At 41.2% G+C, this 127,797-nt stretch overlaps 4 protein-coding genes and 1 long non-coding RNA gene across 11 annotated transcripts in view; 2 read left to right on the top strand and 3 right to left on the bottom strand.

Moving 5' to 3' along the window:
• The window catches only part of LOC148053226 (uncharacterized), a 26,911-nt gene extending 1,374 nt beyond the window's left edge, over positions 1–25,537 (bottom strand). The window contains exons 1-4 of the long non-coding RNA XR_015708622.1: positions 25,385–25,537; positions 23,140–23,302; positions 20,791–20,892; positions 753–887 (exon numbers count right to left, since the gene is read on the bottom strand). This is a non-coding gene — a long non-coding RNA (uncharacterized LOC148053226). The remainder of the gene's footprint in view (positions 1–752; positions 888–20,790; positions 20,893–23,139; positions 23,303–25,384) is intronic.
• Positions 25,538–29,364: 3,827 nt separating this feature from the next.
• On the bottom strand, positions 29,365–34,687 carry LOC148053225 (uncharacterized). Its single transcript, XM_087776353.1, has 5 exons — positions 34,672–34,687; positions 33,169–33,345; positions 30,031–30,069; positions 29,922–29,937; positions 29,365–29,652 (listed from the first exon to the last, which is right to left on the bottom strand). Exons 2-5 carry the CDS (start codon positions 33,340–33,342, stop codon positions 29,510–29,512), a joined length of 372 nt encoding a protein of 123 aa, XP_087632479.1. The 5' UTR covers positions 33,343–33,345; positions 34,672–34,687; the 3' UTR covers positions 29,365–29,509.
• A 21,768-nt stretch (positions 34,688–56,455) lies between these two features.
• Positions 56,456–104,927, bottom strand: BICRAL (BICRA like chromatin remodeling complex associated protein). Of its 7 annotated transcripts, none has more exons than XM_087777453.1 (13): positions 104,800–104,927; positions 101,127–101,263; positions 79,474–79,522; positions 75,174–75,222; positions 75,023–75,091; positions 68,533–70,233; positions 66,640–66,739; positions 65,279–65,376; positions 63,361–63,422; positions 63,085–63,230; positions 62,821–62,915; positions 61,001–61,103; positions 56,456–60,189 (listed from the first exon to the last, which is right to left on the bottom strand). In XM_087777453.1, exons 2-13 carry the CDS (start codon positions 101,155–101,157, stop codon positions 59,387–59,389), a joined length of 3,306 nt encoding a protein of 1,101 aa, XP_087633579.1. In that variant the 5' UTR covers positions 101,158–101,263; positions 104,800–104,927; the 3' UTR covers positions 56,456–59,386. The 7 variants fall into 7 exon arrangements, with proteins under 7 accessions (XP_087633579.1, XP_087633582.1, XP_087633580.1 ...); XM_087777456.1 differs by lacking the exons at positions 101,127–101,263; positions 104,800–104,927 and adding exons at positions 83,703–83,827; positions 94,498–97,365; XM_087777454.1 differs by lacking the exon at positions 101,127–101,263 and having other exon boundaries at positions 104,800–104,862.
• On the top strand, positions 104,870–107,527 carry TBCC (tubulin folding cofactor C). The gene has a single exon (XM_087777460.1). The coding sequence runs from the start codon at positions 104,979–104,981 to the stop codon at positions 105,999–106,001; it is 1,023 nt and encodes a 340-aa protein (XP_087633586.1). The 5' UTR covers positions 104,870–104,978; the 3' UTR covers positions 106,002–107,527.
• Positions 107,528–116,288: 8,761 nt separating this feature from the next.
• On the top strand, positions 116,289–127,037 carry PRPH2 (peripherin 2). The gene is made up of 3 exons (XM_009472989.2): positions 116,289–116,869; positions 119,614–119,860; positions 126,801–127,037. The coding sequence occupies exons 1-3, from the start codon at positions 116,289–116,291 to the stop codon at positions 127,035–127,037; spliced, it is 1,065 nt and encodes a 354-aa protein (XP_009471264.1).
• The last annotated feature ends 760 nt before the right edge of the window (positions 127,038–127,797 follow it).

Below are 127,797 nucleotides of genomic sequence, written 5' to 3'. Positions count from 1 at the left end.
TAAGATATAATCCTAATAAATTACTCCCCCTTTTATCTGACAAGCATGGCTTTCAAAATAACATATTCTATCTTTATTTCTTGCTGGCATAACTCATTCAAATCAACTGGTGTTTTGCACAAAGGCAGCTGACTGCAGTTCAACTTTAAGCAGGGATACTATTTTCATTAGAACTGTATTTAAAAAAATCAACATAACAAAGTTGCAGGATGAAAACATTACAATATTCACTCCTGTTTCTGCCAGTCCTGTATTTTCACATCTTCACTAAACCCATGCTTTTATTGGACACTGCCATCCTACTTCTCTCCTCATGTTTTCAAATAGCAGCACCTAATGTTTACAGGGATAAGTTAGCTGTAGCAACTTTTCAGTCCCAGAAACAGAAAATATTGGAAAAGATATTTGATGTGTCCTTTTCTCCTCAAAACTTTATCTGTAACTTTTGCAGAAAAGCATCAAAAATCTGGTAAAGCAAAATTCCATGCAGTAGTGAAACAGAAGAGTTATTAATGAATCAGCTCTCTACCAAATGTACCACTTCTGAATGTCTTCTCTAAGGCTTAGATTTCAGGGTATGCTCATCTCACTGCTCTCAGTTATTCAACAGATGATTGATACCAAGAAAGATCCCAATTAGCAAAGAGCAACATGAATTCCTGTAAAAAAATGCCTTCAGATTTGCTTTTATAACAAATAGTCTTCAGATTTTTCAGAGACATTTAATCATGTCAAGCTTCATTAGCACTCACCTGGTCATGAGGAGTCTTGGTCCATCGTTATGATACAAAGTGCCATTGCACGAAAGCATTTTGGTTCAGCATAATCCAATTCCAAATAACACACCCATCTATATTCATAGATATTCATATTCATATTCAGATGCTCTGAAAATAGATTTAAAACAAGCCCTGTATTTACCAAAAATATATTTAAGGTGTAAAGCCAAGAACCGTTAAGTTAGGAAACATTCCTAAATGTCTACTGGGCCTAAATGGCAGGGTGTGGGTAGCATGGGGCTGCAGGGGCCCTGTGTGGAGGAGGTCTGGGGCTGGTCATCACAAGGTCCTGCTGACTCCGACACCACTGTGAGCACCCCAAAACTACGGCCTGTCAGGGGAGCCTGTGGCACCTCTGCTCAGACGTAGTTAAAGAAAACAGCCGCTGGGGCAGGAGACACACGAGGAAGAGACGTGTTTTGAGAAAGAAAAGGAAACAAAATAGAGGGGACATGTGAAAGATGTCATCCTTGGGGACATAGCTGGAGACAGGCTCTCAGAAGGAGGCGCTCCCTGACAGAGGAGGGACACCCTCATGGGACTGAGGTCATCCCACACCAGCGCGGGTACTCCCCTAAGGGACTGTGGCCCATGGGCGCCCCATACCCCAGCAGGGACACCCCTGAGAGAACGCAGCCATGGGTGACCCACACTGGTGCGGAGGAAAACAAGTAAGGAGCAGCAGAAAGACATTAAGCTGGTGACCCCAACCTGCTGTGCCACCTGTCACCTCACTGAGGGGACTGGGAGGCTGCGGGAACACGTGTGGCGACAGTGGGGCTGAGACCAGGGAGAAGGAGGAGGAGAGGAGTTGGACTGAAGCCGAGCCTGGGGAAGGGAGGGGGAAAGGTGTTTCCCTAAGTGTTCATTTAATTGTCTTTTTTTCTCAATACTTGAATGAGTAATTAGAAGTTTATGTTAATTGGCAATAAATTAAATTAAGTAAAATCCCCCAAGTCAAGACTGTTTTGCCTGTGACAAACTTAACACTTAGGAAAATCCTTATCTGTCCCTTCCTGCTGTTTTCATTTAGCCTTTCCAGTGTATTCGTTACATGACAGGATCTTCAAATGCACAGCTGTAGGCAACCTTCACCACCGAACCCTGCCACATCCACTGTGAGTAATCTAACCATGAGTGAAGAGAAAGTGTCTTCATATGACAATGGACTTTTTTCCTTTTTTAACACGCTTACTTAAAATCTTCCAGAAATCAGAATTGGGAATTGACTTCTTAGCATTTTCAACTTAAAATCTTCCAGAAATCAGAATTGGGAATTGACTTCTTAGCATTTTCAATGATATTCCTAGTAGCTTCAAAATATGATAACCAAAAGCATTTTACCACATGGTATCAAAGAAGAAATTGCTTTGGTAATAGCTGAGCAAAACTGAAATTTTCAACACCCAGGAAATGACAATGCTTAGGATCATAGAATCATTTAGGTTGGAAAAGACCTTTAAGATCATCAAGTCCAACCATTAACCTAGCACTGCCAAGTCCACCACTAAACCATGTCCCTAAGCACCACATCTACCTGTGTTTTAAATACCTCCAGGGATGGGAACTCCACTTCCCTGGGCAGCCTGTTCCAGTGCCCGAATAATATTCCAGTGCTTCATATAATTCAGACTTTATAAGCTTAAACATTTCTGAAAAATATATTTTAATTCTGATTTCTAAAAAAAGGTGATAATATCATCAAATAAGGTAAGATTTTTTTAGGGTAGATGTCAAAAGATATATTTCTGGCCTAAATATTCAAACCTCTGGCTTTCTCAGGTCTCCGATTCAAAGCATGTGGCTACAAACACTGTTTTTATCTTTTTAATACTTAACAGTTAAAATACAAATGAAACCGTGTATTTTTTTTCCTTTGCATTACTCTGAAAAATGCTAGAATATGTTGGTGTGGTTTTTGTCCAAGCAAACACATTCTGCCTGGTGTAGACACCTGACAAAATTTAAACATAACAGTTAAAGTCTGGCAAAGCTAAAGTGACTGAAAATAGGGTCTTATTTAATGGAGTCTTACAAGAATAGTTTTATGAAAATGGACAGAAGAGTTAGGCAAATTCAATAACCAGGGTACTTATTAGGACCATGATTAATTTTAATACTGAAGAATAAATTAGAACATTTTGGGAGCTTTGGCAGCCTTGAAGAAGTGCCATTTCACAACAATCAGATAGAAGGAGAAAAAATAGGACCATCTTGCAGACCTGGCACATCTCACTCAAAGTTCACAATAGAAAATCAAGCTGCAATGGCCCTACACCAATCAAAAAAACCTATAAAGACTGAGACTAGGAGATGGCACTATAAAAATCGTAATCAGACTCAGGAACCAGACTGAGTGAATTACATGTTGGCCTTTGAGCAGCAAACCAAAACAATCAGCAGAGAAATCCAAGCAGCACTTGAACATTGACCATTGGAAACTAAGAGCAGCAGCAATTCACCGAGATTTTTCATTTTTTTAAAGTGAACTCAAGTAAAGCTAGTAAAACCCAGCAATTGCTAACATACCACCATAACTACAGGTTTAATAATGTCCCATAAACTTTAAGAATTTGAAATTCATTGCTGCGGAGCAGCTTATACATTCGGTTTGCAACACACTCATTTTCACACTCAAAGACATCAGAAAAGCAGATAAAAGTTTATTTTTCTTTTGATAAAGAAGTTAAGCAGATTTTGGCAGCTTGCCATCAATTTGACCCCATCCCCCAACTTCCCCCCTGCCCAAACACTATAAATTAATCTTACAAAAAAAAAAAAAAAAAAAAAAGAAAAAAAACTTCCAACACTCAAGTCCTTTGGCTGAACCTCTCAGGGGCATATCCCATGGTGACAATCTTTAGTCTTGACTATCTTAACTGACCTCTTCCCCAAAAGTATGCCTATAGTGCAAACTTCTCCTTTAAACCCCAATTCCATTTTCTCTTGGTCTTGATATTACCATCAACCACAATTTCTCATTCAGACTCTCCAGAAATACCCACTATGACTCTCTTCTTCTGGACTAGCTGCTGGTCTCCACACAAACACATTTGCAGAGTAACTTCTCTCAGCTGAAGTCGCTCCAGGATTCCACTATGAAACCTAAGAGCAGAGTATGGGCCCTATAAAGTTAGTCCCACAAATTAACAATTAAATCCAGGAATTACGCAGGGAGGAAAAAGTTTTAGTTGATTTTGACTGCAAGGCAAATTAGATTAAGATTTTTATAACTTGTCTGCATAGCAATGAATATACAAACAGTGAACAAATAATACAAGGGGACCCCCACTTTACACACAGATATAAGTGCAATGCACACAGGTTTTCCTAGGCCAGATTTGAACTTAATCCTAAGAATACTGACATCCCAATCTTCCTTCTGAAAGTCTAACCACTTTTTTCTGATAGTGATTCTGCAACAATTTCCTACAATGCTAAATCCCCAGCTTCCTCACTCATATAAGCGAGCACCTGAAATGATTTTTCAGGACAGACTGAAAATGGAGGAAAGTTTCAGAGTTTCTAGTAAGTCTGAATTTTGTGAAACAATAAGTTGGTTGTTACATCACTCTATAAAAAAATATTTATATTGGCTCTGGCTTTAAGGTTACATTTCTCAGTTCATGCAAGTGGCAGGAAACATGCAGAATCTAATCAAGAGATAGTCCACAAGGCTTGTTAAATGAAATGTTAAATAAAGACTTGTTATGAAAACAAAAAGATGCAACTCAGGAAATGAGCTTGGTCATCTTACAACTCTCTATTGTTCCACAGCCAAGCATTGGCTAAACATTAGATAATCATTATAAACAAGACACATGGAAAAAACTGCATTCAGGATTTACCCTAAGTAAATTTGAAAAGTACCTAAGTGACTTATGAGCCTCAGCTTTATTTTTAAATCTGACTTAAAAGACTAATTCAGACCTTAATGAAAACCAGGGAATGTAGGCTTCCAAGTCACGCACTTTTGAAGCATTTACCTAAAATCTAAAATACAGTTTTATGCATGAGCCAGAAAAACCTGCAAGAAAAGATATTTGCAAAATGTGAACTCAAATACAAGAAAAATCTTTTCACATGGAAGAGTCCTTCTTTGAGGAGGAAACTCTTTATTTTTCAATGCGGAAGGTCAGTGTTACTAGAAAATAAATAACATGAAAGAGGTGGAAGAGGACAGGGGAAATTGCTTTGCAGAAGAAAAACAAAGAACAGCAGTCACAAACTTCTCATGAACTCCTGAACTACCAAGTTAACCAAGGCAATCTATTGCTATCCTCCATATTCCTGGTCCAGCCCTTCTTTCATTTCTTTGGCCTCGTTGCTGTAACTTTCGTACATCTATAAGAGTAAACTATATATTAGCACAGTGAATATGATCTCTGAGTTTCCAGTGGGGTTCTCAAACTGGTACACATCAGTCTGAGACCGAGCATTTCTTCAGATTATACAAGTGCAACAGCAGTGTCTTGTATTAAGATTGTTGCCTCTGTTTTCATTTGACAGCATGACTGCATTCACGTTTGGGGGAAAGCCTGTACAAAGGGATGGCTTTTGAGCTTGGCTCCCATATGCGCTTTTAGCTCCTAAAATGGTGAAATTAATAGCTATTTTTATTTCATCTGGCAGGGAGTTTTGCAGTCAATGTAGGATTGCATCTCCTGTGACCACAGGGTTTCTCAGATTTCCCAACAGTTTAATTGCTTTATGCTACGTGAGGTTGCCTTTTCAGAGAGAGAAGGAGCTATCTCATACAGCCAGAGGTCTGCAAATCAGCCAGCATTCTTGAAACGCAGTCTTTGTTCAGTGACTAGTAGGAAAAGAAAATTAGTAAAGTTTCATTGGATAAAGAACCATCACCAAATAAAGAGCTTATGCTTAAAAATTACTATCAGTCTGATAAAATTAAACTAATGAAGCAAAGAAAGTTTAAAGCAAAAACTAAAATTTTCAGCAAAAGTTTGACTATGATGGAATGATTTAAGTATCTTCAGTATCTTCATTGCCGACATTAAAATTCCATAACCCCTTGATTTCTAGAAGGGGAAAAAGGGGAAAGGGGAAAAAGACAACCAAGTGAGTTGGTTGTCTGGACAATCAATGAAACCTGGACAATCAATGAAAACAAATACTTGGTTTGTTTTTACTTTCCTCTCTTCCTGAATGAATTAATGAAACTGTTGAACTTTAGCCTCTTCTTCAGGCTAGAGCAGCAAGGAGACTGGCTGACTTAATATCCCCCGCAGCCCACAGCAATGCTGGTGGAAGATTTTAATGTGAGAACACTGTGTGCTCGTTTGGCATTGCATTCCCTAGAGGGGATATGGTAGACAGTGTATAGATTAAATTTAGCTAGAATTGGACATTAAGAAACACATACTTGGTGCCTTGATAGTAGAGATCAAGAGAGGTCACTCTACACTTGGTTTCCTTTGTAGGTTTATAATGCCTTTGCCTTTCTCATTCTTTTTTTAGTTTTTATGGCGTAATTGTTGCACATCAGACAACCATTTTGTCTTTCTTAGTGATGCTAGTTAGGCAATATAGAAAGCTTGTGTCAGGAAAATAATCAGGATTCTCTGAAGCACTCTTGAAGTCCTTTCAGCATGCCTCATAATTGATTTCAAGTGTCTGATGAAAAGTCAGGCCCTGTGACACAACTTTTCCATTGGCTTCAAAATCAGATGAAGAAAAATTCCTGCTGTAGGAAAACCAAAACTTCGCGTCTGAAATGAGAGTTTTCATGGATTTTGTGTTTGTACATGAAATGCCACTATTCAGAGGTATCCTCAGCATTGCACCAGCTAATAATAACACAAGGACAGTGATCTGCAGGCGCTGCTTTGCAGGCAATAAAAAGGCTCGCTTTTAAAGTGCGGTGCCAACAACAGTTTCAGGTCATTTCCCAACTGGCTTTTCCTGTCTGGTATGCCTTTCAGAGTTTTGGCTCTGTTGACACTGCAGGTTAAATGAAACAAAAAATCCAAACAGAAGCCACAAAACTCAGCAACTCAGCCTTTTTGATCTACCTAAGTGTTTTTAAGCCTGCTCATCACCATAGGATCCAAGTGTCCTTTTTCACATTTCAGTGTTTCCAAAAGGGTCAAGCCATGGTAAGACCATAATGCTTGAGTGGCTGTTGCAAGAAAAAAATTGCTTTAGAGAAGAAACAATTCCTCTTCTCCAGAAATAAACCTGAACAGGACAAATTAAAGGTGGAATAGGACAGAAAAGAAAGGGGTGTTTTTCCTTGGCAAAAAGATTAGTAGAGTTGGCAGCATATGGAAGCAGAGTTGTAAAGAGTTGGAAGAGAACGCTTTCCTCTAACCTTCGAGAGTGAAGAGGTCACAGTTCTTTCAAAGGGCTTCCCTTGGGATAATGTGAATATGGACCATCCCATACTTCACAGATTGAATAACCATCTGAAAGTACAATAATTTGAGGTAAACTAAGATTAGTTTCTTGCCTTGACGTTTGCTTGGAAAATAACATGGAAAATCTAGTGCAAGGGTCATTTGGCTTGCTATGTTAATGATAATACTGCCAACATCCAGTACCACTACAATGAGTAATTTGTAAAGATTTGGCATATTACATCCTGCTTAATAAACTCAAAGATTTGAACATGACAGCATATTGTAATGTAGTAACATAATATTGTAAATTTGCAGAGCCAGATTCAACCCATAAGCAGACCCAACGTTGATTTCGGCATACATGCTTACTGCAAGCTGAATGAATAATCTGAATACATACTTGGCTGAATACATCCTAATCCTACTATATATGCAATGAAAAAAAATTGTGCTGGTTCTTTCTGGTTATTTTATGTAGTCATGTAATAAATGTATTTTTTCATACATATTTACACCTCGATTTTGGGAATGAGAAACGTATGCATTCAACTGCAAGGCAAGATAATTGGTCTTTGAAGACCTGGCAGGCATGCTTTAGTTAGCATAAGTTAACAGAAGCACAGTCAAGGCATTCATTCAAAAAAGGCACAGCAACTTTGGGATGAAGGGAAAGTAGACAAATGAAAGATAAGACCTGCTTGAGTAACCCAATATAGCCAAATAATAATGGAGAGTACAAACTGGTCGAGGGGACAATGAGGAGAGGGACAGGATAAGCAAGCATCAACTATGGCACTGGGGAGAGGCAAGTTAGTACCGACTTCTAGCAAATTGCTAGACTGATCACCCACAGAGTACCTAAAAAACATCTCTCTGTCCATCTTACACTGTTACTTGGGGAGTCAAAATGAACACCCAGATAAAAATCCTGATTCTGGGAGTCCCATTGGCAAGATTTTATCATATATCTTCCGAGAAAGAGGGAAGTTTTCCATTTCCGCCGGGACAGGCTAACCACCACTGTCATCTCCTCCCTCCTACAGAACACCTGATGAGACTGTGGTCAGGGCAGGAACTCATCTGGAAGGACCACAGACTGGGCATAACACCAGACAATCCCTACGCTGCCACAGGATATAAATGGAGAGGCACAAAAGAAATAGATATAGACTAACAGTTCCTGTTCTTGCTCCAAAAATGGGTTAATTTGCTGTGTGGAGACTGAAAGTTTCCTCTAATAGCAGAGTTCCTCTGTCAGTAGCAAATGTGGGACAAGTGACCCAATGCTACTTTGCTATCCAAGATGCAAGCATTCCTCTTTGGCCACATAGAGAGAGCTGGTGGAGGCAGAGGGGGAAGCTGGGCAGTGCGGAGAGATGGCTTGCTAATCCTGTCAGGAGGAAAAGTGTTTCGTGTCACTCAACAGCATCTCCACAGGGCAGTTACAGGAGAAGCGCTGACAGCCTCTGAAAGGAATCGCATCCAGTCGTCCTCCAGCAGGAAGAGGTTGGCTTTGACACGAAGCTTATATAGGGTGGAGATGAAAGTGGGGGGAAGGGACCTCCGGGCTCCATGTAGGATTTCGCCTTCCTCTGTCCCACAAGGAGACGGAAGAGGAACGCATTAGCAGTCCCGACTGCTTTCACCTAGTCTGTCCTTTCTGACCCCTTCACCTAGCAGTTCTGTATCTCTCTCATTCCTCGCCTTTCAGAATTTAAACTTGCTAACCCTGCTGCCAAAAATAAAGACAGAACTAACATCAGGGTTGAAAGCAATTTCAACATAAGGAAGAGCTGCAGGGACAGACTGGGGATTCTTGCCACATGACACGGAGTACATACCATACCACAGCACATGCTGATAAGTACATTTTGCAACCAATTTTACAGACTTGTCCTGCCTTTCTTTAGAAAACATTTAGTCAGGCTTTTTCAAACACTGGTGCACTTGAATGATTTTCAGCAGTAAAAGCAGTAAAGAAGTGGAGACAAAGAGGTGAAACATCTACAGAAAGGATGAAGTCACCCAAGACATCAACGGGGTTAAATAAGAATGCACTTAACTCATATAATAAATGTCTGTATTGGCAGAGAGTTACCATCTCCAATGTACAAATCAGAAAGCGTACAAAATGAATGCAATTTACGTTCTACCTAAAAGCAACAACTCCTTACTGAGTGCATGGGATTCACCATCACCACACCATGCCAGACCACTCCGAGGGACGGGGTATTCCCAAGGACGGGGTGACCAAGGACCTCAATCCTCCTCCCAGAAGACATTTTGAGAGTCATGTTTTTAAAACACATAGGTGTCTAGGGCTACAGATGGGCATCTGGATTTTTACACAAGGTATTCCTAACTGTCTAGGAGGTTTATACAGCATTTTTACTGCAGCACACTACTTTCTGCCATTCCCTCTGTGGCAGCAGCCACATATCCCTCTCAAAGACCCTTGTCCTTCTCTTCTAGGCCCTCAGCACCCCTTTAAAGAGGCAATAATTCTTGCCTCAAAAAGCAAGTGAAAATTGCTTTTTTCTGATACCAAATGACAACACAGAGAACAGCCCCTTGCCCCTTGGTAGGAAATAAAATTCAGAGGTCCGGCTGCTCCTTTGCTTCAATTATACTTCAGCATCACGTTTTTCCCCCTTTGGTGGATTAAAGCTGAAAGGCTTTACAGGAGTCATGTCTGTTATAGTAATGTAAACAATAAATAATAATAGGAAAAAGAAAGAAAGACTGATTTATTGAAGGCTATTCACTTCTATAAAGTAAATAACTGAATTTTCCATTTAAGTGGACATTTTTACTGCCAAATAAATCTCCTTGCACAGATATGAGAGGAGCAGAGATTTCATGTAGTACATAGAAAAGGAAAAGTTAGAGAAATTCGGATAATGCAAGTGAGCACACAGGGCCAGACTCTTGATGGATGCTGCTGTTTTACACCAACCTAGGATTGTTTATATATTCGTCTGCCATTAAATGATAATATTATACACTAAGATATGGCAGAAATAAACAAATTGCTTTTGAGTAAACAAAAAAATAGCCACATGCCTGTTCAGCAGCATTCACATCATGAAAACTCTGAAGAAGTTGATATTTTTTTTTGCCCAAATAAGGACTACCAAGACTTTTGAAGTAAGCCCCTAAAGTTAGGCACTGCATCTATTTTTACGCTTCTAAATGTCCTGCTCTGAAAAACATTTGAGTACCCAGCAGTTCCCCTGGACCACAAAGAGAAGTGGCATTTTTCACCACTGGATCACTGATCTTCCTTTGCAGATTCTGATGGAGATGGGTCTGTGGACTGATATGCACATCCAGAACCACAGTTCAGGTATGTTCAGTATTGGCCACTACTTGTGTCATTGTAGAAGTTGTCCCACAGCACCAGCAGCCAAATTATTGTTACTGTACAGAGGGCCCCACTGTAAATGAGAATGGACTGACAGATCTGACGGACCACCACAAGAACAATATTTGCACCTGGTTTATTACCTGAATCAGGCACTATATTTGGTCCCATCCAGTTTCTAGTGAAGAAGACAGCAACCTGAGCTTCTTATCACTTCTGAAAAATGTTCAGGGCAAAACCTGGGGTCTTCTCCTTAATAGTCTTTGCTGATTTCTGCTCTGCATTTTCTGTATGGTGCAGTGGTAGTAACAATACCATTTCCTCAGTCTCTGTGTATCCTTTCAACAACCTAGAGAAAGCGAATTTAAAAACTACAGATATGGGTACACCTAAAACATGAGAACTCGGGAGTGATTTGGGAAGTTTCATGTATATGAAATAATTGAATTCACACACCAGTGACTTTTACCTCAAAGGATGGCCACACAAAATGCTGAGTGTGATTCTGAACTGGTGAGATACTACTGCACTTACTAGATTGCCATCTGATCTGATGGATAGTCTTAACAATTTCATGGAATGTGTTATATCCCTCAGGCTTAGAGTGAACTTTGACGGGTCACAATTTTAAAGATTCAAAACTTGAATTTGTGGAACAGATTTGCAAATCTAAAAACTTTTTTGGTTGAACAAAACAAGAGAATAAGACAACTATGGAGGAGAGAGTTAGGGAGAGGAAAGAAACACATCCTGCAGTTTTTTATATTTGTTTTACTGATTCACTTAATTTTATTTTCAGTTAGTTTAAACGCCTACCTCTGAGGCTTCTTCTATTTGTTTTCTTAAAAATTAGTAGTCCTTATTTAACATTGAAGAGCTAGTTAAGATTATTGATTATCCAGGTACAAATACAACGGATCTTCCAAAACATATAGTAGCCTTTTTTATTCTTGGCTGATCTATTTCAAGAGCTGTCCCTGTTTTGTGACCACATACAACAAACCCACATTTCTGTAGCCAAATCAAGCGGATTGGGAACTTTTCTCTAGACTTGGAGCAGGCTTTGAAGTCAGAGAGTCAGAGTGATGAAATTAAAATGCAACAGGACATCAGTTCACTGAGTTCATGTACTAGCGAAAATCTGTTTTAAGATTTGAAACTGAAGTTAAAAGCACAATAAAGATACAAATTCCTGCTAATCTGAAACTTTCTCTTTCTCACCTTGTCATAAAAGCCCTTTGTGCCTGTAACCACAGTCCCTTATCTCTCCTCCAGACTCTGCCAAAAGGAAGCTGACACCTCATCAGAAGATATCTGGGGAGAATGGTACTGCTTGAATCCTGCCTGTATCTTCAGAATGATATTTTAGTCTTCAAGGCATGGCAAAGGATTTCCACAGGCAGATGGATCAGCAGAAAACGTAACCAAACAGCTCATAAACAATGCCCTCCTCATAACCAGCTCGTTGGTTTTCTGTTTCATGTTCTTACTTTTAAGAATTCAGCTGTGACTGTATCTTTGCCTAATACCTGTGAATTTCATTTCCCTAGCTGCTACCCTGGAATTAGAACTGATTTAATAATTATTGTAAATGAAAATAGGTTTTCCTTTCACTGAGAATATTACTCTGGTTTTGCAGTTGTAGTTGCATAACTTTACAGTACTAACTGTTAGCTATCCCACTTAGAAGCAGCTAAGCACTATAGTTTTTCTAAGAGATCAGAGTAGGCAAAGTCAGTCACTGCTGAATGCAAGACTTAAGCCTACTTGGCTACCGCGTGGTAGAAATCTGTAACGCCTTTAGGACCTTGCAGGGTAAGACTTAGCAGGCACCAGTTACGCTGCAGTAAAAAAAACAAACACCCTTTTGCAGTAAAAACATACACATAGCCACTTCTTTCTTGCTTTCTTATTCTTTAGCTATATTTCATTTTTCCACGTGTTTACATAGCATTTCTGCAAAAGAAATCTTGGACTTTGAAGATTTTTGCACAGTCACTGGCTTTGACTACTTGTTATATCAAAGTGCAACTTTTCATTGATGCCCCTTTACTACAATTCTTGATCCAAAATAAACAGTTCAGCAGGAACACAGATAGTGATGCATATAGAATAACGGAAAATGACTGACAGATAATAATGATCTTTATTCAAGAACATCTTTTACTGTGCATGGCACAGTCATTAAAAATAATGTTCTCCTAAATACTCAGGAGAAATGAGACTCAGAGTTAGCAAACCATTTAAGCATGTGCTTACCTTTAAGCCTGTAGAAAGTCTTACAAATGTTAACTTGAGTAGTCATGTGCCTGGAGTTAAGCATACTTAGAAATACTTCACTGGACTCAGAGCCAAAACCTGCTTGCATTATGGTTTGGGAATAGCAAAGGAGAGAGAACAAAAGGAATAGTTATTCAGAACTTGGACAAATAGCTGTAAATACATTTTTTTGGTGTTATTAAGCCAATATTGGCTCTGCTCAGAACGCACTGACTGAACACACAGTCCTAATAATCACAGCTGAAAAACACAGACCATGGACGTTTATTGATTTAGACAAGATCACTCCGCACAGGAGAGCGAGCCTCTAGTTTTACAGACCTTTTAATTCCCTGTACACCATTCCTTTCCCTTTTACAAATCTCCTGCTGTGAAACTCTAATGCACTCTTGAGACACTAGAAATCATGGAACTAACTCTGTAAACTGTCCATCAGCCAAAAGAAGAAGCAACTCCCAAGACCAAGGAGTTTAGTTGTTGTTATCCATGCTATGTTTTTGTCCAAGGCACAAAGCAACAGAGTCACCACATACCCCCAGAAACTGAAATGCTATTGCAATAGAGATAATAGCTGCATATCGTTGTTGTTTCTGTTGGTGTTAATCTTTAGCCACCTCCTACCCCCCCAAAAAGGTCCCTAATATCTGGTGTGTCTACTGGCCAAAAACGTCATTTCTTATTTTAAGCAAATCCAACATTCCATGCAAATGGAAGTAATTTCTGCAGTACAAAAAGTCCTTTCAGAAAACGCTGAATTGATTAGTATTATGGAAAGTGGAACTAATTACTATAGTGATATAACAAAAAAACAAAGCTAGAAATTAAAGCCACACAATTCTTGCAAAAAATGACGGCGCATTTCCCACATACGCAGTCTTTATGCACACTCATTAAAAGGTATAAGCAAGATAATCACAGATCCCCTATCTAACCCATAAAGGCATGCCTCTCTGCAAATCTTTAAGGACCAAGAGTGTATCAAAAGCCTGTACAAAATGTTCATGCCTAGGCTTGAATGCTCTTCAAGAACTCACCAAAAGGGCTAGTTTACCCCCTAAAAATGAGGTTCACTAGCACAAGCCTTATCTATCAGTCAAGCCCCATGCAAGCCTGAGGCAGAGACCTTTTGCTGGCCCTTCACTCCATGGTAAATTTCACCTTTGGAAAAGAGAGGCCATGGGCTCGTCTGAACAACACGTGCCCCTTTTTTTGAAGGAAGACTGTCAAGGCCACAGGGCCAACTCATTAACCTACCCCCCAGCAGTCCCATCTGGATGGTCTTATCTGTAGGAATTCAGTCGTTCATTTATTTTTTCAACCACCATTTGTGACAGTTTCTTAAAAAGCAGACTCATGACTTATTATTAGCACATGGGCAGGTCAGCGCACAGGTTTATTTGCTGTTAACCAACATCCTAACATGCTGTGTTTAAAATTTCCAAAGGGACTATGAATAGGTTGTAAAAGTAGGAAGTTGAATTCCTGAAGGTAAGAGCTTACGATGGGACCACTGTCAAAGCAAGTCATATTTTGCTCCGATAACCCACAAAAATTGTGACGCAAAGACATATAGCTCATACACACGTGAATTCCTGACAATTCCCTTTTTAAAGGTGCTTTGATGACTGGCCTGTAATACTTCAGCCGTGCTACTTAGAGAACACCAGGAAAATAAGCAAGCCTTAAACTTTGAAAATGTACAATCCATCCAGAAAAGGTAAAAGAAGGGGAGAAGCTAGGGTCAGGAGATAGGGGGGGAAGGGAAAGAGGTAAGAGAAAAAGAGAACTCTCCCACTAAAGCATATGCAGCACAATGCCTGCAGGCTATTAGTTAGAATAAATACTCCCATCACTCTTGGCAGGGGCAAGCCCCAAGCACAGGGATGTGACCTGTAGGACACTGGTGGGAATGCTTAGAAGGGAAGATCCCATTTTCTACCTGGGATGTCTATCAGATGCTAGGTTATTCAGAGGTTCACCAGTGGAAACACTTGCCAAAGTACCTGTCCCCCTTATTGTTGACATACACTGTATGCACACAGCTGGACACCACACCCCAGGAAATTATTCCTAGTGAAAGGAAAAAATACAGAATCACCTCCAGAAAAGATATTCCACTTGCTTGCTTTCATCTTGTGCAGAGCACTGAAAAGTCTGGAAAGAGATTAATGTCTGTTATACAGGGATTTACACATTTCATCCAGACAATTGACTTAAATTTCAAGCATGAGTCCAGAATTGATCATTTATCAAGTTAATCTTCATGATGTATTTAGTGTCTAACCATAATACCTTCAACTGCTTTCACAGTCTGCAGAGCACTGGGCAGGGTGAGAGCACCTGTTAAGAATCAAGAAGTGAAAAAGAGCTATGCAGTAGATTGAAGTTATAAATATTCACCCCGATCCTGCAAACGCTTGGTATCCACTGAGCACCAGTGTGAATGAAGCTACAACTGGCTGCCTTAGCGGTCTGATGATTGTCTATCTGTTCTAAGCACAGACCACCTTCTTAGTTCATTGAGAGGCATGCAAAAGGATTAAATGCTCAGCGTGGTCCTCTATTTCTATCCCAACAAAACAAAAGAGCCAACGAAGATAACTTGATTACAGCATTAACTTAAATTGTTAGGATATCCAGCGGCTTCCTTTCACCACTACTGCCTTGATGTTCAATCAGCACTAAGAAACTTTTTGTTTTGATTGTCATTTTTTGTAACGCTCCTGCCAAAAGCAAGCAAAAAAAAATCTTAATAAAATCACAGACTAGACATCTCTCCACCTTCACATACAAGATAGATTTTTAAATCATGAGCTCTTCCAGCCAGTTAAGAGTCAGAATCTTATTTTTGAATGAATGAAAGAAACCATAATTTCTCAAGTAATATTCTGACTTCAGCAGCGCTAGGTAACACTGTGAAAGCTCTGATCAAAACCAAAGATTTAGTAAGTAAACATCTTTAAAGTTAATTAGTCATTTCCCAGTCAAAGTTCTGCATCTTAAATTTCAAAACTAAACATTTTAAATACATTTCCTTTTTGTTAAACTGAGGTACAAATAATAGAGAAAACACTCAAAACTCTACATGGGGTTTAAAATACTAATACTGATGACTTGTGATAAAATCTATGCTCCTAGATCTCTTGAGCGTATTTTCAAAGTTTTGCCTGCTTTGTGAACGACCATTGTCCATTTTTAACATCCGCTTTGCCTTTCCAGCTATCCTTTCCACGTATTTCATCTAATTTCATTTTCACCGAATCTTTTATCTAAATCAGCTTAACTGTCAACAAAGCGGGCAAACTGCTAATTCTTGAAAGCAAAGGGTTCTGTTTCTGCCATCGTAAGTCTAGAAGAGTGGACCTGCAGGCCAGTTTCTTGGCTGCCTGTAATCATCACACATCAATAGCTGTCACTGGAAAGGCGCTGAATTACAATACTACATGCTGGGGGGAAAAAAAATGACCCCTTAGATCTCTAATTAAATCACCATCTTCCCTCCCTCTAGCTCTACCCTTTCATTTGATGACCACTTCCAAAATCAGTGGGAGGAGGGGTACAGAGGAGGCTTGTGGGATTATTTGCCAACCCCCATGTCAAGAGAGGTGATTTTTCATTCTGAATTTGTACAACATCTTGAGACAACAGAATCCTGGTTAAAGACAGAGGGTTTTCAGCATTCCTGTAATCCATAATTCAATTAACAGACTTGGAGGCCATTGAAGTTATTCTTTGGTATCACTGTGCGAAGAGTTTGCATGCTGTAGCTATACGGTCACAGATCCAGAATAATACAATTATTTCCATTCCAGACTTCAAAGATCAGCATTTATATACTGAACAATTGTAATGGAGTGTTTTAATTACCCAAATGAATGAGATGCTCACATTCAAAATCGCTGCTGCATGGATTGTCTAAACTGTACTTAGATATGACATTTTGCTTTCAGCTCAGTAAGCCCAAGTACAGATCACTAACACGTGTGAAAGTCAGAAACCGCAGAGGGACCAAACCTATAAATTTGCATTTGTACATTTCTTAACTCTCTGGGGTTGGTTCTGGGTTACCTCTGATAAAAAAAAAAAGGGGGGGGGGAAGATGATGTCAGAGTGAAAATTCACACATCTGGGTAGCAGGGAAACAATGCTGCTTTGTCCATTTATACTGAAGAATGGGTTTTATTTCAAAATGAGAAAAATATATAGGTTCTGTATTGGTTATCAGTAATTTGAAAAATAGCAAGAAGTACAAGCTAGGCTATGCAAGGTAGATGAAAGCTACTTTGGCCTGACTTTTGCTTTCTTTTCTGAACTGCCGCTTCACTAAGTGGCAAGCAGCAGAGGTCAGAGGCCAAACGAAAAGGATAAGCGTCAATGGGAGGCCCTGTGGTGTGACACAAGTGCATAGTGGTATATTGTCCACAGCCCATGAAGAACTTGTCAACAGCTCAGTGAGAATCCCTCAAAGGAGCGTCTACGGTTTCATTGCATCCTCCTCCCTGGAGGCGGTGGCAGATACTCAGGGAAGGAACAGCTATATAAGCAAGATGGCTCTCTAGGAGCTCTGCTGTCTTCCACTATTTGTTTTTATTTATCAGCATAAAAATTATCAGTAGAAAAAGCTTCCAAATAACTGGGAAGTTCTATACAAGCAAGAACTGCTAGAAACAGGTTAGACTAAAAATTAATTCCACCTTAGAAAGCTACCTGTGAAAAACAAACACAAAGAATACTTGCTAAATTGGCTCACGCTACGTTAAGCCCCTGCAAAATCTTCTTGTGACAGCCCAATGTCCCGTCTTCTGTTCTCCTGTGAAACCTGAACTTACCTAAGCAGCAGACCAGGCTTTGAGGAACCAGAATTTCCTGCAAGGGAAATAACTAAGACACAGTGTCCTTTTCAGGAAAAATTAATTATCAAGTTATCCTCTGAAATCCAACCTCTTGCAACAGGCAAGCTCTCATTTAATTTGTTCTCAGCACTGAAGTTATCAAGGACAGCATAAAGAGCATTTACTGTTAAATGAAATTGGTCAGATTTTTCAATCCCGGCATAGAGCTAACAGAGTTGAACAGAAGAGAATTTGTCTCACCATTAAGAAGAATTCTTGCATTTCTAGAATAACCAGTTAAAAAGTATACAGTATGCACACATATTGCCTTTGTTCTGGTTTTATACAGCTCCTAGAACAACTGAGTAAGAGTCCAGGAAAGGGCTTTTAGGCCTAACATCATACAAGTAATAAATCATCATCCCTACTCTATTTTGAAATGAAACCAGGGCATAAGCTGAAGAATCTTGAATTGTGTCTGTAACAATACGGACAATGAAGAGGTTCATCAGGAAAAGAGATCAGAAGAAATTAAACAGCATCTGTTTGCTGGACGAGGCACATCACAAAAGTATTTGTGGATGGTCATGCAGCCAGGTTGATTCATACAGAAAGAACAGGACTAATCAGAGACTTAAAGTCTGAAAAAAAGAAAGTGAAAGCAAGCAACATTTTGTTCTCTTGGCAGTGGATTTTAAAGAAGCCACAGCTTGTGTTTCTGCAGAACAGGTAAGGAACTGGTCTGAAGTTGCAAAGCACATCTTAATGAATCTCCTCTGGCTCTTAATGAATTCAAGCGTTCTGTATTTTCTACCTTACTTTCAGAGTGTTCCTTAATCATTTTAAGCACAATAAAATTATGCAAGTAATGAAGATGGATCTCAGTATACTGGCCACCTAACTTTAATGCAGCGGAGGAATTTTTGCCATCTGAGAGACTGAGTCAGGTGGCTGTATTGTTTTTAAACTGTTTCTAGTGGCCTACAGGCATTTTGTCAACTTCTCTATCACGTATATTATTCCAGATCAGCTGTGTTGAAATAAATGGGCAGCATGAATGGAAACACAGAGATGAACCAGACCCTTGCACTGTAAATACGATGCCGTTTATGGGTGGTAATGTTACATGTTTATGTCCACTGCTCCCAAGGCCAGAAGAGCTCAGACTGTCTCACTGAGCAAAGCAAAATCTACAGCACCAAGTTTTTGGAGAAATGATTGGCAGGGAACCAAACCTTAACTCATAGATATTAGAAGATGGGTTGTGCTGCTCTGAATAAAATACTGCCCAAGTTATAATAAAATAAATGCATTATGATTGTTAATAACAACAGTAATGTACAGTTGTTCAATCCCCTGAGGAGTCTTGAAAACACCGGCAAGTATCAGTCTGCCAGCCAAGCCTGACAGCATCCCGCATCCCCAAGAGAAGTGCATGGACACTAGAAGCAGCACTTTCAACTGCCAGCTTGAAAGCAAGAGTGTCCAACTTGATTCAAGTCCTCCTATTCACCGATATTGGCATTGGCAGCTCCTGTCAATTCTAGCAGGAGCTGTGACTCCTTCAGATCTATGAAAATTAGGGTTTCAGACCCAACCCAAAAGCTGTCTTTGGGGCACAGCTCCTCTGCTCCAAGCAAGATATTTGCACGCTCTTTTCAGAGCTGAGCAGACATCATCAAACAGGAGTCCCAGCTCCTGGAATGACAGGCCACAATTTCTCAGTCTTTGGAGCCTGCTTTAACTAAGTTTACTAGTTACTGTTACAAGCACTCAAAAAAACCCAAAACAACAACAACAACAAAAAAAACCAACTTGGCACTTTCTTCCCCATAGTTATAACGCAACCCCCGTGTTTATATTAAGCTTGCCTAAAAACAACCTGACTAGAGAGCAGCTGCCTACTGAGAGCTGCTGCCTTCAGAGGAGAGGAGCGACATGGCAAGCAGGCTTGCTGGGAAGCACAGGCTAGCACTCAGCCATGCTGCTGCTGCTGCTACTGCTACAGGACAGCAACTTAATTTGGGTGCACATGAAGCGTGTTGTGCTCTATGCACAAAGCCATGCTGTGATCAGCTGCCTTTAGAAACCAGGAGGAAGCCCGTTTTAAACACAGTATTCGAACCTTGGGCAATAGGAAGCTTTTTGCTTTTTTTGTCTGAAAGTTTCCCAGTAGGATCCAAAGGCCTGGGAAATCACAACTGTCCTCAGGGCCATATTACTGGTGCTTGCCTTGTGAGCCCATTCCCCATTAACATCAACAGGAGATGGACGTGGAAGCTGAAGACCTTAAGGGATCACTCCAGTTCTGATCCCTTAATGCTCAAACCCCTAATAAGAAGGGCATCTAAATTAACTAGACACAGCTTTCAAATCCACTTTCAAAACTGACTTTGGCCCAGCTTTTCACCTCTTCAAAGCCAAAAGTGACTTCAGCTTGCACAAGCAGAATCGGGCCGTTTGTCTGTCCCCACAAAGATAGCAGAGGTGTCGCCTCTCCTGTAACGAAACAGTTTAAAGGCGTTACCTTCTCCTTACACAGGACATGACACAGTCGGATTTTTGCCTTGTCTCAGTTTTGAGTAAGAAGTCAAGTTTATTTTTCTATTTCCTTGTAGAGGATTAATACTTCAGAGGAGAGCATTTATTTTTAAAAAGCTAAACTTCTCTCCCTCCATCGTGGTGGCACTCCATTCTCAATCTGCACCTCCATATTGCTCCAGTGCTTGAGGACCTGTTCATCCTATAGCACACCAGCATCGGCCCTAACCGTGAGCAGTCTGCTTTATATGTGGCGCACGTCGGGCAATTCCCCATGGTCACACTGTGCCTGGCTGAGTGACCCACCAGCATGCTATCATTTGTTACAGGTTGTGGTTCTGAACGCAGCTGAAATCACTCCCTAGGATATTCAGAGGGTTAATGGAAGGAAGGAGGAAGAAACCAGAAACTATTTTCTGCAAATCCCACAAAGTATTCCATAGCATTTTCATAAATGATAGAAATACTCATTCACAAACCTCAGCAACTGTGAAGGGATCACAACACGGAAACAATAAACTCTTCAGATTTCTTTGTGGAACATGGACAAGAACCGTCTTTTGAACAAAAGGATAATTATCTGGCCTCTGAATGTAGAAAGTTGGCTGACTTGAGAGAAAATCCAAACGACTTACAAGATCCTGCTAAAATTCTGCTCCTCTGTCCAACCAAGACTATCCAGCAACGAGCCAATCTTGCATTACTAAAGGCAACTTGACTTCATTGGATGACGGGCACTGTAAGGAGATGCAGAAGGGAGAGTGACTAAGCAGAAAGAGAACAAAATTATGTGTTTTATTCGCAGACCTGCCAATCCCTGGGCAATCATAGTGTGGGAAACCAGAATAATGCACTGAGCTCTAAAGATGAAAACCATGTTGAAAGGACTAGATGTCACTGTAAAATTAAAAGATAAACAACATCTTTCCCTTCAATGGCACCAGTACCATGTGACTCTTAATAAATTATGTGAAAACAGATTTACAGGCTCATGCCCTAAACTTATTCCTCCTTTGATAAGAAAACATGCAAACATAATGATCTGGAGAAGAAAATTAAATCCCCAGGACTGGATCATATTCAGAATAAAAACAAAGAGGTTCTTCAAAAGCTAATCTCTCAGAAGTCTCAGTACAACATGATACTCTCTCAAGGTGCAGATTTCTCTACCTTGCTGCTTAAGTATGCTTTATTATGCAGAGCGTAACAATAAAGAGCATTTTTTTAATTCAGTTAAAAGGTAACAAATTATCTTAAATGACAAAAGAAGAGAAACAAGACCCTAGAGCATGAAATTAGAAATGGTAGGAATCAGATTCTCAGACAAATACAGAGATGTCACTCTGATTATTGGCTATTAGGTATATTTGTTTTATGAAAATCTAGCATAGTGTTTTCTTTATCAGCTACTACGTCAGGCATTTCTGAATAAACATATTCAGATATCCAGAGCAACCTCTCCAATGAAAGGAAGTGAACTTTATCATTACACTGACCTGTAAACGAAGCCAACTGCCAAGAGTGTTTCAGGGAGCATCACCCTAATGAAACCAGAGCTGGCAGTCGCCTTCCTGCTGATTTCTCAAAATCCAGAATAATATGAACTGTCCCCCAGGATTTACAGACCCTCCTACCCAGAGCCTCCCCACTCACACTGTTCCACCCTGTTCTCAGCTGGACAAACCATTTCTCCTCCCCATAAAATTTGCCTGCAGAAAGGACCCCTTAGTTTATACCACCATGATAAAATGGGAAACACACCCCATTGCAAGAGGCCACCTGTGGAGTCTGAGATCTGGTCCAGTTAAAGTTGCCACCGTGGAAATACAGAAACTCTAGCTCCTGCAGATAAATGGCTATACAGGAACTCCAGTGGCAACAAACTTGCTGACTTGTGTTTAGCCAGATGGAGACTTTAGGGCTGGTAGTGAAGACAGACGTGGGAGAGAGCTGTAGCTGTCTTATGTTCAAATAAACCAAAGGAGTTTCAAGTTCATATCCCTCTGCGGAGGGTTAACCTCCATGGTGCAGGGAGAGAGCATGAGAGTTACTATCGCACGTGAAGAGGAGATCCCTAGGCATTACACGGTGACGAGCTTACTCTCCGTGCATTGTCAGAAATCCAGACCCAATACTTCAGAGCATCAAGGAACCCCCGTTTCTGCTGTAACTTTGGTTCATAATTTGCAGCTCCTGTATTGGCAGGGCCAAGGACAGAACCAGGACCTCTGACTCCAAACCTCCAGCTCCACCAAGATGCCATTTCTTTCTCCTTTTATCTTCCTGAAAATGAATCTCAGGAGAAAACACCACCACAACCGCTGTTCCCTAACCACAATTAGGGAAAAGATGCAGCCCAGCGTCTTTCAAATGCTCTCTTCCATGTGGTGTAACTTGACAAATGATGAAGACAGTAGGCAGTCAGTCCCACCGTTGCATGGACCACAGTCATGCTTTGCACCCTCGCGCTGACAGGAGCTTCTGCACACAGCTGGGATAAAAGCAGGGGAGTCAGTTTCCTCAAGTCAGAGCCTGGCACAGACCGTGGCAGAAGAGGACACAATAGCAGTGAGGTGTGGACTGTTTTCATTGATAGCTCCTTCCCTGCTGTGGACCCTACCCCTTCAAAACCCCTGCATAACCGCAACTCTAGACAACTCAAAGACGAGGAAGGGGAGGAATAATGCACTGCATATTTACTAGACCTTTTCTGTGATCTTTGGTGCTGAAATTTTGCCTGTCAGCTATCATGTGTCACAGTTAAGGACCAGTCCTACAAAGTGCGGAGATTATTAAATGTCTTTTGACTTGGTTCTTCAGGCATTCTTTGAGTAAAGGGGCTGTCTTGGAAGCCTCTTTAATCAAGATCTACACGTTAAACCCACAGTTTATTGCCTTTCCCACAGTGTTTCTTTCAATCATCCAACATCATATCCAAAAGGCCACAACAGGAGCTTTAAAAAAAAAAAAAAAAGATTAAATACCTGGTTCCCAGGCTAGCTTCTTCCTACAAACTTTTCTGTGGAGCAATCCCAATTTCTGAATCAGTGAGGAAGACTTACATAGTCATATCTTGCATTCTAGAGGCGTCAGGTCAAGCACATGATTGATCTTACTCCAGCTGGTCACTTTAGGCAGGTTACAAAACTGCAAAGAAAATTTACATTAGCAAGAAAGAAATTATGGTGTTTATAGATTAGAAACACACATCTTTAACACACTCACATTTTCTTCCATTGGACCTGTGGAAAACTTAAGGATATGTAAATACCTCCAGGCTGATATCCCAACAGCCCATGCAGCTTCTGATTTTTCCACGTATATATTGTTCTTCAGGAGGTAGCCACTAAATATTGAGTGTTCATAGTACTATAAACCAGGTAATTGGGTAAATGCATGAATCTAGAAATTGCTAAATTCTTTATTGTGTTCTGCTATTTATATACGTATGGGGGGAAAAGGAGGAAACCTTTTTTTTTTTTTTTTAATGAAAGATCATTCTCTCACATCAAGTCTCTTATATCTGCATGTACCAAAACCAACTCTGTCCTGAGAAACACTGATGACTGCTCTTCAACTCGCCTTCGAAAGTTAAAACTGGTTTTTGACATCTTCTTATTTAACTAGTACATTTATTGGTAATAATCCTGCATTGTTCTAAGGAATTTCTCAAATAATCAAACATGACTGAAAAAAAGACTAATATCGCTTTTATTGTTTCAAAAATAAAAGTGCATACACATGATGCAAAAAATATATTAAGTAATCCAGTGCAATCTCGATAATTATTTTAAATGCATACACCAAAACCCTGAGTGTGTCAGCCTACAAGTCCACTTCCTATGTTTTTCTATCTGCAAGATCTGCAAGTAATTTAGTCTTGTTTTCACAGAGCGCAAAGACATTCCATTTGTTTACACTAGAGACAAATTTTACTCAATTGACGCAATTCCATTGATTAAATAATGGCTTTCTTCCTCATTTTAGGCAATTTCAGCCTTATATCATGACATAAAAGAGGTAAGTGATTGTCATCTGTGTTCATATTATGTGACAGGCAGATTATCAGGTATGAGCCTTACTGCCTAATGACAGGACCTTTTCAAGGACTGATTTAAGTCTGAATGCTCATAACCTGTTCTGAAAACTAGGCAGATGATTAAATAAGTCAACAAAGGGTCAACTGTAGGCCAACTACAGGTGATTTAACTGGAGGGATCTCTAGTAGGTCAAGTGAAATAACGCAGATATAATTTGTCCAACTTATGCATTAAAAACACTGGTGGAGACCAGCTTCTGTTTATCTGCCATCTTTGTGATAACCCTTGTTTAGCAAGATTATTGGACATTCAGGTCTTCTTTATAGTTTTTTTAAAAGGGAAAAAGCATACAAAAGTTTGCATATTCCTTATCAGCACGCAGTTTTGTCTTGGAATAAAACGCGGAATTAGCTGTTGCATTTGGAAGAAAATAAAATCCTTAGCAACCCTAGTAAATAGAGCACCGTTGAAATACTTCCACAACAAGAGAGGCATTTGCCCCAATGTGCTTGCACAGTGCTAATCCCAAAAGCATTACTGCACCCATCCACAGGCTCTCCAAAACCTTAAGATATAACATAGTCTCATTTTCTGGTCTTAAACTTGAGCGAGGTATTAGCCACCACACACAAGCCCAGGGATGGTTCCTCAGGTCCATGTGGGACGTCCGTGGAGAGGCACTACAAGCCTCAGCACAGGAGCGGTGCCGAGAGGGGTGCAAGCACAGGGATGATGCTCACCTGTACATCATCTCTTTAACGACCTACCAGAAAAGGCTTTTTAAATCTTATTTCGGTGAAGTACCAGTGACATCTAGTGGACACCTCTTCCACAGTAACGTAGCTAATGGGGCAAACCCGGGTAACTTTCCAATTTCTTTGAGGGAGGCTACAAAGCAAGGCTCAGGCAGAGAACGGTAGATTTAAAAGGAAACTTTAAAGGTTTTCTAGTCCATCTCTCCACTTTCATGTGGAACCAACTATACCTGCGTCGTTCCTTACAAATGCTCACACAAACAGATCTTAAAAATCTTCTGTGATGGAGTCACAGCCGCACCAGCTGCGCTTCCTCCTGAGCACTCCAGCACCAAGTTAGGGAGTGAATTACTTGCTGCAATCTAACACCCTTTCTTTCCCCCTCTTGTCCTACTCATGATAGGCATGGAGAACAGTGAGTACTTATAACTTACCTGCTTACCTGGATGAGCAATTGTAGTACGATATATAAATGGTCCGGACAGGTTAGTTACCTGCCTGGCAAGTCACTCTGCAACACGTGCAACCTCGGCGTCTCACAAATGCACGGTTTGTCCAAACCTGGGTGAAATTTCACAGATGCAGCAAAAAAGCACATCCCTGGCAACAGGACAATGCCCCAGCCAAACTGCAGCACCTTATTCTAAAGGGAAAAGCACAAACCCCCATTTCTCGATCTCATTTTCAGCAGTAGTTTCAAAAATAGTCTACTCAAAGCACTCTGCTCACACTGAAGCTTTTAGCTCCAAAAGCTGAGGTTTAGCAGACATGTGCAACAGTAGCAGGGATTTTATAAGGGACAATACTAAGCACTTGTAGCTCTAAGTATGACTTACCTGCATTTGCCTGTATATAATGTATCAGCAGCTAATCCTTTCCTAAATAACACTGCTCAAATGATATTTCATTTCTTAAACCATGGTACAGACTTGTTAGGTTTCAGCAGTAATTCCAAACACTAAAACCATCTAAAAGCTATAAAAACAACAGTAATTTATTTTCTGAATAAGATTCTACACAAGCACTTTATAGACACTCCTGAAACTCGCTTGAATAACACAAAGATTTTTTTTTTTTCTAAGCCAGTATCCAGGCCTTGGCGGTTTAGGCTGCTGTGTGTGCTTCACACCACACAGCAACATCTGCTAGCAGTTAATTTGGAAAATGGGAGACTGTCACCACAAAATGTAGACCTTTTAAAATAAACACAAGAAAAATATTACCAAGCAAAAATAAAACTGCATAATAAATATAAGTGGGTGGTAGCTACACACTGGTATAGAGGATTTTATAATAGATCAAACAAATCACCATACTGAAACTGCCCACCACAGTGCTGCTGTCAAGAGACTGCTGCTGTGAGGCTGAGATCTGGACCTCTCTCTCATCCCCCCTTGCGATTTCTTCCCCTGTAAAAAAAAAAAAAAAAAGTCCTAATTATCTATTTACTTTCATGGGATGGTAATATTAGAAATATAAACCTCAAAACCTAAATTTCCAAAGTACTCTGTCAGCAAGAAAAGCTTGGTCTTTCTTCTTTATGAGCTCTAGCTGTGGAAGAGCAGAGAAGTACACTCCCTCCCAACATCAGATGAAATATGGCTCAAAAGCAAAGTCAGAACTCAGTTACTGGGCCTCGGTGGAAGTGTTGTTCTCGGATGGACAAAACTGTTTGCATTAAATAATGGAGTCTGGAGAAAAAGCGAAGTTTTTCCTTATGTCTTTATATTCGTCAGTATGAACAAAAAAAAGAATAATTCTACAATTTTCAAAAAGAAAAAAAAAACATAGTAAATAGATAATTTTAAAACATAGGGCAAAACTTCCAGTGGTCCAGGTGATATCAACTGGCAGAGGTTATTTTGCGAGCCTTGCCGAATGGGGCTTAGTAGACGTTATTGTCAGGATCGTATTGAAAGAAATATCCCACTCTCATACGCCATTAAACCTCAGTCAAGAATCACAAGCCCTCCTCTGTTTGCATTTAACTGGGAAGCCCATTGGCAAAATGAACTTTTCAGCTACCGCTGTCGTCGTGAGGATGGGATCTCCTGTACTGATTTTTCTCACAATTTGGTGCTCTTGGGGAGTCTCTCCCAAGTTTTCAGAGACTGTGGCATCTTTAGTCTGAGAGCATATTGCCTCACATGAGTCAGGCTTGTGCTTGGCTCTAACAGTTCAGACCTGCTGACTGATCACACGGGAGTCTACATCATGAATGTTTAGCGAGAAGGGTTTTGTGCAAAGCTGCCCAGGAATCACACTAAAAAGAGTATACATCAAAAAAAAGTCAGAGCATTAAGGCTCTCAACTTGAGCACTCAGAGTGTTTTGGTGCACAAAATGACTCAGATTTGGCCAGTAGGTTTAATAAAGTTCCAGCTGAAGATAATGGGGAAAAAAACCCTTGTATTATCAGAGGCAGAATAAAATCCCTGCTGAACATTGACACTGCTAGGGGAGATTTTCAAAAAAACCACAGAGATGAACTGCCTGTTCGCCATTCACAGGTTTTTACATCTCTCTTGCTTTCTTCCTCACTCTGCCTTTTTGCTGGGAAGACTGGAAGGTGCAAAGTGAATGCAGGGACAGCCATTTTCATGGCTCCAGCACACGAATGCTGCTCTCCACAATTCAAGTTTACTCTTGCCGATAGGCAATGCTTTCAGGTGCCTTTAGGCAGCTTGGGTATTCCCAGTTCCCCACAGATGGTCACCAATTCTGGGAGTCTCACCTTGGGGTGAGAGTCTGAACCAGGTTTGCCTAGAGTGCCAATCTCTCACACCACCAGCTGAAATTATTGGAGACTCTCAACATCCATCCCTGTTGCAGTCTTAATCCCCTCTACCAGTGGTTTGGGCCATTTCCTCACCTCACAGGAGCAGAGTAAAAATGAATGCATTGGTATGAAAGTCTCAGATAACTTCATGATCAGCACTGTAGAAAAGACCACAAAAAGAGAGAGCTTTATATATAAAGGATACTTTGGAAACATATATGACCCAGAAGAGCTGACAAAAAGCATAGAATAATAGAGACACTGAATAACTGTTCATTCACTCAGTGAGCGCTATCCGCTGTGCAAGACTGAGCTGCCCTCAAAAGTGCAAGCTACATTTGAGCAAAGAGGGCCTCTCCTACAGTGGAAACAGGCATTTCAGACAGTCTCGAGGGGTGAGCCCTGCCCAGTGAGTTCTCTGGCCCCTTGGGTCTGCCAGGAGCTGCAGGAAATGGTATTCCCTACAGCGAAAAGCTGGCTTTTGCAGGCAACTGAATGTACTGCAACTGACAGTACTCGGGTCAGATGTCAAAGGACTGGTGCCAGAACGGTGATATATGGCTGGCATGAAACGGCTTGGGGCGTCACCATCACCTTCCATCTGAAGATATCAAAGACACAGTCGGACATGAACAGATAACATCCACTCACACTTGGAGAAACAGGAATTCCAGTGCTTCCAAATATTTCTATCCCCAAGGTAGTCCAAATGAATTAACCCCTGTAGAGCTTGTAAGTATGCAAGCATATTTGGTTATCAAGCTAGAAACACGAAAACAGAAAAATAAGATTCTGACAAGCATTTTCAGGTGTGCTAAGTGACCAATTTTGCTGTTTGATCTGATGAGGTATACTAGTCTAAGGTTCCTCTTCCTTCAGTATAGGTAGATCTAGCAGACATAGCTCCCTTTGCTATCAGGAGTGAAAGTTGCTGCCACCCTCCCTGCCTCAAGGCTGTCTCTCTATACCCCAGACAGCCCTTGATTAACCAAGCCTGGGTTAACCAGATTAGACCTACAATGCTTCTCTGCTCCCACTCTTCCGTTGCCATGAACGTAGCTACTTGTCCATCTTCATCCTTTTGCTCTCAGGTGAGGCAAAGTCAGAGCACAATGTCCCCTCAGGCCCCGAGCACTGGAAATGTTTACGTGCAGGAATCACTCTCTGCTGTCAAACCAAACCGGACTAGAGCTCAGTTGCCTGAGACTCTTGTGTTTATTTCATAGCGGTGATTTTGAAACCAGATCTGTTCACATGGGAACTGTGCTGTGTGTTGGCTGCGACTATGCCCATAATCTGTAGGAATCACAGGTTGGGAATAGCACATCATCCGACTCTTTTACTGGAGGTTCTCACTACCCTTTTATTATTACAATATAAAGTTAATGATACAGCCAGGCATTTAACTTTCACGATCTAATTGTAATTGCCTGAGGGGCTCAGCTTTTTCTGATTGGGCGTACATGTCTCACATCTGTATTGAGGACTGGGAGTCTTCTCACTGTGGTAGAAGTGAATCCCCGGTGGTTTATCTGACTTACAGGCTTTTACAGTGCAGTTCTCCATATCCCTATGTTGTATTGTTTCTCCAGACATGCACTATTCTACATTTCATAGTTGTAAGTTATCTTTCACTTTTCTCTTCAGTTATTCAAAGCAGCCGATCCTCCCAAGAAGCATTTAAAGTGCTATACTTACATAGTCGTGTTTTGAAACCAGCAGGCAACGATGAAGACACGCACAAGTCAGTGTAGCTTTTGCTCACATGCTTGATTTGCTGTTCAGATTCCAGAGCTGTTTTTCATGTCTGTCACAGGCTGTCTGTCATCACTTCTCTTCAGAAGCCCAGCAGGGTATCCCAAACAATACCAGCCTTGCAATGGGGAAGAAGGTTCCTTTCTTCCCAAGGTTTTAGTGGCAAAATCTCAAACAACAGAGTGAAATATTGTGTGTCAGAGCCTAAACTGGAGAAATAAAAAAAAACCTAACCCAAACAAAAACCAGCTTTTCCACCCACCCATCTTTGCTGTGAGCCCAAACTCTCCCTGACTTATGGCAAGCACCCTGGAAAATATAAGATTTTTCCAAATTAAACACCATATGTCCCGACCACAGTTCCTTTCCAGAGAAAATCATAGGAAGTCCTCCTGCGCTCATAGTCTCCTCCAGTGGGAAGAAGAAATTCTTGCTTACCCTTTCTCCAAGGATCCTGTGGGAAGAACGAACAGGGAGTAGTTTCAAGGAGGACTACATGGTACTAAGTCCCAGACATCACCAGCACCACTAATTTATAAGCAGATACCTTGGGATCAGTTACATTCTGCTGGTAGCTGTCTTTTATCTGCAAAGAGAAAACAAAACCCAAGTTTTTCTTGGTTTTAGAGACTCCCTTCTCAGCTCAGGGCATGCACCACCTCACTTTTGGTGGCCTGCCCATCAGACTGCTGTTGTCCCAGCTGCTGGCCCTCTGTTACAGTCATACCAGGATCCCAAGAACCAGAGGGCCACAGGTGCCTATCTCCTCTACATGCAGCTGTGGGCACGGGACTGGTTGAACATTGGCTGAGCCTTCGCATCAGCCACTTCCCCCATTCCCTTTTTATCTGTCAGCTCCTGCTGATGGTACCTGTCCCACACGAAAAGAAAAAGTCACTGCAGTCATGAAAGGCCTCCGCTGCAGAGCTGACACCACACAGGTCAGAGGACACAGGAGCCACGAGCAGGTGGCTCAACAGGCAAGGGTGCAAGCGCTCCAGCTGAGGACCACTGCATGGCTGTGATCCCTTCTCAGAGAGCCACCTCACACCTTCACTGCAGCTCCGGGAGGAAGATAAAGGTAACTGCAAAAAGCTGCTCTCCTTTTCCCAGAAACCTAGCCCAGACCCATGTGCCTTCCAGAAGCTTTTTCAATCAGCTGCCCATGCAAGGTCCATTTAAAGTCCCCTTGCACCATTTCTTAATCATACCCAGTATCTGCTGCACTGTGTCTGGGAATTGATAAAACAGACCCCAGGTTCCTGAATTATAATGATTTCTTTGCAGTGATTTGAGGCTGTCTCAGAAAAGTTTTTTTTTCAGGGAGACTGAGGAGCATCATATTCATCTGTGGGCTCCTAATCCCTTCAGACTGAAGACTACTTTCCAGAGTTTTTTCAAATTACTTTCAACTTCTTTGGTTAGATGTTGCAGGAAAGAATCCGCAGAAGATCTTATCTGAACCCTGGCATGCAATGACCTTGTTGCTCCATTTCATCACTGGTTCTAGGGTCACGTTATTAAGGATAATACTGGGAATTATAGGATTATCTTAGGCTTCCGGATACATTTTACATTGACTAATTTATTCTGTCTTCCCTTTCATGAATGCCTGATGTAATATATGAGACAGAGGGTTTATAAGACTCTAAAGGTATTAAGCTTTCACCTAATCACTATTGTCTGAGGTCTTATGGAAACTCAGCCTTATCTGCAGCTGGGTATTACTAGTATCTGACCCCAGACATGTGATGGTACATTAAAAGTGCTAGTAAAGTATCTGGTTAGCAGATTCATGAAGGGAAAGTTAATGAACTAGTACTATATGTACGCCGCTGTGCATATAAGTTTATCTGGCTGCCATGTGTGCCCAGAAGCAGTTCTTTCACAGAGTATGCTGAAAAGCTCTGTCACCACAAGTCAGGCGCACCCTTGATACTTTTCATAAGGCTCCAGAGGAAATTAATGTTGGTTCTTCCAGGTTATAGCTTTTATATGATAAAAAACCCTACACCAGCTGTATCATATGGAAAACAGAAACAGATCAGAACAGAGACAGGTAACATAATCCACATGCAACTGATAATTCAAGTACAGGTCTGATGTGCAGCATTTGACAGAATGATAGATGAGGCTAGGGTTTACCTCCTTAAAACATCCAATATCAGTGGGAGAAATGAAAGCAACACAAAAATGTGCAGCCTGATCGTGACTGAAGGTTGAGCTGTAAAATGGAATACTTGTTATTGAAAGTGACCTTTCAGTCTGTAGTAAAGTCCCTAGTCATTTCAGCATGCTTTATGCTAGGACATATGTGACCAATCTGCAGGTATCGAGGTTTTCTGTATACCACCAAGCTCTGAATGATTTGGTCCTGAAGATGTAGTGGATCCACAATAGCAACGCGCACTCTACCCTTGTCAGAGTTGCCAGCCTTATGCACAGGACTGAAAGGCATTCAGTTAATAAGATGACTGGATGCTTAATAAATGCCTCGATGAGACACAGAGATAAAAAGCTTGGAGGTCACTCCCATGGTGTTACATCAATATAAAACTGGTATAATGCAGCAGTGAGTCAAACTGACGACATACCAATCAACTAACATGGGGGCTCATTTTGTGACACGCTGCACATGAGACTGGTGAGAGCATCAAAGCGCACCCTGCAGACAGCATTTTGGGTGAATCATCCCTTCTACCTTTCAGTTACTCATTTGCAGACCCTTTTTGTGGAATAAGGCAAGACGGACTACACATACAAAGACAGACTGTGTTTTATGGGAAGGGAGGAGGTGTGCTTATAGTGAAATCCATCTTGTGCCCAAAATCCAGCACCAGATTTCTCAGTCATTATCTATACCAGTAGCTTGTAAATGCACCCCTTAGATCTTAACTCAAACATTAAAAATATTCAAGTATAGCTGTACAGAATTTGTCATTGTGCACGCAAAAATTCCTCTTCAGGATCCATCATTTCCCCTGTATCCTAATTTGCTATTTTCACTATCTCTGGGTTTGTCTCATCAGAAGAATTCTTCTTTTAACCTGTTTTCATATCAAAGCAAGTTCTATCTTCATTAACACACAATTTATCACAGAGAGAATGAAGATTTACGACATCTCGCCTGCCCAAAACAGGAAATATTCTACCAACACAGCTCAGCGTGTCTGCAACTGCAAAGTCACTGAAGCTCGTTGTCCCATGACATGAAAAAGATCTCAGTTACAGAGAAGGTCCCATACTTTGCTGAATTTATAAATCTTAGGAGTCTAATTTTTCCATGGCTGAACTACTTCGCCAACACAAAACAAAGGCCTTGAACTGGGGCTCCGCTATTTCAAACAAGAAATGAATTGTAGATCTCAGATACGACAGCAACAAGCATGGTGGATACACCTGGCTTGCTACGTAGAAGCCAGATAACAAAATTTAAATCCCCATTCTTTTGATTTTTGGCTGTTTGCTGTCACCCAGTGTATTACAGCTTGAACCTTCTCCCACGCGCATGATGCAAGTAACCCAGTTTGGCGATAAGGAGACAGGGGCAAACAGCATTTGCCTTTCACAAGCTACCAAACTGCCGTGCAGGCAGGTCCTTGGTGCCAAAGCAGAAACCGGTTCCTTTTTCTTTCCAATTCCTTTCTCTGATAAGCAAAGGAAAGAGAAGGGTAGAAACACTCACAAGGAAGATTAACATGTCATTGACTCCATCTTCCCTTTCTTCTCCTGACTGGCTGTGTCCTCCCATCACAGCCCATCGGGTGGACGAGAGACCGTGTCTGTGGCAGGAGCTCCAGCATCCTATGGTGGGAAGTCCAGGGAACCTGCTTGCCACCTGTTTCACCAAAACTGGCATTGTCTGTGGAAATGAGTCCGCTGAGTTAAAGGTGAAATAAAGTAATTGAAGTGATCAAGGCTCTCTATATCCACATTTTTTGAATGGGATATTTAGACTTTTCATTCCTAATTATTTTTTTTATTTTGAAAAAAATCTTGTACAAAGTGAAAAGATAAAAAAGATCTTCCCCCCCTCAAGTCCTTAAGAAGGACCTTTTGAACCTGCTGACAGCTTCAGAAACACTCTTGATTCAGAGTAGTGACAAACCAATTCAGACTCCAGAATTCAAACTAAAAACAATTCATCAGATTTATGCCTGGCCTGATGCATGCTTTCCTAGCTCATAAATGCATTACATGTGGCATCTAGGAATAAAGCGTTCAGCCTCAAAAAGGAAGAGGAAATACATACGAATGAAACCTCCTGTGGGAATAGTCAGTGCCATTCTTTCCTGAAGCAGCATTTTCAGACTGCTAAAAATGCTGCTTCAGCTTTGGCTATGTTTTCTCAACTTTAGCTGCACTATGACCTCAGATGACCCAACCTGCTATGAATCTTGCCACTGTACATTTGATCCAGAATACTAAACAACCGGTGTCGTTTTCAGTCAGCGCTAAATCCAATCTGACCTAGATAGAAAAGCCCTTACATCCCATTGCTAATCCCTTCGGTTCCATCCAAGCAGTGGGACTTTAAGAAGAGCAGGCAAACAAATAGAATTTCACAGAAATCTAAAAACTCAGACTTCAGGAGATCGACCCAAGCAATACCAGTCTCCATATTCTCTGGAAGCATATTTCTCTGTACTGCCCAAACACTTTCAGACCATTCTGTGATGGCAAAGAGATTTTGTCTTTCTTCAGTATCTATCTCTCTAGGACCAGACTGGAGCAACAATATATTCCTTATCTCTTTCTGGTCTTCTAAAAAGGTACATCTTGCATGAACCTTGCAAGAAGTTAAAAAAAAAAACAAAGTTAAAATTTTAAAATATTTTGCTTCAACAGGCCTGACATTCCATTTCCCGTTTTTTCCCTTAAAAACATTATTTTCAGCCACAGCCACTTCATCAGTATAGAAATAGCTGATTTTCCCACAGTCTCTCCAACAGACAACAAACCTGCACCGAGATGGTTCAATTTCATTGGAGTCAGCACCTACTGAGCAATGTGGTTTAGGTTTTTTTTAAGCATTCAAGAACGTTTTTCATAATAATGCCAGATGGCCTTGCAATCAAAACCTTCGCATTCAGCCCTTTACCTCCAAATTCGCTGCTGATAGTGTATGGATTTGAATACACAATACAGAAGCTGTTTCAGATTTTCTCAAAAAAATAAAACAAATTACCTCTGTAGTGACAAATTTCCCAACTGTATTAGCTGTTCTCTGGCTTCCACATACCTTTCCAAATATTATGTGAAGAAAAGGGAAAGAGAGAAAAGAAAGAAAAATTTCTTGACTACCATCACAAAAGAAATTGTTCCTTAATTACAAACAGGACACCCTTAAGCCAAGAACTGAAGAGAAGGGCAATCTATATGACCTCTCCCCATCATTTTGCTTTGAAATATGGGGTAGGCAGAACCAATTGATGTGAACAGATTTAGTAAGATAAACACCAGTGGTAACTTTTTATATTTAACAACACTAGGCCTTCTCCAGGACAAAGAACAGGAATGAGAATACTTGTACATACTCTTTCAAAATGTACTGTGTATTTAAAAAGAAAATATTTGCTTATCAGTTGTGGTTGTACAATGTCAAACATACGGTAGCTACATGATATTTTAACCTTACCCCCAAGCTACAAGGAAATTGAGTAGATAGTTGGTTTTCTAGTGTCTTTAAAGTAACTAAACATGAAAGGTCAGACTTAGGGAGAACAGTAGATAAGCTGCCCAACAAGGCCAGCAGAGCTGAGGAAACATGCTCATGTGCAATGGATATCCCAGTGTTTGCTTAGAAACGTGTCATAAATGTAACATTTAGCGATGGGTTAAAGTACCCCAAGTGAATAAGTAGTGGAATTTACACAGGAAAGAAAAGCATAAGAGAGACTGATTCAGAGAGTAAAGAGATGGCTGCGTTAACACTCTTAGACCAATTTTAATTAACTTTATGATATACTACCACAGTTACTGGTCTTATGATCATGCATCACAATTAATGTAATCATATTTCCCACAGATGGCCTGCACTAAGACACCCAGCCTCAGAACAATATGCTGTATGTATTTTAGCCACAGTGTATTAGCCCTTTGTGATGACAAAGTGATGAAATGGGGAAAATGTGCCTGGACCTGCCTGGGCTGGACCCAGTGTCCTCTGAAGTCAACTGAAGTGAGTTTTCCACAGACTTTGACATAAAACTCAAGAATAAACATAAGCACAATTTGAGGTGCTCGCTATTAGCGTTTGTTAAAACTCGTAATAAGCGTTGGAGGGAAATTGTAACTGTCACAAATTTGTTTCAGGCCAGTGAAAAATAGTCCAATGTTTTGGAAAAAGAGACATAGGGCCCGTTCCTATGCACGGGATTTAAAACTCCACTATTCAGTGATGGTGCCCAACACATCTGGAAGGCAGGATGTCTCAGAGAGAGTCATGAGTCCTACCACAGTCACCCATCACCAATGTATAGGTAGGATGTTGCAGTGAAAGCGCACCGTTCTTCAGGCAGGTGGGTATCTCACAACAGTAGAAATCTCAACAAAGATGGTGTTGTCTAGTTGTGAACTCTAGAAATGTTTTGTCTGTTCCAGTGGAGGTTTGGTAGGGTAGAATTCAAAGAGAATGTCTTCCCCTCATTAGATTGCTTTTAGAATGCTGGATCCCACTCTGGAACTCACACCACAGAGAGGCTGAAATATTTCCACTGAAAAAGGTAAATATTTTTAAAAAGTTTTTTTTTTTCCAAATATATAGATACCTGGGAATAGGCATGTCACAAAGTTTCCTTGCAGCTAATTACGTAACTTTTTTTTTTTTTTTTAATCCCATAGCATCACTGATAGCTATACATTTGACTGCTTTGTTCTGAGACCAGTTTCAGCAGTAGTCACTGACTGTTGCAGAGTTTAGAAATTTGCAGCGGACAAGACAACTAATATTGCCATTCAAAAATTACAGCTTTCATTCAAACAACTCACAGATATCGCTATATTCTTTCTGTGGCTCATGGAATCAAAGAACACATCCCTCACCCAGCTACAGAAAACAGTCCCGAAACAACACTGTTTGTCAAATAAGCTCAGTAAAGACTGCATTCACAATTTCCAGGTCCCTCTGTAGCTGCTCTTCAGCAGCAGCAAATGAAGCCGCACAGGAGCTCAGCAGGACTGCAAAGGTAGCACTCGGCAGTGAAGCAGTCCCTGTCCCCAGCCATGCTTCAAAGCTGTCCTGAGACCTTTCCCGTGTGCCATCTCAGTGGAGCAACATTCATGGGGACACATGAATGGGATTCATGGGACAGAAACATCAGGTGCCTCCTTCCGCCATCATCCCGAGGCAAAGCCTGTGCTATGCTTCCGACAAACAATGGTGAATGGATGTTGGAAAATAGCTAATTTAATGGAAGTGCAAGTGCCAATTTGAATAAACTCTGTTTAATCTGATATTCCCGCATTGTAGACTTGTGATACTGTACTTTGCCTTAATTTTTATGAAATTTTAAGTGTTCCCCTGGACTTCCATAAGTTTGGGGTTTATTGTACACCAGTCAGTTCTCTCACATCCAGCATACAGTGCCCATAAATTTCAGGTTAATTAACTCACATCTGGTTTTCTACAAGCAGAAATACTAAGTTCTGCAGCCAACTACTATTATTAGCTAAAGTGCTTTGTGCTCTCACTTGTCTGGGGATGAAACCAGTGCATCTTTGATTTTTAAATCTGTATTCTTAAAGTCTGATGCCTTGTTAGAAGGCCAAGGGTTATTAATTTCAAAAACAGAAGGTAGAGTTTAATGAATAATGAATAGCAGCTGTTGGAAACAAATCTTTGTAGCCCTGGGACCATCTTTCCCTATGTTACAATTACACTTTGATTGACCTCAACAATAACCTACAAGCATGCCCAGCTGGATCATAAACCAAGTATATACTGTGTCCAGATACGGTGTAAAATTTCACATCAATGAAACACTCACTGTCAGTCTAACTTTGTCCCATCATATGTCAATCAGGCTTACAAATAAACTTATTAGAGCTGGGACATGCATTTTCCTAGGGAAAAAAAGTTCTCTACTGGCAATGAACACACAGTTTAGAAAAATCATGAGTACACAGGGATGGCTCTACCTCTGAAGAAAAGCCTTTTGTCATGACAGACGTGGGGGGGGTTGTTCACTGTGTGAATATGTAAGGGCTTTAAGAAGGACAGGCAGTTTTCCAGGTTGCCTAAAACAGCTATATCCCCACAGTTGGGAGGCTGAAAGCAGAAGAAAATTAAGTTTGGGTTGATCGAGCATCTGACATATTTTCTCTATGAAGGAATGTGCTGCGCTGGGACCTGGTGCTTTTGGGGGTCTGTGGGTGGGAGGCCCATGGAGTTCACTGGGGGTTCAGTGCCTCTCTCCTGTGGATGACCACATAGTGCAACACCTAAATTTTGGATCTCTCTAAACAAATAGGAATAAAAATGCAGGGACAAACTGTTTATACACGCAAAACCAGAAAAATCTGGCTTGTGCTGTTTGGTGGATGGATTACTCACAGTTTTACATCCTGTCTTATCAGATAGGAACTTCAGTCTATAGCCAAACAATATTAGGGATGAGCCACTGGTGAATAAAATACTCCAGCCTTGGGATTTATATATACTCTCAGCCTTCTAACACCTTGTCCTCCCTCTCCTGACAGTTCCAGGTGAAACAAACAGAGAAGCAATAGATCTTTCTCTCATCAAGTCATTGGACTTCTCCTAGGCTTCCCATTTAGAACAACTCTGTATTGTTATTTGTATTATTATTTCTATTGCTAAACAGAACAAAATCATTTGTCACCATTTCTTCCTGTTTGTGGACTACACTATTACAAACCCAAAAATATTTTTACAGGCACCTTCTTAAAGGGCACAGCACAGCAACACAAAATTACTTAGATGCCCAAATATCCCAGGTTTAGTTTTCCAGCTTTAATTTCCTTGATGCGCCCTGTGAGACCACATCATGGCACCTCATACAATCTGCACTGAACAAGAGTCAGCTCAGCGTGCAAGTTGTGCATTCGGCACTGCAGAACTGTAACTGCACGTCCTACCTCTCTCCATCAGAAGTCAAGGTCAAGCACATCCCACCCTTTTGCAGCTTCCCCGCTTCTGCACCTCCTTTAATGAGCTGAGAATAAACAGATTGCATGACAAACATCAACACAGATTTTGCGTCTCCTTACGCTATTGCTTGCCTTTGCTTTGTTTTCTCCAACTGACATTTCTGCTCTATAAGGGTGCGTCACTGACCTCAGTCTTAAAGAGAAGTCCTGTTATCAGGGTTTCCTGATCTCATCAGTCTTTACACAGAACTTCTTTACAGATTCTTATCTGATCTCAAAAGTTTTGCTCACAGGAATAAATCCTAGTACCAGGGAATGAGTTGTATACTCCCACTGATTTCAATGGAATCAGAAATGTAATTAATTAAAATGCAGTTGGCAATGCATCGGTTCCAGCCACATGATTGCAGGTATAAACTGCAGCTATGGTATCATTTCAAAAACAATATAACGTTCTTTCTAGCATAAAGAGAAAGGAAAAAAAAACCCACTCACCTCTAGGTAAAATTACACACCACCACCAGCATAAAGCCAACCCACAGTACCTCACATCATCCCCTACCAGGTCATCGGGCAGACAAGCTAAGCTTACAGCACACACTAACTTTTGACAGACCCCAGCCCAGGCGGATGGATTTGGGAAGTGAATTCCAAAGTCAAGGTCAAGCGTCTCTGGCTGATCCCAGTTACAAGTGCTGCGCTGCAGGAAGGGAAGCAGCCTCCTAGGTAACCATTTGGGGCTTTATAGGTTCAAACTAACACCTTGAATTCTGCCCAGGAACTTATTAACAACCAGCAGAGCTGATCTAAAGTGTTCTTGGCATGAAGCTCCACATTGCGCACCAGCTCCGGTTTCCAAGGGTCTCAGCACACAGCCCCATAAGGAGCACATGGCGATAACATAATATAGTGTCAAGGTGTCAAAGGCATGGATAACTGTGACAAGGTTTCTCCGCCAGACAGAAAAGGCCCATTTTTCTTAATAGCAACATAGTGGGGAAAAGACGTGGATATTTTGTCAGACTTTTCTCAAAGTGTTTTTATGCCCTGGACACCACTAATCTTGGAGCCCTTATAAAATTTTGGTTATGGACCTGCTCCGTGCTTTGAGAATTTCCTGACCTCACCCTGATGAAATTAATAAAGTTACCTAGGTGTGAAAGCAGCATGGGGGGGTCACAAAACTCCTCAGGTGTGAAGATTAGCTAGGATATACTGGAGAAATTTTAGTGGATAAAATATCTGTCTTTGTTCTCCACAGAGCTTATTTCTGCCATGCCCCATTGAAGGTTTATGGAGGTCAGTTAATTTCTCCTCATTCTCAATTCAGGACTGAGCTGTACCAAGCAGGTATTTTTTGGAAAAACTATTTAAAATCATATATAGTTGAGCTCATTTTCTGCTTTTGATACTTACTTTCTGACTATAGTTACATAAACAATTCAAATTACTTCAGAACTGGAGAAGAATCTAAAGTAATACTTCACTTTGCTCTAACAGATTTGCTGGGCCAAAAGCAGAAATAAACAAATACTGTAGATTCCTACATATGTAAAGGCAACTTGAGTCTCAGATAGCCCAGGTATCTAGACTGAACTAATCAATGAACTAAAGTTACTAGATACACAAAGCAAAGTTTAGTTTCTTGTTCAGTCTGGAAAATTATAAGAATTTCCTCTATGGTTGAACTGATCTATGTAAATAGCAGGCTATGTGTTGAATTACCAAGAATGCATCAGGGTGTTTGCACTTCTTCGTAAGTGATGAGTCAACAACATAAAGCTCCTGGCCAAAGTAACAAAGCTGGCTAAAAAACTAGACATCAAAAGACCACTTCAGTTAAAAAGCTTTCTAAGAGAAAGGGGTCACAGAAGCTATCTAGGGAGGGAGACTGACAGAAAGACTGAGTGAAAGATTACAGAGTGGGAAAGCTTCCTCCTCCATGATATTACGAACAGCAAGCATTAAGGAAAATGCAAGCAGTCTGGTACCTTGAGAAAAAAAAAAGACTTGTTTCCAAAGCAAAAGAATTTTAAAGTAAACATATCTTCAAAAAATGTATCTTTACCTTAAAATCCATTTACTCTATACTACTTAGCTAGAAGAGAACTTCAGGTCACTCTCCTCCTTTTGGAAGGAAGATAAATGAAGGACCAGAGTTTGGAATTGTTCCCAGAGAAATGGTTGCACTTACAGCCAGATACACAACAAGGAGATGATCTGAAAGTCAGAAAATTGTGGGATCTGGGGGTTCTCCCATGTCTTTTCCCTTACCTGGGAAGGTATATGAGTTGGAGCCCATCTTTAAGCCCTTGTTTTCTCCGAATTTTCAATTCAAAGAGAAACTCTAGACTACAGAGAACTGCGAAACAAGCATGTGCAATGCAAATCCTGAAGGATACCGGTTATTGATATGCAACGGCTCAAGAGAAAGCCCATGTCTTCATTCAGAACTTGTGATTTCAAACAGTATCCATCACATTCACAAGTTCCCAGACTCTTCAACTCAGAGTCTTTGGTGGAACAAGAATGGGAACAGAGACCCTCCCACAAAACAGCATGATTCCAAGATATTTTAGCAATGGTATTATGCTTTGTAGGGTATAAACATTGCTCCAGGCAGCCAACCTGCAGACAGAAGTTCCTTAAAAAGGTGAATGCTCAGGTTTTACTAAAGTGAGCTCCAACTACTATGAAGATTTCGGCTAAACCACTGAAGAACTTAACAGAGCCCATCACCATCCACTCAGAGACTCTGCACAGACGTGACCATTCCTTTAGGGCTTCACTCTATTAGAGACAAATAATTTTAGATATTATCTGAAGGCCCTATGAATATAAAAAGGCAAAGTCTTTCTCATGTTGCTGTTCATCACCTGAGCAGAATAGCCACAGATATTAGGAAACAAGAGGTGCCTACATACATCACAACCAAACCTTGCAAAACACCCTCAGAATTTACATGAAATACATCTGCAAATCTGAATGTCCCTACCTTAAGATTTATCCCACTCCTATCGTGACAGGCAAGTACTTGTTCCTAACTCTATTATTACTTTTGGTTTTGTTAAATAAGAAAGATCCCCCACCTTTGTCAACAAACGTTGAGACAATCCAAACATAAAACTTCTATCCTATACATCCTAATGTGTCTTGTATGCTGTACCAATTCTACCAGTGCATACTCTACTTCCATTGTAGGAAGAAAACACACAACTATTTGGATTGGATTTGGCAGGACTGAAAATAAAGTGTAAAAATATTACAGAGATTAACCAGTCACATAGCACTGGAATCCAGAAACACTGATCCAGACAAACACAAAAGTTTTCATTTGGCAAAGAAGAATTCCCTGTATCAAACCCTGTTGAGATGCACCTTATAGATACAGCCACAGTAAAAATGCACATGATATTCATTTTGTAATTACAGCTCCATTTCAGAAGGACTCTGATTTTAATTGTCACTGACAGAAGCCCAAAACAGTGAGGTGTAAGAATACTTGCCATAAAGTTGAAATCTTTCCTCCACTGACAGCAGCAAACATTTTTACACCAGGTCACCAGTTCGGACTTAGCTGACTGTTTGGGCACCAAACCAAAATAGGCTCTTCTTTTGCCAAGACGTTAAATAGCCTATCCTGAAAGTACCAAAAGACAACATACAGAATTTGAGGAGCGGTTTTTCGATATTCATGGACTTATCTAAAATAAGGTCCATTTACTCCAGTCACTAGAAAAAAATAAATAAATAAATGCAGGAGATGCTACATCATACTACAGAAATATCTTGAAAGCATTCTTTTAAGAAAAAAAAAAAAAAAACAAACTCTTACCAACTACCTCCATGTTAAAAGAAAACAGAGGTCAGATGTGAATCTAAAGAACAGCAAGTTAATAAAGTATCCTCCTCCGAGCTTCCAGGAGAAGAAAAACAGAAGGGGGTGTTAAATCTTTGAATAAATCTCCAGTAAAGACAGCCAGAAATGATGCTGCCTTTAGCCACATGAAAGAGAATAGAAGGATTTCTCTTTTTAAATTAGTCTTTATTGTCTGCTTCGTAAATCGTGATCGCATGTGGTATCTATTACAATGAAATTTTATTGTTGTTATAGCCCCCTTGCTTGCATTTGGTGCTTTCTGTTTATTTTAAAATGAAAAACGTCCAGAATTCCTTCAGTTCTGTGACTGAAATTTTATGGCTGTGCACATGGCAGAGGGTCACGGTGACAACCAAGGAGACTGCGCAAAATATAATACACACATTTTTAAGTTCAGATTCAATGCAGTAGAAAAGAGTCTAGATCATGTTATCCCATCTCTCCATTTCATCCTCACACAGATATCTTTTTATAGGTAGGATGGGAATTGAAGTCTAATGAGATTTTTCTGTGCCTGTGTAATTTCAGGACTTGCACGCCTTATTCTAAAGCCCCCCAGAACCATTCCATTATGCACAATTATTTAAGGCCTTCTACAACTGACCAAACCCTTTACAAACTTGCCAAACAGGCAAAGCCAATTCACGGATTGACACAAATTCACCTCCCCACTGAGGCCATGAATCACCACATATATAAAACTAAAGAGAGACACTGATATGACCGCGGATAAACACATTCCTCGCATTTTTTTTTTCCAGTTGGAAATTGACCCACGTTTGGTTTGAATTAAAGATTCATCACACTGAAACAAATAACTAAATGGAAAGATATGAGTCCCTTTGAAGAGTGTGCAAATCAAATTTGGGTGATAATTAGCAGCAGACAATTGAAACCTACTGTTTATTTGCACAGAACCTGATGTTACTGAAACGTGGCTTGAGTTCAGGCACACTGAGAACCGAGTGACTGAGTTTTCAGGAATTAATTTAACAGTTTAATAACTGAGGTAGAAACAACCATGCTTTTAACAAAATGAGACAGATGTACATGTGCTCAGACCCTTCATTCCAGCTACTGTCCCCTACTGTACAGTTACTGCACTTTCGAGACTTTATATGCCATAATTTTTTTTCCCCAGAATACTTCTCTCTTGGGAAAGTGATGCATAGGGATGCCATAATTGGAAAGGAGAATAAGCTGCTCATAGTCGAGTTATAATGAAGTATTACCTCCTATAACGTCTGCCCAACTTAGTCCCTGTTTGTTTAACTTAGTTTGCCAGGGAGCATAAATACATGTGTCATCAGCTGCACATTTGGCAAACCAAGCAGTTCTTTCTCGGGATGTGTTTGGCCTCGGCATAAGAGGAAGCACAATTTTGCAGCACAAGTGAAGATGAGAAAAATGGCTCTCCAGCACAAAGCAGGCTAGAGTAGCAACTCCCACAAGACACATTTGGCCAGAGCATTGAAGTGAGATTTTGGTATATTTTTCACTTCACCGCATGTTTTGTAGATTATGTTTTTTCAGTCAGCCTGAGCCACCAGCAAATAAAAGAAGGCCTGATAAAGATTTTTAAAAAGATCAGCAATGACAGCATCTTTGTGATGAAGCAATCAGGATAACAAATTACACAGGAAAAAAAAAATGCTGTTGCAAGCTTTAAGACACAGATCTTCCTGCATCAGGAGACTGGTCCCAGTTTGAGCTATGAAAGCCATCACTCCAAAAGAAGGAGACAGCATTCATTTCATGCTCACTTTTATCTGCTTGAGTTCTGAACTCTGCCAGTAAAATTTGATTCCTATAGCTTGTTACTGCCTCATTTTATATCAATTTTATATCAATTGCAGGTCACCGGCAGGGGAGCAAGAGCAGCATCCCAGAGGCTGCTGGGCGGTTTTAAGAAGCACGGAGGGTACCCACTGAGAGGCACTGCTGGTGTTCCCAGCCCTGGGCATGGATTAGAAAGGAGCCATCCCCCGCCGAGGAGAACAAGGACCAGACCCACAGGCTGGTCCTCGCTCCAGCCCGACCCTGTAAGGGAAGCCATCAGAGCTGTCTCTGCAGCTCCCCATCTGTTTTTGCTCTGCACTTGCTGTTGCTGGAGAATTTGAGGCAGTCCCCCCACTTCTCACCCAGATAGAAAACAGAGTGAAGCTTTAAGGCAACTGCCATCCCATCTTGCTAAATGTGACCTACCTCCCATGTAGGTATTGCCCAACCTGAGTCCTGTACCAATAATAAAATAGCAAAACCAACATATTCTTTCAGGTCTCTGGAGATAAGTTTTGCCTCTTCTGGGAGAGATAACTAACATAATTTAGCACAGCTCCGGAGATCAGGTATCTCTGACAAAGGTTAATGTTCTTCAGGATAAATGCATTTTTCTTCAAGTAGTTTGGAAGGTGTTCCCATATACTTACCCCTCTACCCAGAGAAAGCATATTACTATTATATTTCCATATTACTGAAACAGAATGATTTCTGTTAAAGCTAAGATTCTATTAATCATGACTACCGTCACCTGAATTTTAAGCCTCTAGAGAGGAACTGGGCCTTGGTCATCTGACTGATTTACCACACTAACAGATTGCTACTAATCAGCTGAGTCTTCAGTAACAAAAGATATTCTTTTAGCTGTCATAGAAGATAGCAAAGCTTGACTCCTGTAAACCTCTTTCAGTAAAGTTTATGTTAACATTATTTAGTTTGTCACAAGCTAACATATCTAAAGGAACAGAGACCAAACCTCACCTGAAGTATAGATCATATATCCAAGCTATTAAAAATTTCAAAGTCCTGGCTATGAGCTAGATGAGTTACTATCACAGGTATATCATTCAGAAGCAAGAAGAAATTATGGCCCTAACTGGAGAAGCTATGCTGGAGGAAGCCCTCATGTATTTTGGCAAAAACAAATATTGTTTTTTATTTCCTTTAAGGAACTGGCATAAATAATACCAGTAAGGGGCGGGGGAGAAAGCATCAACTAAACCAACCGTCTACCCTTGCCCCCAGAAAATGAAAGCTTTGGGACATTGCAGAATATGCTCCTTCGTACATTTAAGAACAGGTTCAGATGTTTTGCCTGATGGCAACACCGTTTATCAAGTCTGCACCTTCCTCACCTCCCACTTCTTTCTAACCTCACACTGTAGCTCACAGATGCTTCATTTATGGCAACACAATGCTTGTGGGAACACAAGAAACAAGCAGCTCACACAAAATGTTTGGGCTAGAGAGAAGCAAAACAACCTTTTGTGTAAGCTCATAACTGCAACCTTAGACAAACTTCCGCCAAGAATGGTATAGGCATAGAGGATCACATATCGAGGATGAAACGGCTCCTCAAGACCCCTTTCCAGCCTCTTTTCCAAGCAATTTACTATTTCGGTCTTCAGTTCTACTCCTGTGTTCACTTACTATAAATCACCTTAATAACATCCCATTCCCACAGCTTTTTATCTTGATACAATCGAGTTAGCCCTGTTCAACTGAGAAACAACCTTAGCACCACTGCAAACACGCAGTGAAAAATAACTCACATGATCTGCCATAAGATGACCAGCTAAAACAGAAGCAGTGTTGTGTCATGCGTACATGAGTATTAACAGAGAACTTTTTTTTCAACAGAAATTAATTGAACTGAATTTTAAAACTAACCAATATTTTCTATTTTGGGCTGACCTGTTTCATCACAGGCAAAACCAAAATCGGATGATAGGGTTTAAGACAAGGAAAGGAAATTGCAAATTACATGGGTTTTGATTTTTAGGAGCTGCAAAGACTGAAAACACGGGACTCTAAGACACACAAGCTTGGGGCTAATTGTGCAAGGTAAGACCTTTCAAATCCCACCACAGTCAACAGAAAACCTGAAACACTGTTCACAAAATCAGAGCCCTTAGCAGAAACCTAGTATAAGTTACAGTACTTTAATTACAGACACTAGTTGTTAGTTTTCCTACTTGTACTTTATCCATAAAAAACGCCAATTTTATAGTGAAATTGTCCTCTAGGAGTGAATACACTGCAGCACAGTGAATCTCAGAGAACCAGGTTTATCTGCCAGCCCAGCCACTACCTTGCTGTATGAGCACAGGACAGGCTTTGCACAGCTGTGGGACTAAGCTTCTCCGACGGAATAGCAGACATGACGACGTCGGCATCCTTCATGAAGCCCTTAAAGACCGCCTGAAGAATCATAATATTGAAACCCCCATTATCATTTTTTAAAAGGAGCAAACCAGCAAGAAACCTTCAGAGCCTGTTCTTGCAGCCTGCCTCCATGCAGTCTGCCAGGCTGGGCGGTGTGGGGGCTGGCGAGGCGGAGAGGAGGAGAGCGGGAGCCCTGGACAGCTGGACAGCTGCCCCACGGCCGCTTCCCCACGCCCCGGCACATGCTGAAGCATAAGCTGCTTCCTCCACCTCGTGGAGAATCATGAAACTGATGTGCAAAACGCAGTCACCAAGAATTGATAAAATACAGGGATCTTAAATCCAGAGAAATATCCCTTCCCCTGCCCAGAAATCTGCAGAATTTTTGGAAGTAGTTTCCTGTTCCACCTGATCTATCGTTAAGTGGTTAAAAACCCTGGTTTTGCTTTATTAGTATAATTTATAATTAAGCAACTTAAGAGACCACTGCTGAGAAGTGGTCAGATCTTAAACTACCTTGAAAGTTGTAACTCTTGCAAATTGTTTTCTCACGAAAAACTGCAGAGTCTCCTCAGTCTGGGTGGTTTTTTTCATCTCACTGTGCTTTAGGTTTCAAAACCTTGTACCACTAAATTCCACTGCTGTTACACAAGGCAGTAATTACTATTCTGCTAGTCTTCTGGAACAGTTATATTCTTAATAGAAGATTTTTGACCTCACTTGATGCTTATCTTTGTTTCACTAGCTGTCCTGTTCTCCTGTATTTCAGGTTTACACGGAGGTATCCAATTCACCTTCTCTGCATCAGCCACTATTTTGTCAGGTTCCCTTTTACTTGATTTCTTACATTTTTTAACTTCCTGTCTCTCAACTCCCTCTCTTTTTGCCGTAGTTTTTTTGGGGCGTAACAGAAATTAACACTTTATTCAAATTAATTTTAATAAAATTACAATATTACCAGCTTTCCCTGGCTTATTCCTGCTTCCATAGCCTCAGATTTTGTTTGCTCTTTGACTACTCCATTATCTTAAACAGGTGTTTTCATTAAAGTGTCCATATTGACACCCACCCCAACACAAAGTCTAGTACCACACAGCTGAACTAACCAAATGTATTACCTGGGTGTTAATTGCATAGCAAGCAGCATTGAAATTAGGTTTTAAAATCAACACTCCATTAAGACAGCTGGGAGAAATTCACACTTTGCAGTACTATTGTGTCTCTCTGCTTACAGAATCTATACACACTATTTCTTTCTGAAAAGTAGGCAAAATGCAGAAAAAAAATGGGTCTGCAGAGCAAATTTTAGCTCTTACCCAGATTCTAGTGTTTACTTGCCCCCAATTCCTTCTTCCTTCTCTTGGGAAAATGAAAAAATAATAAAAACACTCCCAAATACTCGTTGTCCAGAGGTACAAGTGATTTAAGCCACTCACCTGGGTGAGGGTAAAGGAGGCCAGATCCCTGCATCAGGCTCAGTGCAGTCAGGCATCCCAACATCCAAGGCCGGCTCTAACATCTGCACCAAACCGGCACCACACGCCCCTGCTTTGCAAGGACCCTGACACTGGAAGGTCCATACATTCCTACGTGCACAAGAGGAACAGGAGTGCGCAGTCCTGAATACAATTTTTTGCAAGAATCTGTACCAAAACTACACGCAACTGTGAATAGCTGTTGCCAATTACCGGGGCTAGCGAACGATTTCACTGCCACCTTTACAGGCAGCAGTTCACTGATTGCATTTACTCTTTTCCCTGCTGCGGCTGTTAAGTGCCCAGCCAGCTGGATGGCAGATTGCTCTCTGGCTGGATCCATTACAGCACAAAGGCACTAAATAAATAATAAATTTTTATCACAAAGACTGATTTCAAGGTGCAGGAAAAGCAGAGGCTCAAATGTCTGAAACAAGGACCTCCTAAGTTTGCCATCTGTGCTCAGAGAGCAGTTGCCAGGAGCACTTTCACCACGAGCTGAAGAAAAGAGATCAAGACTGTTCTCAAGGGGGAAGCTGGCAGCTACGGCAGTAGCAGATGACAGACTTGATAACTGACAGAGACTCTGGATGAGGGTGGACATCAAATATTTCTAGTGGTGCAAACAGGCACGGCTTGTTAAAATGAAGAGCATTCACTCCATCCAGCAAACACTTCATGACTGCCTGGAATTACAAGCCATAGCACACAGCAGACTCCTCAACGGAGGATGAGTACCTGTGGTGTTTGGGAAATACTCAAGAGCCAACTCTGCGAAAGATGACACCTACTTTACTGCCAGTTGCTATTTTGGCTTCACAAAGACTGGTACTGGGAGTACCCAGAGATCTGGGAGACGGGCGCTCTCTTCCCAGTGGAGTCAATCGGAGGAGGAAGTTTGACTCTCGGAGGAGGTTGAGGAAGCGGGAATCGATGCTAAGCATTTTGCTATGGGACAGACTCTTACCTAGGAAATGGAGGTCCTGTTCAGACGGGGCTTTGGCCCTCATTAGCTTTGGTGTAACTTTTATGTAGCACGCAGACAAGCCTTCAGATAGACCTGACTACAGTACAAGTACCTGTGCTGTCCTGCGCACTGAGACGGGCATCCTTGGAAGGAGACAGTCAGGTAATTAAAAAGCTGTCTGACAGCCAAGAATAATTGCAGGTCCAAAAGGCTGGAATGTGGCGAGTGTGTGTAAGCACGTGAATGCACTGTATGACACGTGCACAAGGCAGTGCTAACATGTTCTCAGCACTTAACCCATGAGAGCATAAAAATTAAAAATATGCTCCCTTAAGAAGGATAACAGTCATACAGGCACCTGTAATTCTGCTTTTTCTAAAATACCAAGCATTTGACTGGTAACAATCTTTTAACATGTTTTTGACGATATATTCTCTTTCTAGGTCATGAAGAACTGAAAGCAATGTGGTTTTCAATACACCCCATCACCTCTGTGACCCCAAAAAGTTCAATTCAAAACTGCAGTCAGTGAAACCAAAGTTATATTTAGTACTCCTTTCTTCACAATTTTTGCTAAATATTATTAACACAGAATCACAGAATGACTGAGGCTGGAAGGGACCATTGCAGGTCATCTTGTCCAAGACGCCTGCCCAAGCAGGGTCACCTAGAGCCAGTTGCCCAGGACAATATCCAGATGACACAGCACTGCAAGATTTCTAAGGTAGTGCTCAACGTCTACTTAGTCAATCACTGCAGCAGACATTTCTTAAATTGCCTTATTTTCTCATTATAGGCCTATATTTTGCAGTTGATGCTTTTGGTGGAGGAAAGGCATGCAACCATTATTTCAATGCCCTCAGAGACTTTAGGCTGCATCACTACAGAGAGAGGAGCAAATACCCAGCCTATAAAGATTAAGAAGAAAATTACTGCAGTAGAAAAAATGTGCATGCAAAGGACCAACTGACCTGATGTTGCATAAGGCAAAATAATATCTGGGGGAAAAAAGTACTCAGAATCAGAATGCGATGTTGTTACATCTCTATAACTTTAAAACTTCCTCTCATTACTCAAAGCCCCCCAGAACCATTCCATTACGCACAATTATTTAAGGCCTTCTACAACTGACCAAACCCTTTACAAACTTGCCAAACAGGCAAAGCCAATTCACGGATTGACACAAATTCACCTCCCCACTGAGGCCATGAATCACCACATATATAAAACTAAAGAGAGACACTGATATGACCGCGGATAAACACATTCCTCGTGGGTTTTTTTCCAGTTGGAAATTGACCCACGTTTGGTTTGAATTAAAGATACATCACACTGAAACAAATAACTAAATGGAAAGATATGAGTCCCTTTGAAGACTGTGCAAATCATATTTGGGTGATAATTAGCAGCAGACAATTGAAACCTACTGTTTATTTGCACAGAACCTGATGTTACTGAACTACCCCTTGAACAGACACACACACAGAGCTGAGTACTCTGCTTTACACCCTCCTTTTTCTTTTTTTAAACCTTTTACAGAAGACTAAGTCAAGTCATCAATGCCAAAGCTCCTGAAGCCTTAAGTAAAGGAGGGGAAGCAAGCAAAAATCCTCATTTTTTGGCTGTTCTAAAAAACAACAGACCTTTAACAACTTAGGCGTGCTCCTTCTCTTCCCCTCCATACACACAACAAAACCAGATTCCAAGTCAAATATTGCCTTTGGATTGCAGTACACACAAACAGAACTGTATTTGCCTATAACATTTTGAGGCTCCTTTAACCTGGTCTCACCATTTGTGGCATGGTTACCTCCGGCCTTCAGTCTCGCATTCTTTCCATGCCTGGACCCTGGTATCAAGAGTTGTAGCCATAAAACTGTTATTAGCACCTTCAGGTCTGAAAGAGCATGGCAGATTTAAAAAAAAAATAAAAATCTAATTTCCAGTTTTCACTGTCACCAATAATCTTGCCCTGGTATCTAGATTAGTATTTATTTCTACTAAGCTAGCCAGGTAAGAAAGAAAATACATTCACCTTGCTTGGGGTAGATGCTAAATACATCTGCATGCAAATAGCAAAGGGGGTCTCTTAGCTAGAGTTTACATATTAAAGACACAAAAACAAATTCCCCCAAAAGTTATTGCATCTCACTTACGGAAAATGCGAATACAGATGAAGAGTTATGATTATTTGTAGGATCCTGCTTGATCACAATGGCTCTGAAATAAACAGGGCAGTCTCTGACAGAACACTGCTGCAGAAACAGGTCAGAGTGACTTAAGGCTAGAAGTATCTGAGAATGCTTATTTACTTAGGGGCTTCAAATATAATTGCCAAAGGATAAGACAACAACAAAAAATCAGAGCGGGGTGGCACCTCTCTTTTGGCTTTGACAAATCAAATGTGGTGTAATTCAACTTTAAAAAAAGCACGTCTTCAACTCCTTGGGAAGTAAGTTTTAACTCTCAAGACTGGTTGTCACAGAATTAAAATTGCCCTCCTCAATAGGCAAGAGTAACACAATGCTTTCTCATAAATTGAATACTAATTATTACAGGTGTCAAAGTTGTATACGTTTTCACTAAAAACTCAAAATCTACTCTTTTCTATCAGTGGGGAAAATTTAACCTCAGAAAAAAAACAGCATGGCAGCAAACAGATTCCACCCCTTCCTTACCTTTTGGTAAGGAACACATTGCCAACGATGCTCATTCAGTATCATGAAAACACTTCCCCAGTTCCACAATATTTTGGAGTTTACTCACAATTTTTAGTAATGTTCTTGCTCAATTTAAAACCAGACCTTGCGTATTAGCTATGTTCTTTCACAACCAGCTTTAAAACTGTGTGTTGAGCCCATCCTTGCAACAGTAAGACATAGAAATCTGCGGCCAAGTAGAATATTCATTATGTTGTTAAATTCATTCTTCACCCAGTATCATCCAGCTATTTTTGAGAGGTGCAAGGGGAAAAAAAAAGACAGTATGTTTAGTAATTTTTTAAAATGTTAATTATGTGATCTAATACAGAAATGGATACAATTCCATTTTTAAAATCAAGTTTAGTCATTCAAATCTCAAAGGTCTCCACAAAATCCATCTCACACACACATCTACCTACCTTCGTGCTCATCTCTTCCAAACACTGGAGCCTCATCTCCTTTAGCTTCATCTGAATTTCCTTCTCCGTACACAAAGGTTTCCAAGTCCCTGTTCCTGAGCACTCGGTATCCAACCCTTCACAGGCACAGCAGACTGGCCTGTTACTGGCCCCCGTTAATAGTGGTCTTCCAAATCCCCTATTCCCCGATTAATTTTACCTCGAAAGCAAGGTGAAATTGAATTGTTCAACCTCAGTAATAGTAACCACATGCATTTTTATTCTGTTTGCCATTTATCAGCCTCAGGTACACCTAGCAATACCAGGCTGTGAAATGAACTACAGGAGGTTTCCAACAGCGTTACTCTCTGCTGCTGCTCACTTAAAGGATATGCACTACACACACATCAATCACAGCATGGCTAAAAAAAAGAGCCTAAAGCATGTATTAGATTATTGCAATATAGTTTCAGTGTATTATTGCACTTTGGAATGAGACTTTGGAAGGAGAAGTTCTAATCTGAGATTAAATCAGCTTCAAACTGAATTATAAGTGTTATTCAAATTCAGTAATAGTGCAGAGATATTGTTTGCATCACTTGAAGTATTCTGGAGAGAACAAAACACACATTTAGATACATATTTTGTCAGTCCTGGCCCAGTGGCAGAATGCTGCAGTGTAAGAAAAGCATCTAAATGCCTGTATTTATAATAAAAGCCCCTTGACTTCCAACAATAATCACTGAAGCCAAGTTGGGCCAAATTTTCTTTAACCATGCTCTTCTGTATACAAACAAGTACCCGCTGCATGCAGCGCTCTCAAAGCCCATTAGCTGCCTGAGTCGTCAGCAAATGGAATTCACTCACAAAAATAATAGCGTAATTTGTGATTACAGCTTTAGAAGTTATATGAAAAGCTCAAAAACAAGCACCTTTTTCCAGTGTCTTTTATGTGCCACCTGATAATTTCAAAAAGTTGTCAGTTTGGAGTATCTCTGAAATAATTCCCAGAGCTGGAAGTCGATGAGAATCCAATTGCTGAGACACAGCTTAGGAAGGACACGCATTATTTTTGTGATTTCAACCTTGTACTTCTCCAATTAAATGTCACAATTTGTAGTTTCTGAATTTGATTTCAGCTGCTGAACTTTAATCACAATAGTCCAGACAGGATTTTAGCCTCATATAAATGTCAACTATTTTAGCTCACTTTTGTAATTCCAGCCACTGTACCACTTACCTGACGTTAACTACTTGCATTAATTTCTCACCATGACTTGCACATGGTTTCACATCTCAGTATGAACATTTGGAGTCAAACTTCACAGGAGAGACTAATGCTTTGTATTTTCAGAACTGTGCAGTAATTATCAAAAGTGTATAAAGTTTAGAGGAAAAAATTAGCAGCCTGCCCATATGAAAACATTTTATTCAATCACCACCCCAAATAACACCATTAATTATATAATGCCACCTACCTAAGTGCTGAGACGGTCATCGCTGTAGAATCTGGGAGTCCTCGCATCGCCTTCCACCCAAGGATATTATATCAATTAGATTTCATGCTTTTTTTTAAATCTTTATTTTTTTAAAGAGAAGCATTACCACCATAATCCTGAATTGAAAATCATCTTTCCACTGATTCAACAGACTGTGCTTCAGGCCGTGTGGGCCAGGTGTCTAGAAAGGAATGCCAGAGTTAGGTCTATGTTACTCGCACCTCAGTGGTGTGCAGAGACAGTGGAGGTCTATCAGGACAAGCCTGTTCTGGTAAATTACAATGAAACATCACTATCTTCACAAGTTGTAACAAACATGTGACAGTAAGGAACTTGAATAGCCAAGAGTTCAGGGTAATTTTGAGAATTTGTCCTCTGGTATGACTACACTATGTAACGAAAAGCTATGCAGACATAAAAGCTAACTGAAACATTAAAAGCTGTCTAGATGTATCGGTATGGACTAACTAACCTTGCTTCCCCTTCAAAGCACTGAATTCTAAAATTGCTGTCATCTCATTAATATAGTTGCAATAATTTACCTCAAATGAGAATACCTCATTTGCCTTGGTAGTGTTAGGTTAACGGTTGGACTTGATGATCTTAAGGGCCCTTCCAACCTAAATGATTCTATGATTTCAAGGGGGAAGGGGGGAAAAATCAAAAAAATTGCAAGTAATTCCTCCAAAAAATCCTGCAGTGCAAAATCAGGAATGAAGACTGAGCACTACATTCCAGAAGGCTAATAATCTGCAGAAACAATGGCACCCACCTGAACAAAAGCTAGCATATGAGGCCAAGCAAAGAGTATACTACAGAAGAGCCTTAAGTTCTGATTTAGCTTCTTCCTCCATTTGTAAAACATTTTTCCCCACAAAACTGTATGATATCAAGACCAGAAAAAAATAAAGCAGGGTTTTATGCTCAGCACACAACAGGGCACCTTTAGAGGTTTTTGCTTTTACACCAAAAATATTGGTTCAGCTGGACACTTTGCGTCCTTTTATCTTTTTCTTTCCTAGTACAGCAAGCTTGCTCAAGTTTGCTTGGCGTTTACCTATTGCAACTAGTTATTATGGATACTTTTTTTTCAATTTCCAGTACAATGACTAGTTGCAAGACTAGTAGCACAGAAAGACAAATGCCGATCCATAAATTATAAAGAAATAATTCAGTATACCCACCACTACTGCAATCTGAAATCTGTGTACAGTGTACCGTATCTGTGCACCAGAGCTGCTGCTGTTCAGATCTTCACCAGAACTTATTTTCTGCAATGACTTTCTTTAACCAAAGTGACAGGTGACCCCCAGGTCACGAAGACAATTTCTGGCATTTCTTGAAGCTGTCTGACAAACACATCACTGTGAAAACTCCAAGAAAAAGTCTGTACAATTCTAAAGGAAAAATTCAAAGGCTTATAAAGAAAACACTTCCTGAAGAAGAGAGGAATTTCTCCAAGGTTTAAAATTACTTACGTACCTTTCCTTGTGCCAAGCTTGTTCTGGCAATGCTTTTTTCTTTGTACAGATCCTCAAAATGAAAGGTGTTCTGGCTTTCTTAGATAAGCTACGCATTAACATGCATGCCCCAATCTTCAGAAATTCTGCCCTGAATGTTGGAATAAACATAACAAACCCCACCATAAAAATGCTACTGAAAGGCAATTAAAAAAAAAGACACCATGTTCTTGTAACAAAAAGATACTCTGAAGTGAAGACAGCTGCATGGCAAACCGTACATCAAATGTTTCCCAACCCAGAAAGTTTGCCTCGTAATTCTACGGGGGTATGATAAAAGAGAAAAACATTCCAGGATGCTTAGCCATCCTAACCCAAACAGAGATTAAAATAATATATAACTGATTTTATTCATGTTGTTACTGTCTGAATCCATGTAAGACGCATTCAAAATGCACGTTTATTTTGTCTCATTGACAAAATAATGAATACTAACCATAAAGATTTCTACCTTTCAACACCGCGGGCCCTACTCCAAGTTGAGAGGCAGTGCACTTCACCAATCCTTCATTTTCATAGCCTCCAAAAATAAAGTGTTGAAGTTCCAAGCACAAGAGCTTTACTAGATCAGAATCTCAGCATACTTTCTGAAAAATTCAATCACAGTAAGAAAAGGCTCATCACCCCTCTAAAAGTAGGAAGAAGCATTACATCACCAGCAATTGTAGTATCTTCTCACAGCCAAAAGGAAGGAATGGGAAATACTGCAAACACAGGTATCTATAACCAAATGCAACTGGCACAACTCAGAAACCTGCAGCATGGGTGAGGTGGCCAGCTGAGTAACAAAATCCCTCTCTTTTCTTCTGTCTCCCCGACATATCAGGAAGGTGATGCCTCTATCTTGTGAAAACATGCTGGAGAAAGAGAGTGTGTCTCAGCAACCTCACCATGGCAAGATTTCTAATGACAACAGAGCAGGGCCGTTGGCAATCTTGTTATTTGGAGATCGACGTTACTGTATGTAGTTATAATGCCACACGAACAAAGTCCTAATAGCCTATGTTCAGAAAGATTCATAGAGTAAGGGAAGTTGGCCTATTAAGTGTTTTATAGCAGGGCTGCATTATAAAAAGCACAGGAGGGAGAATATTTTGCAACCATATTGCTTAAAACTGAGAACAATCTTCTTTTGGAAATGTAAATATTCAACTTGGTTAAATCAAGACAATCACAGGTAGACATTTTTTCCCAAATCTTTGGCTGTATTGCAATGGTTGTTTCAATTTGTAATCTCCAACTAAACATTTCCTATCCATGGATTAACAATATATTTACTGACTTGTGTCTTTTAACAGTATTTATCCAACATAACAAAATAAACTGCAATTTGTTATACTTTTTTTTTACAAAACATTTTATAAATATTTTTACAAAATGTATACAAAGCAATTTCAAGTGAGACATACTTTACAAATGAAGGTATTTAAGCAAATAAAGTCCATACCACACTGACAATTAAGTGACACATCCTCTTTAAGTGAAGTCAGTCTGTAAGGCCTCCCTAATCTAACAGATAAATTATACTAAAATCTTCAAAACAAACATAGTTTTCTTAATTGCCAGTTTAAAATTTGTTTTAATATTAGGCAGTATTAAATAACATTGAAATCACAATGCTGATCCAGCAAAATAATGAAAACATGTTTAAAGTCATGCACATTCACAATACTTTGCTGGACTTGAGCCCATATGATTAATAAATTCATACTTTTTTTTTAAGCACAACAAAAATACAATTCTTTCATTTACTGCTTCACCACGTACCAGAATTCCTTTAGAATTGAATTCAAAGGAGTGAACAACAGAACATTAACAATCTAAGATTAATCTTGCTAGGATTGTTCAATGGGTTCCTCTCGTAAGTAGTTCAGAGAAATGTGTCTGACCAAATCAACCATGATTACTTATCGTAATTTGTCACTTTTTATATGCCATTGTCCCCCATCCCCAAATGAGATCCAATAGAAGACACATAGCCTGATACTTCATTACGTATTTGCTGTAGAGAGGCTGGAAACCCCATACCCATTTTGAGGTGGTACAAAAAGCAAGTGGATCAATGAATGTGCAACTTTACTTTTTTTTCCCCCTAGAAAAGAAAAATTTAACTAGTTAACATACAGCTGTGTAACTTACTGTTTTCCTTCCTAGATAGTTCAGAACGGTTAAATTTCCAAAATGATAAAATAAAATACACATCAGGATACACAGCCATGAGCATATTATTAAATCTAAAAAGGCAATAGGTGAAGACTATATTGTCAGTTTTGCCGATAAGAAAACAGCTAACTGCCTGAGAGTCTATTCTATGGACACCTAACTAAAAATTTAAAACTGGCAATACTTATTATTACCTTGAATATTTTATACAACACTTGGGAATGTTGGGTTTCTACAAACATGTACTTTAAAATTGGCACAATTTTTTTAAATGGCAATTAGTAACATACAAAACCAGTATTTCCATTCACGTCAAAGGGGAAATGAATTTTCAGTAAGTTCATCTTTCTCACATTGCTTTCTAGATTTGGTTTCCTTTAGTGGTCAGACAGTGGACTGTAGCTCAACACCGAGTTGCACTGTCATCTTCCACTGTCACAAGGATCTAATTCTGCTTTCTTTTGAGCTATTCAGATGGACTGAATTACATGACAGCAAAACTTTCTGTTTTCCTTCCTGGCAATCTGACTGACAACCACGGCTTGTCACAATGAGCCTCTCTATTACGAAAACTGTAATCAGCAAGTCTGGAAAATGGATGGTAATTTTTCTAAGAAATTGTGGAGAAGGTCTGGGGGAGAACATGAGCATACCTTAGAAATCACAAAAGCTATATCCTCCTGAGCAGACATATGTACTACAGGCACGTGACGAATGTCAGCGTACTTATGTGCACAAAAGCACTCATGACCAAAGTAAACTAGGAAAAAGCAGCATGGGCAGCAAAAAAAAGGTTGTCATAGATTAAAATAAATAAATAAAATAATAAGATTCTATCTTAACAACATGACAGTAAGCCAAATACAAACCATGCAATGGTTCCACTTGGCTCTACAATATGAATTAATAATTACACACTTTTCGATATGTTTCAACAATGGGATTGCTGATCGACTTTGGTCTGTACATATCTTGATAATTATGACTGCTACAGTGGATGATTTAACATTCTCTGACAGCAAAAAGCAAAAAAATAAAAAATAAACACTGGCCTTTAAATTTAATCAGAGTAAGGCTAATGTCCTCTTAAAATATAAGCTACAAATATCATAACAGTTTTCAAATAAAAGTGCTTTTGACACTTGGTCTAAAAAAACAAACAACAAATAAAAAAAAACATTTATACCACTTCAGAAAGACTCAAGGCTGACTACATCCAATTATAAAATGCAAAGTCTTTTCCTCAAGAGTTAACATATATATGTATTATATATATAAATTCATGGCTCTATCACGGCCTCATCCTGTACACTTTGCCATTTACTGGCTTCCATTCTACCTTCCTTAGTCAAGCATTTATTACTTCATATCATGCCACTGTGACTAAGATCATATAATATCATCCCACAGACTAAAGTTACCCACTACAAATATATCATCAAGTACTAGTTTCTGCTCAGAAAGCAATAGAAAAGCACTTTAAGTTTAAATTATGAAGCCTTGTAAACACACTGATGATATCCTTCCAACTTAAGTATTCTAGAACACAGATTCATTAACAAAGCAAATAATCACTTCTGAATAGAGGTACAGTGGGTTTTCCAGAAAAACTAAAAATTTGATGATTTGTGGAAGAAAAGGGTAGGGGAGAATTGTTGCTTCCATCACTTTTTAAAAACATTTTCTTAATAAATATATCCTTTCAAATGACTGTGATTGTCAGTATATTACCATATTACATAGGGCCTAACGACCTGCAACCTTGTTATGTTGCAGTACTGCACAATTATCAAAAGCACTATCATAATAATACTTGAAATAGTAAGGCCCTAACAGACTGCATTCTAACAAGGATTAACTTTACTTGGATATCTCACTGTAACCACAATGAGTATTGCTCTCAAACACAGAACAGAATCTAGTTTAGAAAGGTTAACCTTAAATGCATGTCAGGCTGTACTTGTGGTGTCATTCACATTTGCTTCTGCTAAGAGAAACATAACTTGTCCATGGTACTGTAACTATTAACACTCTAAGATACTATTTACAGCTGCTTCTAAAATAGAGTCAGTTTCTATAACACCTTCACTGTGGTCTGGAATAAATTTTTCCAGGCAGTTTTCCTGTGAAGCAATAGGTGAAAAATTAGGAAATTCTAATTCAACTGAGCCACTACTTGTCGCCTCGTTTTGTGGCTGTCTGCCAGCTTTTTTAAGTTCCAAGATGTTTTTAAACGTCGTTTCTAGACTCTTACTGAGCAGTAAGTCTTGCTGGGGTTCACCAGAGCCTTTCCTGGTATCAGGATGTAAAACCTCATTCTTTGGAGAGCTCCTCAGAGTTTTTTCTTGGAGGGAATTATTACACGTTACCTTTGAGAAAGACTGAATTGTGTTCCTTGATATTTTATTGTGTGTTCCGTGACCGCCTCTTGACACAGTTTTTGACAAGTCTTCAGAACTCGAAGAATTCTCCGTGGACTTGGCAAGATCTTTCCCAGCCATTTTTTCTTCAGAACGGGCCACATATTGGCTCTCAGAAGAACAATTAGCTTTTTCTAACTTTAAAGCTTTAGTGAGGCTCTCCGATTTTTTAGTAGAAGCTATTCCTTCTTGTGGTGTCAGAATGCTGTTAGGCACTAGAGGAAGTTTACTGTGATTTGTGGACTCTGCTGAGCTGGATTTTGGTCGGTCTCTAGCTTGAGTTTTGGTAGTCTGACTTCGAGAAGGTAATGTTTTGCTAGACTGATGGTCACTTTTGCTGGACTGTGCTTCTTCAGCTGTTTTGTCAAATTGTTTGGCAGAACAACAAAAATCGGCCTGATAACCATCTGAAAATTAAGTAACAACATTTAACTTAAGTTACCTATACATCAAAATAACAGACACACCAACATAGTTTCTAAGTATTAAAATTCAAACAACATCCACAGCCTAAAGATTCATGTCTTTAAGAGACGCACACATACTGAAGTGTTCTGCTGCGTTCAGCACAGGAGATTGTCACCAAATTAATCAGCATATTATGCCTGTATGTGCACTGTAAAACCAGACTAAGAGCACTTCCTAGCATTCTAAATATGCAAATATGGTATCAGGAAGACTAATACCTTCTTCAATACATCCACTGAGTATCTTTTAAAATATGCAGAATATGTGGAACATTTAAACCAATAGTAACTGTTATCTTACACAAATAATGTGTTTCTAGTTGCTACATTCAACAACAGTCTGGTTAAAAATGCTGCCATTGAAGTGGCCATGACATTCCAAAAGCAACACTTCATTAAGATGAACAAGAGTATTCATGCTTCATACAGCAGTGTTCTTTCTGACTGCCAGCAAACTCACAGATTCTTCCCTATTAGAACTGAGACTATGCAGGAGTCATGACTATTGTCAAAAGAAATTCTGAAATATTTCTCTGCCGAACAGGCCGAATATATTTTTTCCCCAAATAACTGTGTTCAACCTTATGATGTCTCCAGATTCATGAATTTGGGAGTTATTAAAATTTAACTTGCAACTGCTTATTCAGTATTTCAATTACTGGAATCCCTAGCACTCAGTGCCTCACCGTGGCCACAGCTATGTTTAAACACTCCGTACTTTTCTAAGATTCAGAAATTAACCATTACTTACCAGGATCCACTAGTGCAAGACGCTTATCCCGGGTCAGAGATGCCCTTTCTTCCTGGTTAAACATCCTATCAATCATAACCATTTCTGCAGAGGGATTTATCCGCTGCAGGGAAAGGAAAAAAAACCAACCATCTCTCAGTCACTCATATGTTGGTACCGAATAAAAACATTTATAGCTTAGTTACTCTTCAGAGAAAAAGAATGTCTTTCATTAGATATTTGCAGACAATGTTCACAACTCCACAGCATTTTCAATGATCTTGACTGTGACCCCAACCACTACTGAAACTCGACCATAAATTATTATTCACGTTTTATGGTACATTTTGTTTGTTAAAGATTTTAAAGCAAGGAATTACTATTCCAATTGTAAGAATTGTACCTTTTCAGGACTGAGTATGTTTACCACTGTACACCACAATTTTTTACATCATACAGTATCTTTCTCATTTGGAGAAGAAAACAGTAAAAATCTTGCACTGGGACCATCCCATCTTGTTTGTTCCCTGCGCTTCTCTCCCATCCTTCTAACCAGCTGGTGCCGAGTTGCACTTTGCTGACAATGCCTTCAAGCCAGGTGGATCCATCGATCACCAAAGAAAGTTCACTGGCTACTAAGTCACAACACAGGTGTCTAGTTCCACACCTGAACACTGTATGAAATAACCTCTTCAAAATGACTGAATGGGATTTACCATACATACAAGATGCTATAAGAACAGATTTTAACCTCCATCCCCCCTCTGCACCTGCAATTACTTGCAAATATTTGATGGTCAGTATCTTTTTTAATGGGACTGCTGGATTCCAAAAACATATTAATTCTAACACTTATATTACTTATTCCTGTCTCTAAAGCAGACTGATTTAAATGTTTATTGTACTCAAATCCAAAACTTTTCCAGGCTTGAAAACTAGCATGTCTGAAGCCACAATGACATTTCCTGATCCTTGTAAAATACATTCTTAAAGTAACTTTGTCAGTTTTCTTTTTACCTCACACCTGGGATTGTGAAAGCACTTAAATCAGAAGCATTTCTGATGAAAATGTGAGGCTCCACCTAGCTTCCAAGGAGAAGCAATGATTTCCCAAATTGTAGTATGGTTTAGCTCCAATTATAATATGGCTGGAGGCTTCTGAATGGAGCTTTTCAACATTCTTTCAGGCTCTGTCACTCACAGAAATATACAGAAATCACGTGTTTGACTACCACAGCCTGATCAGCGCAAGAGCAAAGTATAAGCAGAGAGAAGTTCATGTCTGTTGGTGGGGGGACTGAAGAAGTCTTCCTGGAGAGACTGAGCTAACAAAATCTTCATGCTAACTTTAACTGTGCTTCTTTGCACCGGGTATGGGTCTCACTCTCCTGAAATCCTGTCCTCAGCAGAGCTTTGTACAGCCTTACACCCCCACGAACATCTCCCAGAGCACCTAACTGGGAACTGATGCAAAACATCACCATCCAGATATTGTTGTCTTGTTTCTAGAAGCATGGAGTTGTGTTTAGCCTCAAAACATTTTACCTTTCTGTGGAGCTACTTGGGTCTGCTCCATACTGGTAACTCCTTACTCAATAAGCCAAGGGGAGCTAATGACCACCATCCTCCTGCCTGAAGCTGTTTCTGGGAGAGAAATCAAGCTTTGCCAGCATACGTATCTCTAAACCCTTCATATATGTATTTATCACCTTCATAAGGCAATAAATAGTATCAACAAAATGAATTGTAATGCTAGCTCTCACCTTCCTGCAGATGATTTTTTTTTAACAAACTGAATCACATCCTATAAACATGAAATGTACCTGGGTTATACACCTTACCATTGCATCTTCTATAAGCAAACATCTGTATTTGTTCAGCATAGCCTGTGTCCTCTTCAGAAGCTGTGTAGCTACAGATTCAAATTCACTGTCCACTAGAAAAGACAAGAGTATACTTTCAAATACTGTTCTTCAGTAACCAGAAGGTTCAGTAACCTGCACAAATTTAGAAATGTTCCCTTTCTTATTTGCTCTAACTTACATAAAGAATTCTCCCCATACATTGATTACAAACGTATTGCCAATTTTTAAAAAGAAAAGTACCTTTTCTTAGGTCTTCCTCTGTTGGCAGTGATCCCTGGCACACATGGTATGAAAGGAGTCTCTGAACTGCATCATTTAATGATCTGAACCGACTTTTATCTGGTGTCACAGCATGCATTTGATCCTTCTGTAACTGCTGTAGAATACTACATGGAAAATTAATGATATATAATTAACACACACTCTAACAGAAGTTTATACATTAAAAAAACTTAAAAAAGAAATGAACGTTAGAGGAAATATCTGAAACAAAATTACAAAAGAAGAATGACTTACAAAGCTCCTTTAGTTAACTGTTTAGCAGCAGGCCTTTTCTGTCCAACTAAATGACCATCCACCTAAGTTCAAAATAAAAGACAAATTACAATATATCCCCTCCTTTGCAAAGCCTAAGTTTCAGCATTTATTTCTGCCAATTAAGTGTATCACCAATACTAAGTGTAACCACCACATAAGCATAAACACTTTCAACTACCTCCTATTTTCACAGGGCACTGTATCAATGAAATAGGGAAGTCACTTCTCTTACATAAACCAAAGGGCTGAAATGTTGTTTGTAGGCAAATTCCACTGTAGTGCATATACATGCTTCACTAGGAAAAAGGTTGGTTATCAAATTTATCAGGTGAAAAGAAGAAAAGGTACAACTAAAAAACTTTTCCTGAGAAATCTGCTTTCAAGAACTCTCTCTGCATTTCTCAGCTGATGTCATCTTGCCTGATTTTGATGGATTAGAGCATCTGTCAGGAAAGCAGGCTAAGGCTGCATACGTAAATTCTCAAAAGCATGGTGGCTGGGTGGGGGGTGAAAGTGGTTCTAGGAATTCTGTTTCAGTGTCTATGCTATAGATATACTCATCAGGTAGATCTACATCATCTTCTCCTTTCCTTAGACATTCATGAAGCCAAGGTTTTTCAAGGGAACGCTGTCCTAAGATGTGAGGCTCTCTGAGGTGGTAAAGGCCTATGTTCCTACTGTATGAGAGGCATTACTGCAATCCAAGTATTCTCCCAAAGAAGGCATTCTGGATCAAAGTGTTTTTGGTTAATATGCAGTTGTTGGGTTTTTTAGTCAGCTAGTCTTACTAATGAAATTGGTCACAGAACAAAAGTTACTTATGTTTTAAAAAAAGACTGCATGAAAGCTCTTTTGAACTACAACATGGTTAGAAGGAACAAAAAAAGCATGTGGTATGGAGCATCCTTCTTAGCAAAGTAGGAGCACATTGAAGCAGGCACACTGTAATGGTACTTGCTGGCCAAAAGGCCTCTAGCATCAGAGCATAAGAAGTATTCGCCACCACAGGAGAATGAACATCTCACCAACAATTACAAAACCAGGCTGAACTCATAATGGAGCACTACTGTGAGTATCTTCTGCTCTACTTGCGTATCAGTAAGACAGGGAAAAACGTTCATGTCATACTACATTGACAAATACGTTTACAGCAAGGAACAAAAATTCCAAGTCAGATCCTCCCTTGTTTTCTTCCATGACTGTGTAGTTTAGTTCCATCCACAACAAAGCCCACACTTTCAAGCCTACTTCAAAGCCTCACTTCTTGCCCTCAGCTACTCAGTCCATGTAACAACCCTCTTCTCCCTCCAGAAGTTCTTGCATTCCCTCTCCAAAATAGCTGGCCTCCCCCTTCCAGCCCCAAACCCTGGACATAGTGCTAAATGTTTGTACATAGTTGCCATATATAGGACAACCTTTGGTGTTGTTTTTTGGTTGTTTTTTTTTTTTTAAATTAAAAAAAAAAAAAAAGACACCAGGGAAGGAAGACAATGCAGTAAAGAATAAAACAGACAAAAGACCAGATGGAATTTTTCTGCTACTTCTCACAAACCATCCTCTCCCCATCAGCTAGAGAATAGCTGAGTTTGTAAGAAGTAATGATCTAACTTAACGTCCAACTCAATGAAGAACTGCTATGTCATATGAAATTATCTTCAGCGAACAGTACAGTCAGACTCCACTTACTGAATTAAATCTCAAAACAGCATTCAGAATATCAATTTGCAAAATACTCAACGTTTATTATGTCAAGGGAGAATGTGATAAGCTTGAGTGACTTCATATACCCTAAAAGAAGCTGCAAGGACTCCTAGGTTATCAATATGGAGTTGAAACATCCCTAACTTCACTAAAATTTTAAGGGAAAGGGAAACATATAAATGAAAGTATTCTTTACCTGTATACTCTGTTGAACTGATGATGATCCTATTACTTTTTCTTGTGGCTGTGCGGTTCCTAGAGATTGCTGTATGATTTTTCCTCCAGAGTCCTGTCCTGTAAAAAATATGTTAAAAAGACTGTAATCCTAAGCAAGAAGAGAAGAATTTCATGTACCTATCCTGATCATTTTACTTGAGTTTTTAGCTTTTAGGAGAAAAATACACGTTTCATATGCTTAAAAGCATTAGTGCAACTACCCTATGGAGAGACTGGCTCATAAAAATGAGAACAGGACTGACATTTTGTGCTGCGAACTATGAAAATCCTCAGATACAAATCATCTCCTATCATAGTACTGCAATGTAAGAAGAAATTCAAGTACCATAAGTATAGCGTCCCAACAATTTACTGAAAATCATGCAGTACATTTTATCAAGCTTTTCAATTCTAACCCTCCCTTCAAGAATACAAATCCAATTTTTCTAGAGATCCTGAAACTATTTAGACAGCGGGCATCATAATTTTTTTTTTTTTCTAGATTTTCTAGATGGACAGACTTCTTCCAATTGCCTTGCTCAGGAATTCAAATACCATCTTATCAGCCATGCTACATTTACAACCAACAAAAATAAGATCCGCCCCCCCCCCCAAAAAAACCCATACTGTGCTGACTGCAGAGAACTGCCTGGACAGCTTGCACATAACAATACACAAGGGAAAAAAAAAGGCAGGTAGATTATGGGACCTTATTCAAAAGGGTTACTTATGTACAAAGAGAACATGAAAGTTACTGCATTTTTCTGGTTTTGAATATATTGGTTTTGTTCTTTCAGTAGCATGGTGCTGCTTGAAAAGCCCAGTATTCTGCCATGAACAATCCATTAACTATTCTAACGGAAAGTAACATATTAAAAAACAAATTGAGTGATGACAGCCTGCACGTAACCTTGTAATCGCTATTTTTCTTTCCTCTGTATCTGAAGCAGTCATCACAACAGAGGGTCTAGAAGTTTCATAGAATTTTTAGCAGATGTCCATATTTTGAAAATTACTTATTTCTATTTTCCTAAGCTGAAAAAAAAAAAAAAAGGAAAATGAAAGACGGTACAATTTTGGATTTTATAGAGGGGAGAAATAATTGCTTATTGTGGAGATTCAACTTTTCACTCTACAAAGTGAAGTGTCATGGTTGGGAAAAATAAAAGCACACATTCAATACCGAAAAATTTAGTTTGCATTCTTCTAAAAATAAAATTTTGATAACCTTTAGGACCCTATCAGCATGAGCCATCAATGCAAGTCTGACATATCAAAGAAAAATCAATTTCTGTTGCTGGAGAAAATTAAGAAAATGATTTTAAAAAGACCTTAGTTGACCTGATAGTGTGTTGCTCAGAAGACTTGTTAGTTGAGGCTGTCTCAAATTATCCTGTGTCTTCGATGCAGAAACTGGTGATGTCTGGTTCATAGCTTTTTTCTGTGCCACATACATTAAAAAAAAATAAAAAAACACAGTCAAATATTTACTGAAAGCTTTAACAAACAGCAAAAAAAGCAAAAAAAGGCAACTAAAATTCAGCTCTACGCATCATTTTTCAACCTCAAATTCATAAGTGGTGAAATTTCAGACATCTCAATTCAAGAAGTTAAATAATTTTATAAAGTAAATCAGAGAGGAATACAAATTACACTAGTAGTACAAATATACACCAGTTACAGTCCAGAAGAACCGTGATTTACCACTACAAGCTCAGCTTTTCAGAGTCTCAAAACTGCAAGGGGACTAAATAAGCTGTCTCCACAACAAAAAAATACAGGGGATCAAACTGCCCAGTGTTTAGTGACTAAATGATAGATGGTTTACAATACAGTACAATACTTAAAATGCAAGTACAAACAAACGAAAAAGATTCTAGCAAACAGCAAAATTTGTCCTCTGTAGTTTCCATTTTCAGCTCTGAAATTTCAGCACATAACCAAAATGATCTTTTACAGCAATAAGAAGTATTATGTTTTTATAACTGCTGAAACTCACTGACCCAGCACACATCCTACAAATAGGAAGATGTGGACACATGAAGAGACAGTCAGGCAGGCCTCAAATTACTCATCTGCCAACAAAATGTTACAACCTGTACTAGCAGTTTTGGCAAAGACTAATAATGTGGTTCTACAATATGTTCGCCCTTATTTTCTAAATACACATTATTTTCTAAGACACATTATTTCATTGCCCATTTTGGTCTTGGTTAAAAAAAAAAAAATCCATTAGACCTTTGGGAAAAGAGAAAGATCTAAGATAATTAGTGCCAATGCATTCTGAGATTATCAGTATTTTATAATGATCAAGGAAGAAAAAAAAAAGGCAAAAAAAGTACAGAAGCAGAATAATAGCTTGTTGCTAATTGTGTGACAAGTCACTGAGTTAAATATTGGCAGATTTTGGAAGTTCACTTATGAAAACCGGCAAACTTGAGCTGAATATATACTGCAGCTGCATCAACAGAACAAAAAAAGACCAGTTCTCACCTTAAAAGTAAATTCAGGAATTTTTTTAAATTATTACTAAGTAGGCCTCTTCTTAGAAAAAGTATTTTTTAAATGTTACACTTACAAACTGCTTTAAAATGTATTTTCTCTTAAGGATTCTCAGAAACACCTCTTGCCTTGTCTTTGCTTCAAATTTGAAAACTAACTGCTCCAGACACACAAAACTACAGTGGACAAAATGCCAAAAAGGTTAAGCTTTAACAGATTAATTTTGTATGGTAAATAGAAAAGAGAAACCCAAGAAACCTTTTCATCTCTAATTTGAATAGGTCAAACCTTGAAAACACATGCATAGTTTTCAGTGAGGTCGAAAGACTTATAAGTGCTAAGAATGTACCCGAGCCTTTACAGCTAGCTCTATGGTTAAGATTTTCAGGAGAGCTCATAGTTGTGTAATCTTACAATGTCCGTTCCCTTAAATGGGAGCAGAAATAGATCAGTGCTAAGCAGTTTTGAAAATATTACTATAAATCACCAACAAAATCGTCTGAATTAATGAAAGTGACAGACTCATTCACTCGGTGATAGACTTTAGAAAATACCGAGTGAAATGATGTCTCTGGTTTACAGTAATTTTCAGCAGTTCCACAGTATTTGTAACAATACAAACTAGCAAAATTAGTGTTCGCTGTATTAACACCAACTTTAATACGTTGCTAACCAGATTTTAACATAGCTTATAAGCATTTCTTTGGCTACATTCTCAAGCAGCTTTCATACCTGACCAAAGGCGAACTGTTGCTGTGTTACTCCAACTGACGTGTGACTGAAGGTGCTGACAGATTTGGAAGAGGATGCTGGAAGACGATGCGATGCACTGATGGGAACTTGAGTTCTGTTCTGTGTCAGCTGATCTCCAGTAAAGTTTCCTCCCGATGCGACAGACTGAACTGATGGTCCCAAGCTAGGATGTACTGAACCAGAAGAACTTGCAACAGCAAATCGATTAGAAGCTGACATGTTTGAGACTGTAGACTGCCCAGGTGACATCGTAGTAAAATTCGATCTACCTTGAGAAACATTAGCTTGACTGGGTGACAAATGTAACACCGTTGGTGATGCCTGCTGCAGTGGCACCTGTCCACCAACAATTTGTGAAGTTCCATGATTTACTATGACTTGGTTTCCAGGAGCTGTGAATGTCTGGCCCGAAACAAGCTGAACAGCTGTGTTCTGATTATTCAGCATCTGTCCTGAATACGACTGGTTGGCTCTTAGCATGTTTGTAGAGTTCCTGTTGAGCATTACATGCTCAGCAGACACTTGGCTAGGAACCAGCTGGGAAGGCTGAGTCTGAAGAAGTTGTCCATTTATGGCCTGGACGTGATGAACTGAATTAGAATTAACAGACAAACTTGTAGGTATGAGAAACTGGTTTTGAGGTGCATGAGGCTGTCCCATAGGAGAATGGATCACAATACTACCTCCAGCATTGCTAACTGTCTGAGGTGTAACTGATTTTCTTGTATTCTGCTGATTAACAATATTAACAGACATATGAGGACCAACTACTGAACTCTGAGGTGAGTTTGCAGAAGCAAACGGAATCCCTTGCTGTACGTGATGTTGCTGCATTCCCAAGTTATTCACATTGTAAGCAGTCTGCTGACCCATCTGGATAGGCTTTGGTTGGATATTAACGGGAACTTTGTTAGAGTTTGGTGCCAAACCCCTTTGAATGATGATATTATGGACAGGCAATGACGTCTGAAAATTTGTGCTGTTAAATGGAACGGTTACTGGTTGTGCTACTGGACTTGAATTTGAGTTACCAAACAGCGAGTTACCGTTTGGAGTTTGTCTATGAACCAAGAGGCCACTACTCATGTTTGCAGGTGTTTGTTGACCATTGCCTTTCAGTATTATCTGCGATCCATCAAGGTTATTAATGGTCATCATGGAAGGTTGATTACTAAATGAACCAATTAGCTGTATCTGCCCAGAACCACTGATCTGGCTGCTGTTAGACAAATGCTGGCTGGGAACACTAATTCCGACATGTTGCATAAAGCCATGTTGCACACCGACTGTATTGCTTGCAAAAGATGCTCCAACAGGTTGCTGTACCACTTGAGTAACTCCTATAGGTTGCAACGTCTGACCTGAGTAATTAGAAACATTAGAAGCCTGAGTAAAGGATGCTGATGAAGAAGGATGAAGCTGAGCTTGTGCAAACTGTTGGCTAGAACCTACACTGGCATCCAAATATGCCTCTTCTGCCAAAGTCTGTTCAGTAATATTGGCCTCCTGCAAGGACTTCTGAAGAATATCAAAAGGCTGATCCTCAGTAAGATCAGGTAAAGGAGAAGATACAAGTTCATCTTCAAGAAACTGAAGGCTACTGGACAGCTGCAGTCCATCACTAGGCCCCTCTCCAAGCTGACCGCTTACACCTTTTACAGCCGACTTAGGATCAGTGTTCTGAAATGCAAAACAAGAAATAAATCATTTTCACAAATTCCAAGCTCTACCTTGTTTCCCCATTAAGCTTTTTTTCATGCAAACAAACTTTCTTTACAAAATTGTATTCTTTGCATAGTATGTATATAAGGTGACACTCATCCCATACAGTGGGCCAGCATTAACATGTGCGTCACTCACATCCCACTCATGCCCTCATAACGGACTGCTGGAGACACTACTCTCCTTTCACTTCTCAAATCTCCCAATTCCACAGCACTCAGCTCTGCAGCTGCACTGTTTCAAGAGGATGTGACATGCTCTTGAAGTACCATTTTCCCTTCCTCAAGCTGAGCACTGTATGGACAAAAGGATAAAAGAACGGAGGAGCGAAAAGACCTCCACTGTAACTCAATTTGGGGCAAGGTTTCAGTAGCAACAGTAGTGGCAGAGAAAAGGCAGGAGAAAGCTGCTCCTTCACTGACTTCCTCTATCAAATGAGACCCATCTCCAAAATCCTACCAATATTTCTATAGTGACACAGTGCAAACTAGTGACCATTTCATAAAGTTAACGAATTACACTAATTCTTTGTTAGGAAAAATTTTAGAAACAAAGCAGTAAGGAAAAAAGCTACAGATTTTGTGGTTTATACTAGTAAAAAGATTACAGAGAACTATAAACATTGAAACGACAGCAAATATTAAGTGGCACCTTGAACGAAAAAAATCCGTCACATCTACATCCATAAATAATGTGACAAGGAAAATCAGAACCTACTTTACTCCGGCCTACTGTCAGTAAAATTTTCCTAAAACAAAACTATGTCCAGAAACTCTAGACGACACAAGCTATCAGGTTTCTACAGGTGGAATGACGAATTTAAATGCATAATAACACTTGCAATAGTTTTAAGTTAGACAGAGCACACCTTTCTAAATTGCCAAATCACATCTCAACTATTCAAAGACAACATCCCATTTCTTTTTAGGTCAGGATAAATGCAAAATGGGGGTGTGAAATTATCAGCCACCTTCATACTCTGAGCCTTCACTCCTTGAAGGTCATAGACGCTTCTTTTCACCTCGTATAAACAGTGTGAAGATGCTGCAAGCCGTAATTATCACATGCAATGATGTCCCCACCCTAACTTCAGTTTCTCAAGCATATTTATTCAGAATTTTACCCCAATCTGTTTCTTAATCAGCCTGTGTAGTTTATGAAACTTCCATCATGTTTTAAAATATTAAGAGATTGTTCTTAAAATTCAGTAAAATATTTTCAAAACACCATTATAAAATTACAATAAACTTTTTTACATCTAATGTTAACAGAAGGAATTAAAGTAGTACTTAAACGCCTTGATGCCTGCATCTCATGAACACCTAAAATTACAGATCAGGTTCTCAACTGTACCTAGCAACCATCAGGCAGAGCAAAAAGGAATCACTAACTAGGGTGTTATTAGGACTTACAACTGTCAGGTTCTTGTGCAGAATTCCCTATTGCATCTGTAACTTGTCTCCAGTGACAATGACCAATCTGAAATCTTTCATGACTGTGTAGCTTAGAGGGCTCCAGTTAATGCTATTCCGGTTAGCACTAACAATACAACTACTACTACTACTAATAATAATAGCAATAGTAATAATAAATAATATCACATGCAATCAGTATTAATAGCTTGAAACTCTCCCACTGGAATGAAGAATCCCAAGTTTCATTCCCTGCTCTCAGGACTGTTTAACATCCAAAAACAATTTTATGTGCTTAAACTGGAACCAGGGACCTTTCAAATTAACATCTGCATCAGTGCTGCCCAGATTCAGAACAGCCATGCAGAATACCATATTAATTTCAACAAGAAATCAGTGCCTCTGCAACTTCTTGAATCTGCTTACCAACAAGAGTCTTATTCTCGCTGGCTCCATGAACATTCTGCTCTCTTAAGCTATTCTTCTATACTATAATAGGAAGGTGGAAGCAGTCACCAAGTACAACCCAGGTAGTAACACAATGGCTGAAGAACCCTCTCATGAGGGTTATAACAGAGACTGATGACCACCCAAGGAAACCAACCTGGAATCAGCAGGGGTGGTATGCAATCATTCAACTCGGGGCGGGGGAGGGCAGGGCGGGAAGGGCGGAAGAGTGGCCACTGCTTTCTCATCCTTCAGTCAGCGGGAACTTAATCTTGTTTCTGTTAGGTGTTGGCTGAGCATGCTTACCAGCTGAGGCGCTGAACCCTTGACACTAAATTTGTAAACTCTGCCACTGAAAGGCATGAGACGGGCATCAAGAGAGTCAATCCTACTTCATGGTAGCAATTCTGGACACATACAAATGTATGTTCTGGATACAGAACTTTCATTATCTGCAAAAATTTTAATGACTGAAAACTCAGAAGCCTTTTTATTTTCAGGTATCTTACATTATGAGCAGGGACTGTGAAACCATCTATTTCTATTAATCTTTCAGATACTCCTTATTCCTTCACAATGCGCTGTAAGAATCTATCTTTGCAATCAAGTTGTTCTTTACTTAGGTCAGCAGAGGGCTCTCATGCGAGGGAGGGAAGAGAAGATGGCATTGGTATTCATTATGAAGATAGAAAAGGATGAGAACAGAGCACGAGAGGAACAAGTGCTGGAGAATGAAAATGCAGTAAGCCATTCTAGGAACACACACTAGAAATCCCTGCTCCTCTGATCACCTACCTTCTAGATTACCTACCCCCCCAAACTCATACCCCAGAAAGCTCTTTTGGCTTTCACCAAGTATTTTTGTTTCTCCCAACTGCTACTCCCTATGCAACAATCCCGCCTTGCCCAGAATCTCCCACTCCCTCTCAAAATGACTCCAAAAACTCACTTTCTGAAAATACACCCCTGACTCCTGCCCACCTACTCATGCTTGTCAGAATAATCTCTACAAAGAACAACTAGGAAGTCTAGGCTATGACGAATACATGTCATACGTCACCCTTTTCCCCCCATAACCTCATTTTTCTTAGGATGAGTCCTCAAAACCCACGTCTGCCATGCTGCATAGAGGAAGCTGCTGTCTGATAATGGCTAGCCTGGTACCAAGTTGAAACCACTGTTCCTGATGAGCTGAAAATTAGGCACACCCTATTACTGTTGGTACCCCGCTTCCCCACCATTATCTCAACCAGCTTATCTGGAGAAAGAACTGTCACTCAACGTATGTTTCTTCTACAATATTTAAGAATGATATTGAAAGGGTGTTGTGGTTTAACCCCAGCCAGCAACTAAGCACCACACAGTTGCTTGCTCACTCCCCCCTCCCCAGTGGGACGGGGGAGAGAATCGGAAGAGTGAGAAAAATCATCGGTTGAGGTAAGAACAGTTTAATAATTGAAATAAAGTAAATCAGTAGTAGTAGTACTACTAATAATAATAATATACAAAGCAAGTGATACATGATGCAATTGCTCACCACTCACCAACCAATGCCCAGCCCCTCCCCAGGCAGTGGACCCCACCCTGGCCGACTCCCCCCAGTTTATATACCGAGCATGACATCATACGGTATGGAATAGCCCTTTGGCCAGTCTGGGTCAGCTGTCCTGGCTGTGCCCCCTCCCAGCTTCTTGTGCACCTGGCAGAGCATGGGAAGCTGAAAAGTCCTGGACTAGTGTAAGCACTACTTAGCGACAACTAAAACATCAGTGTGCTATCTACGTTATTCTCATAGTAGATCCAAAACACAGCACTATACCAGCTACTGTGAAGAAAATCTCTATCCCAGCCGAAAAAAGGGAATGACAGGGCAAACACTCCACATCACACTACTGTGGCTACAGAAAAGTCACTAGTTCTCTACACACAGATAAACAGTTTTCAGGATTTATTTATGTCAATTATTTAACAGTCTCTACACACCTACAACCATATCCACATATCCGTTAGGAACACAGGACAAACAGACAGAGTCAAAACAACAGTACAACAGAAAGAGGAATTACCAAGGAAACCCTACTCTATGTGTTCAAATAACTGAATTGTGGGATGAAGAATTCATGCTTTTTAAAAAACACACCAATGAAATCAAAGAAACGTGGGTCAGAAGGGATCTCTGGAAGTCACCTAGTCCAACCTTCTACTCAAACCAGGACTACTGCCAGCACTAGAGCAGATCAGCCTTGGCTTTATCTGCAAGGATGGGGATTCCACAACCTCACTGGGTAAAACTTGATCCAGGGCTGCAATACACTCCTGGCGAAGAAAGAATACTGAAGACTACTTGCAACACTGAATGAATTTAAAGTGACTTCCCTAGCACTGAAGTTACAGGAAGGAAACATTCAAGCTAGCTGTTCAGTCCAAAGAACAAAAAAACCCCATTCATTAATTTAAAAAAATTGCTAGCTCAGTTTCTACTTAGAAATAAGAAACAAAACCATCCTAACATACACAGGAAATGTACGAATGACTAACTTTCAAGGTCTACATTTGAGCACTACTACACCTACAATCACTAAAATTACAAGTCCAGTTTACTGGAGGGAGTTACACCAGAGAATATTTTCACTGCTCAGCAAGCTGTTTTACATATTTATGAAACACGGCCCAACAGTGCAGTATCTTTTGATTCATTCCCCACTGAAAACCCAATGAAATACTTAAAATATTAACAGTATGAAGTGGTTCTATGTTAGCATTCAGAATTTTCAAATGAAAAGGGTCAAAACCCACATCTACTTCATTCATTTTTATAAAAGCCAAGTAAAGCCACAACAGGAGCACACAACCTCAATACAAATATAATTTATCTCCTGATCACTTACATTGGAGTTGGCGAAAATTGAATTTGAGTTGGCTACAGAATATTCTGCATTAGTCAAGTCTTCATTGCTCTGGTAAAAGACAAAAAACATGTTTAGAAATAATACACTCAATGAAGCTTACGTATGTCTAATACACAGGAATGCTACTTACAGATTTACTACTAGGTCCATGTAGAAAATAATTCAGCGCCTGTGGGTCCCTTAAGGGAGGAAAAAAAAAAGTTACCACTTTTTAGGAAGCTCTTTCTGCTAATGAGGCTAATTTAACTAAGCTAGATACTGTATTCATATAAATCAGGTTTATAGTAAAAACACATTTCTTTCACTGACTCCAATGCAAAGCTGAAAGTTTACACCATCTGAAGATCTGTGTTTCTGTATCAGCATAATTTTCAGATGTTGATCGTATTTGCTGTCATTGTACCAAGACATTTCAAGCAATAAACTATGTTAATCACAAAACTTTAGTTGCACTCTACTTTACTTCTCTTTGTGAGGGTATTACTCATATCCTCTTAAAACATACAGTATTTTACGACAGCATATAGTACAAAACCTAAGGAAAATGCTACCACCAAATAACATGAGAACTACAACAGGTACCATCTCTTCTACAGAGATGAACTACAATGCCTGTTGAGCTACTAAGTCAACAGGGTATTTACAAACCTCAATCTTTAACATGTTTTCTGCCACCCTTAACATAAGTTAACAAAAACTTATGCTTGCCAGAGTAACAGTCCCTTCACCTGGAGAAAAAAGCAGCACCTTTTCCAAGTAAAATCAACCATAGAAATAACTGATTAAATATTATGAAATACAACTTCAGTATATTTCATTAACTTAGCACTATCACTGAATAAAACTTGTATCAAAAATGTGGTCTGATAGAATGAGTGTTGGAAAGTCAAAGAAATCAAAAATACACTACTCTAACTGCACATACAGACCAACTAAAAAACACTGAAAGGTTGCATTACATGGGTTTATTTTAATACAACAATTATACAGCATTTCCCAACATGTCCATTAGCATGAAGAGTAAAATGACATGGAGTTTTTTGATTTTAAAACATCTTTATTGATTAACAAGTAATAATAAAACATTTTTGAGAAGCTGGAGATTCTAATGTAAAAAAAAAATAATTCAAAACATCTCTCTTCTCTCTTGATCATCCTAGAAAAGAAAGAGGAACAGGTTAAAGATCTTTCAGGCTTACAACTAGTCTTCGAAAAGCACAAATACACCTCTATTCCTCTTTTTTTTAATTTAAAAAACAGATTGCATTCATATGTGTCGTGGTTTAACCCCAGCCAGCAACTAAGCACCACGCACCAGCCTCCGGGAAAACAGAACGATACAATGGACTGTTAAAGACTACACTGAGAGCAATGGGCGGTGGAACACTTAAAACATTGGGATACACATTTAGCAAAGGCCACCTGGTTAGTCAACACCAGGGGATCTGCCAATCGAGCTGGCCCTGCCCAGTCAAAACTTTTACGTACTGTGGAAGGGGATAAAGTCCCTGTAGTGCACATAAAAAATATGATGGGGAAGACAGTCTGGGTTACTCCCGCCTTAGGCAAAGGTAAACGCATTCGTGGGATTGCTTTTGCTCAAGGACCTGGGTGCACTTGGTGGGTGATGCAGGAGGATGGGGAAGTCCGATGTGTACCTCAAGCAGATTTGATTTTGGGTGAAAATAGCCAATGAACTGGATTATATAATCTTTGTTGCTATGTAATACTGTATGTCATTATTTCTGTGATTGCTATATGACACATCAACAGTATACAGCAAGAATCACCCAAACTAATGAAGCAAAGTGCAGAGATGATCGAACTAGAACTGGCTTCAGCATGCTACAATCCAACACCACGCACTACCTCTCCTGCCCAGAAAAGACCGTTATGACAGATGAATCCCAAAGTCATAAACTAAATGAACGCAACAAATGTTCTAGAGAGATAGCATGGGGAATGATACTCGTGTATTGTATCAAAGGAAAGGAAGGGGGTGGTCGTTAATGAGGATATGTTGGATAATGTGGGACCTGGGCATGACGTAAATGTTATGGAATAAGGGGTGGATACTGTCCTGGTTTCAGCTGGGATAGAGTTAATTTTCTTCTTGGTAGCCGGTATGGGGCTGTGTTTTGGGTTTAGGGTGAGAACAACGTCGACGATACCCTGATGTTTTGTTCTTGCTAAGTAGTTGCTAAGTGGCGCTCAAGCTGGTCAAGGACTTTTCAGCTGCCCATGCTCTGCCGGGTGCACAAGAAGCTGGGAGGGGGCACAGCCAGGACAGCTGACCCAGGCTGGCCAAGGAGCTATTCCATACCATGTGACGTCATGCTCAGTATATAAACTGGGGGAGTTAGCCGGGGGAGGGGCAACGATCGCTGCTTGGGGGACGGGCTGGGCATCGGTCGGCAGGTGGTGAGCCATTGTAGAGTATATTGCTTGCTTTGTATTACTATTGTACTATTATTACTTGCTGTTATTATTATTATTATTACTACTACTACTGTTCTATTTTTATTTTACTTTAGTTATTAAACTGTTCTTATCTCAACCCACAAGCTTTCCCCTTTTGCTCTTCCAATCCTCTCCCCCATCCCACCGGTGGGGGAGTGAGCGAGCGGCTGCGTGGTGCTTAGTTGCTGTCTGGGGTTAAACCACGACAATATGTTTACAAAAGACATGTTAAACAGACAGTACTTGGCAGGGACTTTATGGTACAGTTATACTTACAACACAGACGTGGTTACATATATTTTCAAATGAAAATGTCATTTTCATAGTAGATTACACTAAATTTCAAGAATTAAGGAGAACAGAACTCATGATCTCATATAGGGCTCTATCATGCTTATGAGTTTTATTGATAAATAACCAAGCCATTTAATACTAATTACATTCACTGGTTTTAAATCATGAAAAATGCAATTAAAAATGAAGAACACTTCATCATCTTAAATATTGTCTTTAGTAAGGAAGGAATTTTAGAAGGCACTTACCGAAATCAAAGATCAGATGGAAAAAAAAAATGCTGTTTTCCATTCTTCTAGATGCTGAAGACAATAATTGCTGCCAGCAGCAAGAACACCACTGTAATTTTTCACACAAACACTCATCTGTATAGAGAGCACTTCATTTTCTGGACCACCTGTGAACTTGTACCAGGACCCTCATGATTCATGCTCATGACAGAGCACTTAATTGTCCCACGCAGTCAATTATCATCTTTATGTTTCAAGCAGGATGTGTTTTCATATGGCTACAATCAGTAATCTTGCACAGTATACTTCACGGAACCTAACTGTGAGCCATTACTGGCAATGCTTTCGCTATAGCATCCACAGAGTAACCCCCAAAGTTCAGCAGCCACTGTGGTGATACTTTGTTTTTTCTGAAGTTAAAGCTCTCATTGGTTTTGCTGGAAGCTTTGAGTGCGTGAGAAAGGTAGAAGGCGTGTTTATTTACTACATTTAAGACAGTAAAAAACTCTTGCATGAAGCAGAGACGATCTTTTAGTAGCTGCTATGAGACTGATACCATACTAATTTGTGGCAGAGTTTGAACAAAGTATCGTATATGAAATGTTCAATTTTCTTCTTAGGTTTTAAAAGCATTAGAGCATATTATCTGTTCTTGACTACTGACGTATTAGCCAAAGGAAGGTAACTCGTCACATATACAATCCACAAAAGTCTTGCTCATGCTTCAACTATCCTAATTATTTTTTGAGATTCCCATATGGAATTATGAACCTCCAAATAAATCTGTTATGGAAATAATGCCAAAAAAACAAAACCAAAACCAAAACAAAAAAAAACACATTTAAAATCCCCAATTTTATTAAAATCAACTATATTTGAGCAAAATGCTTATAAATTCTTGTCTGTTGTGAATACTTAATGGTACTGTGTAGCAATTCTATTTTTCTAACATTTTTATGCAAATGCATGTTATTAGTAGAAATTAAGTATTTATAATTAAGGAAAGAATAACTTCACTTTTCCCTTTAAAATACAACCATAGTGTTAAAAAAGGATCTAGTTCTTCTACTCAAAAAATTGAGATCTTTATTTTTTTAAATCAAAAAAATAGTTCTTTGCAATGAAGTTTGTAACAACATCCCTAGTAACGTGCTTCAGCACTGACCTGGTATTACCACTAGCTGAGAAGAGAACCCAAACTCCGTGCACACTCATTCCTCCGCCTCTCTTGAGAACGCCAGCAAGTAGACTGTCAGCTAGCATACACGGGATTGAAGGCTTTGTGATACACACATCTCCACATGGAGGAACTGAAGCATAGCTACTCATTTCATTTGCAAGTCACCTCGTCTTGAGACAATACTGACATAGAATCACCTTCTAGAAGACGATTTTGCAAAATTATTTTCCCAACTTTTCTGAAAGAACTGCTTAAGGAAAACTTACCCAATAAGATCAAGGAGACAGGATTCATCATCGTCATCATCCATGACAACTAGAACAAAAAGGGAGAGGACGGATATTTGACAGGTGTCAGACAAAAGATTGCTTTCAACAATAAAACCAATTTAGAATATCTCAGTATTTTTTAATAAACAATTTATGAAATTGACAGATGGCTACTATTGACAAAGTTCTTAAATAAACCTGCACCTTCTACAGAGGTCCATTGATTTATCTCAAAATCAAATTCAGTCACATGTAATGATATAGAAAATCCCATGCAATTTTTTACTATTTAGGGTTATTTTTTTAGAATTCTAAATTGAAGAAAGACAAATAATTAACCAAACTGATTAAACAGAATTTCTATGACTTAAAAAAAGGTAGTTAAAAAAAAAAAAAAATCAACACTGAATGCAATCTCAAGACTCCAATTAAAATGCTTCTACAGGAATTTACTCCCAGCTAATCCCAGCAAGGGAATAACCAAACACTACAGAACTTACAAAGACTGTTACAAATTAGTGGCTAAAATACCCACCAGCCAAAAAGGTAAACAAATTTAAGTCAGTATCATGACGGTGCTGTTACAGGCTAGAACCAAAACCACAGCCAAGACATTACAAAGCATTAAAAAGAATGCTATTTTCTAGCAGATCTTTCTTAGCTAGTGACAATGTGGCCACTTCCAGCTTCCCCTCAACAACACTCACAAATAAACAAATTTGTGATTAATAGTACAGAGTTCTGACAGTCCTTTTAACAGCGGGTGGAGAATTCATTTGCATTAGCCATACTGAATGTAAGCATCCATTCATTGGGTGCAGAGCATTTTTAGCCTCACAATATCACGACCACCAACTCCCTTACGCACTGCCTACTCGGTCGGGCGCTGCCTGTACCAAACACATTCCATCACTCTTTCCTCCGATCACTCTTCCTTCGAAGCTTCTCTTTGCATATCCTGGTTCTCCTGTTCACCATAATTCTCAGAATGTCATCTGAGACTATACCTTCTCCCTTTTCCCCGTCAGTAACTTCCAGGACCACTTTATCCTCCTTTATTCTCTCTGTAAAGATCCCTTCTAATCCACCAGTTCAATTATCAACTGATGCTAGCATTTCCTAAACCTCTTGGTGCCCTGGCTTCCATTCAGTTATCCAATCTCATCTTCACAGTACCTTCAAATCACATCAAATTGATCACTGTGCATTCTGTGCTTGTTTTTTTCTCAGCTTCCCTTAAAAAGTCTGCTATTATACTTATCACTCAGATTTATTAATATAGTTTCTCAAATTTATTAATATAGTTTTGGCTTTAATTCATTTTGCTCTCTCTCTTACTTCTTGCCAAATAGAAACTTACTGTCCCTGACCAGATCCACATGAATCATTCTTCCGGCTCTCCCTCATACAGATCTCCATAATGATTAAGACGACGAAGGGACTGGAAGCGTCTGTTACACAAGAGGCTGAGAGCACCAGGACTGTCTGGGGAACAGAGGGCTATGGGAGAATCTTATCCATGTGTACAACGACCTGGTGGGAGGGTGTAAAGAAGACTGAGCCAAACTCTTCTCAGTGGTATCCAGTGAATGAACAAGACGCAAGGGGCACAAATTGAAAAAAACAAACAAAAAAGATTTAAACGTAAGAAAAAAAATATTTTTTTTTTTTTGATCTCTCAGGGTAGTCAAATACTGGCACAGGTTTTCCAGCAAGGTTGTGGAGTCTTCATCCTTGGAGATACCCAGAACGCAGCTGGACCACAGCCCTGAGCAGCCTTCTCTGGCAGAGCCTGCTGTGAGCAGGACAGTGGATGGAGTGATCTCCAGCCATCCCTTCCCACTGCAGCTGTCCTGTGATTCTGTAACCTCTTTCCTGACATCCTTCTATACTCCACCGATCCTGAAACTGGTTTATACTTTAGACTAGCAGAGGGCACTCTATCCTCTATACTGCATAGCCTCATTCAGATTTTTTCTTCAATCTCCTGTGCTTTAGCTTACAGAGAGGGTGAAGCAGAAGCAGAGCATACATCACCATAAGGATCCCTCAGCATCACCTCTCTGGGAAAACAGAAAAACAAAGCACGGCTATGGAGAACTACCTCAAATGTCGACAAAAATCAGCATTCATGAGGTGATTATGCATCCTAAGAAAAATAATTTCTCTCATGATTCAGTATTACATCTGCTCACTGTTGCGTACAGCCACCAGCACGAGCACTGATCTGGCAAATTAATGCTAAGCAAGTAACATGACATTTTATGATGTCACAAAATTGAAATGTAAATGTGCATTAGTAAGAACCAATTAATAAGTAATTTGCATTAAGTGATTAGCATTCTGCTTTAACTGCACTGTTAGTACTACTTACAGAAAGCGGTTACTTCCTCTAACAGCTAAACAGCACATCCATCTCTCAAGAGCAAGGTTTCAAAGACTCCTAGCTAACCAAAAGTAAAAATCAGCTCCATCGAAAGTCAACAGGATCTTTGCTTTCACACTGCACGTCTACTTTTGAAAATCCCATCCCATACTGCATTGTTATTTAAATAAAATAAAAGAAAATGTCTTTGCTTTATCAAACCAAATATTCACTATGGCTATACTACAAAAAGGGTTCAACGTTATGGAAAGTGACCACATAGAACTTTGTTCAATCAGTACTCCTGTGGGTATTAAAACTACTAACACAAATTAGACAAATTTGGTAAGTTCACTAAACTCTTGAAAACCTGCACGTAACTATCAGAAGGAAAATAAATTGCATGAAAACACCAATGAGAGAAAATCTTAATGGCAATACATATTCTTCACTATTCAGCCCTTTAGCTGAACATGCAGTTGGCTTTATTAGAAAGAATAATTTTTTGTTTACCCTCATTTCACAAATATGATACAAGAAACACCTACCCAACATGCTGTAAACTCCTACCAGTTTACAACAGACAATAAAACCCAAAGAAAACAGCCACATTTTTGATAAACACCAAGAATCTCAACCAGTCCCCTCCAGAAATGCATCTTCCTAACAAGCTTTAACAACGTTCTTGTCATCCTAGCGGAATTCTATACACACATGAGAAAGAAATATTATGTCACCTTTTCTTTTTTAAATTTTGGTTTACCAAAGAGTTAATTTGTATAAAACCATTACCAAGTTTTTATACAGCTGATGAATGTACCTTCACAAAGTCACGAACACACCTATCATGCACAGCTCTTGCTGTGTTCAGAAGTTGTTCTGATCAGCCTTCACAGGCTAAGGGGCTGCGTGCTCCTGCACCTTGAAAACTGCAAATAAAGCACAGACAGATCGCTCCCATCTCAATATCCCCCCACGATGGCTACGTAACACTACACTAACATGATGCTGCATGGCAGTGCTTTTGTGAAATACCAGAGGACGAACACGCAATTTAAACAGCACACGTAGGGGTACGTGGTCTGTGAAAGAAAAATCAAGACTGCAACCAAGCCACAATCCTACCTATTCAGACTAAATTCTGTTCCTATTCCACCACACGTACCCAAGATCTACATAACCACATAACTGCAGGCTTAAATCTTTTTAACTGATGCAGGTTTTCAGTGAGGATTAGTGTCCTGTTAACTTCAGGACAGCAACAGAGGAGGTGCACAATCAGACCGAGTCTTGGCACACCCAAAAGCAACTGCTCGTTCAGTCTATTTAGAAAAGAGGGCAACTTCAGCAACACATGACCTTGACAGAGATGATCATTTAAACGTTAAAAAATGCAAGCCTATCCTGTGAAATTCTCCTAACATGTTTTCTACAGTACAAATGGTAGAAAAGTTTGCTGCTATTGTTGCCGACTTTTCAGTTTTTCTATACATAAGTTATGCAAATTCTGTCCTCCTCAGTGCTTGTTAGCATATAGCGGGCCAAATCAATGATTGATGGATGAAATGGGTATAAACCGTATTAAGCCAAGACAGTTTGAAAATAAAACTCGACATAGTGAGTGGAATTAGAGGATTAGAGTTATGCAGCCTAGACCAGTGGTCTCCAAAGTAGGGTGTGTGCACCGGACAATCCACTGGGGTGTAAAAAGAATATATTAGAACTTTAGTAGTACATGCATGTAATTTGTAAATAAATATACATATATTGCAGGTGCATGCTCAAAAAACTTTTACCAACAGGGGTGTGCAATCAAAAACATTTGGAGACCACTGGCCTAGGCTCTTGAAGAGTGACTCACTTCTGTTGACGGAGGCTTCAGCCGGTGGACAAAGGGTGTGGGCACAGGCTCCAGGTGAGGCTCGTCTGGGCCACCAGGGCCCATCAGTGCACCCAGGGTCTGACAAGAGCCCACACTAGAGACAGCTGGGGGAGAATACACATTGGGAAGATTTATACAACCTGCTGGAAAGCTGTTACAATGTAGCCTAACAAATAGCTAATTATCATCAACACTGTTCTACAGTGTCTTAAAAAAACAAACAAACAAACAAACAGCCACACACATACAAAAAAAATCAGTTTATCGTAAGTAGGCCAAACTCAGCCCTGCTGGTGCATCCAACTAATTTACAAAGGGCAATCCTTACTAATTAGTCACAACCCAGCACAGATACTCCCTGTAACTTATTAGCAAAGCCTCTACTGTTTAATTTCATACCGATGCTACTGCACTGGTGAACCCAGCATATACTTCAACTTGGGTCACAGGTACTTGTGGCAGCAGCACTGCCCATCCCTTTTGAGAAATAATCAGAGTGCCCTTTATCGCACGCTCCCAGACAGACTGTAAGAAAAGGTGAAAGTAATAAAACCGACAAGGAAATCCCAGTCACACAGGCCGACCCTCTGGGGGACTGCTACAACTCAGCCTTAAAGGCCCTGCCTTCCTTTCAACACTCTCACCTACTACAGAGCGCAGGCCAACAAAAGAGGAAGAGAGCGGTCCTGCGCCCTCGCATCCACCTTCCCCGAGTCCGCTCAAGGCTTTGAACAGTCGCCTGGAACAGAAAATTGATCTGACAAAATACATTGATCTGCTTCAACTTGGGTTTAGCTTCTTGATTTGGTTCTGGCTTGCTATGGGGCTACAAGGGCGCTAGTGCCAGCACACAAGAGGGAAGAGGAATGAGGGAGCTGGGTAGTTAAGTACAAGGGAAGGCAGCAGTGCTTCAGTCAGCTTAAAGCAATTGTTGGACTGTGGCCATACACGTACAGTTAATACAGCCACCACTCTCACGTTAGCTGCAATGCAGGCAAGCAGGTCAACAAAAGCGATTATTCCCCTTTACTCAGCACTTGTGAGCTCCCATCTGAAATACTGTGTCCAGTTTTGCCACACACCCTCCCCCCACCACCAAAAAAAAGGAAATACAGAAAAACTTGAACGAGTCCAGCAGAGTGCCCATAAAGTCCTGCAGGCACGTGACACGAAAAGTCTGAGGGAACTACGTTTCTTCAGCCTGGACAACAGAAGGCTAACCGGGGCGCTACCTGCAGTCTGCCACTAGCTAAAAGCGGTACTAAGACGAGCAGATCCAGCCTCTTCTCATCAGTGTGCAGCAAGACACGAAGCAACAGCCAAAACACGCAACACAGAAAATCCCAACCAGATAAACTTCGCAAATTTTCAAAACTCAAATGGCCCTGACCAACCTGTCCTACCTTTAAAGCTAGTTCTGCTTACAGCAGACCAGATAACCTCCAGCAGTCCTTACCAGCCTAAATTTTTAGTCACCATGCTACACAACCCACGGTACCATGCAACACATGCAGGGTCTACAACCTGCAGAGTCATTAAAACTGGATTTGTACAGAAACAGTCCAACTATTCATAAATGCTTCAGATACTGTACATGATTTTCATAACTTAAAAAATGGGAGGATTCGAAACCACTGCAAATACTGGATTTTAAATTCACTCAAATTATATTCAAGCGTGTCACAAAAGAATTATTTTCCTTTCTCAAAGTCATTTGTAATTTCATACAACCTTAATACATAACTTCAGATACAAAGCGGTAAAACACTATTTTCACATTTCGTAAAAAGCCTAAGAGAATGGCTAGTTTAGAAAAGCAACATTTAGAGCAGTAATTCCCAACAGTGTGATACAATCAACATCAAAACTTGGTAAGCCACAAGTAAATAAATTTATCTGCAAAACTGTTGTAAAAATCTACAGCCTCGTAACTTCCGTACAACTACATGGGATCAATTCCTGACTGGCAGCATGCTGGCCCATGACTTCTGAGAGTGAACACTGACCTTTGGAAATCAATGCTTCAACGCAAGGAAATGACTGCTGCAGTTACAGCTTTACAGTGGGAGATAATCGAACTTGCATACAGTAACATATGCAGTACCTGAAGCAACTACTGTTTGAGTTACGAGATAGGCCCCTAATCCTCACAAGTTCGTTAAGACTTTGTACACATCCAGTCAGCAGGAACTCTGATGACACCTCCGTCATGCTTTATAATGGATCCGAGCCATCAAATCTTCTGTGCCGGTCTGTTGCTCTACACCATGCTCCAGAATTTTACTCTACAATCCCAACATTCATAGTAATTTCACTATGGAATACCTGAAGAAATAAATTGGCACTATAACAATAATCATCAGAACAACAAAAATAGAAGAAATTGAAGTTAGTAACAGTGACTGTAATAGTCACTGTAGAGAACGGTACTGCAGTGAACTGAGTGTGCTACACCAAATTTACGACATTTCTATCCCTCATATCCTTTCTGAATACAGATGTAAGATAACTATTAACCCAGTACAAGCATCCAGCCCTTGTTAATTACATCAAAGGATCACAGCAGTGTTAAGTGATTCCACACCGACTGCAGAGGAAAAACGCCCAGAGTTTAAGTCCTTAGTCTTTCCCCCACACTAATTTCCATCACGACTCCCATTCAACTTTCACAGTGCTGATATTTTGCTCAGTGTGCTTCTGAACTGGGGGGGGGAGATGCCATTTTACCACATATTAGGTAACGCCTATCATTTAAGCAGTATGCACTTCAGGTTGCTAAGACGCTGTAACTACTGCCTTACACACACCGCCCGTTATCTCTCAGGTCCCTAACAGTCTTGCATTCATTGAAGGGAACTTACCTACGCAGGAACAAAACCTCATTTGCATTCTCTGCAACACAGGAGTGTACGAAAGGAGTATAAACTCAAACCCCTTCTACCATATATTTTATTCTTACATTTCAAGTCCATGCTACTTCTGAACAATCTAATATCTTGCAAACTGGACTATTTCAGATTCTTGTAACTAACCAAGCATGTGTTTTATGATCGACTTAAGAGCTGCTCACCACATCAAGCCCTTTATTTTCAAGAAACTGATTTTTACCCAGATGGAATACAAGGGTATTATTAAGAGGTATTTCCACTTTCCCCCCCCATTACTGTAAAAAATGATGTGCAGCAGAATAATGACACAGTATTCAGTGGAAAAGAGGTAAATACTGAAAAACTTGATTGCAAATTAAAATCTCACTCTCAGTTTTACTCAGGCAAAAATACAGAAAGCATCATTATCAAAAAGTTGTCATTTCAGGACAACAGGAGTATGAAAGCAAAATTAATTTTAAAAATGTACGTTGTAAAACACAGGGATTTAACTACTCACTTGTAAACCACGCTGTGCTTATATTCTACAATATGCAATGATTTCTTAGAAATATTTTCTTTTTCAGAATAATCAAAAAAAGCAGCTACTACACTGTTGCAAAATCTACCTGGAATTGTGCTCTGAAAAAGAGCTAACAGAATAAGAAATTTGGGATTCTAACCTAGTAACACAGTGCAATACGCAAGTGTGAACTTTGTATCTATATGAAAATGTGTTTTCATTCCAAGATCCTAATCTGAGTAGTAGTTTTAAGATGAACTTACAGTGTTTGAAATTAGCTATGGAACTGAATTTAATCATCCATACTTCAAAGACATCTGTATGCAACAGAGTACGAGAAGAAATTTCTCCTTTTAAATATTCAGAAGAACGATGCAAAACCTCTCTATGAAAAACTACTCCAAAAACAGGGACTATTCAGGAGTCAGATAAATAGCAATAAGAAAACACAAAAGTGCTACCTCTTGTGAATTGCTAGGCGTGACATTATGCATCTTCATGGTTTCTAAGATCTGGCAGGAGACGAACACCTAGGAGGGCAGGCAGGGTCTTTACACAATTGTGAAGTACCAGCTCCACATACAGAAGGGCGAATAAAAACCACACCTTAAAGCACAGACAACCTACAATAGGTTATTTATCCAACTCTTAAATTTTATTTCCCTTTAGTATATCATTAAAAAAAAGATTCTCAATTTGAGTTTGGCAAATGTGGTAACTTACGAGGCTTCCAAAAACTAGTGATATTTTAATATATTAAGAAAAAAATGGAAACGTGCAGTTCAATTGTTAACAGCATGTATCATAGTAAAGGTTAATCCAGCTACAGGCGAGCACACCAAGTACATGTGTGAACCCCAGTGCAGCTGTCTAAAATCTGGTTTCCCTCAGACACACATGTTCAGCATGGAATTTCTAATTTATTCAATACAATTTTTTCCTACTGCATCCAGAGCTGCTCTTGACAAGACTTTCATCTGGAAACAGATTTTTTTTTAAACCACATAGAGAAAATCCAGAGTAACTCGCAGCCTGGAGGTCGGGATGCTTACGCACCCCATGGGATTCCCCAGGTTGAACACTCAGCTCAGCCCATTTCCCCAGCAGCGACTATCTGCTACAGCCTATTTTGGGCTCTGCCTTCTAAGCTGCTCCACCACATACACAATTCTTCAGGAATCTCAACACTCATAAAACGTTTTGAAAGGCCCTGGTTTCATCCCAAAAGAGGAGAAGAAGGAGGTGTAACCTCAACACTTCCTTAGGAAAGAAATGTTTGCCTGCCCCAAGGAAGTTAGATGCTCTTAAGTATTTCTAGAAACTACTGTATGCAATAATGCAGGCTATTAGCATACATTATTTGCATAATACAATACTTCAAGAAATGTCGAGTCAGTTCTTCAGATCTTTTCACCTTGCTTCTACTAGAGAATACCTCATTCCGTGCATATAATTTTTAAAGATTCTGAAAAAACACTTATGCAGTTCCAGAATGTAACTTCCTTATGAACTGATTGTTTCCCAATTAATTTATAAACCAATGCCCAATTAATACCTTTTCATTGCCACCCAAGTCCATACTAGTTTAAAAAGAAAGAAAAAAAAAATGGTTACCTTGCCACAGGCATGGCTCACACAAGCTAGTATCAGCTAACAACTGTCAACAATTAAAGCCGAACAGAGATTTATACTCCTTTCAGTTACCATGTTTGGGAAATCAACTGAAATTTGAATACGATGAACTGACAGATGTGTAACTAATTCAGCAGTGCAGTCCATATCAATGCCCACAAAACCAGACTGAAAATCCTCCACACTGCCCATCTTATCCTTGCTGAAGCCAATAGGGATTCTGCCACCTATTTCAGTGGGGCCAAGGTATTTTCCATAGTTGACACATCTCAATAAATTCAAGCTTCAACACCAGATCTTGAAATTCCACACTCAGATCAAGTTCACAGTAAAACTACTGCAAGCTCCACCTGAGACAAGGCATAAGATCAGCCCTTAAAAAAAGGATCAGTCTCTTGCAATGAAGGTAAAACTTTCTCTCTGGACCCCCCTCTCTTCACTTCACCACCCTTTCTTAGTACCTTCAATGAAAGAAAGACTATTGTATTAAGTTTCGACCATGATTTGCCCACTTTCTTTCTTTTCCTTTTGGTAAGCATTCGCTTACTCAAAGTAACATCAGGAGTAGCTCGAGAACATTTTAAAATCAGTGCAAGAAAATTAATTGAAGCAATAAAAATATCCGATAGTCTATTTGTGCTAATCATGTTTATTTTGTCTAAAACCTCAGCAATTCTCAAATAAAGCAAAAATGATACAAACACAGTAGTTGTTTTTTTTCAACAATGAACGCAGGGCAAACAAACATTTGAAAACAAACATATTCATTTAACTACCTGATGATCTTGAAAAAACATCCCTTCAGGCCGGTGTTTATGCATTCATGTTGGTGCAACAAGGGCTTTACCAGTACTGTTTATTCCAACTTTCAAACTAGAACAGTTGCAGGTCACAATGAATGTTAGAACAGTTTATTAATCTTGCTGCTTTTCCTCTACTGTAAGAAAGCAAAACACGATTGCTTTTGTAGACAATCCCCATGTCTACGCTGGACCGGGTACGTCACCATAAAAAACCTTTCAAGCACAGATGCAGCTTATTCCAGCAGAACTACCAGAAGAAATTATGCCAACTCTCTGAACATAATGAACTACATTATCAAAAAGGCTCTTATGCCTGGACTATATCTATTACTTAGACAGGGATGACACACTTTCATGCTCTCAATGCTACATCTACGCTAAAAAGCACCAGCCATTAGACTTATCACAAGCCTAACGCAGCATGAAAAGGCACGATCATTGACCATTAGAGCCACATTATAAAACATAACTGCAGTTATGCAGATACAACTTTTCTGGAACTGATGTGGAAGTATACCAGCAAAACTCTGAAAATACAGCCAGTGCACAATGAATGCCCAAGTAGCATACCAACGCATCCATGCCTGCAAAGCTCTTCAACTCTAGACTATGGACTTACCTCTGTTGCAAAACTTTATGGATACAGAAAAGGTCCTTGGAGGAAATTGGAAATGCAGCTTATACTAGTAGGACTCTGTTTTTTTTTCTCTCAGTACAATTAAACTAAATATATAAGCTCTACTGGAAAGGGACACGGCAGGGGCAGGAAAACTGCACATCTATAAGGTGACATAAACATTTAGCTACAGTAGAACCATCTGTGTCAAGGGCACAGCTATGTAGCACTGACCTCAGCTAAGGCCACACATATACTGAGAGTATTATCAAGTCAAGAACACAGGTATAATAAACAAGGCAAGTGCTCAAAGTATGAACAAGATAAGAACACACTTAAAATACATGAGTATCGTACTAGTGAATAAGCCAAGGTGCACCAATGAAAGCACAGCTGGGCTAGTACATCAACATGGGGAGCTTCTGCACTCCTCCATCAACGTAAACAAGCTACGTAAAATACAAAGTACTACTTGCAACAACGACAAAAAGAAAAAACTTTTAAGCTCAGACACGGCCAAATACATACATCTAAAAAGAACAGATCTAGTATATTTACATACTATCCGCCAAAGATCTCAACTCAAGATGAGAACATATTTTGCTTTAATGCAAGCAGGTCAGAGTAGAGAGTATACGTAGTCATTTGGCAAGTACTTTGCTCTGAGAGAATATAAACTGGTCATTTTTATCCCATTTTTGTCACTTCTTCATTGTTTTCACAAATTAATTAAAAAATCCACACACAATCTGCCAGATATTAGTGCATAATAGAGAAATTTTATTGCATAAAAATACACTACCACTAAAAAAAAATTCACTATCTTGATCCCAAGACTACTGTTAACAAAAATGCAAAATAATCACCTCAAGAAAGAGTGACTTCCATGTAATAATAAGTTTTCTGAAATATGTGAACAAGTACTGTACTCCACACACAAAGTTTTACCAGCTGTATTGTTTAAAAACCTAAAATGTTAACAAGGTTGCCCCCATGAAAGTCTTTAGAAAAGAGAGTTTAGATCCAATTTTTTTAATATATTCCAAGCAATAAAAATGTGTATTTCACAAGAAATGTCATTTAACACCTTTCAACACCAACAGGCAAAGAATTTAAACAGCCTTAAAATTAATCCCAAATTTTAAAAAATCTCCCACTTCCTTCAGGAATGAGCAAGAAGCATGGGGAAGCCCTCCTCTGATCTGTCAGAAAGGATAAAACGAAGCACTAAACGAGCATTCCACACTCCTTAGTGGGCGCAGCAGGAGTTGAGCTGGCAGCATGCTTGCTGTTCCTGAATACAGATGTTGTTGGTATTAAACTCAAGCCTCACGAGCATTGATCGGATTACACAGAAATGTTAAAAAAAAAAAAAAAGTTTTGATCAAAAAATAGGAGACCATTTTCAACACCCTCCCCAAAAAACACCACCAAAATAAAAACTTGAAAAGCATATTAAAGTGGAGCTGCCAAATTTGAATCATTGGGAAAAAAGCACTGCTTCCTATGAGAGATAAACGAGTAATAGAAACTTGAAGATGCTAGAACCCCCCCTCAAAAAAATTACCAAGAGAGTAACAGCCACAACATGACTTACCTACCCACCCACCAAAAAGTTACTTGCCCTTGTATTTTTGCAAGCACTTTTAAAGGTATTGAAGGCTCTTCAATGAAGATTACTTTGCCCTATGTGCTACACTAGAGCATTTTTTAAAGGTGGATTTCTTTTTCAATGACGTGTTGTATTTTTTGGTCATCACTCAACGGCAGAGGGTATTTTTTCAAATCTTTTTTCTTCGTACACTTTGAATGCAGCTCGTGTCAAGAAAACACGTATTTTAGATGTGAGAACAAGCTCTGAAGTGACGTTTACAGGCTTTAAGCGGGGAGCACAGGCCCCTCTGAGCCAGGCCAGTTTAATGCCTCACAGGACCGTGACTCAGACGGCTCAGGAGATGGGGGAAGCCTGAGAAGGCAGCGATTCAGAGCGGCAACCCTGACCTGGCCCTTCCCAAACAGGCCCATGCCCAAAACAATCCACCCCTTCTGCTCCCCTGCAAACACACAGCCAAGAATCCACCTCTTCTCTCCCCAAAGCACACACAGAAGAAACCCCTTACAGCCATTTCTTAAAAGAAAGGGGGGGGGGGGGGGGGGCGGCAAGCAGCTGCTAGGATTTCGGGGAGAGGATCTGAAGGCCGAGAGAGTAACGCTTCCGAGACAGAAAGAGAAATGGCCCGAGCGGGGCGCGACGGCAACGCCCCACACGGCGCGGCGACAGCAGAAAGGACCTTAAAATGGCGCCCGTGGGGGAGGAGAGTCAGCGTGAAACTGCGCAACAAACGCTGGCAGGAAGCCAGGCAGCGCCATCTTCCCCGTTCTCTCCCACTCCCACTCGCACCGAGAGCTGCTCCGCAAAGGCTGGCCGCCGGGCCCGGGCCCGGCCGGAGCCACCTCCGGAGGAGCTCTCCCCTCTCCTTCAAACCCCGTTTCACTCCGTACCGCCGAGCCCCGAGGAAGAGAGGAGCGGGGAGCAGAGAACCGGGGAAAAGCAAAGGCCTCCACATCTCTTTCCTCCCCCCCCCCCCCCCGCCATTATTTAGTAACAGTTCTACGTAGACATAAACGCCCCTCTATACATCGTTTACTTCTGCCCGTTTTTTAACATTACTACATCTGCTTTCTCCCATAATCTGTAAGTGAATTTTGCAATTAATAGCGAAAACAAATTTTAAGTACTGAAGCCCCCCACCTCACCCCAATAAATATGAGCTGTGAGGATTTCAGAAAAGCCCCTCCACAACCAACGACTGTTTTACGCCACAAGTAAAAACTATTTATAAAACATTGTTTCTTTCACGGAAAATAATCCCGGCAGCACAAAGGATCAGATTCACATCCACTCTACAGCCAAGCCAAACGGGTTACTCCAGAAAGAGACGGTTTATTGTTATGTTTGTTTTTTGTTTTTTTTTTAAAAAAAGGCGTTACAGTTAAATATTATCTCTCCAAAAGGAAAAAAAAAAAAAAAAAACAAAACAACAAACCCCACAACCCCACAGCAGAAAACTTGGTCCCGAAAAGGAGAAAAAAAGCGCATTAGCCCAAACCTACCGCCCGAGCATTTCGCGCACCCACAAAAAGCAGCACCGTTTCCATTCCTCGGTTAAAAGCAGGAGGCACGGAGCAGTTCAGAGGAAATCGCAAATAAAGAACCAAACAAATCAAATCAAATCTACTGGCGACACCGAAAACGAGGAAACGAGTGAAAAATAAATCCCCAGAAGGCACAAATCTGAGACACAAGCTCAAAGAAATGACAAGATCAGGGTGGCGGCGAGAGGACGGGGGAAAGGAAAAAATCAAGCCAGGAGTGAAAAAGTAAAAAAGGAAAGAAAAATCCTTCCCAGCTCCACAGCCAGGAGAGAGACGAAGTGTCTCCATTTTCCCGACGAGGAGGAAGAAAGAGTGTTTCACAGACCACAGAGCTTTAGAGAAAAGCAAAGAAACGAGGGGGAAAAAAAAAGAGGGAGGAGATTTGAAAAGATTATTTTTCTTTCTCCCTCACACACTCTCTCTATCCCCCTCTCTCCCTCTCACTCTCTCTCTCACACTCACACACACACACTCTCTCCCTCCTCTCCTCTTTCCATCCCTCTCTTGATGGCCATCAAGGGGGCGGAAAATTAAAAAAAAAAAAAAAAAAAAAAGACAACAACAACAACTAATTTTAAACCGGCTCAATCAATGAGTCATTAAAAGAGATTTTTCTTCCCTCCTCTCCTGAATTTGCATGGCATCAGCAAGAAAAAAAAAAAACCCACCCCAAACCTCTCCCCTCTCTGCAGCTATCAGTCTGGACCTGAAACCTTATCTCTCCCTTCTACCCCCCCTCCCCGCCTTTATTTTAAGAAACAACTTTTTTTTTTTTTTTTTTAAGTGCCCTCAGCAGCCACCACCACCAGCCTCGCGGAAAAAAAAAAAAAAATATATAGTTCATTTCCATGTGAATCCACATCTGCCCAAACAACAGCCACCCACAAAATATCCCTCTTCTTCCTCCTCGTCTCCCCTCTCGCTCGCTCTCTCTCTAGATATATATTTATATACATAGCCCCAGAGCCAATAGCTCTCTGGGCTGAAACCTAATATCCTGGTTTTGGCAACTCCTGGTTGTTAATTTGCTCCTCTTTCTTTTCTGTCTGTCTGGAGATAGATTTCCCCCCTCTCTTTTCCCTCCCCGAAGGAAGGGAGGAAGGAGGTTGTGTGTTTTTTTTTTTTTTTCCTTGAAATTTTTATCACAAAATTATAATACACTCAAAGGGAAACTCACCGTCATGAAAAAGCAGTGCCTTGTCAACGGGGTTTCTTCGCCATCACATCAGGGGCTGGCAGTGTAAGAGAGAGAGAGGGAGAGCGAGAGAGCGAGGAGGGAGGGGGGAGAGCGAGCGAGCGAGAAAGAGAAAGAGAGAGCGAGCGAGCGAGGCGAGCGCAGCGCCGCACCGCACCGCACCGCACCGCGCGGCACCGCGCAGCGCGGCCGGGCGAGGCACCGCACCGCACCGCGAGCCGCCGCACCGCACCGCGCCGCGCGGCCAGGCGAGGCACCGCACCGCACCGCACCGTACCGCGCCGGCGGGGCCCGGCCGCCCAGCTCCGCCGGGAGAGGCTGCCGCAGACCGGCGCCCGGGCACACGCACCGCCGCCCTGACATGATGAGTCCCCAGCTCCAGCGCGCTCCTCGCTTCGCCTTTTGTACAGTCAGTCCCTTTAAAAAGTTCAGCCGCCCCCACCACCACCCCTTTTTTTTTTTTTTTCCTTTTTTTGAGAAAGCCGTTGGTCTGGCAATCTGTACGCGCCCGAGCTGCCTACTTTCGCTTAAAAAGTTGGGGTGTGTTTTGGGTTGCAGAAACGTAAAATACCCAAACAGTTTTCTCCCGCTAAAAAGAACATTAACAACGTGGTTGATTTGCGACATGCTGAAGTTGTAAACCAGTACACGCTTGGCATGGGCGGGGGGTCCCCACAAAAATACATGCAAGGTCACCTTGAAAAAGATAAGATTTGATCCTCTTACAAGTTGCAATATTTCGAGTATTTTCAGCTACGTTCTTAACCGCCCTTGGTGGAAACAAATGACGTGAATTTCAGCTGCTTAAAAAAAGTTTTGGGTAACCCAAAAATGCTAATTTGGAATCAAAGCTTATAGCACTGAGAGTTCACTGGTACAATTCCACAATTTATTTCAGCTAAAAAGATTAATAATTTTGTTCAAAGCTTTTTGGTTATGCAAAACTAGTTCAACTTAAAATATTCACTTTATTCATTAAAAATATAATTAAAAATTCGTTATTCAGATGGTTCAGAGAAGCCTAGTTTATTTAAAACAAAAACATTTACACCGAAAACAGAGTTAGATTCGTAGCATGTAGAGATATGTATGGTAACGCTTTTAAAACAAGAAATCTCTTTAAAGACCCTTTTTCTGCTAGTAATCGCAGTTCCCAAGGACTTGCACCCAGCAACATTTTCCATTTTTTTCCTAAGAAAAAGTAACTTTGTTAAAACTCCTTAGAGCCAAGGCTTTGATGACTTTATTTAGTAGCGCATTCTGCTTTATTAGCTTTACAGCTCAAAAAACACTTAAGTTTTTAGATTTTTTAAACACAGTGACATGAAAACGGTCGGGGGCAGCGTACTAAGTGGGCCCTCTCCAAAAAGCTGGCCAGGTTTTTTATGTTTAAAAAAAAAGTCAGTACCGCAGCATTCTTTTCAATTAGAATCTGGTTATATTATTTTTGAAGTAATCAACCAATTCATACGATAATATGGGAAACAAAGGTTAGGCCTGATTCCAAACCTTCGCCAAAGCCACGACTCACCTGCAATTCTTCTTTACATGCATGTCCACAGTAGAAAATCTAGGTGAAGTTTCACATCACCCCCTAAAGGGAAAGGCCGGCCCCTAGCCAGCAGGCCTTCGCATGAGGCCCACACATCCTTTACGCAGTCCAGACACACTGGACACGAGCATGGCGCTGCCTAGTCCATCGGCCAATACATTAACTGCGCTTTTCATAACGTATGGGCCTGAAGAGCCAACAATATGGACGCAAACGCCACCTGTCAAAGAGCGCAGCGTCCTAATTGCTCTTACAGCCTATACTCCAGACACTAGCATTGGAAAATGGAAAATGCCAAATTTCACGGTCCCTAACTTCAGCAAATGCTTCACGGGGCCAAACCCTGCCCTGAATTAAAGCCTGCTCAGCATCACTGGCTTTAGAGAAGGTTGCTCAAGTAAGAACTTGTGAGCTGGAGGGACACCGCAAGCGTTCTTCTGATTTGGTTAACAGGAAGGAGCTTTGCTTCAGAAGTTAGGAGGCAGAACATCTGATCGGTATGTTATTATTCTCCCGGTCCTGCAGAAACCACAAATAGGACGTAGGCAATACAAAGAAGGAAGAGGAGGAAGGAGGACAAATGACTTTGAATAGATTCCCTTATCATAAGAAACACAAGGAAGCCTACGTAAATTGTCCACGATTGTACCATAATTTACACTTGCTTTCCCTGAAGGATGTTTCAAAACAGTGTTGGCAATAACCTTGCTAAGCAGGGACAGTACAGAAAGGGAAGGAGAGCTAACATCCATACAGTGAACCACCCTGCAGTGACTAGATTTCTCCAGACCCGCACAAGTCAGTGAGTTTAAGAATGAAAACCCTTTACGTTGCCACTGAGTGGACAAAACCAAACCAGAACACACTGTACCCTCTGCAGAAGTAAATTTGCATATATTTCTATATTTGCTATATCTGCTCAGAAACAAAATTGGCTCAGGTAGAAACGGTTAATAAAGAATAATCAAGAGTTGGATGAGACTTTATAGGTCAGATTGAAGTACGCACTTACAGCAAAATTAATGTTACCTTTAATGCTAAGAAGTTTGAATGCAGTCTTCAGCTGCAGCGTCATCACTTTCTGGTGTACTACAAAATTTTCCAGACCATGTTTCTAAAGAAATACTGCTTTTTGCCGTGAGGTACTCATGCTTTTTTAAGAGGATCACATGGTGTCTCTGAACTGAGTATCATTGCCCCAGGAGGTTTCCCCTCTTCTCGCTGCCTTGCTGCATTAACACAACAGACCCCAGTATGTCAAAATTCTTCTACCCCAAGGTCACCTGCCCAGAGCTGTCATCCTCAGAGTCCTAGTCTCCAAAACACATACAATGCACATCCAGTTGCTGTCTCTCCTTAGCTTCCTCAATCACATCCATTCATGTTCTCATTCATTTTCCTGTAGCAGCTTCAGAAGAAGTAAGGGGAAATAAGCATGAGAAGAAAGGCAAGACCAGTGTCAAAAAGGAATAGGAGAAGTCTTTAGAAGACAGACGTTGGCATAATAATTCTCAAGTACAGCTACCGGGAGCATCATGTGCACCCGTCACACAACATACTACTTGGCTATATTTTGACATCAGCTGTCAAACCGTGACCATGCTATTTAACAACTACTGCTCTCATAGGTGTGCAAGACACCAAATGACATTTGGAGTGACATGAGATAGGTAGCCCTGAAATGACAGATTGCGCAGAAGTGAAAACTAGGCTTAGGTATTGAGAGGGAGAAAACAGGGGGGTACAAAACACCCTCCCCGTTCACTCTGTCTCCAGGTTCCTCCTAGATCAAGTCACTTCATTATTATTCAGCCCATTTTTCCATCACAAGCATCGCATGCATCACACGCATTCCAATTCCTGTGCAATCATAAATTAGTACCCCAAAAGAAGATCAAGCAGCAGCAGATTCATAAGAAAGAATCTCAGGACTAAGCTACTTGCATTAAAGGAATGAATTCCACAGTCATCCCAAGATTCTTGCGTGAATAGTTGTTTTGTAACCTCAACTCGCTGCATCCTCTCTGAGGTATATTGGATGGAAAAGAATGCCACTTACTCCGCTGCAGCCTTGCTTCCTCACACTGAATGCTTCAGCTCTACTGAGGGCACTGCTTCCTCCCATGCTTCTTTCTCTCTCCGTCCCTTAACATGTGTCTTGTGTCAGCTCACCAGACACACCATTTATCCAGCTACATACTGCTTTATTTATTCCTAATTTAGATAAGAATAAATAACTCTAAGCTTGAAGGCACAGAAACAAATAGGTCATCATGAGAAGGTACAAGCAATAGAAAGGTAGAGGTCACAACACTTGAAAAGTAGGGCACTTGGATACAGTGGGGCATGAAGGGAAACAAAGACTTTAACTTGGAATATAAATGCAACATAGCACATGAAAAATTCACTTCGATATTCATATCAACCCCCAGATTTTGAATAGTTGCCACCAATACTTTGATGACCCACCAGTAAAAATTGCCTAAACATTATAAATTTCAGCTTGATACTGTGCCTTACTTACACTAAACACCACTTACAAAACCAGGGTCATAATTGCACAATGTAACTTATAAAGTTGTATGACTCCAGTATCAATCATCATACCAAACACAGGATTATCTAACCAAAACGTGTCTTAAGGGGTGATTGGTTAGGACGTCGGTAGTAAGAGGAGGTAACGAAGAGTGAGCCTCAAAACAAGAGATTTACACCACTACCAGAAGACAGACAGGTTTCTATCACTGGAGATTGTGGGAAGGCCAACAGGGCGGTTCTGTGATGAATCCAAAGAACAGATTTTGGAGAACTATGCTTCCTCAAGATGTGGATCTGACATATGGAAGACAATCAAGTAAAACCAGAGAAAATGTAGTGACTGGAGCTCCCATTGAAGCAAAGGACAATGTAAAATTATTACTGGAACAGATCAAGAATAACTATATCATGTTCTAGGTTATTTAAATAGAGTCTTATATTCTTCAGCTTAGAGTACCTTAAAAAGGAGAATTAAGCTTGAAAGATGAATAGTCTCACTTCCAATTTAGAATAATCTTAAGATACTCAGCCACTGAAATGTATTAGAAAAAAACACCTCTGGAGACAGAACTTTACTACAGTATCTGGAGAAATAATATTCAACAACTAACGCCACCAAAATTTATAGAAGAAATTTAAACTAAAAATGATGGCAGAAACTGGGAGAAGCTTCTATAATGTTCATAGTTCATTTGGTTACCATAGATGAATGGGAAAAAAAGATCAGGTAAGTAAGGATACAGAAATACATAAAAGTATGTTAATGAGTAGATGGACACAAGGTTTAAAAAAAAATGGTAGTAATTAAAAACAGCAGCCAGGCAATGAAGGTAACAATAGGGCCATTCCTAACACAGCTGAGGTGCTATGGATGATTTTTTAAAAAAAAAAAAAAAAAAAAAAAAAAAGAAGGAACCTAAGCAAAAAATGGAGGCCTAAAACATGAAACCCCTCATTATAGGGATAACAGAAACACAGTGGAATAGTAAGTAATACCAAAAGCATTCATGTTCAGGAAAGAAACACAAACATGCTAAGCTATACTTGTATAAGGACAAGACAAAATAGAGGAACAGAAGGGACATTATGAATAAAGCATCATCTAAGTCACAACTTTTGAGAAAAAGTGGTTTTACTTGGGTATTTCCAGGACCTTACTAGAAACCAACTGGATAAGATTTGGATATGAATAAAGATTGCTATAAGATAAGTCTTAGTATTATCACTAGAAAGGGTATCAATATGAATGGAATTTATTCTCTCAGATTTAGACTGAAGAACAAATGCTAATAATAGCAGGCAGTCCTCCTTCAAAATGATAGCTGACGGATTTTTTTGTAAGATGAATAAAAGGCAAAAAGAATATAAGTTTAGTTTTGCTAACTAATGAATACACTACAGGAGAGCTAACAGAAAATCAGTAAACTTAGATACAATGACTTCAAGTTAATTCTATTTATATTATTCAGAAAAATAAATGGAATATGTTTGCAATTAAGATTCACAATTCCAAAATGGAAAACTTTGCTATACTATTGAACCAAGGTGCCCCATTGAACTGGCTAGTCCAATCACCAAACATAGTTTTCTGAAATGCCTTAAAATTAAAAAAAAAAAAAAAAAAAAAAAAAGTAAAAGCATCTGAAGTCTAAAGTGAAGCACTGAAAAAAAATCTCTTAGGAACTCTGGAACTAACAGAATAACTACCTCAAACGGAGAGTCCGTAAGACAGCATCTGTAGTTTACATATTTGGTCTTTGGAATTTAAGTAATGTCAATTAGCAAGTTAGGATTCTAAATACCAGTTAGCAGCTAGGCCTGGACCAAACCTAAGTGCTCCTCTGTTCTTGAGCTTTTGTGTTTAGCCTTATATTTGGGCCTTGCTTTGTTACACTTGAAGTGCCTCTTGTCATAAAATGTTATGCTTTGAAGTCTGTCACTGATTTTGGAGGATAATTCATTTTTGTATAAATGAATTTGTTTCTCCACCTTTGGCATTGGGAAGGGACCAGCTCAGACTTGTTTCAAAACAAGTGCACCTTGACTGGTCGGAATATAATTAGTATCTTAAGCATTCCCAAGGATTACATTTCAAAGCTTTCGCATTACTCACAGCAATTAAGATGCACCAAGTAAGTTTTATAGTGTTAGCTCTAACTCTCTAATTAGTGATTTAAAAACAGACATATTTTACATTGTCTTGCCTTTCCATATGGCCAAATATATAAAGCACAACATTTTAGTCCAAACAAAAGCTTTTTTACAAACAATCAGTATGCCAAATGTAATGTTAAAGGAACTTGTTATTTTTCTCCAAGAGAAGAACACAGAGATACAGTGACTCGACAGTCACTTTTACTGAAGCCCTATCCCACTGTGAAAACTGTACAGTCTACAGTATCTTAAATGAATCATAACATAGCTTACATCTTTAATGCCTGATCACAGTGCCAGAAGAGTTCAAAGAGCCCTTACTAAAACCAGCAGTAGAATACGATGGTTGCACAAGCCACCGAAGTACCTGCTTTGTAGCCAGAAGTAATTATGTTCATCTGCTCATCTCTTCTGGAGAAGCTCAGTCTAACAGGCAGAGATCACATCTATCAGATAAGAGCTCCAAGCAGGACACAGGGGCTGCTGCTTTTCTTGAAAACACAGCTAAAAGACAAAATAGCATTTTTTGTCTGTGCCGGTGCACATGCATTACACCCTTTGGAATAAAAAATGTCAGTGTTGGAAATGCATACCGAGGATAGGGAATAACTGTATTTACTTCCTTCCTCTGCTTCAGCGAGCGCAAATCTACATGTCGAGATCACATCACAGCTATGAGGTTCTTGACTTTCACCAGCTCAGGAACCTCAGGTTTAAGAATCCATTATTATGAGGCCAGATACCCAGTTGCCTCTGTGGACCTTGCTTTTACTCCCCGCTCCTCGTAAAATAATGATGGAACAAGACAGGATCTTGAACCTTGACCTGAACTGTGCAACACGTCTCACTTCAAAAGGCTATGAGTTAATGCTGTTCAGCTAGTTTATATCAGTACAAAGTATTTCAGGTAGATAGCATTCAAGAGCTATAACCATGTGATACAGATTTAAACCTGGAAGCATGCGTAATGGAGCTTATGTTTTGGAGTTTCACAGCACTAGATCCAAGCAAGCATGTGCAACCTGCAACTTCCCGTAAAACAAATAACAGCAAGAGGTCTTACTGAAATAATTACTGTCTACTTTCAAACCAGAGAGGAAAAGCACATCCAGGGGGGGAAAAAAGAAAGTAGGAAAAGCACAGACACAACTATGTACCTTACTCTTATCTAATATCCTCAAACAGCTAAACTGCTTGTTGCAGCTTACCAAAATGAGTCCAAGCCTGACCTACAAGGCTTACATTTTATTCAGGTGGTTACTGTTTGGGAAGTCGTAAATCTTCTGTTCTCTACGGCTGATAAGGGAGCCCACTAAGCAGCCTTAAAACATAAAAGTTGCTGCCAGCAAAGTCAGGAAGAGAATTGTGAGTCTTTGTATTACCACAAAAAAAAAAAAAAAAAAAAAAAAGCCATTATCAATTATACCAAAACCTCAAATTGTAAGTGTGGAAAGTAAATTTGGAACATCAAGATGAGATGGTTGGAAGAATTTTACTGCTCCCTTTTTAATTTTTCATTATGGTCATACACTTTACCTTCTTGTATCTGGGGTTATTTTGCTTCTAACCCAAAAATCATTTGTGCACATTAGCAAGGTGAAAAGATTCCAGTCTCTCCCAGAAGCTCCTATTCACAAGTGTGTTTGGTCCTCATTAATTTAAACCTCCAATCACCTCTAGAAAAAACGATTTAGAATACCTAGCTTTCTAAGTGCCCAAATGTAATAAAAAGTAATCATTATACCACAGCATAAAATACTTAACATTTATTTTGAGCTGTGTACACTAGTGTTTTCTTGTAATTTTTTCCTATGTAAGGTTATTTTACCCACTCGGTTCATCTACCAGGTCACATCTGTGTAACAGTACCAAAGCCATACTCCAGTAACATCTGTGCATACTGAAAAACAGCAAAAGCCTTTTTCTGTCAATATTCTCACGTATGGGATAAGCACTTATATCACTATTACCATCTGTATTACCTACACTCATGGGAGCATAAGGCAAAAAAGCACGCTATGTAAAATGAAACACATCTTTCTTATGAAACAAGACAGAAATAAGGATTTATTTTTTTCTCACAGTGAATTAATTGCACCATATTCCTGCCTAATGTAACATTACTGCAATTACTGCAGGAGTGGATTTGACCATTTCTTAGCAAAAATGCCTAAGACTTACTAAATGCATCATTTAAACACATTGGTAGGAAAAAAAAATTAAGTGCGAATATTTCAAGATATCCTTCCTTTTTCACGATTGAGCAGTCTCCCTTTCCACAAGGTAAGAGGTTTTAATTTTTAAGACTCAAAATCTAATTTTTCAGAAACAAAATTCTGGACACATTAACATTGCAGTGTTGTGACAATTAAGAGCTGTAATGCATTAACCACGACGTGACCCATCCTGCTGCCCCCCATCCAACCCGCTCCAAAGTACTACTGTTACACAACGATCCCTTAAAATCCCCTGATTTTATATTGTAACAATGATAAGGAAAGAATATCCTCTATTTTAGCGCAAGTCCTTTATGCATTACAAGGATTAAAGGCATTTCACTGCCTTTCTTCTGTCATCCTAACTGGGCTGACATTATTACGTAAGAAGTTCAGGTACTCCCTACCCTCTAACGATGTTATATCACGTCTACCACAGAAATTAAACCCTATTTCTCAGGAAACAGAAAGCAATGGCTACTTTCAAGCTAAGGCTACCTTCAAATGCTAACCTTAAGCAGCGTAACAATCCATTATTTCCAAACAGGAACATCAGACAAAAAACTCATGGTATCACCAAACAGAGGACAGTAAATTCGGAACATCTACTGTGGGTTTACCACCTTTTTGTTTCAATGGATGGTTTTAGGTCCTATGTTAACTTATTATAGGTAACTTTGAAATGCCAAGGGAAGGGAGCTGGTATTTGTAGAACTGGACAGGAGCTAGATTTATTTTCGTATGTTTCTAAAAGCGTGCTTTGCGTTAACTTTCTTTGCAAAAATTAACATTCCATGAAATGGAGGAGCAGTTCTCAAAAGAACACATCACAATGATGGTCACTTTTCTACTTCGTAGCCAGCTGTACTACCGTTTCTGGTTCCTGCAGCAACTTAAAACACATTTCCTAATTATAAAACTTAAACACGTAAAGAAAGTCTTCCTCGCTATGTTCCACGTAGGCCTCTGTGGGTTCCTCCGAGGGACCCTCCCTAGGGCACAGCACCCCACAGGCACCGCTCCCGCCTTTGCCCTCAGGAACTGAACCCTCCTGGAACAGAGCACTCAGGACACCAAATCAGCGGCTGAGAAGAAGAACGGTCCCTTGGGCAGCACCTCTGCCGTTACCGCAAGCACTAACAGCCTCTTCCATGCCCACTTCGCCGCAGAAGAGGCGGCGGCAGGGAGGGTTTATTAACGCACGCCGTTTGCGGAGCGCCCTGAGGACACCGGCCCCGCCACCCGCGGCTCCGCGCCCCCCCGGCGCCGGGGCAGCCCACCACCCGGCCCCGGGGCAGCCCACCACCCGGCGCCGGGGCAGCCCAGCGCCCCCCAGCACCACCCGCCCAGCTCGGAGCGGACCCCAGCAGCCGCCGCGGCCTGGCTTTATTTCCAGCGGCAGGTGGAGAGCTGCTGCTGCCGCCGGCGGCAGGCGGCGCGGCTGAGGCGGCTGCGGCCCTCAGCTGCCCTTCCCCGCCGCGCCCGGGCCCCGCCGCGGAGCCGCCCTCCCCCCCGAGCCCCGCGGCGGGGAGCAGACGGCCCCAACGCCGACCCCACTCCGGCTCTGCCGCCCGCGGAAGGGCCGCGGACTGGGGGTGCCGGCGGCCGGAGCCGCCCCCCGCCCCAAGGGCCGCCGGGCCGCGGGCGCGGCCGGGGAGGAGGGAGGGGGTGGGGAAGAGGAAAGGTGGGAAGAAGCGGGCCCTTACGCGCGGGCGCGCACGGCGGGAGCGGGGGGAGGGCGGCGGGTTATTTACAGCCCGGCTGCTAATTGGGGAAGCGGGATAACGCGGCCCGCGGAGCGCGGCACCTGCCGCCAGCACTCACCCCATCCCGCGGAGAGGCGCCGGCCCCTTTAAAACCGCAGGAGACCCCTCCCTCCGGCCCTCCTCTCCTCCCGCCGGCAGCCCCTCCCAGCCCGCCAATCGGCAGTGGCGACGCAAGCGGGGCTGCCGGCAGCCAATCGGCGGGCCGCTTAGTGACCGGAGGGGAGGCGAGGAGGCAAGATGGAGGCGGCGGGCGAGGCGCCGGGCGCCTTCGTGGCTCCCCTGCAGCCGCAGGCGGCGGCCGCCGCCGCCGTGGTGCTGCCGGAGCGGCTGCAGCGGCGGGAAGCGGAGCGGCAGCAGGGCGTGGAGCGGCAGCGGCAGAAGAAGGAGGCGCAGGTGGTGAAGGAGGAGCAGAGCGAGTTCTTCGTCGCCGCCTTCGCCCGGGAGCGAGAGGCCGTGGAGGCGCTGCTGGCGGCGGGGCCGCTGGAGGAGGCGGCCGCCCGCCTGCAAGGGCTGCAGAAGCTGCTGACCGAGAGCGTGCGGTTCCTGGCGCCCTACGAGGTGCGGCAGGGGCAGGAGGCCGTGGCCCGGCTCCAGGGGGACCTGGCGGCCCGGCGCCAGCAGCTGCAGCCCAAGAAGAAGTTCGCCTTCCGGGCCCTCAAGAAAGAAGCGGCTCCGGGCAGCGAGCCGCGCCCCGCCGAGCCCGCCCGGCCTGCGGCCGCCGCGCCGGACCCCGGCCCCGCCGAGGGGGAGCCGGGCGGGCCGCCGCTGTGCGGGTTCAGCGGCGCCGAGGACGAGGAGCTGGAGCTCGGCCCCGCCGAGCTGCTGCAGCGCGACGTGGTGCTCTGCGGGCTGCGCGGCTGCCGGGTGCGGCTCCGCGGCAACGCCAACACGCTGCGGGTGCGGGACTGCCGGGGCTGCACCGTCCTCTGCGGGCCCGTTTCCACCTCCGCCGTGGTGGATGGCTGCAGCGACTGTCTGCTGGTGCTGGCCTGCCAGCAGCTCCGCACCCATCGCACCCGCGACAGCCGGTTCTACGTGCAGGTGACCAGCCGGGCCGTAATCGAGGACTGCACCCGGGTCTCCTTCGCCCCCTACGCCTGGAGCTACCCTGAGATCGAGAGGGATTTCGAGTCTTCCGGGCTCGACAGGAGCCGAAACAACTGGAACCTGGTGGATGACTTTGACTGGCTGGCGACTGACAAGCCTTCGCCCAACTGGAGCCTGATCCCTGCAGAGGAAAGAATCACCTGCTGGGACTGACCGTGGAGGCAGCTCGGTGCCGAGCAACAAATCCTGGTGTAAACGCATTGATTCATAAACCGTGGGACTTCATCCCTGATATGCCATTAAATGATTCCATTTGGTATTTAAATTGTGAATTACAATGTATGACTGGATTTTTTTTAGTTGAAGAATACCAGTCAAATATAGTTTACTGTTCTTGCACTAGTTGCTGCTACAGTCTTTATGTATCACTGTGGAATTTGCCAGCTACTGCAGTACCTCATTGCTGAGTTTTTCTAATGAAGGTGGGGCAAGGGGCACTAATGCAGAAACAACAGTGAGCCTCTGTTAAAGCTGTTGTGCTGCTTTCACGCACAGGCAGAATCTGAATTAGCTGCAAGTAGTACATGCTGAAATGGAATGGAAAGAGCAAATACAAAATTTTTCATATTTTTGTGGTTTTCAAGTGGCAGATGATAGTGGTATACTATATCTTATGGGGAGTACAGGAGAGGACTTTTGTGAGGTAATGGGGAGCAATGGAAGCTGTACGTTGTCTTTATTTAGGCTTTTATTTCAAGCGAGATAAGTCTAAAGGAAAAAACTCTCCTAATGAACACTTAATACTCTCCTAATATATTAATGATTGTTCGAAACTAACAAACTTATAGAGGCTCTATAAATACTAAACCTTCACAATCTGAAGATACTATGTGAAAGGATGCTTCTTCTGTAAACAGTTTTAACTTGAATAAAGTGAGTGCTTTGAGTGTACTTTTGGGGGCATACAGTAAGTGTTACAGAAGCTAGGTAAACTGCTCTGCTGCAGGCTGAAACTTCAGGAAAGGGATGTTCAGGTATGTCCTACTAGTTGTGTCATCTGTCTGCCAGACACTAGGCTTTGTGGTGCTGTGATCTGAATTTACAGCACCCTGCTACTGCAGAAGTGCAGTGTTGACAGGGAGTCAGTAAAATAGGAAGATGAAGCACTGTGTTCCCATTCCAAAATTGCTTGTTATCTTGCATAAAGTGCACAGTAATATGTCCCATTTCTTCACTCCTGCTAAATAAAAAAGTAGCAACATTATGGAATACACTGTTTTTACAATACCCTCTTAATGGTGGTAAAGTGACCGCTATTCATACCTAAAGTGTACATAGTAGTTCTAGGTTTCCAAAGCTACTCCTTAACTTGTGACATTTTACAAGAAATCATTGTTTGTCTCGCCTAAGAATCAGCTTCGAGTCATATTTTAAAACTGCAAAATACGTATGCTGCCCTGTTCTCATATATGTGCCTCTAACAGAAAATTAATATTAGCTGAACTATCAAAGACTGCATCATTGCTATAAGTACTTGAAACTTCACTTGAGTACTTGACTGGTTTTGAACAGAGAAACTTCTTACCCAAGTTGTTCTCAGCATATTTAATTTAAAAGGGGAGGAGGGGGGAAAGGGAATTTTTATATAGTCTTCACAACTTTGTTTTGTTTACTTCTGTTAATGTATACTTTTTCACTGAATTGGGTTTGGCATTTCAAATACATTTAGTTTGAATTGTTTCAGTTGTCCCTCTACTAATGATTCTTCTTTGTATTGACAGCATCATAAAATGATTTAAAGAAAACACCCTTAGTCTTGCTTTAATGTACATAATTTTTAGTATCTGTTGTTAAAGGGATGTGATCAGATGAGGATCTCAAGTATCTGAATTTTAACACATCCGTCGTAGTAGAGAACCTGATTTTGTAGTTAATCTTTCTTCCCCCCGTACGCTGCTGATAGCGACACATCAGTCCCCTTAGCATCCTCTAGTCCCGGGGCTGCAAGCTCTTCAGCCTGTAAAAAACTAGAGAAATGCCTTTGTTCTGCTGGCCAAAAGCTATAAACATTTAAGTGCACTTACTGTGGTGGTGGACCCTGGCAAACCTAGAAACAGAGATACTGCTGCTAGGCTTTAGCAGGTATCGGAGATGTGCGCTTCTTGACACACTTCACGCTGGTATGGCAGTGTATTCCCGTGGTAGCTGTTGGTCCATAGCGTGCACACTACTGCCTGAATAAACAGAGCATGAGTCGAACCAAGGAAATTTAGACTTCATTTTCAGTCTGAAAAGGTTTCCTTAGTGATCTTTTTTCAGAGGTCGGTTATTGACATCCTAGTTCCCAATGTTAGTATGTCATCACACACACACACCCCCCCCCAAAGAATACTTAACTTTTATCAAACCAAAATTATCAGGTAATACTCTTCAGGAATATGACTTCAGAGGAGACCGATAAAGGTGTTCCAGACAATTACTTTTCCTTAAAGATTTATCATTACCTTTGTAATACAAAATAGTTAAGTGAATCTTGGTCTCAAGCGTGACGTGACACAAGAAAATTCAATCTGAGAACAAGTCTGAAAAAGTTTGGTCAGGCAAATTTTTATGTGTGATTTATAGTTCTAAATATGTACCTTCATATATATATACACACACAGTTGCACATGTTTCCACACAACTTTTTTAAATGTTAATTTCCTAGGAGAAATTCAAAACTATTTTGAAACAGAAGTATGTTCTGTTAATAGTAAGGTAGTATGTGAACACAAGTTACGCACTGGAAAAGGTTTGCTAGCATATTCACAGGCTCTGTCAGTATAGAAATTTCAGCTTTTTCAGGTCTGGAAGAAAGAAAAACACCTAAGCATTTCTATCTAATTAGTTATTTTAACAACACTATTGATAATATTTTTTTTATTAAAAGTACATCTGGCAAAGGGAGTCACAATTAGCGTGAGCACTAGCAGGCTGTCACCTGTGTGCCCCAGAAGAAACAACTCCTGACAGCAGCAGTGCAGACGGCTGACGGTGGCTCGCCTGTGCTGTAACCCCCAGCGTTCCGCAGGCCCGGGCAGGGAGGAAAAAAGTAAAATGCCATGCAAGTGAGAGAATATTGGCTGATATCCCAAAAGTACAGCCATTCATTTGAGAATCCATTTTCCAGTCAAATCTAGTGGAAAGTGGTAACTCAGATGTACCGAGAATTATATAGTCATTAAATTTTTACAAAAGTATTTAAAAGCATGGTAGGTATAAGTATGTGTGTGTATATACATATAAAAAAATGTTTTACAGGGTAGTTATACGTATATTAATCTGCATTTTAAATTTCTCAGCTATTTCTTAAACTAATTTCTTAGCATCTATTTTCTTAGATAGAAAAAAAAAATCTTTTTATGTTGACACATACTCTAACATTTTGCAAATAAGATGTTGGGGATACTTTGGCAGGTCTAGACTATGGAGTTGTCTAGATTATTTCATTGGAACTACTTACTGAGTGAATACTAAACACGGAGAGACTAGAAGTCTAGTCCACAGTGTTTGTAACTTCATCATATTTCTTTACCTTTTGCCTCAACTGACAAGGCATCAGAAAAAATGCTTCCTGGCTGCAGGTAAGCCTGAAGCTGTTTGTTCAAGAGGTCGAAAACGTATCTTAAGCATGGAAGAGATGAAATAGGTTCACTGGAGTGTCTGGTTTCGACAAGTGAGGAATTTTGTGCTATTTTGTCTCTAAATGACCTGGTGATGGAACATCTCATACATCACACTGAAGCAAACCTCCTTCAAAGAGAGTAAGGAGTGCGTCATGCCGTGCCCTGAGCTGCCAGCAGCAAGTGGCCGGGCTCCTGAATTCCTTCTGAAGCTTGCCACTGAGAAATACCCAGAGGGAAGGTTGGGCAGAGTTCGTGCCGCAGCTGGTTTGAGGAGATGTACCAGGCTGCCTCCGTTCTCCTGGGTCAAGGAGACTTGCGATGCCAGCCTGGTCAGAGCCGCTTTGTCTCTGTGCTAATCGCAGCTTGGAGAAAGGAGGGAGGCACATGCTCGGTTTCTTCCCTCGGAGCAATAAGCAATGCTGACAGGAAGAAAACGCCTGGCAGCTGCTTCTGGGCCAGGAGCCAGGATTGCTTTGTGTCTAACCTGCTAGGGAGAGCTTGCAAAAATCCCCTTCCCCAGAGACCCACGGGGGAAGAGGTGCTTTGTTCGGGAGGCTTTGTGCAAGCTGAGCAAGGTTTCATGGCTGGGCGGGTAGCAGGTAACATCAGGCTCACAGTCGTGCTACAGGGAGGGCAGAAGCAGTCAGGACTGCTGTGAAAACAAGCTGGTTTCAAGCTACCTCGCCCAGTAGCAAGATGGAGGACTAAAAGCATGATGCAAGGGAGAAAACTATTCAAAGGAGCCTGTTGAATGAGCGTGTTCAGGGACGGTAATTCCCCGACCGGCTAAGAGCCCCGCCAGCCTCGCTTTGCCCCTTTCTGCAGCAGTTTGTCGGTGCGACCCCCGTGGTGGCTCGATTCACGTAAGCTGCATAACACAAGACTGAAGCAAAGTCTCCTCAAGAGCTCTAGCTCTGGTTTGCACCTCATTGTCACCAGAATAACCACGGAACTTCTTTAAAAACACACATACCCTAAAGAAATTAATAATGCTAGGCATCAGAAGGGGCTGAAAAACAAATGCCTGCCAGGGACATGGTTGTGAAGATATTACAAGGATAACAAACATTAGCACCATAAACTACGTGCAAATTGGTCCTGAACAGAGGGCTAACTGGCAGAAAGTTTATAAAAACAGTGCAGAGCATCGAGGTACAGAACCATTTTGCACAGGGAGTCACAAGAGCAAACTCTTGGTTTAACCATTTTTGAAAGACAGCCTGGTTGGACAGCCCTCCTCCAGCTGACAGCCTTACCGAAATCTTTAAAGCCAGTGAAACATCCTTAGTTCACCACAGCGCTGTTACTCAGCTTTTTAAAGCTCATAGGTGTCTGTGAATGAAATAAAATAGTTCAATGCAAAAATACACAACAGCAAACCCATAGAAGAAAACTGAGGCCATTCTTCAGCACCACACAGAGCTCTGAGCATTAGCGTTTGTGGAGGCTGTGAGAGGTAGCACGGACCAAAGCTTGCCTCCAGAGACGCAGCTGAGAGCCTTGCTGCTGCTGCTGCTGCCAGTGAGGCCACCATCTCACCTGGAGGTCCGGCCCGAGAGGGGCTGACCCCCTCGGTTCCCGCTGGAGTCCGGACATTTCCCTCTGTCTGCACCTGCTTCTCTGAATACCAGGAAGAGAAATGAAGCTCTTTGCATTCTCTCTTTATCCATCCCTGTTTCATTTGAATAGATTCTGGTGTCGGCTCTAGCAAAATTGTTGTGTGAAAAAACAGGTAAGAAATGCATGCATAAGACAATTTCTTATACTGTTATGCAGTATATTTTTGAGGGCTTTTTTTTTTTTTTAAGTTTCTTTCTGTTTAAGCAATAGCTATATTTAGACAAAGATCAAATCTCAGTGGCTTTACCTGGAATTGTTTCAGGCGTTACAAAATACTTAGAATTTCTTCAGTGGAAGGAATTTTTGTGAATAGATACAATCCTTCCCCCACCCTTCATATACATTCTACTTCTGTCTTTCCAAGTGGATTTCTCCCAGCATATGAGTGGGATCCGAGGGCACACTTGTTGGATTTGAGAACTATATGCGGACAAGCACATTTCTTTACCTCCTTTATGCATCATTCTTTTGCTGCTCAGCTCTGCCCCCTTACCTCCTACTTTCCATCAGGGTCCCCCCACTTCTTGTGGCTATGGCTTTTTTTCGATGCAGCATTCCTGTTACGGCAATCAGATCTGCACGAGAGAGCTCATAGCCTGTACTGTACTAAAAAGCCAATTTCATCATATACAGGGAAAGACATGAATAGCAAGAAAAAAAAAATCTGTGCAACTTGCGGAATTTCAGCATTCACATTGTGATCTGATTTATCTGACTTACTTGAGGATCCATCTGTTGTGCTGAGATATTTGCCAGCAGTAATGACTATTGTGAGCCTTTTGTAAGCTTCTTTCAAGTCTCAACAGATTTCTTTCCTGTTTCTGCAAGTACAAACATTGATTTATAACTCTTATTCTTTCAGCGGTGAACGCTACACCCTAGGCATCACAGTAATACAAATAAATACTCATAATGAGCATCTCGGGGGTCAAAGAAAAAACGTGTTTTCTGAACACGTTGCCCATACTGTGGATAAGGATGGCTGAAATGCTGGCAACTACCCAGAGCAAAACCGTGCTTAAACCCCCACAGTACGTGCTGATATAGTTGAGGAGCCACGGGGTCCAGTGGATCAGATCGCCCTTCCCAGGGCAGACAACAGCGTCAGCACTGAATTTAGCAACTTGCCTCTGTTTCCAGCCTCGGGACCTGCAGGTACCTCACATGCCACAACAACAGTAGCCTACCAAGTTACTTGTGTACGTAAGTGGGGAACAAGAAAGAGTCATAAATCAGAGTTTTCTCCACCTGCAACCATACGATGCAGTGCAGCCATTTTATCACGCTGTTCCTCAGGAGTGTCCCTGTACACACCACACAGTTACCAATGCAACCCAAACCATAAACTACAGTGCATAAACAAACCTCTTATCTCTACACAATAACTTCCTATCATAGGTAAAACCAGACGTCTTCATCCTTGCTATGAAGCCTAACCACTTCTAAAGAACAGAAAAAAGAACCCAAGAAAGCCACATGTTTCATATCACAGAGCAGCGTGAAAGAAAGATTGGGCCAGGAAATTATTTTTATTACCAACTAAGAGCACTTCCATAGTTTAGGCACATAGGATATACCTACATAAAGGGAAATCACCTTTTATATGTCATATTCCTGAAGACAGAAGGATCATAGCTGGTCCAGGACTGGGCAGCAGACTGTATAGCAAATACCATGTTTTTTAACATTTGCTTTAAAACCAACTTTTCCCTCCCTCCTAGCATTAACTTGTAAGTTTGTGGGTTATGTTTAGGTTAGCAGGCATAGCTTTTGGGAAAGATATCAGTATTGTATTGTTATCCATAGAAAGTACAATTTTTTAACAATATTTTGACTTTGAACACATTCATGGTGAGTTCTAGCAGATCATGGCAGGGCGATTGGAACTGGGTGACCTTTAAGGTCCCTTCCAACCCAAACCATTCTATGAATATTTCATTCTACCATTTTTTCTCCAAAATGGCATATGAATTATATATTTGAGTTAATATGCAACCTCTGAGGAGACCATTAACTCAAACATCCTTGCTGCAATTAGCTTTTGTTTGCTATGGATCAGTTTCAATATTTTCTGTTCAAAGTAGAACACAGTAGTAAGTCTGCCCAATTAAAGGTGAATCCCAGCCAAGATAAAGATCTGTAAGAAAAGCAGATACCAGGCAAAACCAGGTTTCTTTTTTGTACTGTCCATACCCCAAAACGCTTCTCGATGATTCCCCATACCCTTTTTCTTCCTGATTCCCCATACCCTTTTTCTTCCTTAGGTTGCTCTGCTTGAGACAGCCCTCGGCTGATCAGTTTGTGCTGAAGCTTGCCCAGGGCTTGTCAGCTCTGGGTCTGGGATAAGCGGGAAGCATTAACCCTCAACTTTTAAAAACATTGACTTCATTTTTTTTTTTTTTTTTTGAAGGAAGCATCAGAGTATAGCAGAGTTAACTTGATAGGTGGGTAGTTTTTGCCACTGGAAGTCCACAGCTGATACTGAACCATTGAAACTACTTAAATAAACAGCAGATTTCCAAATCTGGGTTGTTTCGGTTGTGTTGATTGCTCTCTGCAATGACTTTAAAGGTACCACCTGGAGTCTTGAAGGTCTAATTAGTACCTGAGTGTCCCTTCCTGAGCATCAGGTGAATCACTGATCATCTCCCAGAAAACACTAACTATTTAGGAGTGATTTATTAGGACCCCTCCTGTTACCTTTGTTTAAGGAGCAGAGTAAATTTGGAGGAATCAATGAGCCCCGAAGCATATGCTGCATGTTCTATTTCACTATTTTTATTCCTAAATTAAGAGGAAACACCCTAGTGTATACAACAACATGGTTTTGCTGCATCAGGTTTATCATGGACATCTGAATGTTAAATTATTAAGGTAGCGGGTATTCAGACTGTCATCTGTGCTCCTGAATACAAACTTCCCTATATCTGGAGCAGCACCAGGCTTACATCTGCTGTGGGCAGGTTTACTATTTCTAGTCCTATTAATTGCACTGCAGAACATATTTCACTGTATATCCTCAGACCCACAGACCTGATAGAAAATTCTTTTTCACTTTAACTAGAGTTTCACTCTGTTATCACTGACAAGAAAGGAAATAGTTTCAAGTTCATTTATCTAAAATTAACTTCAGGCTGTGAGATAAATACACCCTCCAACCTGTCTCGTGTTTCCTAGCTGAGCCCTGGAGGAGTCTGTGAAATGCAGTAACGTGCACTGCATGGTTATGGGATATTTTGCTGAGAAGCCAGGAGAGATGTTATTTCAGTGCTACGGCTTTTTGCACAAAAATATTTAACAGGCTCTCCCAAGAAACAGCACTTTTCAGCCACTTCATGGCAAGCAGAGGAGAGCCCCTGATGGATAATTGCTTTCCTCCTTTCCTCTTACACCCTCACCCTTCACCCGCAAGGGCAGCAGCAATGCTAACAACCAGGCCTGCTTTAAGAAAATCCCCATTACTAGCTGCTCTCTGGGTCACTGCAATAACACCCAGATGGGCCAGGAAAGGTCCACCGCAAAAACCTTGTACTTACTTCATGCAGGAATAAGCAGCAGCTTGAAAGCCTCTGTCTTTACTGAAGAGACCCCCGGCATCCCGGGATCTCAAACAGTAACTGAGCCACACCTGCAGTACCACACAGCAACAGACCACCAAAATGCTATTTTTCAGTGCATTTTTTTAAATTTATTGTTATTGTTTTTCACACTTGCCTTCCTCCTGGGCACGTCCCTTCACCCTTCCCTGGGGACCGGTGCACCATGCCACTAGCAGCCACCAGAGGATGCCCCCAGGGCACTCGGGCAGCAGCAACAGGCCAGGTTGGGTCAGGTCAGGGCAGAGCCTCCTAGTTTCTCTCCTGGGGCTGCTCCTTTCTCACCTGCGGCGTTAGCACCCACGCCCTCACACACCCACAGGTTAATTTTGCATTGCTTGAGGTTGCCTGAGGTTAATTTTGCATTGCCCTGGCAGGTGGTGAGCCAGCGCAGGACTTTCCCAATAGTTCTGAACCTCTGTGGGGTGAGGGGGGAGCAGGAGGTGATATTTCAAAGCGAGTAAAACTCCTAAAGCACTGGAAAGAGCAAAAGCCCAGCATCCATGCTTGCCTGAAGCGGCTGTGCAGCATAAGGAGGAAGGCCACCGCCGAAGGAGGGGTTTCATCCCTCCTTTTCTGCCTGCTATAGCATGAAAGCGGAGCCGGGCTGCAGGTCCCTCGGCAGACCCCGAGGACCCCAGGAGTGCACCCCAGGCACTGGCTGGTGACAGCGGCCCAAGGGTCCTTCCCCAGCCGCTGGGTCAAATTCCTCCCTGGTGTAAGCTCGCAGGTCTCCTTGGGCAGCCCTGCTTCCCTCCCTGGCCCCATGATTATCCAGTAAGCTGCTCACGTCAGCTCGCTTTTTACAAAAGCATCTCTAGATTTCAGGCTGGGGTTTATTTATTGAGTTTCTCTGAACTTTTCCTTTCTCCTTCCCTCCTGCCAAGGCCTGGAGATGGTACAAGCCCTGGAAGTAAATAGAAAATGCCAAGCTTAGGTTTTTTAGATCACTGTAAACTACCTGCTTATCTGCTTGCAGAACACATAAGCCAGGGGATGTCATCTCGGGACAACACAGAAGGATAAGGACTAGAAAGGTGGTTTTGGCTGTAGATATGAATAAATCAGGATCACGTAGGGGAAGTATATTTTTGTATTCAAGCAACCTTTTTTAATCTTGGAGCCCTCTTCCTTTTTCCTCAAAGGATCCATATTCTTCTGGCAACAAAGATCTTTTTATATCTCTGGGTTTTCACATTCTGCCCAGCAGCCTAAAGCACAAATCTACTAAATAGTAAAGTGAGGGATTATTTCCACTCATCTGTTGACAGACATTTCTCCAAATTGGATCAAATGATTAAAGGTATTAGAATGACGTCTTGCAGATCCAGATCAAATCATTCGAAACCTTGAGACTGTTTCTCCTTTGCTTGGAAGGAACCACCAGAAATAGTTGTAGGTGCTAATTACCCATTATTCTCACTAAATTTGGATCTTTGAATATTTTACTTGCTTGAATCCTAACTGGGGGAGCTCAAGATGGAAGGACCGTGCAGTGGCTCGCTTCCCGCCATGCCGTTCGGGGTCTCTTCCAACGCCTGAATGGTTCTTCCTCGAGTCGCTTACGCCAAGAAGAGGGGTCCAGGTTGTGAAATCTTCCCACATCTCACATTACGAAGATGGCACTGCTGAAAGTCAAATTCAACCAGAAGAAACGAGTAAAACTAGCGCAGGGACTATGGCTCATGAACTGGTTTTCAGTGTTTGCTGGAATCCTTGTTTTTAGCATGGGGTTGTTCCTCAAAATTGAGCTCCGGAAGCGAAGCGAAGTGATGGACAATTCTGAAAGCCACTTTGTGCCCAATTCTTTGATATTGATGGGTATATTATCCTGCGCCTTCAATGGTTTTGCTGGCAAAATTTGTTACGATTCTCTGGATCCCGCTAAATTTGCCAAGTGGAAGCCTTTGCTGAAACCTTACCTGGCACTATGTTTCTTCTTTAACATACTCATTTTTTTCGTTGCTCTGATTTGCTTTCTCATGCGGGGCTCTCTGGAGAGCACGCTGGCCCAAGGGCTCAAGAACGGCATGAAGTTCTACCGGGACACAGACACCCCCGGAAGATGCTTCATGAAGAAGACCATCGACATGCTCCAAATTGAGTTCAAATGCTGTGGGAACAACGGCTTCAAAGATTGGTTCGAAATTCAGTGGATCAGCAACAGATATCTGGACTTCAGCTCCAAAGAAGTTAAAGAGTAAGTGACTTTGTGGGGTTTGTATCGCGTAGTATCGTTCTTTGATCAGTATTATATTAATGTACATCACAACAGGCACTGGCTGGAGGGGGTTTTGTATAAAAAGGGTATTTTCTCTGCTCTTGCTTAATAAGCATCCCAAATGTTCAGCTAGATTGCTTCCTCCCCTGACAAATTCCTCTAACGTTTCCCAGAACGTATAATATAAAGCACCAAAGTACAAATCTCACAGTGTGATGTAAACAGACTTAAAATAATATTTTTTACTGCCTTTTACCTCTTTATAAACCCATTATTACCCCACACATACCTACTCCCAAAATCAGCAGGAAAGTATCAGAACTTCACTATTCCTAAAGCAGGTTTCAATGCGACTTATTAAGTTCATAAAAAAAAAATAAATCCCTGGATATATACTGCTGACACCACTTTTAAAACTCCTCTTTAGATATTGGCAATTAATCAGTCTCATGGAAACAAACAGAAACAGTAACGCTTTACCAATAACTCATGTGTTTTAAATTCTTAAGATTTAGAATTTTAGTTTTGTATTCACTCAATGGATTGCTTCAGCACTGTGACAATATTGAGCCACCAACACCCGCTGACATTCCTAGTGTCCGTTGTAGCCAAATGCATTTTGTGTTCTCTCCTGTATAAAAACATGTTCACTATATATACTTGTGCCTAATTTTTTTAAACCTCACATGAAAACAGCGCTAGTTTCCTCTGTACAAGCCAGAACAGATTGTTGACCAGAAACACCTTAATGGCTCTGATGTCAGTGCCCAAAGAGGCAGTAATCTCAAAATCAGGTTAGGCGCAGTAAGCGCAAGTAAAACACAAACGTGAGAACAAATGAACTTTTGAAATAAAAAAATGAGCATTGAAAATCAATACCCACAACGTTTTAAAAAATTAAGCGTCAGGGGAAGAGATCGTTATTCAGAGTTCTTTGGGAATGTCATTCGTTACCGTTCATACTCCGTGGTTGCACAAAGGGTCTGGTGAACTGGAAGCAATCTGCCTTTTAAATATACTGCCTATGTTAAAAATGTCTGAAGTAGTTTTGAAAAAGCTTTGTGTATCTCTTGGGATCCCTGCCTGACTGTGTAAATGGTATTTCACTTGTGTGTCTCTCTGCATATTGTTTTGACGTGTTGGGTGGTCTGGTTGTTTTTGCAATTCTGAACTAGGACTTTATAGTGAAAACTGTTACGGGCTTAACCTATTGCACTGTGGGGTTATAATAAATACATTCACCATTTAATAAGGGAGTATTTGCATTGCGAAGGTATGCCCGTGGGTATAACTAACTACTTGGAAACATAGTAAATTCACCTTGCCAGCATTATATGGAGATTTGAGAGCTGTAACTTAATCCAGCAGCAGTGGAAGGGCAAAGCACAAAGGGAAAACAAGGTTATATTGTCCTTAAAAAATGATGTCTCGTTTGGGACTGAGACTCAGGGCAATTTCTTTGTTCTACTGAGGCAGGAAATAGGGCATTAAAAATCCACGAATGGATGTTAATGAGCGAATTCAAAGTTTGAACTACGCGGTGGTGCACAATCTCTGCTCACATTCCTGGTGGGATATTCTGGCCCCTTTGAAGTCAATAGCAAAGTTCTCCTTCATTCCAGGGAAGGTGGGAGTCCGTCCTCCGCAATGTGATTTTTATATTATTTGTAGAGCGGAGGCCTGATCCAATCTCTCTGAAACTGGTGGAGCATTTACACATCAATGGGAATTAGACCCAACTCAGAGCACACTTTACATCTAGAGATAAAACCTCAACTACATTTGGCGTTTAAATATATTTAGGTCATGACTGCAAAGTGGAATTTTGCTTCACCAGGCTCTTGCAATCACTTCTCTCTCTATGACACAACTTTAAAATATCCATATAGACAGCTACAAGCAGCTCTCAGAATTTTGCACCTTTCTAGATCACTGGGGCTCTCCATTCTGTCATTTTCTAAGCAAAATGACATTTGTTAAGAGTTGCAGTCCTCTTATTATAGTCTTTTTTTGCAGTGCCAGTGGAACTATTTGCCTTCTAAATATCTCTCATGTAAATACCTCATAAGGCACCAGACTAAATGGGTGTTTATGGAGAGCAACCACAGTCTCAAATGAATAATAGGTGGGGAGCTCCTGCAAGGACTTCAGAAATTTTTCCACATCCTGTTGCTGAAGAACATTGCATGTTTTAATTTCTGGCTACCTTCCCAAGCCAAGAACAAATGCACAAGCCCTTCCTGGAGCTATTATCATCAAAGAGAAGCTATTAGGTTTGCTGGATCAATGGTCTAGCTGGATACGGTGGGTCCTAGGGCTGTTGTGGGTCCTTTTCCAAGCTCAGATCACCTCCAACATCTCCTTTCCACCCTAACTATGCTGTGATCACTCTTTTCTGACTACCCCTCCTGAAATTTCTCTCTGCCATTTGCTTTTCTTAAAAATTAATTTCTTTGAAAAAGTGACCTGAGAGGGCGCGTTTCCATCATGAAAAGTTAATTATAGACTCAGTGTAGCTTTGACATAGAAAAGGATTTCAGAGAGGAAAAACACCCAGAACAAACACTGCTATATAAACAGGGGATGCGGAGAAATGGCATGGCCAGGAGGCACGGTGGAAAATCCGGGTTGCCTTTGCTTTCCTTTCTTGTGCAATTTTGCTCCGGTATATCTTTATACATGTGCGTGTGTATACTCACGCTCCCTTCTGCCCTTGCCCATAGTCGGATCAAAAGCAACGTGGACGGAAGGTACTTGGTGGACGGCGTCCCTTTCAGCTGCTGCAACCCCAGCTCCCCGAGACCCTGCATCCAGTACCAGGTCACCAACAACTCGGCTCACTACAGCTACGACTACCAAACGGAGGAGCTCAACCTCTGGCGTCGTGGCTGCCGGGAAGCCCTCCTGCACTACTACAGCAGCATGATGAGCTCCATGGGTGCCGTCGTCCTCCTCGTCTGGCTTTTTGAGGTAACCCTCTCCCCTCAGCCCCGCTTTTCTGAAGCACCAGCTCCACAGGGGCAGAGCATTTCTCAGGGTGGACTTTCAAGTTAAAGATCAGATCTATTCAAAATAAATCATCCGCCACCCTTCTTTGGCTGAGAAAACATCTAATAGTGAACGGTTGGTCTCGTCTCCCTAGTAACAAGCGATAGGATGAGAGGAAACAGCCTCAAGCTGCACCAGGGGAAGTTTAGGCTGGATATGAGGAAAAACTTCTTCACCGAAAAGGTGGTCAGGCACTGGAACAGGCTGCCCAGGGAAGTGGTTGAGTCCCCATTCCTGGAGGTATTTAAAAGACGGGTGGATGTGGTGCTTAGGGACATGGTTTAGTGGTGAACTTGGCAGTGATAGGTTAACGGTTGGACTCGATGATCTTAAGGGTCTTTTCCAACCTTAAGGATTCTATGATTCTATCTGTGTAAGGCCTGAAAGGTCACAGGCTGGGGACACAGCTGGGCAGCATAGGGTGGGTGTTAGATTGCAGCCCCCCCCCCCTTCAGAGCAAGGGGGCAGAGCCTCGAGTATCCAACAGCAAGAAGGAAAAAGGGACCGATTTTCTGCCAAACGCAGGGTGCTGAGCAGGGAAGAGCATGCGAGGGCTCAGCTATGCAGATGCATTAATTTTACGTGTGTCACTATTAGTGGGGAACAAAAAGAACACAAAGCAGTGCATCAGAAAGAGAGTGGCAGTAATTTGTGGGACAGAAAGTGCAATTAAGGGGTTTATGTGCTGATGAAAATAAAACCTAGAGCCATGCACAGTGTCCAGCTTCAGGGCAGCATTTGGTTTAAGGTCCTTCATCAGCTCTATCAATGGTTTTGGTCACAAGAAGTGGCTTAGGTGAAGCAGGTGGATTAATTTTATTTTATTCTGCTTCCCAAAACCACCATGCATATGCAAACAGGTGCAGATACCACCCAGTGCAGGTGTATGTGGGCACCAAAACCTGAAGTGCAGCTTTCCTGCTAAAACACCGTTCATTCGATGCGAGGAAAACATGTCCTTCTGCCTCTGGGAGATGGCCAATTTTCTAGCCGGGTTGTTTAATCAATGCTAATACGCAGGGAGCGTGGGCTGGCAGTGGCACGAGGGCCGGCGCGTGAGGTGCAGGACGCAGAGGCAGGGCAGGACGGGACGGCACACGGGGAGGGTGCAGCTTACCGCGACACGGAGTGCAGCAGACCCTTTCTAACCCCTGAAATGCTGCTGTAAATGGCATTGCCTATTTTAAATGATTCAGCCAGCTTTTTTAAAACTTAGATTAACACAACTTAAAAAAAAGATGCATTATATTTTGATACAAGCACTGGGCAACACCCTTCCAGGAGAGAAGATGCTTTTTAGAAAATAAACACCCACCCAAATAATCTATGAACTGGAAAAATAATATCATAGAGTTACTTCATGTTGTGTTATTTTAAAAGCAACTACTGTGCACGGCTGAGAAAGGTACTACATCCTTGTAGCACTGTTATTCTGGTAAGAAAAGAAAGAGGAGCTCATGTCTCAGCCCAAGTTCAAATGAGTTCTTGAAGAGAGGGGAATTTCAGCTCTATATGAAAATCAGAAGGAAATTCAAAAACTCAAGGGAAAAATGCACAGAAATACTAATGCCAGCTGTGAAAAATCATGACTAGGAAGCTGTAACATACCTCTGCTGACTTGCAGGAGATTAATGACAGTGATACATTAACATTAATAGCAGCGATGAAAATACAGTATTTTATTTCTAACTCTCCAAAGTACACCTGGGTAGTATTTTCAATCTGTGGTGTAATGAGAAATACGATCTTCTCGTTTTTTCTTCATCTTTTTCAAAATAAAAGGTGAGATTTTTCTCGGGTAATCAGAGGACTCTTAGGGCAAAGCTTTAGAGAAATATCACAATCCTGGGTTGTATTAATTTGCCCTCCTGAATATTTATGACTTGCCTGATATTGTACCATAAAGGGTCCAGGTTTGGGTCTCAAACTCCCTCCACTTTTAAGGCAAACTTTGAAGGGAGGAAGCAAGGCAGGAAGCAGACACTCATTTAGTCTCCCTTGAAATAGAACCACTTTCTTTAAATTGCAGTCAGGGTAGGAAACAATTTTATACCGAGCAGGAGCACAGCAGAGGTCCCGACTCCTGGCCAAGGTAAGGTTTCGGACAGGCCAGGGTGCGACCCAGCAGGGAGTCAGCGTGCTGGCTCTGCGCTTCTCATTTTCCCTTGGACCAGCTTGCTGAGAAGTTACAGAAAAGCACAAAAGCACAGGAGCACCCTGGTTTGCTTCGCGCCTGGAGCCGCTGTAAACTCGGGCCAGCAGCACCTCCCCAGCAAAGCCCTTCTGGGGGCCAGGGCAGGACTCTTCCAGCTGGGCTGCTGGTATTGACCTGGGGGAAGTGGGACAGAGCGCGGAGGGAAACACTAATCGCAGCTGGGACTTCGAGCTGTAGAAAAACGTAACGTGCCAAATTGGTGTAGGGACCTCAGGGAAGACCATTTATGTTTAACGTTTCCGTATCAGGTGCAAGGAAGAGTGAACCTATTTTGAAGTATTAAAACTTCTATGTGAAAAAAATGCAGTGTGTCATATTTTCTGGAAATATATTATTATCCACGTGCTGCTTTTACTAGCAAAAGCTGTAGGCTTCCCAGGAGTGACAACCAGCCATGAGGGTGACAAAAAAAGATCACACCCTGCTCTAGCTAAGCCGCTTCAGGCTAAACCCGGGCAAGCAGATGGGCTTCACTGCAGAAGGTCAAGCAGGGCAAGCCTGGCTGTCTTCTTGACCTGCCTCAGCCAGCGAAGAGGAAATGGGGGGTTCAAGGGTGCTCTGAACAGGGCATTTCAGAAGGAAGGGAGGGCAGCAGCCAGTTCCCAAGATGCTCCAGGTCCTTCACCTATATAGACACGTGGCTCTCGATAGGTCACAGCTACTGCGATGGCTGAGACCCTGAGATTCGTCTCACGTGTGGTGCCTCAGAGGGAGCCCAGTGCTGAGCAGCAGGAGGTTGGAACCCAGGAGAGCGATGAGACACGAGCGGGAGGTGCATTGCACATCGTGCACTGGAGAGCAGCCTCTCCGATGCATTCAACATTAGGAGTGAACTCCTGATAACCTTCAAAAGCAGCCCACAAGCAGCCAGGGAACAGGGACCCTGCAGAAGGGCACAGTTTGCTCTGCCAGCACAGAGCGAGGGGCTGAGCATGCTGTGGTGCAGGAGGATGCACCAGCCCAGCCTGGCCATGCCCAGCCCCAGAGAAACCCTGCGGCCTTGTTCTTCCCAACACTTCGAAGTTGCTGTAAAACAGCGAGGCATTTCATCACAGTTTGTCCATTGGGCAGGGGAAATCATCCCTCAGTGAGACTGGACTAGCTGTAGGACCCTGATGCCCAGGCCTTCTCTGCTGGGTTGTGATTAAGCACGGGTCTACAACTCAGAGCCACAGACTGGTCGAGGTTGGAAGGGACTCTGGAGGTCATTCAGTTCAACCCCTCCTGCTCAAGCAGGGTCACGTGGAGCCAGTTGCCCAAGACCATGTCCAGACAGCTTTCGAATACCTCCAAAGAGGGAGACTCCACCACTTCTCTGGGCAACCTGTGCCAGTGCTCAGTCACCCTCACAGTGAAAAACTGATTCCTGATGTTCAAACAGCAGCTCCTATGTTTGTGCCCACGGCCTCTTGTCCTGTCACTGGGCACCACCGGGAAGAGCCTGGCTCCATCTTCTTTGCACTCTCCCTTCAGGTATTTGTATACACTGATGAGATCACCCTAAGCCTCCTCTTCTCCAGGCTGAGCAGTCCCACTTCTCTCAGCCTTTCATCATAGGAAAGGTGCTCCAGCCCCTTCATCATCTCGGTGGCCCTTCGTTGGACCCTCTCCAGTATGTCCATGTTTCTCTTGTACTGGGGAGCCCAGAACTGGACACAGCACTCCAACTGTGGCCTCACCAGTGCTGAGTAGTGAGGAAGGATCACCTCCCTCGACCTGCTGGCAACGCTTTGTCTAAAGCGGCCCAGGATACCATTAGCCTTCTTTGTCGCAAGGGCACATTGCTGGCTCACATTCAACTTCGTGTCCACCAAGACCCCCAGGCGCTGTACTGCCAAGCTGCTTTCAGCTGGTCACTGCCCAGCTTGTACTGGTGCATGGGGTTGCTCCTTCCCTGGTGCAGGACTTTGCACTTCTCCTTGTTGAACTTCATAAGGCTCCTGTCAGTCCATTTCTCCAGCCTGTCTAGGTCCCTCAAAGTATCTCTACAAAGCTGAAGCGTACTGAGGCATTAACATACATTTTTGAGGCAGCAGACACCTCCAGCTGCCTTCCATAATTTTCCTGATAATACGATCTATGTATTGCATGCAGCTCTAAGTGTCCTGACCAGGACTTGCAAATGGAGAGATGGGGCTATTGGAAAGCTGCCTGCATTAAAGGGTCTGGATAAATAATTTACAACACAAATTACTTCAGCAAAACTGATAGTCCAAGGCTTTATGCTATCATATAGGAGATACAGACCAATTTGCCAGATGACAGTTGTCTTCAGCTTCCTGGACTCTCTTCTCATGCAGCAGAGAAGGCAGGTTCAGGTCAGAGGAGGCCAGGAGAGCCTTTACATTTGCATTGCCTTTAGCAAATCTCAACCCCAAGGACTCAAAATCTTTCTGAGCAAGATTTTTAAGAAAATGAAGTCTTAAACTGAGAGAAACTGTCACAGAATCTCATCTGAGGGCAGGTCAGCTGCTCCCTTCTGCACAGGCACTTTCCTTTTTTAAAGCACGACCATATTTAATGACTTAGAGCCATCCAGGAAGCCCGTAAGTACAGCTAATTTTGCTGTCAAATAGCGGGACTTAGTAAGTCAGTCACAAAATAAAGCTCCTGCTGACATGCAGTGAGGTAGCACAAGTAGAGAGCAACATGGAGGCCATCTTTTGTGTCTAGTCCTATTAATCTTTACTTGCAACAGCCATTAATAGGAAAGCTATTAGTCCTGTGACTGATAGCAGCAAAACTGGGGCTCAGATTGAAAGGAAGATGTCAAGGGCTTTAAATCCCAAGACTAGTGTAATGTGATTTGTTGCTTCTTGTGACCTTTATAGAATAGTGTTTCAACTGATTTAAGTCATCATAGTACTGGGTAGATCCACAACAAAATGAGGCTATTTCCAGATTCAAGGCCATTAAACCTTCTTTCAGGACCAAGGTGTTGCAAGTCACGTGCTCCTCTGTTGAACAGGATGAAAATTTGCTTTTGGATATGAAACATTTGATGAAGCTTGCTTGTTTTTTGTTTTTTGCAATGTTTTTTGCTTTCTGGTCTTGAGTGAAGGCAGAGAAACATCAACATCTGAAAATTCCGAGGGTAACCAGTGGTTACCCTTTAGTCTTCCAAGAGTTTGGAGACACAAGCAGGATGACCAGGGTAGATAGGCTAATGAATGGTCCACAGAAGCACATGCTTGAGCAGTCCCATGAGTCCAAAAGCCAGATGTGAATTTTGCAATTGACCGTGCTATGTAGCTGAATCCCAACTTCAAATCTGCCCAGCTGCCCAATGCTGTAATCCCGCGTGACAGTTTGCAAGCTTGCTCCATCTCTAGTTCAAAAGCCCCAACAGAGAGCAGCACCTTGCAGGTCCGGGGCAGCTCTTCGTGGGCCTCAGCTGTGCCACCAGGTAAGCAACACACAGGGATGCCGACTTCTTTAACCATTAGGGTTTAAGAAAACCAGAGGTAATCACTTCCTTGGGAATTTGGATAGGATAACAGAGGCGTCATACTTCCCTGACAGAACAAATACTATGAGGTCGTTAACAACAATAAAGTCATCTTGATATTAGCTTTACCTAGCACCTGAAAGACTAAACTAGTCTTTTGCTTCCCTATCCTGACGACCTGCTCTACCACCTCATCAAGCTGGCTCTTCTGGGCACTGCCTTTTCTTTCTTTCTTTCTCTACTTTGCAGATCAATCACTTTTCTTCATAAGCAGCATAAGAGGTCAGATTGTTCTCAATGAAGTCAGAAGGCAGGAGACTGGCTAAAAACATTCTCTCTGGAGGCCGGTTTGGGGTGTTGCAGGTGTCAAGGGTGTTACACCAGCAGAGTACAATATAAAGAGTCTCAGTCAGGAGAGCTGGGACTGGTAAATATTTTATCAGGAATAGAAATTTGTTTTAGATGGAACCAGTGAGAGATACAGATCACCATCTGCCTTGTCTTCCTTATTTGCACATACCTACATATAAACAAAACCAGAATTTGAAGTAGACAAGCTGATGGCTCAAATCCTAATGTTGCTCTGTTCTGCACAGATGCCAATTCATGAATATCTCCTTGATCAGCTCAATGTACTTGCCAAACGTATTAAGGTCAATATGAAGTAAAAATATTGAGAGTTAAAATTAAGTTGATGGTGGCAGAGCACGTTGTTGCACATATAAACAGCTTTATGTACATTAGTGCACAGGAGCAGAGGTTTCATTAAAATTGCTCAGGAGGCGCCCACCCTGCGACGGGGTCCGTGGAAAGCCCCCCTGTGCACATGGCAGCTCAAAGCCACTGCTTCACAGCACGCGGCACGTATGTCCTTCCCAAGTTGATGCATCCACTCACTGCTTATCCACTGTCATTGCACTCTGATTTCAGACCTCCGCCTTCTCCTTTCCTACTTGGGAAGAGACATTTTCCTCCCGCCAGCTCCCCCCCCCCTCCCGCTGGCCATCCAAGGGGAAGGCTGCTCAGGATCTCCTCTCCTTTGGAGGATTCCTGCAGCCCTTAAGCTATATCTGTTTGGTGCTTTTGGCATTTTGTTCATGCCACCAGCCCGGGCTGCTGATAGCAGAGGACGGTGGAGATGTGGACAAAGGTATAAAGGTTTGCCTGATGCTCTCTGTCTTTTCCGTTGCATGGCACAGATGTCAGTGATGGTTGGCTTGCGTCTTCTGCACACCTCTCTGGAAAGCATCGCAAATCCTGAAGACCCTGAATGTGAAAGCGAAGGCTGGATCCTGGAGAACAGCCTGAAGGACACTATGAAGTCCATGCTGGAGCATTTGAAAAAGATTGGTAAGTTCAACCAGGTGGAAGCAGATGCCGAAGGGGCCGAAGGAGAGGAAGGTGGGAAGACTCCAGCCATCACAACGGTCAGTTGAGCTTCTAATTGATGTGGACTTTTTATCAGAGAGGAATAAAAAAAACCTGAGATTTGTGAATATCTAAGTTTTGAAAGCTATGTATCAACCATCAGACTACACATTTCTACGCATGCTGTTGTTGGTATTATGGGAGTATACAACATAGTGCACCTTGGGATAATACCTTTATCCACAATGCGAGTACACCATATTCATAACTTCTGGGGGAAATGACCCCATTAGGACTTGCAATATTCACGTGTTCCCTTATCAGGGACAGTTAGTTTAAAAAAAAAAAAAAAATGCTGGCATCACACGGCAATCCATTCCATCTTATTTTGAAATTAAAAGCGGGATTTGAAAAGTTAATATTTTTGCTCAAGTTGTTTTATCAGCATTATTTATGTACTTCAACTTTTAAAGACAAACAGATCGGTTTTCTGGAGAGTAACATGTTAGAAGTCAAAGGAAGAAGGATTTCCAGGATTGTATATAATTTAGTATACAGGTATTTTGACAAACTTCTCATATAATGTGATTTTTGTTAATGTGCTAAGCAATGGTATTGTCTGCTGTATTCTTAAGGTGTACATAGAACAAAATGCAAACTTATGCTGAGAATTTATGTACTAAGCAAAAATTGTAATTTAAAGAAACAGCACAAGCATCATGAAAACAACATTAAGGTAAGATTTATGGGTTTTGTTTCTCAGGGTTTTTTTCAGCCTGTATAACTTGAACGAGTGTGTTGTAGACTTATGCTTCACCTTGTATTTAA

The sequence above is a fragment of the Nipponia nippon genome, unplaced genomic scaffold (genome assembly GCF_047370975.1).
Source record: "Nipponia nippon isolate SJK-2023a ecotype South Korea unplaced genomic scaffold, ASM4737097v1 scaffold_4, whole genome shotgun sequence".
NCBI classification, from domain to species: domain Eukaryota; kingdom Metazoa; phylum Chordata; class Aves; order Pelecaniformes; family Threskiornithidae; genus Nipponia; species Nipponia nippon.
Note: the sequence above shows the minus strand (reverse complement) of the source record. Positions and strands in the feature narration are given on the sequence as shown.

Excerpts from the sequence above, each read along its gene's own strand:
- LOC148053225 (XM_087776353.1), bottom strand. The coding sequence starts at position 33,342 with ATGCCAGTTTTGGTGAAACAGGTGGCAAGCAGGTTCCCTGGACTTCCC. Across the intron at positions 30,070-33,168 it reads ATGACATGTTAATCTTCCTT|ATAAAAGACAGCTACCAGCA; the intron begins GTGAGTGTTTCT and ends TTCTCTTTGCAG.
- BICRAL (XM_087777453.1), bottom strand. The coding sequence starts at position 101,157 with ATGAACATAATTACTTCTGGCTACAAAGCAG. Across the intron at positions 79,523-101,126 it reads TACTTCTGGCTACAAAGCAG|TTGTCATGGATGATGACGAT; the intron begins GTACTTCGGTGG and ends TTTTTGTTCTAG. Across the intron at positions 61,104-62,820 it reads TGCTTATAGAAGATGCAATG|CGGATAAATCCCTCTGCAGA; the intron begins GTAAGGTGTATA and ends CTTTCCCTGCAG.
- TBCC (XM_087777460.1), top strand. The coding sequence starts at position 104,979 with ATGGAGGCGGCGGGCGAGGCGCCGGGCGCCTTCGTGGCTCCCCTGCAG.
- PRPH2 (XM_009472989.2), top strand. The coding sequence starts at position 116,289 with ATGGCACTGCTGAAAGTCAAATTCAACCAGAAGAAACGAGTAAAACTA. Across the intron at positions 116,870-119,613 it reads AGCTCCAAAGAAGTTAAAGA|TCGGATCAAAAGCAACGTGG; the intron begins GTAAGTGACTTT and ends CCTTGCCCATAG. Across the intron at positions 119,861-126,800 it reads TCCTCGTCTGGCTTTTTGAG|ATGTCAGTGATGGTTGGCTT; the intron begins GTAACCCTCTCC and ends TGCATGGCACAG.